The sequence below is a fragment of the Strigops habroptila genome, chromosome 4 (assembly GCF_004027225.2).
Source record: "Strigops habroptila isolate Jane chromosome 4, bStrHab1.2.pri, whole genome shotgun sequence".
Lineage (NCBI taxonomy): Eukaryota > Metazoa > Chordata > Aves > Psittaciformes > Psittacidae > Strigops > Strigops habroptila.
The window spans coordinates 58,920,522-59,064,700 of record NC_046358.1 but is presented as its reverse complement, the minus strand read 5'-3'; the positions used below and the strand labels follow the sequence as shown (position 1 = coordinate 59,064,700).

Below are 144,179 nucleotides of genomic sequence, written 5' to 3'. Positions count from 1 at the left end.
TCTCTTCTTCCTCTCCTACCTTCTGTATGCTGAAGTCATGTCCCTAGTCCCTTGAGGTGTGCTTACCTATAAAAAGCAGCACATTGTGGCATTTAGTCATAAGTCACCAGTAACAGTGTTTGTGGCATTTCAGCTAAGAAAGGGGGTATCTTTCTGTGAAGGCTGGGGCAGCCTGTCCTTAACTCCCTTCTTTCTTTTGCAAGGCTCTGCAGGATTTCAGATTTTGCTGGTATGAATTTAGGCTGAAGCAATAGCCTATTCAGCAACAGATTTTAGCCTTGCCAAGTTAGAAGTTCTTTGCCAAGCAGGAAGTCTGGCCAAGTAAGACTAGGAAAAAATCCTCCTGAGACTGAACTGGAGTAAGCAATAAAATTCAGACAGGAAAACCAGTAAGCTCAATGTTAGGAAGGTCCTGCTATGATAGCAGCTACATGGTGGAATAGCTTCTGAGAACGTGCTCCTCCTTGCTGAATGATGGATAAGATGACTAGACTTTTTTAACTATGAGTCTATGATTCACTTAAGAGGATCCCACGTTTCAAGTGCTATACTTGAAACGTCTGACCACTCACTGAAACCAGCACTAAGAAGTAATCACATCATGGTGGGATTTTCCGCTCCTCAGAGACTTTACTGCAGACCAGGGATGCTTTCAGTCACACAGCTTTCAGGCTGAATCTCAGCTAGTATCTTCCTCTTTTTCTCGAAACACGGGTTAATTATTTTAAGGGAAAGAACTTTTGTAATTTAACTTGTCTCATCTCTGTTCCTTTTACTGGCCATCTCACAAACATCCCAGATTTTACATTCCTCAAGAGTCCATTTTACTGTCCCCGACAGATTAAAGATTATCAGTAGATAGCCAACTACTAGGTCAAAAATGAGGAACAGTCCAAGCATGAATTTATGAGATTCATACTTAATGGTCTTTTACTTTGTGTCCAAAAGAAACACCAACTTATACTTTCCTCCATTCAGTTCCTTTGTCATGGAAAGATGGCACTACATTCGGGGTTGTGCAATGCAATTAGAGCCTCACAGGATCAAGATCTTAGAATAATTTCTACTGCCTCACAGATCCAGTAATTGCTTTAACTAAACAAGAGAAAACATATGGTTTGATGCTTAAAGAGTTCTCCTAAAGGGACATATAGTGATCCTCTAGGTCAAGTACACTCTCATTGCCATGCTCTTACACATTCTTCAGTGCTTTCCACACTGAGCTATTACTTTGTGAATAGTGGTCACTTTTTAGAAAGGTAGGCAGTGCTAAGGAATATTGGAAATAACTGTGCAGCTCTGATTTAATAAGTTCATATGAGTGAGTTGTACAGAAGGAAAGAAATCCTAGATGAAAGAAACACAGGATCTGAAACGTCCCAGGACTGGGCTAAACACATTCTTTTCTGGTTGGCATTATTTTAATGTGGTCAATGAATCATTTTTAAGCTGTAGCTCAGAAACATAATGCTCTCTTCCTGTAAATATGGTAGTAGAGTAAGGAACAATTATAAGATCTGTCAGGAGATATGTTCTTTGTCATTGAAAACGTCAACTCTAGAGAGACAGAGATGTCAACAAAATGTACTTCTATACTGTCCTTCAGAAGGCTCTTCACAATGCTTATTCATGTGCATGATATTAGTCATGCAACACTGGCCATACAAGCAATGCTAAAATATCTTTATAATTCTGAGTAGAAATTCCTTTTCCATATCCATGTAAAAATACCTTTTCCGAAGACAAGCACAATTGACAGTTTGAGATCTAAGTACTATCTATGAGCCAGTCTGCAAATTTGTGCGGAAAGCAGTCTGCATTCAGATGTTCAGCCCATCTGCAGAAGAATTAACGTACAATCCAAATGGCACTCAGGTATATCTCCCAATGACCTCAAATTTAACAGTACAAGAAAAGGAAAATAATAAAGAAAGTCTTAGAAATCTGGTCTGTTCCATGCTTGAAGCATTAAAATACAAGGAGCTTTGATTTCCCCATTTTGGTTATAAAGTTTAGCTTTGGTTAGGAATCAAAACCTATCCCTAAGTCTGAACACTAACAAATGTAGGACTATTTCCAGGAAACCAATATGCCTCACTAGGCCAAATACTATGTTGCCTTTTGTCCCCATGCATACCCTAAGACCCAATAGATTTTCAAGGGGAAAGGAAACTCCAAAGTCTCAAGAATTTTTATAAACCTCAGCTTGCCTTCTCTGTTAAATCAAAAACACACCAGAATTTGCATCTCTGATGATTGCTATGAGGTGAAAAGAGGTGTAAACAGCAGAGAAAAAGTGAGCCTGGAGAGAATTCAGAAACCTACTTTAAGCCATAATCTCAAATCAGATACAAGCTTGAGAAAGGATGCATGAGCCATGATACAGACAGAGAACTCATTTCCACTCAGCAACTAAGACCACGTTGTCTCAATCAGTAATCATTTACACGTAATCACCACCCACTCACACACATTCTGAATAAACAGAAATTCACTTCTTCAATTCCTTTTTTAATTCAGCATCAAACACATTTGTTTAATTAATTTCACGAGCTTTTGAAATGGAATCAGAAGCCATCTGTGGGGGTTTATAAATAAACGCCACTTTCCAAATGAACAAACACATTTTTTTCAACATCCACCTTAGCCCAGCCATTTCTTTCCTCTGCATGTGGCTACATGAGGAGCAAAGGAAAGGCACAAATAACCATGCCAAGTATTTGGCAACGAACTCTCTATAATAGTCAAGAAATTGCACATCAGATGAAAAGCTGCAGAACTTAATTAAAAGGAAACACAGTTACAGAGTTTGTTACAGTGGAGTTCTTTCGTTTTGTTTGGTGGTTTTGGTTTTGTTTGGGATTTGGGTTTTTTTTTGGTTGGTTTTTTTTTTTAGTTACAATTTATTTTAAAATAGCAGAAATCCTACATCTCCTCCTAAGGGAAATAAAGGTCTCAGCTATACAAGTAGATTACAGAAAGTACCAAACCAGCATTCAAGGATTGGTTGATATAAATATTCCTCTGTATTTCTGCACAGTTGCTCTGCTATTTGCATTCCCATGCAACTAATAATGGTGTTGGCTTTTGTAGAGATACTTTTTCTTTTTTTAAAGGAGAGGAACTGTAGCAGAAATATAATTTCTGATTTGGTTGTAAATGTCCATCACATTCAGTTCTCTTAAGCATGCTTTTAAAAAGAAGGAAACAAATATAGTTGTGATATCAGACTTCTTTGTATCTATTTTTATTTTGACATGCAAATGAAGGCTGAAACCTCCACAGTAGCATGTAGTCATCCAAAGACACTTGTGTGTGAATATATGTACTTATAATATTATATGTGCGTATAATATTATATGTGAGTAACACAAGAAACTTTATGAATCACCCATCACAGATTTAAAGAACAGAACTACAAGATTACATGAAAAGGGAATTCCTGAAGGACTTCAGTAGAATTCAGGTTTGACATTAACCCAAATCAAGGAACCACTTCTCAGTATCTCTCCACAATAACTTGGTTCTGACTTCTTGTGATTTCCTTGAGATTCTTAATCTCGATCAAGTTTAAGGTACTAAAACTGATCATCTCTCTAGAGAGAAAGGAAATTCCAGTGCATGGTCACTACTGCTACTACTGAACATATTTTAAAAGAGAACAACACAGTTTGCTCTCCTCAGTGTGGGAGAGTAGGAATTTATTCTTTCATATACTGCTTTACGCAGGCAGCTACCTATATACTTTTGATGTTAGATACCTACATTCTAGCAGTTGTTCAGAGCTGTGATGCTGTGTGAATGGAAATATTTCCTCAGAAAACTGAGAACAGACGAATGTGAGATTTTAGAAATAGCCCTATTCCTCTCAACATTTCCTGCCATAGCAATAGTAAATGCCCTTTATAGATCCCATTTAGAGATACTTGACTTGGCTTGTCCACTCTATAGGGAATTCTGGGTGAGGTTCTGGCTTCTATTTGGGCAGCCACAGGGCTGACACACCTAATTATTAGGTATTCAAGTGCTTTACTGGATTTAATCTAAAAAAGTACATTCCTTGGAAATTATGTCAGTGATTCTGACTGGTTTCAATGGGACTTCTGCTGAATAAGAGCTCATGTCACTAACTGATCCCTGATTACCAGAGAGGCATTATTATACACCAAGTTTCTTCTGTTTTCGTTATTTGTAAGTGAGCAAAATTAATTTGAACTGCTGACATTGTATCTGTTGATTACTGTATACTGCTTTAAATCCCCCCAATTGGCTACTTAGGATGTGAGGCAATGGCAAAACAAGTTTTCTGTGTTTTTTCCTGAACTCTGTAATCTAAATTCTGCCTAGGCAAATCACACTTCTAACTAATACAGTATAGAAGACTGATATGTAAGATAGGAAATTACGAATTAAGAAAAGATTTCTTTGATGTTTTGCAGGACCAACTTCAATTTTTTTCCAAACAAATCTAAGAAAAACATGAATGTTTATTGCAAGGAAGAACAAGCAAAAAGCCATCGATCCTACATGCTTAAGGCATGAAAAACTGAAAGCTTTTATTGTATTCAATATGTACTGCAATTGATTTATATAATCTTAAATTCTCCTTAGGGGACCAGCAGTATGTTTTGAAATGCAGAGTTACTTGACCAAATCAGGAAAATATTCTTTGATTCCTCATATCTCGTAAATGGAATGAAAAGTTCATGCTCTCAGCTCAGTTCAGCTCTGTATAGCTCAAAAGTGTAGAGAAGTAATTCTAACAGTGTTGCGATTTAATCCCAGCCAGTAACTAAGCACCACGCAGCTGCTTGCTCATTCTCCCCATCCCACTCCCCAGTGGAATGGGGAGGAAGATTGGGAAAACATGTAAAAACCCATGAGATTGAGATAAGAATATTTTTAATAATTGAAACAAAAGTCAAATATAATAACTATTACTCTTATTAGAAATAGAGAGAGGAAGAAATAAACAAGTGATGCACAATACAATTGCTCACCATTCGCTGACCGATACCCAGCCCGACCCAAGCAGTGATTGGTCCCTTCCAAGTAAATCCCCCCAGTTCATATACTGGACATGACGTGCTGTGGTATGGAATACCCCTTTGGCTAGTTCAGGTCAGGTGTCCTGTTTCTGTTCCCTCCCAGCTTCTTGTGCCCCTCCTCACTGGCAGAGCATGAGACTGAATAGTCCTTGATTGGGGTAAGCACTCCTGAGCAACAACTAAAACATTGGTGTGTTATCAGCAATGTTCTCAGACTAAAGCCAAAATGCAGCACTGCACTAGCTGCTAGGAAGAAAATTAACTATATCCCAGATGAAACCAGAACAAATAATACAGTCTTTATTTCTGCGAACGCCTCAGAATACAGTAAAATAAGTTTTCCTCTATAACACCACATTATTGCATTTCCCTGCAGTCAGAAATAAAAGTGTTTAGCACTGTGGGAGGCATAGAGTACGCCCTATTTTGCTTAGGAAATATCAGATAGACTGTAGGAACAAAGAGACAGCGAGCTGAGCTGGGAGGGAGCAAAGCAAACTGGCAATTAAATGAAACAGGAAAAGAAACTGTAAATAAGGAATGTAAACTTATGTGATTCCAGGTGAACATTTCAAAAGATAGATTTACCTGCCAGCCTGCCAGGAAGTAAGAGAGTTGAATTTGTGAAAGGGATTCAGGTATCTCAAGATTTTATATCTGTCTCACTAGGATCTATAATGCCACAGTAACAATATTAACATGTGTTTGTTGTTGGGGTTTTTTTTCCTTTTGTGCAAGATCTAAAACCTGCATCTTTGTGCAGTGTCTCCTCTTAAAAACTCACTGAAGAAACTTCTGACATCTCACTATTTTAATATTTGAACTCTCTACAGTCATCAAAAGGCCTTGTTTTCCCCCTGCTATGAGTAATCTCACTTCTTCTATCACAAAAATTTCCTAACATTCTTACCTAATTTTAAGAAGTAGGTATTTCATATTTTTTCAGTCTTAATTAAGTTTTACAAAACTCTCGTTAAACCAATTTTTCTCTGGCAGGATATTAGGTAAAAAATTGCCTCCATACAAGTTCTTTTTGAAAGATTCTTTGAAACATATTAAATAGAAGGTGTGCTTGACAGTGAGCTACCCATATTCTCTGGTGTATTCGCACAGTAAGAAGCATGTGGTAATTCTCAGAAGATCTGTAATGACTGATAGCACATGGTTGAAGATACAGGATACATGAAAGAGACATGTTCTATCACATTCCCTTCTGGATGCAAGTTCCCCTGCCACTGTACAGTCATCAATGGCTCACGATACCGGCTCATCAAATGTCTGTTTCATACTCCAGGCTGCTTCAATTGTTCCTAATTGCTGCTCAGAAACTATCGATGACTGTTCATTTTGTTCAAATAAAAGTGCCTAAAACAAAAAGAAATTCCCAAAGAGAAAGAAAATTGTTTACCTGCTGCTGAATCTCTGAAACACAACTCTTTTTACCATCTTTCATAACAACACCCAGTACAGGATGTATTCGCCTGTACATCCACTCATTCAACAAAGGAACATTTTCTTTTTATTCTGTTTTACTCATTTGATTAAAGAGAATTATGCCAAAAGAGAACAAAAAAGAGGTTGAATGAACATGTTGGTTCAGGGAAAATTTCTGCCTAGTCTGTTGCCCTTTTATTTTCTTGGTGAAATAAAAATGAAAATGAAGAATGTTCTTAAATATTGTCACTTTTCTTTAAAGACGTACATAAGAGTATGTCTTTATGACTCCTGACCCCTGTAGTTAGTGTATTTATTTATGTATTGAATAATATGGGATTGGATCCCTACTTTACCACCATGTTCAGAATAATTTTTTAGAAAGACAATTATTTTCCCTACTGCACTTCAGAGCATACATATTCAGTATATTTGTGTAGAATACACGGGCAGAGAGAGTTACTGATGCTGGTCACATTTTTTTCCCCAAATGCTTAGCACATTGCAAGATGTGTGCTCCCAAAACAGCAATGACTGCAGTTTTTCCACCTCCAATGAGATCACAACTAGAATTAAAGAATTTCCTCCTCCACTGCATATGATGTTGTTTCTTTTTATTTTCTCTTTTTCCCCAATCCTTCCACCCTAAAGCACAAAACCTGATCATAAACTATCTATTTCCCTCAGCACTTCAAGTTAAGTGGTTATCGTCCTGCCCAGCTCTCAGGTTAGAACTCTGTACTTTAAAGAACGCAATTCTGACTTAGAAATTTAATTGATTACATGTTTATAAGAATATGTGTTTACATTTATGTTCTCATTTATGCATATTCAGATCTTAATGGAAGAAATTATTAGATAAGCAAGAAAGTTAAGCTGTGCTAATTGCAGCAGAAACGTTTGTGTTGAGCCATATAGTTTCTCCTTCAAAGGGTTGGAATGGATATTCATCTATGCAATGCAAACAAACAAAACAATTCCTTAAAAATGGATTTTCTCATTAGATGAAATGAAGTTAAAATACTTATCAATCATTTCTCTCTTACTGTGTTGGCCAGAGAAAGTAATTTATGTTCTACTGCAATTAGATATAACTAGATAGGTCAGTACTGTTTACTGATATATGTGGTCCCAGTGGCTTGAGAGGGAGTGTGCATAGTGATCAGAATTTTACAGCCTGTGAGAAATTTCTAACAATGAATGAGGCCTGTTTTACTATTCAATCACTCCTAAATGGAATGACAATAACAATACAGAAAAGCAGTGGGTAACACAGAATATTGGAAATATTTCTTTTGTCAGGACCAACAGACTAATTTGTACATTTAAGCCACATTGTTTTGGACATACGCAGATGTGCGAAATTCAGAAATGAGCTTAAATAGATACACTACTGTGCTAAGAGGAGTTGAAGATGCATTGGAGTGCACGTAGGAATTTTGCATGGTTTGTGCATAATTACCTCCATGGCAATAAAGAAAAATACTTCTACAGAGACAGAGAAGATCAGGGGGTTATAAACAGACAATACTATCTACATAAATACTGATGCAAGACCATTTTGACAATCTTCATGCACTTTTTCTGCCAACCTACATTAAGTAAAGCCCTAAATTATTTTAGTGACAAAGAATGCAGCCATTATTTCGAAAGAAAGTCTCAGGAACAAAACTGTTACTTCCACAGTAAGATGTCTTTGGAGTTAGCTGGGTTTTTTTCTAAATAACAACAAACAGACAGTAATGATTCAAACCTTCAGTATGCTGTCCACTGATGCCCTTGATAACCTTTCTTATGTTCATTTCATGAAGAACAACAAAAACTTGCTGAAGTCCAGAATAAGCAGGTTTCACAGGGAAATCTGATGCTTGCACAAATTCCATCACGCTTCTCTCATCTCAGAAATAAAGTCGTTGCTATCCAGAACAACTCTTTTTTAGTATTCATCCATCTGGGCTCTTGAATCCCAGAATCAAAGCTTTTGATTTTAGTCAAAAGATGCAAAAGTTACCCAGAAGGGCAGGAGCAGCAGAATTACTGCCTCAAAGTAGCTCTCTCAGCCTACAATGCTGTATTTTTGCTTTTCTATCATGCTTGTTTAGCATTCTTGTATTTGACTAAATAATACTTGTGAATATTGACACATTCATTTTCCCAGAAAATCATTGAAGTTACAAGTTTAATCAACTGCAGTAATTGAAACATCTTTTCTTTCAGTAAAGTAATTTTAAGGAACATATTAGCAATAATAAAATAAGAGATAATTCATAGGATTTTATTCGGTCATTCTAACAGCAGATCTCAAAGAAGTATTAGGATCTATCTATTTGAACTTAAAAATAGTATGGATGAAAATGATCTCTACTTACACGCTTGATTTCAGGATTTCTATATTTCTTCTTCAGATTAATTTATGCCACCTTATTTATTTTCATATCACTTGCTGCAAAATGGATGCATAATGTATTGCTCCTTGTTCTTGACATATAGATGTTGACTTTCTGTCCCTCATTAATCATATCTGTTGGTCTGGGAAAACATATTACCTTGCAAAATTTGTCAGCTTTAATTGACACTGAATTAAATACTGAGGCAAGGGAATAATTTTTCTGAAAAGCAAGGACATTAACAGGAGCTGCTCTACTTGTCTTTTCACATGACAAGAAGAAAACTTTTTTGTAAAAACACTTAAAGAGCCTCTTCTGATGTTTACAGAGAAATACTATAGAACCGACTGAAAATTAAATTGGCTTAAACACAGTAAACGCAAAAATGAATCCAGGGTATTTTCATTCTTCTCTAAGTCAAATGCAAAAAGCAAATAAGCAGAAGCAACCATGAAAAGAAAAGTTGTTTTGTTTTGTTTTGTTTTGTTTTGTTTTGTTTTGTTTTGTTTTGTATTGTTTTGTTTTCTCCCAGAACACCTTTCGGTGTCTGATATTTAGAAGTTATCTGCTGTAGTTACAGATTCTTCATTTTACATACAAAATGGACAGGCTTTGTTAGGAATGTGATACAAGTTTTATGCACACACCGAGTGTGATACTCATTATGAACTTAACTGGAATTCACACTGATAATATTGCCAACAACAGCAGTGAGGATGGAAGCAAGCCAGGCATCATGGCCTCTCAGATGAGCCTGAGGAGGAAAGCCATTGAAAATAAGCAGTGAATAAGAGATTATTGTATATTACTGAGCCTTACTGCAAGATCAGTCAGTTTAATTGATGAACACAAGATCAGTCTATTGGTTCTGGGAGCAAAGGGTGAAAAAAGCACACGTCAACACTGTTAGTTACTTTCAGCAAGTTACATGAGGAAATAAACTCACATAGAAGCCTCTGTTTAACCAGCTTGAGTGAATAAAGTGGGAAATCAAAAGTGGTGAAGAGTTTGCTGAAGACCACTTGACCTGAAGAAGAAAACAAAGAAAGCAAATAAAGAAATAAAGATGCATTGTGGGAGGTCCACCTACACGAGCCTTATTAGGATATATGGCACATGAGCCCCAGGGTTCAATAGTTCTACACCTATTGAAATAGCTTGGCCGTGGCAGTAATACCAGGAGGCTGGGTAAAGGTTCAGGTACGGTCATTTAGCCATTTCTTTCAATCTACTCTGTCATGAATGAACTCCCATCATTCCCCAAACTAAATCACAGAATCACAGAATGGCTGAGGCTGGAAGGGACCTCTGGAGGTATCTGGTCCAATACTCCTTTTTCAAGTCGGGCCATCTAAAGCCAGTTAGGCAGGGTTATGTCCAGAAAGCTTTTAAATATCCCCGGAGACTCCACAACAGCTGTGGGCAACCTGTGTCAGTGCTTGGTCACCCACATAGTGATGCAGTGTTTTCTTATGCTGAGCAGAGGGGAAGGATTACCTCCCCTGACCTGCTGGCAATACTTTGCCTGATGCAGCCCAGGATACCATTAGCCTTCTGTGGAGCAAGGGCACATTACTGGCTCATGCTCAACTTGGTGTCCACCAAGACCCTCCAGGTCCTTTTCTGCTGAACTGCTTTCCAGTTGTGTGGGCCCCAGCATAAAAATATATTACATCTAACTTTGGAACATCTACACAGCCTTTTTAGCCGTTATTTTTATAATAGCATAATCATGGGCTTTTCCATTGCACTACATAGTTATTGCACAATTTTGGAAGAAAACTGGTAATTAACTTAGCAGCAATGAAGAGATGTAGACTCCTTGCACTGGAGGTTCGGAATGCCTAACTCAGTGTCTGATGTACTCAGCTAGATCATATTTCCCTACTGTAGTTATAAAGTGCAGCAGATGGTGAGTGTAAGCTTGACAATACCTTCTAGTAAACAAAATAACTTTCAAATGGAGATTCCAAGCAGTGTTCCAGGAGTCTTGAATTTAGCCCTGAATATGTCTCTGAAAATAACAACATTTTCGTATTTTGAAGGTAGGATAGAGTGATCCTCTGATTGACCTACTCCACTCAGCATTTTCAGTTTTTCTTTTCTGTTGTAATTACCAGAGAAAATACTACAAGATACAAACATCAGCTTAATCCCATCTAGACCATCAAACAGTGCATCAAGCATCTACAAAAATTAATAGCAGAGGGTATTTAAAATTTACTAAGGTTTTGATCTTGCTTCTATGCAAATGATCAGGAAAAAACAATTTTAATGGTTCCACTCTGATAATGAAAAGTTATGGACTCACTTCTAACAAAGTGCTGATTTTGCCTTGGAAACAAAGCTAATACTTAACTGAGTGAGACATTGAGCAAAATGAAACAGCTGAATCAATCTGGATCAATGTACTGGTTGAAATAGGTGGGAAAAATTAGAATATTTACATTTGGAGGGAAGAAACAGAACACAAATGTGATTACATAAATTTTTGGTTTGGAAGATCCTATTATCAAAGCAATTGGAGCAAAAAAACAGAAAAGAGAAGAACAGTTCAGATATAGATATGTGTGTACCACAATCTCATTTCCAGTTAGCTATCAATCATAAAAAAAAGAAACGCACATGCCGTTTGCTCTTTGTGGGATTCAGTTTCCTGCCTAATGAACTGTTCACAGTTGTGAAATATTACAGGCAGCTGTACTAAAATACAAGGTGCAGGCCAACCATGTGAACTACGCTGCTGTGCATAGCTGATCTGTCTGACCACTTTTTTACTGCACCATGTTTTACATAAGCATTATTGGAAATGACTACATTCTCCTACTCATTAAAGAGGAAGTTATTAAATAACAAGTAAACCAAGAAAAGAAAGACTCCTCTAGAAACCTTTCCATGTTCCAAATTATTCCCTTATTACTGTTACTTCTTTCTGATCTGTCAATTAGTCAGATTTTGTTTCATTTTTTGATGTAACACCCAACATGCATGATTTCAGTTAGAATACCCATGTATACAATAAACATGCATGTGCTGCATCTAAAAAAAAATCTCTTCCATTAGTTTTCTCCTTTGTGTTCCCAACTTTTGATGAAGTGATTCCTGTACATTCTCAAATTTATATGCTTTTATGCTCATTACCAACTGCTAATATAAGAACTGTACAGACCCAGCTCTCTTCCAGAAAACTCAGCAAATATCCATGGAAGATGTAGCAGATTCTTTCACCCTAAAAGTCAATGGAGAAAGGTTAGCAAAGATTGTATTCAAATTTTATCAAAGGAATTGAGAAATCAATCTGAAATTCAACAGTGGCACTTTATTAAAACATTGTGATGTTATAGATTAAAAACATTTTCAAACTATTTTTGACTTTTTTAATGCTTCCAGGCCTTCAGCAAGTTCTTAATTAAATTGTCCTTAAATACTGTTTATATGAAAGTCATGCAGACCAACTTTTTCCCGCCCACTATTAAAGCAAGCTGCTTCATTCACATAGTTCGTCTATTAAACTGCAACAGAGATGATCTAACTAGAACTTTTCCTCTTTGACTGATTTTTATGTTTCAGTTCCCCTCCCTTTCCTTCCCTTTTTCTTATTTGTTCTCTTAAATTGTTCAATCCACTGAAAATTTCTTGCAAGAAATGTCAAACAATGTTATTCATTTGAGGAGATAATTCAGATGGTTTGGTTTACAATGTGTATTATTTACAATTCTTAATATGATCTCACAAAGAACCCTCATATCTTGAACAAAGAGTTTTCAGATTTTGGACTTCCCATTTGTTCAGCTGAAGAATTCTGTGGTTTGGAAGGCTGGACAGAAAGTACCAAGAAAAAGGAAGTTAAATTACGTAAAGGCCATTTGCCTGCACTATAAAGAAAGCCAAGGTAGGGAGTTAAAACAAAACCCACGAGGTTTCCTCAAAGAATCTACTTTGCTGTAGCAGCCAAAGGCTTTTTAAGGCTAACAGATGAAAAGGTCAATACTCCCTGATTCTTCAAAATTTGGGGTTTAGTTCCTATCACCCCTCTCATGCCTATACACTAAAGCAGATCTAGAATTCATGTTTCTATTTGATTTAAATGCTTAGCAGCAACTTACAAATGCTTAAAGCAGGCAGAACAGTACTGACACACCTGAATGGCAACTTTCTCCCAGATTTACATGTAGAAATGCAGTAGATATGTAGTAGTCAGAACCATATCACTGCAGTCTTTCTCATTCTGAGAACTAAACCCTTTTTCCATGAAGCACTAACTGGGGTAAAAAGATGCAGCTGAGATTTAAATAATGGCAGCCAATGATCCAAAGGAAGACAGACCATATTCCACTATTCTCTAAGTAGTCTTTCTGTTTTCACTCTGCAAATGCATGAAAGAGCTGTTCATTGTATCAAGTGCTGTGCCAAGGAAGAAAGTAATATATGTCTTTGACCTTTGGTGGTTTGAGACCATAATACTTACGAATACTGTAGAAGTTGTTCCTAGTTAAAAATAACCAGTGAAAAGTGTTACCATCTCTATCCTGTCTCATTAAATGGGATTAGGTTACTAAGAAGCTGACAAAGGAAGAATAAAGCTTTATGCTGCATTTTCATTTCTACAGTACAATCTATGTTATCTTCTGTAACCACAAGCTGGTTTAGCCTCACACTTAAATTGCCCTGTATTAGCCAGATTTTAATGGCTATGCTTGTGCACTCCTGCAACTATGAATTGTTTATCTAAAAATATAACCAGCTACATAAACTAAAGAATTACTACCCCAAAGAGGAACACGCTGCAATGTTCTGGCAACAGATCAGAAGTTCTTTGCCACAGTCACATTAAAACCAAGAAATACACCCACCCCAAAAGCAGCAGAGGGTTAAGTACAAAATTGTTAGCATGCAATAATTGTTTACCAAATCTGTTAGACAAGTGGGGAAATTTCCAAAATTTTTATATGCTTTGAACTCCAAGTAATAGCATTCCAATTAGTATCAAATAGTATCTCAAAATGTTCTTTTAAAAACTATTGCAACTACCAAAAGAAAGTTTGAATGTAAAACTCCTTCAAATAAATTATATTAAAAATTGAGTACAGATCAAGACTAGAAGTTGTCAGAAAACTCTGCTTTAACAGCTATGCAGTGCCATAGTCTGGAAACTAGAAACCACTCCCACTTCTGGCTTAAATTCTGGCTGCTCTCAGAGTGGTAAGCAGCAGAAGGTAGCCCTAGCTTTAACATTTTACTCTCTTTTGCTGCATTTTGGGGATATCTACACTGCCAGTTTCTTTCAAGGATCCTGCTGCCTTTGTCTTTGACACTGCATTTATGTTCCATCACTTCTGGGATGTCTTTCTGGAGAACAGGCACTGCCCACACAGCAGTCCAAAGGTACACAGACATAATCACTGATCCTAGAATCTTAGAATGGTTTGGGTTGGAAGTGACCTTAAACATCATCTAGTTCTAACTCTCTGCTATGGGCAGGGACACCTTCCACCAGCTCACGTTGCTCCAAGCCCTCTTCAACCTGGCCTTGAACACTGCCAGTGATGGGGCAGCCACAGCTTCTCTGGGCAACCTGTGCCAGCGCCTCACCACCCTCACAGGGAAGAATTTCTTCCTGATATCTCATCTAAATCTCCCCTCTTTCAGTTTAAAGCCATTCTCCCTTGCCCTGTCACTACAGGCCCTTGTCAAAAGCCCCTCTCCAGATTCCTTGTCAGCCCCTTTAGGCACTGGAAGCTGCTCTAAGGTCTCCCTGGAGCCTTCTCTTCTCCAGGCTGAACAAGCCCAGCTCTCTCAGCCTGTCTCCATAAAAGAGCTGCTCCAGCCCTCGAAGCATCTTTGTGGCCTCCTCTGGCCCTGTTCCAACAGCTCCATGTCCCTCTTGCGTTGTTGCCCCCAGAGCTGGATGCGGGACTGGAGGAGGGGTCTCATGAATGTGGTGTAGAGGGGGAGAATCCCCTCCCTCGATCAGATAGCATGCAACCAAGACAAGCTTAAAACTGGATTTAGAAACAAATTCATGTGACATAAACAGGCCAGAAAGGATATGAGTATATTCTTTCAAAAAGACATAATAAAAAAAAAAAAATCTATCAACTCTTTTCCTGGACCTAAGAAAGTGACTGAAGGTCAGACTTCAAACACAACTTTTCACTTGTACTACAGAGAACTAAAGCAATTGCTTGCAAAACAAAACTAACAAACATTTTCTGGTCTGAATGCAGCAGCTGTAAGTATGATCAAACCCTTTTGCTATGCAGATTCATGAAAAGAATTTAAGCACTATTTATAAATATAAACCCACTGAAATTTCCATTGTAACAAGTCATGCAAAGAACATTTCATTTATTTTTACATTCCTCTCACTAAATACAGTCCAACTTCTTGCTCTCAATGAAACCAACTTGCATAAGTACTAAAAGCAACAGATTTCAGGAGGTTTTCCAGAAAAGGAGCTGAAATTTTTAATGAAGAGTAATATAAAATGAACAGACCGGAAATTTTTCTTCCTACATCAAACCCTCTCCACTTAGAAAATCTGAGATCATCAGATGCATACACCTGCAAGTACTTCATTTTCCATTCCCCAATTTGTTGCCACACCTACATAGAATCACCATCTGGTCCTATCACTAGACTACTTACTAAAATGGTACTCAGAGACAAAAAATAAGGAAACACTGTTTTTTGCCACTGCCCGAACTGCTACTTTTTCTTCTTCCACTCAAAGTTTATTCGTCATGGGTCCTCTAGGAATACCCTTGCATCATTCTTCATATCTACCAAAGCAAAGCTACATGTAAAAAAGTACTTTCTGGGCTTTACATACTGATCTGGATACGTTCCTTCCAGACAAGAACTGTATTATTTTAGCTGGTATTATGTATGCTTCATATGGAAAAGTTTCCTGTGGGCAGAAAGTTGATGGCTTGGATTTATCATTCTAAGCATCTCAAATGGTCACATTTTGTGTATGGTCTCCAGCATTTTCCCAAAAATTTTCAGTAGCTACATGACAAATTACTGAATTTTCAACATAGCTTTTCTCTTTTCAGACATACAAATTTAATTTGTCCTCCTGTATGATTCTTTTCACATTGAAATCTGATGAATCTCAGGGGTTTCACTTTCACAGAGAAAAAGCAAGTTTTGTAACAATTCATAATCTTTTTGAAATGGTCAGAAAGTGAAACTGCAAAACTTCTTGCAAGATATATTCTGTTGTTAACTTTTGCAGAAGTACAACGCCTTATGACAGTGAAGCTACTTCTTCTTTTCTATTTTACTAACCTGGAATTTGAACTCTGAGCTGAAGACATCAGCAGTGAGTTGGAACCATCTCTCAATATACTAGGATGCTTTAAGGGAAACATCAGACCAGACAGGCCCGAGTGCAATGTATAGGGGGAGTACAGAAATTATACAGGCTTATTTCAAGTTTTCTCACAATCACCCTAGATGGTTTCCCTTTGATTTTTTTTTTCCTACATTGAAGGCATTACACAGTACCATGCAATTCTACCACTTTCTCATTTTATGTCACACACATTTCAGCATCCTCACACACAATTCTCTCCCCTATTCAGCATTCCTCACCGCAAAATTCAACTGTGGCTAACTGTACGATGTATCTTTGTATACACTATTTACATATCAAAATTCCAGGCAGACTTAGCCACTCCAGATAGGCCATTAATTCAGACACTAAGGCTGGCAAACTGTCTCCAGGTGATAATGTACATACCTATACTAGGCAAGATAAGTACATCAAAGAGGTGATAGAGAGTTTGGTTTCTGGAGGGAAGTGTTTAGACTAGAATTTTTGCATACTTCAGCCACTCAGAACAGATATGCTGGCGTAGAAAACTCAGCTATTTCATCATCTGTGCAATTTCTGCTTGGGTGCCACATGGTATCTTCTTGTGCCACATGGTGTCTTCTTGTACCATATGGTATCTTCTTGTGCCACTTAGTGACATTTTGTAGGAGTAAAGTTCTTTACTGTGAGGGTGGTGAGGCACTGGAACAGGTTGCCTGGAGAAGTGATAAATGCTCCATCCCTGGCAGCGTTCAACACCAGGTTGGAGAGAGCTTTGGGTGACATGGCAGGGGGGATGGAACCACATGGTCTCAAGCTCCTTTCCAACCCTAACTATTCTGTGATTCTATAAAACAGTATTTCCAGCTGGGAGATGGGGGGAGCAGGAGAGAAACATTAGAGTACTATAAAATGAAATACCTAGTCTGAGGATGGATTTGCAATTTAAATAAGCTCAACAGGATGACATTTTCATGTTACCTTCCCTTTCTCAAACTTTCATCTGTACAGTTCCTCAGATACATCTGGTCAGCAGTTCTCTGTATAACCAGTATTTTGGTGGTTTATACCATGTAAAATTATGACAGGCCATTTTAACCTTTTAATCTTACCTCCTAAAGAAAGTAAAATGAAAGGTTTATTTTACCTGCAGGCTTTTCCATAGAAGTGATAGAGATGAAAAAAGAGTAGTCTTTCTCCTTGGCTACCGCTGGAAATGCTACTTAAACCCCTCAGCTTGTGATTAAATTCACTGCTGTGTACAGACAAGTGGGTCTCTGGAAACGTTTACTAGAAGTGTGTTTATATGGAAGAGCTAAATAGTTCCTGTGCTGTAGATCAAGGGAAATGGAGAGGAACCAGGAACTAACTGTTCACAAAGATTGAAATTATTACATTTAGACTGTAAGTTTGGAGAGATTTCCCAAGCTCACCCAAAGCAATTACCTGTTCAAACAATCACCTAGTCACAAAAGTGACTTTTTGCATTTTTCTGATCTCTATCTTAAAAGTCCCATGTGTATTATGGACTGTTTCTAATGGAGGGCTCCTCAAGAGCCTTCTCGCAGTCATTTTCAGACTATATACAGTCATAGCACATCTATCTGTTTGATCTTCTATTCTTTGGTCTAATATCTCTTGCTAGTGGTTCTCCTTCTTGTTCATGAGCAGCGAGTAATATCACCTTTTCCATTTGCTTTTCTAAGCCAAGAATACAAATTTCTGCTGAGTGCCTCCATTCCCTATCCTACGTGCCCTTCTTTGTCTTTTTCCATGGATATCAAAAGAAGCGTGACCAGCAGGTCAAAGGAGGTGATCCTGCCCCCCTGATCTGCTCTGCTCTCGTGAGACCTCACTTGGAGTATTGCATACAGTTCTGGTGTCCTCAACATAAAAAGGACATGGAGCTGTTCGAGTGAGTCCAGAGGAGGGCCACGAGGATGATAAGAGGGCTGGAGCACCTCCCGTATGAAGACAGGCTGAGAGAGGTGGGGCTGTTCAGCCTGGAGAAGAGAAGGCTGCATGAGACCTCATAGCAGCCTTCCAGTATCTGAAGGGGGTCTATAGGGATGCTGGTGAGGGACTCTTCCTTAGGGACTGTAGTGGTAGGACAAGGGGTAATGACTTCAAACTTAAACAGGGGAAGTTTAGATTAGATATAAGGAAGAAGTTCTTTACAGTGAGGGTGGTGAAGCACTGGAATGGGTTGCCCAGGGAGGTTGTGGATGCTCCACCCCTGGCGGTGTTCAAGGCCAGGCTGAACAGAGCCTTGGGCCACATGGTTTAGCATGAGGTGTCCCTGCCCATGGCAGGGGGGTTGGAACTAGATGATCTTAAGGTCCTTTCCAACCCTTACTATTCTATGATTCTATGATTCTATGATATATATCTTGTTGGCAACTGATAGCTGCCCATTCTCTCATCCAAATTCACCTCCTTTCCAACCTGCCTTCCCCTGTGTTAGTCCCAATTCAGAATTTTGTGATTAGTTTCTCCATTAAGTGATTTTCTCTACTGTACTGCTGAATTTCATTTCATTTCTATTACTCCAATCCTCTATGTATTTAAACCTTCCTGTGTGATGACCCAGTTCTGCCATGCAATGACAATGGATCATCATCTTTGTCACCTCCAGTCCAACTCTCCACTTCCAAGGTGCTTCTTTACTTCTCCTTTACCAACTTCTGCTCCACTTCACAATTCTTGCATTCATTTCTTTCTTCTGCAGTAAGTTCTAATGTGAATTATATATATAGATGATGCATTTAATTCAAATTAGTAAGATTTTTACCCACTGCCATATAATTTCCTGATTTTCTAGAGAAAGAGAGAAAAGATTTGAGTGGCACAATCTTCTGTCCGCAAAATCACTGTTTGAATGCATCCCTGTTTCAATCCTCGAGTAATCCTGTCCTTCCAATTTGCTCTGAAGGCTTCCTTCTTCTTCAGGTTGAACTAATACACCTAGAGGTGTGTAAATATATCCTTTCCTCTGTAAGTGTTGATAAAATATTTGCTTTGCTTCAATGTTAATCTGAGCATTGTATAATAAATAGATTTATATAATAAATAAAAAAAACTTGTCCCTGCAAATTTTTGCATGCTAGCTAACTTGGAAACCTGGGAAAGAGGTTGAAACTGATTTAGGTTTTGAATAATTATAAATAAATATCTTTACTCCAAATCACATCCTCAGTGCATTGAACATTTTTCCTTATAAACTTTTCAGTTTATACAGCTAATGGACCTCTTGAAATTGCTTTTTATGTTCTTAACAAGGTCTGAACTAGGTTTCTGTCAATTCTTACTCTAGTCATATACTTCATATCCGAGACATGGGGTATTTTTGGTAAACAGACCATATTCCATTCATTCCCAGCTCTCTACTTATGATAATGGCACTCTGGAGGTACTTATTATCTATTTAGGCACAGAGTGCCTTGAATAAATTTTCCCTTGCATGAGATAGGGATTCCTGATAGTTCCACAACATTCCGATTAAGTAAGTGTCAGTACCGCCTACATGCAAGCTTCTCAGCTTTCCTGCTCAAGTAACTTCACTAAGTAAACCCCATCCTTTACACAAGATAATCCTTTGGTTTTCTCTCTCAAAACTGAAGGCCTTATAAACAGCTTTGCTTTTGGTTATCCTTCCCTTAGTTTTTAGTGGATCAATTCAGCACCATTCAAGTCATAAATATTTTCTGTGGCTAAATCTTCCATGTCATCTTTGTAGCATGTTGTATTATACACCCAAACCAAGCTAAATAACATCATCCCTTTCTAATTCAGGGAACAATCCATGAAGAAATATGTTATTATCAAATCTGGTAATTAACATATTAATTATTTAAGCCTCATCATTGTAAATAGCATTTATTTTCTAACTCTTATCAAGAAAGCTAGAAGTCTCACAATCATGCAATTCTGAATTAAAAAACGGAAGAGTTTTGTGGTGGTGAGGCCCTGGCACAGGTTGCCCAGAGAAGCTGTGGCTGCCCCATCCCTGGCAGTGTTCAAGGCCAGGTTGGATGGGGCTTGGAGCAACCTGGTCTAGTGGAAGGTGTCCCTGCCTGTGGCAGAGGTTTGGAACTAGATGAATTTTAAGGTCGCTCCCAACCCAAACCATTCTATGACGATGATGATTCCTGAAAGCATTTGTAAACACCATTAGGAATCAGAAAACATCTATACAGGTTTCAGGATTGTCCTACCATAACTTACTTTGCTATTCCTAACTAGATTTCCTAATCTATACTCAGTGAGCTATCCTACCTCTTTCTTGTTTGGCTTCTGTTTGCTTGTTTGTTTATGTCTGGAGTGTGTTGCATTATCCATCTGCCTTAATACCAGCTAGATGTATCAATAGTGCTTTTCATAGAATCATAGAATAGTAAGGGTTGGAAAGGACCTTAAGATCATCTAGTTCCAACCCCCCTGCCATGGGCAGGGACACCTCATGCTAAACCATGTGGCCCAAGGCTCTGTCCAACCTGGCCTTGAACACCGCCAGAGATGGAACATCCACAACCTCCCTGGGCAACCCATTCCAGTGCTTCACCACCCTCACTGTAAAGAACTTCTTCCTTATATCTAATCTAAACTTCCCCTGTTTAAGTTTGAAGTCATTACCCCTTGTCCTACCACTACAGTCCCTAAGGAAGAGTCCCTCACCAGCATCCCTATAGACCCCCTTCAGATACTGGAAGGCTGCTATGAGGTCTCCATGCAGCCTTCTCTTCTCCAGGCCGAACAGGCCCACCTCTCTCGGCCTGTCCTCATACGGGAGGTGCTCCAGCCCTCTTATCATCCTCGTGGCCCTCCTCTGGACTCACTCCAACAGCTCCATGTCCTTTTTATGTTGAGGACACCAGAACTGTATGCAATACTCCAAGTGAGGTCTCACAAGAGCAGAGCAGAGCAGAGGGGCAGGATCACCTCCTTTGACCTGCTGGTCATGCTTCTTTTGATGCAGCCCAGGATACAGTTGGCTTTCTGCGCTGCAAGCACACACTGCCAGCTCATGTTAAGCTTCTCGTCAACCAGCACCTCCAAGTCCTTCTCCACAGGGCTGCTCTGAATCTCTTCTCCGCCCAACCTGTTGCAGTGCCTGGGATTGCCCTGACCCAGGTGTAGGACCTTACACTTGGCTTGGTTAAACTTCATAAGCTTGGCATCAGTCCACCGCACAAGCATGTCAGGGTCCCTCTTGATGGCATCCCTTCCCTCCAGCGTATCAACCGAACCACACAGCTTGGTGTCATCGGCAAACTTGCTGAGGGCGCGCTCAACCCCACTGTCCATGTCGCCGACAAAGATGTTGAACAGGACCGGTCCCAACACCGATCCCTGAGGGACACCACTACTTACAAGTTTCCAACTGGACATCGAGCCATTTACCACAACTCTTTGCGTGTGGCCATCAAGCCAGTTCTTTATCCACTGAGTGGTCCATCTATCAAATTGGTGTCTCTTCAATTCAGAGACAAGGATGTCGTGCAGGACAGTGTCGAACGCTTTGCACAAGTCCAGATAGATGACGTCAGCTGCTCTGCCCCTGTCCATCAGTTCCGTGGCTCCATTATAGAAGGCCACCAAATTGGACAGGCAGGATTTCTCCTTACTGAAGCCATGTTGGCTGTCACCAACCACCTCATTGTTTTTCATGTGCCTTAGTATGCTTTCCAGGAGAATCTGCTCCAAGATTTTGGCAGGCACAGAGGTGAGGCTGACTGGTCTGTAGTTCCCCGGGTCTTCCACCTTCCCCTTCTTGAAAATGGGGGTTATATTACCTTTCTTCCAGTCATCGGGAACTTCGCCTGAAGTATATGGCATACCTCTCAGTACCTGCAGCCCAGTCATGATTCTTACCACATTCCTCTTATCCCCACCCAGTCTAGTTTCATTTCCCCTACCATCTTATCTTCCTCCGTTGTGTTACCAGGCTGCGGTATTAGTATATAAATATTTGGTTTCTCATTGGCCACGCCCAGTCCCTGAGATGAGGTGTAGTTCCTTCAGTTGTCTCTAGTGTTCCCTCTTTTCATTTACACAATTCCCTTTGCTGACTTTCTGCCCAATGATCATATTCCTTTGTGGTTTTTTGTACACTTATTTATCTGATTTATGCTCTTGGTAGCAAATATTAAGCCTTGAAATCACAGAAGCCTCTCTTTACCTTCTTCTCTTATTCCTTAATTTAAAATCCATGTGTCTCATTATCATTGCAGAGATTTCTCCAGGTACTTGGATAGGAGATTATTTGAAGTAGGTCTTTACCTTTCTTTACATGGTCTATCATAGCACAGTTCATAATCAGTAATATAACAGTCAGAGGTGCAACATATCACTCCACAGAAGTGTTGAGGTTACTGGCAGAAAAACAGTGTGTCAGAGGGAAGCCTGTAAGGTTCAGAGATTAACAGTAGGTTACCCAGTTCTAACATTCGAGCTGGTTCCTTCACTATATTTTTTAGATATTTGTCCAGTGTTATTTTTGAAGCCTACTTTACAGCATTTTGCAGTCATACTTCCTCAAACTTTTTACGCTCATTAATTCCTGTAGTACTTCCTTTGCCCCACAGTAAATTCCTCTCCTTCTTTGGCATTCACACACTTCAGCTTTTGCAGACTGTTATCACGATTCCCTCTGAGTTATCATTTCACATTTTCCTCCCAAGTCAATCTTTCCAGAACGTAATAATTTTGTTGCGATGCCTTGCTGTAGAAGTTTTGCAGTTTATCAGCAGCTTTTTTAAGTAAGCTCTCAACTTACACATAATATTCATTCTGCCTTACCCAACAGGCATTATCTAAAAATAGAACTGAATTTTTTTTCCACTGTCATATCTCTGATTTACAACCTCATTACTGAATGAAGTCATAATATTATAATACTTTTCATGCTAACTAACTCAACCACTACTTGATTGTTTCTCTGACTTTAGTCTTGCTTTTTCTCTTATTGTATAGTACACCTTTTGAGGATGAGGAAACATCTTTTTCTATGATGTCTCTGTACAGCACATCATAAACTGATGCCTTGCTACACGATGTGGATCACAAGCATTAACCACAAAAGAACATATACTGACCATCATCTTGTATGAACATAGAAAATCAAATACTCTATTTTGTTCTTGGGTTTTTTTTTTTTTTTTTGCTTTTCAACTCTTTGACATGGAAAAAGGGTAGCAGATGCGATTTGGTATCTGCAGAAACCAAGAAAGTACAATCAATCTTGAACAGTTTGTTACTGTGCAATTACCCGAAGTTTCTAAATTTGCCCTTCAAATCACAGATTAACTACAACTGCATAAATGTGCACTCAAAAGCAAAGAAACTTGACCCTAAATTTGCTCTTATCATGAAGTTCTGAATGAATAATTATCAGCATGAAGGTTCAAGCACAAATACTGGGTATCTGAATGAAAAGTCACCACTGTGTGAGAAAATTGTCTTCAGCAGTGTTTGACGAAGACCATTTGGCTTAGAAAAATAGGTCCTATGGGTTTGCATTAATATCCAATTGCAGTGTTGACTTACAGAGGAAACATTCCAAGTTTCTTAGTCTCAGAAAGCAGACTACAAATTGCAGTTAATTTTCCTTTGCAGAGGCATTGAAGAGGGAGAGTATTAGAAAGGGTCTCTGTCCTTTTCTCACACAGCATTTGATGTTATGAATTTCCTTGGAGTTTTATTACCATGCACCCAGACCTGGAAAGGCAGAACCTAAAGTATTCACCATGAAATGTGTGGTCATCTGCTGTTGAAATACAGATGTAGCGTTGTTAATCTTTTTCTTCCAAACAAGTTCAAGTTTTCCTTCATGGACATGAAAACAGATTTGGCATATGCTTCTCTGTGAATGTGATGGAAGAATATAAATCCTTCGAGAGCTCTACATGGAATCTTTATAGGGTGGAGAGTTGGGGGTTCCTTCCCTCTTCTTTTTTCTTCTTCTTTTTAACAAAGAGGCCATCTTTTGCCTTGCAAATAATGACATAGAAACTTAGCCACCTAGCCTGTGCTTCAATATGAGTAATAAAAATGAGTTGTAGAGAGGAACTGAAGAGTTGGGGGAGAGAGAGAGAGACAATTAAAAAGGAGAAACATAAAAGAAGGCTAGGGGGGGTGGGGAAATGAAGGGGAGAAAGAGCAGAGTATGAAATCTTGGTAAGTTCCGATACTGGAGTACATGTATGTACAAATAACTGTGCAAGAGATAGCACAGTTGAGCACTAGCACTTTGAGCACTGTGGTATAATGGACGTTTTTTGTTGCAAGAGTGTACAGCTCCCCCTTGAAATTACTTCAGGCAATTCAAATGAAACATTGGCTGCTCACAGAAATCACAGGATTTTTCTTTTTTTTTTTTTTTTTTTTTCTGTTCTTTGCCAGCCATTTCAAAACAAAATCTACTGAAGGGGAGTGAAATCTGGCTCATTTCCTCTGCCTGTCTGCTCCAGGGCCCTGCAAGGATCTTTCCTTTCTCTTCCTCCATTCAAGGATTTAATTCAGTTTTTCATGGAGGATTTTTAGGTCATGTTTTTATGAAGAATAAAAAGCACTAAGAGAATGCCAAAGCATTATTAAAAGAAAATGGAAAATTTTATATACAAGGTTTAGCTAATAGCTCAAATATTCTCCCTACTTCTCTGTCTTTTTGAAAGGATGACAGACAGGGCTCCATTTCATTTCAATATTTTAAATCAAGAAAAACATTTCATTACATGCAAGAAAAGGAGAAAAAAGGAGGGAGAGACTATGTAGAGAAATGCCTTCTAACAAGGAAAGAAAATCCTTAAATAAATAAGTTTTAAGGCTCTGAGATTGGAAATAAAACATAAAGTCCTACAATTTTAGATTGTTGCTTGGGTTCCAGGTCAGTCTTATATGGGTAGAAATATATTTCCATTTGATGGTGGCTTAGTACTACTACTGGCTCCTCCACCTACTAAAGCCATGTAAAAATATCTGTTTAAAAAAATCATATTTTAAAAGTCTGCTAAATTTGAAACAAAGTTTTCCTGGGTGTCTACTGTGTTAAGGTAAATCTAGTTTTAGGAAAATTTCAACCAGAATAGTTTGGTCTTTTCAAAACATAAAATTAATAATATATTGTTTTATTTAAATATCCATACTTCTGACACTTTTTTCTTTCAATTCTTCTGACACCCACATATTTTACAGTTTTACATGGGAGTGGTTGCTGCATCAGGAGCATGCCATATTCCAATCCTATGAGTGCTGCTAACATTCTAAGAGTAACTGTATCTCATGTACACCCAGTGGCTCTTTGCAGCTATGATTATCAAATATTCCACCTCCGCAGGGCATGCCCAAGCATGGGGCTAAGCTGAAACTGCCAAATTCCATATAGCCACACAAATCCAGAGAAATAAAGAAGCTGTCAGAGTCAAGGAGAGGACACGACTTGACCTATATACAAGTGGACTGTAGAAAGACAACTGTTGAAAGACCTGGCAGGGAAAGGAGAAGACCTGGGCTGACTCAGTAAGTAAACAGGCCAGAAAGCAAGAGAGAAACTGCAGCATAGAATAGAAGCAATATAAAAGCTCAGCTTTGTGTTGAAAGAAATAAAAGTGGCAGCTGTGTCCACACTCCTACTGTTTCTCTCAAGACATATCCCTTTCTCCTTCCAGAAGCATTGTCCAACTAGATGTACAGTAAATACAATCCCAGAAATATGGTCATTCTATGTGGGAGCTGTCATCTGCCACCCCCTCACTTTTTTTCTAGTGATGGTCCACTTGTAAACATTAACCTACAAGAAAAATATCACTGTTAGCTGATGTAAAGACGGTGATAACAGCTCAAGATAGTTCTCTACAAGGCAGCACTTCTAGAGGCTTTTTTTTATTTCACTTTTTGAAAACCAAGCAGGTTGCATAGAACATCTCTTTTCTTTGGTTTCAAGGTTAAGATTCCAAAATGAGGAAATATCAGCATTCATCACAGAATCATAGAATCATGGAATAGTTAGGATTGGAAAGGAAGTGTATAATCAATGCAGTCCTCCTGTATGCATAAGGAAGACATCTTCACAATTTCACAATCACACGTTTTCCTCCTTTGCAATACCTTATTCAGCATGCATGCTATGAAACACTGAGAAGGCAGGAATGCTCTGAAGTAAAAGTGATAATTGTTGCTAGCACTCATAATCATCATAGAGACTGGGAGGTCTACAGCAGTTAGAATAAGGGACTGCAGGAGAAAAAGGTGTGGTCAGGGCTGAGGTTAAAGGCTAAACTGGATTCCTCTCTCTGCCAGAGAGAGGCAGAGAGAGGAATTTTCTACCTGAATATTTTCTACCTGAAACTGGAGAGGTCACTTGAACTAATGTAATTTTTTTTTTAATCAAGTGAAGGCTGCATGTTAACTTCTGGGTGTCTGAACTGAAGCTTCAGCTCCAGCTCCAGTAAAAGAAATTTCATTGGTTCATAGCTGTAAGTGAAGTTAGAGAGAGCTGAACTTTGAAGTTAGGAAGTTCAGTTTACTCCTACATGTTCTGGAACATGATTTCCTGCACATCTCAACTTTGTCAGAACTGCACATGGTATTAATAAATAGAAGTGTACTGTCTCAAATCGAGATAATTGTTTATTATAATCACAAAACCTCCTGGAGGTGACAAGATTTGCTTGTCTCAGGGGCCTTTGTAAAGACAAACTACTGCTTTTGAAGCATTCAGGAATTATAGCAAAGCATGAGTCATCTCAAAGCATGTGGCTTCTCGGTCATCAGACAGTCCCTAAATGCCAATGAGGCATAAACAAAAAACTGCACAGATGCTTGTTAAGCGAGCACTATGTCATGCACTAAGTGAGGCTGAGGTCCTGTGAGGGTGAGGAGGGGAGGAAGCATGTGACCATGCATTGAAGAAAGCATTGTAATCAGATGTACAAAGAAGCCAAAATTATGGAAGTGCAGACAAATCTGCTTCTGCTATTTCCTACCTTTTGAAAGTCTGACTTCAGGACTGTCAGACTGTTCTCTTTAAACTGTGTATCTATGTCACTATCAGGATTTTTCCTTTCCTAGTTAATTTCAAATGGTTTGATCAAAATGTTTCTTATGATACTTAGTGGAGCACCTATGGATATCTATCACCAGGTTAAAGGCAGTGGCTCTGTGGGGAAGCCAGCAAATAAACAGCAGGGAGACAGAGCACTGAGTCTTAAGCTATTGAGATGAGTACATTCAGAGATGACCACATTCACAGATGACTTAGGGTAAGGAAGGAGAAAACAAACAAACACCCCAAATTCCCCCCCATTTTCCAGGGAATTTCCTGATTATTTACCAACCTCACATCTGAGCAAAACAATCCATACCAGCCAAAGTGGCTGACCTCTAGAACCTCTGAACAGACACTACTTTCATTCTTTGGAGCATCTCTCACCAACAAACCTTTTATCTTCCCCCTCTTGAGCACAGTATGGCCTCTTGTTAAAGGGCTAAAACTCTTCTGCCTGCACTCACCCATCTCCAAGCAAGATTAGGAAATTCTGCTGTGATTTTCTCCTCCAAAGACCAATTTCACCCTGAGGCACCACTGATGGGAGGAGCATCAGAGATCCTTTCAAATTAAAATGCAACTTACATATCTCAGCTACAGTTTTTCTTTAGTCAATTTCTGGGCTCTTTAAAATGTAAATCTAGTAAAAATATTCCTCCTGTACTGCTTAGTATGATGAAATCCTTGCCAAATAAAACACCTGTGCTTTAAACCTCCTGGAGCTCACTGTGGGAGATTTTCCACTCCTGTCCCACAGAGGACATTTTCAGTTCCCATATCAACTGGGGAATGCCCTGATAGAATTAGTGGGAAGTCATCACTTCTGAAACAGCAGATCACGTGGGTTAAGAGAGAAAGAGAGAAACTAAGGCAGGCTCTGTAGACTGTTAATAAGACAACAATTTCATCTGAGTGCAGATCCAGCCAATAGTTACTACACTACACCAGATTGTAACCAGCATTCTCTTAAGGTGAGAATGGGAAATTACACCAGACTGGGAAAATCTTAGCTTCTGAAGGTGCTTTAAAAGGTTTTTCCCTTAATTAGCATCCACTAAAGCCAGACCAATCATGTTACATACAACCCACACAAAACATGAACTAGTAAAATTTCCTATGATTCAGACATACATGGGCTTTCAAATAAAATCCTGAAGGGGATATAGAAATTGGAAGCTGTAAAGGAATTAAGGAATTAGGCTAGAGGACCATCCAGTGTAATATCTTATCCTTGAGTGAGCAAGATGTGACACTTTAATAGGCAAGAGAGGAAACCCTGGCCACATGTACTCTTTCAAATACCAGGAATTAAGCTAATTAACTGTTCTACTTAAAGAACTCAAGACAACTCAGCTAATGACATTTCTAAAATACTTTTCAAGTGAGTGTGATTTTTTTATTATTGTTATTATTTAAAAGGACTTCATATTCCAAGCTGCCAATCTAGCATTATTCAACAGAAACTTAATTAACATAGTAGCCTCTAATAGTGAAGTTCACTTCTCTGTTAAGTTTACTTTCCATTCTCACAACATTTTACTTTTTATTTCCTGATCGTGATGTTCCCAGCACTGCCAGTTTTGCCACTTTAAGAGACAGGAGCTTTATTTTAGTATTCTTTGTGTCTGATTCACATGATTTTGCTGTTACCTTTTGACTGGTATGAAACTAACGATCTTATGATGCCGTCTGGCTTTTGTATCAGATATACCGTATAATTTACATCTCAACTTCTAAAACTACCAAGTAAAACACAAAACCCATCAATTTCATTTTGTCCAACCACCAGTCCACCATCCCCAGCAATATCTAGTTAGTTGTTATTATATGGGTACTTATAATCAGCAACAATTGCTGTTTATTTAGCAGTCCATCATCATCCTTGTCTCCAACTGCAGGCTACATTTAAGGATAAATATGTCACTGCAATACAGCAATTGATTGAGAGCATATTGTTTTGACAGTTGTTTCTTTCAGATGAATGTATGTGAGAATTTAAGGAGGAAGAACCCTTGGAATGACTTGGAATCTGACCAGAATTCTGGGTCCTGTTCTAAATGTAAAGGAATGTTCATAGTCATAGTTACAGCAAGGTAGTCAGCACTCTACCTGTATGCAGTTGATTTAACCCTGACTAAAGCCAAATGCACAGCCAGGTGGGCCATAAAGATGGAAAGCCTTTCTCAGAGTCATGGGCAGGATGCAGAAAATGAAAGTAGGTCCCCTGTTAGTCATCTGCACCCCAAAAATTTACTGCCCATTAGTCAACTGATTCATGGGAGGCGACTACTACATTTCCATGGCACAAACCTCCTCTTCCCTGTCACACCCTGAGCTGTTTCTCTCACGCAGGAAACAAGCAACAAGCAGGTTGCTTTGCTGCTTTTCTGGTTCCAACACTACTTTATTTTGTAATGCATTACTATAATTATTGCTAGTTTCTGGCTGTTCCTGTAATTTTCCAGTTAGACTTTTTTTCCAAAACAGGTTTATGATGCATTGAGGGGGAAAAACAGTGAAAGTATGTAGGAAACAAGTGTTTATTTCCCCAGGTGCTGAAGAACATAACTGGTCTTTTCTTGCTGCAAAAAACTTGAAAATCAAGTTTGCTTTGCAGAAATACAAACCCAACCCCCTGATGTATGCATAGACATTTTTGTGCCTGCAGTTCCTATTCTGTTTTTTTCAAGGTTGTTTCTGTGTTCTCTTGTAGGCTTGTACATTGCTTTTTGGCTTGCATCAGCAGGGTTAAGGTATGTGGTACTCTGCTCGGAACAAAACCCAGGGTGATGTAACTCTTGCTTTGCTCTTTCAATTGCTCTTTGTTCAGACACTAGCCAAAAGTAATCAATCAGTGCCTAGAAAAATAGAATCTTAGATGATGACTTACATGCGAACTTCTCTGGAGAGAACAGATATACTACATGTTAAAACAAAGTGAATAAATGCAGAAAACAAATTGCAGATGTGTTTCATATACAGTTGGAGTACAGTGGAGACAAGTTTTGAAAGTGATCAAGTTGTGTTTCAAAAGCTGCTGGTTGCCAAAACAGTGTACATGTGTTAATTAGGACCTCTTGACATACCTGCAGTGTAATGCCAGGTACATATCATATAACTGTGTGCTGTCGTAATTTCTGTTCCAGTTTGCACAGGTGTTTGGTTTGTCTCATTTTGCCTAAAAGCAAGCAAAGTATGGGGTTAATAAAAGTATGAAAGTGTCCTAGAATAGAGTAAGAGCTGTAAAGACTGAAAGTCTCTATGTTGATGTCTCCTGAATCATTTCATTACAAAATTTATGAGTACTTTATGATGAATCAAAAGCCGAGAATGCTCCCGTTGGCTGCAGCAAGAGCTGCCTGTACAAGCAGGAAAGTAAAACTAAAGGCAACCCATCGAGCTGAGGCTTGTAATTTCTTACAAGTTGGTTATGATGGTCCTGTAAGAGTAGAATTAATAATCGAGAAGTTGCTAATTGGGCTGCCTCTGCCTGCTGTGATGCTGAGCATACCTCCTAGTGTATACCTTTCCACTCATGTCACAGGAATGTTCACAGGGCTGGCAGCAGAGCAGACTACATGTAAAGGTAGTAGGGGCCTGCCAGCCTTCCGGCCTGAGCAACGCAGTTTTCCAGAGATGGGGGAGATGTTTTTTAAGCAAATTAAATGAAGGAAGTCAGCGTTTCTAAGTTAACAAGCACCAAGCCTGGGGAATCCCTGCTGTTCGGTTTCCATCTAGTAACTCTCCCTAGCTCCAAGACACTCAAGAGCCATTTCACAAGTACTTAGGTTGAGATAGACCCGAATCTGAGAGAGAGAACAAGCACTGTCTGTATTCTTCTTGAGTACACCATGTCTGTAGTAAACAGACAGATTTGTTTTTTCAGCATAGTTATGTCAGTGAAACAACAAAGATATGACAGGATTTAAAAAGTAATGTCTATGTTCTCCTTACAGCCACTTCAAGGAAAGTTTTATGTTTTTATAAACCTAGCTCTGCCTCACTCTAATTTTCGTATTTTCACGTGACAAGGGTATACCATTGTCCATTTACATACAAATCATATGGACAGTATGCAGGCAGGATTTTTTTCTACTTACCCAGCAGGGTTTTTCTTCCTTTTGGTTTACATCAAATGAATACTGCAGACTTAATGTCTTCATAAACAAGAAATTGTGACTCTTCTATTAAGTAGCATACACATCAATATGCACTCTTACACAGACACACCTTTCTATTATAAACTTGTCCAATAAAATTATACATAAATAGAAGGGGGTATAATCCTGATTACTTCTTATCACTTTAGAGAAAAGTCTGCAGTTAGGAAGTTTCCCAAAATTCAGTGAAAATATCTTGGACCATATAGTCTAAACAAAAGTAATTTTGAAATAGAGAACATGACAATAGACAACCTCATCTTTTCAATATACCAACATTTCACGTCCTTTAAAATCTTACTACTTGTGATTGTGTTACAAAGCTGCTTTTTCACAAAAGTGTAATTTGCATAACACAAAGAAGGATTTGGGCTTTGTTTATGGAGTTATTCTGTAATAACTTCAGAATTATTTTTGCAAGCCCAAACAACAGGGAAAGTCCTCTGAGGAGTTCTCTCTCCCTTAGTGCACATTCTTCAATTTACTATCATAAAAAAAATTACTGCTTTGCTAAATTGCTCTTTACTAGTGATAGTATGTGTGTGAATAATACTAGCATGACATAGAAGCCATGCAGGGTATTTTTTGCCTGTAGACAGACAGACCCCACCAACAGTCATCCAGACTCACATTCTCCGAGCTTACTCAGAAGATAACCAGGCACATATGGAACGACAGTTAACTGACTCAGTGAAAATTATCCAATTTCCAAAAACGATCCCCCTGATGTAATAAAAGTATCTTTAAAAGAACAAATGAGTCATGTTGCTATAGCAGGACAATGTTTGCATGCATCATAGCTAAGTAGTATAACCATGGAAAACTTTGTGAGAAGGGGATAATCATGCTCATGTAGCTTATGCATACAGGCTTTGCTATTATCTCAGTCTAGCTGTACATGATTCAAGACTTCCCTTGAAGTCTTCACTGGCACATATCGCATTTCTGGCCATGAGTGTTCCACCCAGAAAGACAGACAGTGAAGACACCGTGCAGTGGAATTCCTTTGGCACTTTCAAATGTTGACTTCTCTACTGCTACACTTAAAAAAAGGAAACATCTGCAGAAAGCAGCATCAACTTTTTTCAAAAAGACAGCACTTTCACCCTCTCCCAACAAGTAGCCTGAAAGGAAGAAAATGAGATATTTACACATGTCATTTGCAGGAGACATCACTTTCCTCTGCAGAACATGCTGCAGGCAGGAGGTTATGTCTACTTTCACTGATAAATATTTGGCATTTCCTTTCTCTGACACTTGAAAAGGCAAAGCACTGACACACTGTGAGACAGCAAAAGCAAGAAATGGATGCCTACAGGCAAAGAATCAGAAAAAAACATGGACTCATATATACTTCAAGGACAAACCAGAAAGATTCAGGGGGTCTCAGCTCAAGGTTGTGACCATTAACAATCTTACGTCAACACAAAGATGCTCTTCTGCTATGGAGACAGGCTGAGAGAGCTGGGCTTGTTCAGCCTGGGGAAGAGAAGGCTCCAGGGAGACCCTAGTGCAGCTTCCAGTGCTTAAAGGGGCCGACAAGAAATCTGGAGAGGGGCTTTTGACAAGAGCCTGTAGTGACAGGACAAGGGGGAATGGGTTTAAACTGACAGAGGGAAGACTGAGATGAGATATTAGGAAGTTCTTCCCTGTGAGGGTGGTGAGGCCCTGGCACAGGTTGCCCAGAGAAGCTGTGGCTGCCCCATCCCTGGCAGTGTTCAAGGCCAGGTTGGACAGGGCTTGGAGCAACCTGGTCTAATGGAAGGTGACCCTGCCTGTGGCAGGTGGTTAGAACTGGATGAGCTTTAAGGCCCCTTCCAACACAATTCTATTCTGTGATTCTGTGGTTCTATGATTTTGATTTTATGTAGATGTATGGTTTGAGTCAGTAAAATTATTTTGATTTCTGCTACTGAATAGGCTCAGAAAGCCCAAAATGCAAAATTCACTGAGATCACAAGAGCTAAAAGGTGTGATCAGACTTCTTGTCATTGACGGAAAATATTGATTACTGTTCACCTCACCCTGAACAGTGAGGTAATTATTTATGGGAAGTAATTATTAATAAGGCATAGGTGTACTCCTGAGAACCATGACTCCATGACTCCCTTCTACATTAGCCTCTCTGTCTGTCTTTGCTTCTGAATGTTGAGTTCTTCGTTACGTAGTGGCCCACCCTCATGATACAGCTAAAGATAGCCAGGTGCCAGTTTACCCTCTAGTCTCTATGGCTTTTTTTCCTGGAAGGGTGAGCCTTTGTCCGAAGAAAGCACTGAACCAGGGTCTTTTACTTTCTGAGCAAGTCTGTCCTTGGACAGACCAAGGAAAGACCTCCTTTCAGAGGAATGCACGCTAAGAACACCACCACCACTGAGCCAGCATCCTGACCGAAATGACAAATTGGCCTCTGAACTCTAGAACGGGGTTTCTTACTGGGAATTTCAGGTTTTCACATGCATTAAGTCATGACTAAAGCAGAATTCCAAACCCAGGAGAAAGGCCAGATTTAAGAATTACAACTCTACTGGCCTCCATCAGCCTGCCTTGAACAACCAGGCTGGCTTCTAGCCCAGTTCTCCATGCACTGAAAGATGCTTAACATCCATAGGTTCCTTTTTTCATCTGAGACTTCTGCCATTAGCTTCCAAGCTTTTCAGTAATTCTGACAGCCAAAAAGACTCAGAAGTCTCAGGGTGTGATTAGGAATATAAATGTTGGTACTGGGACAGCTGTATGCAACAGGCACATGGGAAAATCTCTCATAAAAACAAGTGCAATAGTCTCTCAGTCTCTATTCCTTCTGAAAGAAACAGTGAATTAGATTGCCCTGTTTGTAATGGCATATTCTCTCATACTCTTTAAGGCAGAGTAGTGCAAGTCAAGAGATGTCTCATTTGTCTCTTTATAATGCTCACATGCTGGCTGCCAAGAAAAAATTACTTCTGAATTCAAAATTCACCAGGCAAGACCATTACAGTCATAATATGAACCTGATGAAAACATGTAGTCTTCCGTCATGTGTAGCTAACATTTACTCCACTCAAATTTCTTTGGAATTAGAAACCTCCTTGCATACACCTCTGATCACAGAGGCTTGGAAGCCTCACTTCCTGTTCTCCTTATGAGGACTAGGTTCTTCCTTTTTATGTCTTTGATGAGGAAAAAAAAAAGCTTCTGAGCTTTGTCAGCTCCCATGCAATACTCTTATGTCTTTAGAAATGTGTCCAGATGATCAGAACAAACACCAAAAAAATAAGGTACTGAAAGTTACTTTATCAAAGAGATTTCACAGTAACTGACCTGTAGAGTCTGGTGTTGTCAACTGGTTACCTATTCTGTGTACAGAAGAACTTATAGATTAGATCACCATGCATGAACACTACAGTTTGCTGAACCACTAAAAACCAAATTTAAATGTCCAGAAATTATTCTGGACACTGGTTTTCAGAAGAGTTTTTGCATTTAAGCTAGTGGTTGTGATAATTCTGTCTTTTCTTACGCACTGCCAGACACTTACATTGATAAATTATAGAATCAGGTGTGACATAGAATCATAGAATCATAGAATAGTTAGGGTTGGAAGGGACCTTAAGATCATCTAGTTCCAACCCCCCTGCCATGGGCAGGGACACCTCATGCTAAACCATGTGGCCCAAGGCTCTGTTCAGCCTGGCCTTGAACACCGCCAGGGGTGGAACATCCACAACCTCCCTGGGCAACCCATTCCAGTGCGTCACCACCCTCACTGTAAAGAACTTCTTCCTTATATCTAATCTAAACTTCCCCTGTTTAAGTTTGAAGCTGTTACCCCTTGTCCTACCACTACAGTCCCTAAGGAACAGTCCCTCACCAGCATCCCTATAGACCCCCTTCAGATACTGGAAGGCTGCTATGAGGTCCCCACGCAGCCTTCTCTTCTCCAGGCTGAACAGCCCCAACTCTCTCAGCCTGTCCTCATACGGGAGGTGCTCCAGCCCTCTTATCCTCGTGGCCCTCCTCTGGACTCGTTCCAACAGCTCCATGTCCTTTTTATGTTGAGGACACCAGAACTGTATGCAATACTCCAAGTGAGGTCTCACAAGAGCAGAGCAGAGCAGAGGGGCAGGATCACCTCCTTTGACCTGCTGGTCATGCTTCTTTTGATGCAGCCCAGGATACAGTTGGCTTTCTGCGCTGCAAGCGCACACTGAAGCCGGCTCATGTTAAGCTTCTCATCAACCAACATCTCCAAGTCCTTCTCCACAGGGCTGCTTTGAATCTCTTCTCCGCCCAACCTGTAGCAGTGCCTGGGATTGCCCTGACCCAGGTGTAGGACCTTACACTTGGCTTGGTTAAACTTCATAAGCTTGGCATCGGCCCACCTCACAAGCGTGTCAAGGTCCCTCTGGATGGCATCCCTTCCCTCCAGTGTATCAACCAAACCACACAGCTTGGTGTCATCGGCAAACTTGCTGAGGGCGCGCTCAACCCCACTGTCCATGTCGCCGACAAAGATGTTGAACAGGACCGGTCCCAACACCGATCCCTGAGGGACACCGCTCGTTACAGGTTTCCAACCGGACATCGAGCCATTTACCACAAGTCTTTGCGTGCAGCCATCGAGCCAGTTCTTTATCCACTGAGTGGTCCATCTATCAAATTGGTGTCTCTTCAATTCAGAGACAAGGATGTCGTGCGGGACAGTGTCGAATGCTTTGCACAAGTCCAGATAGATGACGTCAACTGCTCTGCCCCGTTCATCAGTTCCATGGCTCCATCATAGAAGGCCACCAAACATGAATAACATGACGTTATTCACCTTTGGAAGAAAATTATACAAGCAACTCCCTGAAGCAGGAAGAAAGCCACACACCTCCCCAGAACTAATCAGAGGAGTTAGCTATGCAAACAAATTTCATTAGTTATCAGACTGTTTGGGATAATTAAGTCTCATGGGCCAGGGTGTAATCACTGGAAAGTTCCCACCCTCTCTCCACCTCTGTGTATAACTTTGAATAGATTCCTCATGTATCTTATTCTTGTTTTACTTTAGCTCATCTATCATACAACACTATTGAAAATAGGACGCAGAGGTGAATTGTTATCTCCCACGTTAAATTGTTAGACTGTAAATGAGAGACTGCCGCTCCTGTCCCAGTGAACTTCTGCTCTCTGTACCTGAAGATTTTTGTACCCTGAAAAGACTCCGCAAAGACAATTTAACTTTATCCTCAGAGGCTGGGAGCCAAAGAAGAAAGTAGGCGGAGTACAGGTCTAGTGTCATGTAGGTGAAGATCACCACAGGTTTTGATCGGTGTGTAGACCTGCCGGCAGATTGGCAGGCAGATCATTGCATCTGGCTTTTAACTGAGACCATGGATGAGTTGCAACACAGTGGAAGGCTGCTGACCATTTCCTGTAGATCAGAATTAGGAAAACAGTGCTTTGAATGACAACAGTTCTGGAAACAGACCCAGTTGCCAGGAACCAAAGACAGGTGCCAGAAAAGAAGATAGTGGAGAGAGCATAAAACAATAACCACAGACTTGCATGATTGACTAGATAGGGAAATACCCAAAGATGTTGTAGGGTTACTGTGGCTACCTTCAAGGCAGCTGCATCTGCAGCAAGCTTAAAAAACTTGTTCATCTTTCACTGGACAATGAGTTCAAGCAAAAGAGAACATTGTCCAGAACTTTGGGACTTTGCCATGTTCACATTTCTGTTTGAAAATCCATAGTTAAAAAAGAGACCTTGAAATATTTGGCTTTAGAAAAATATGCCCTAGCAACAGAAAATCAATGAAGGAAAAACCCTGTTCTGACTTTGAGTGTTGGATAATAAAGCATTAAAAGAGACGTCCAACTCTGGACTAAATCTACCCTGACGAATACAGGATAAAAAATCAATAAGGACTGTAAAGGATTAGGACTGTAAAGTAGATGCACTATTAGAAATACTTTTTCCAAACTACAGTTGTGATATTAGATCACTACCAGTAGATTTCTGAAACGGAAAAAAAAAAAAATGTCAAATGTGGCATCAGTCCCCACAAAGGGAGAAAAGAACAAAAGAACAATATGAGCAATTCTTACCTGTTCTTTAACCAAAACCAATATTTCCTCAGCATTAATAACTTTGCAAAAGTGTTTTTGTTGAAACAGAGAAGAAAAAAAAAGGCTAGAAATTCTACAGCTTGATAGATGAGAAACTCAGAGCCAAATATATGCTCCCTTTATTTTTATCTGATTTCATTACTAACTTCATTTAATTTCTAAGTAAACTTAGATGGCAAAAGTAAGCATCCTTGACATGATAGCCTTAAATCAACATTACACTAAATTTCTGGTAAACCTTACAGCTTTAATTGATTTATATTGCAATAAGAATGTTCCTTATGCCTCTCTATACCAGCATCTATAGCATATCCCCAAATTTAATAGACTTTGTGAGTTGTAGCAAAGTCAATTCATATACTAATGGTTCTTCATAAAACAGCTCAGGCTTTCAAGCAGTACAGAGGAGCCCAATAAAGGAACATACTGCCTGGGGTACTTTTTCTAATGGCAGCTGTCACTGAGTCATCAAGCAAAAGTAGTTATGGAGAATCTCTTTCCCAGTGCCTTGAACTTCAATGATTCAAAGACACCAAGTATATAACATGTTGCTTCCTTTCAAAAATTAACAAGCCCAAAGAATATTCTGAAAAGAAAAAATGTAGCTAGAAACTGTATCTAGGGGTGACAAACCAGACAGTCTTGTGATGGACCAGCTGATGCATAAAAAAATGTAAAATAGCTAAAATATTTCCCTTTTTATAGTACCATTTTGTATGTCATAATGAGCTAAGAGTCCTTTTTTACTCAGGGCATTCTAGAAAACATGGCTTGGGCAAACCCTCCATGAACCTGCAACTAATAAGAACCGTAGAATCATTACAGAATGGTTTGGGTTGGAAGGGAGCTTAAAAGTCATCTAGTTCCAACCCCCTCCACTAGGGCCAGGGACACCTTCCACTAGACCAGATTGCTTAAAGCGCCATCCAGCCTTGCCTTGAACACTACCAATGTGCTTAAATTGACTGTTCATCAGAGTCTTTCTACTACATATTGTCGGATATGTAATTAGAACAAGAATTTAGGCTGAAAGCTCGCACGTGAAGACAATAAAGCTGCACAGGCTGAGACTAGTGGAGGACCAACCCTTTGTCAGACTGTAAAAAGGGAGTTATACACAACACCTCAAGGAGTGCCTCTTAACCTAGTATAGACAAACTATTATTTACTTGAACAAGTCTAAAAAAAAAGTAAAAATAATGAAGGTAAAAGAGAGATCATAATATGCTTCCTATATAATGAGATCATAGCACTGCCTAGATACTATTATTGGGTTGTTATAGTAATGGGTGTTTTCAAAAGAAATAGTTTTATGTTGCAGTCTACACTCAGTGATTCACAAAGAAGTCCCTAAAAGTATATTTTCATACTAGTAAATAGCATGCAAGCAAATATCTATTTGGGGAAGAGGGAGAAAGAGTTGCTTTGGTTTGTTTTTTTTTTGAAGTGCAGTAGCCTCCAAGATGGATCTCAGCGGCTGCTCAACAGCATGCAGGAACACAGCACAATGAGTTTGAAACAATCTGACTTGAAGCTGTACAAGGAGCTTTCTAGGTAGGCTGGAGGCAATTAGTCAACCTGGAACATTTCCCACAGCACAGTCCACTATGCAGCCCCTTCCCAGTCCTCTGCTTAGTCCACTATTCTGCTGTGACTATTTTTGCTGACTTTCCAGCACAGCCTGAAAAGCCAATCACTGTAGTATATTATAGAGGTTTAAAAACTATTCAATGCTATTACTTGTACTGTGCAGAGAGAGGGAACTTTGCCTTTCCTTTCAGATAGGACAGTATAGTCAAAATCTTGGTCAGATGTCCAACTTGGAAGAGATTTAAAATTAACATTCAAGTATGAAAGACCTAATAACCCATGGAAACAACTGGAGAAAAAAAATACCATTATTAAAATGGCAGAAAAGCCAAAGATAACTATGCTTATTGTTGAAATCAGTGAAAGATCACTTGGTTCCATTCAAATCCTCTCATATTTCATACAAAAGATTTGAATAGGCAGCACATGACTAATGGCAAAGATGAGGTCTAAAATAAGAGTGGGAAAAGAGACATAAAAAATGAAAACAAGAAAATGAGAATGGGAAATTGAGAGGCACACAAAACAGAAGGATGAGAGAACCAGTGGAAGTGAGTGTGCAGGGAGGTGAAATTGAAGAACAGAGAAAACAAAGAAGATGACAAATAAGACACACTAAGAGGAAGAGGAAGGAAAAAAGAGATCAAGAAAACAAAGCAAGGCCATGGGGAAAGGAAAGCACAAAATAAGGCACTGGGTTTGAATAAGACAAAGCAAACATCACCTGGAAGACCCTGGTGTTCCTAATGGGTCACCTGCAAGTTTTGTGAACACTAATAGCTTTGTTCTTGTTCTACTGAAAGTGCAAAAACTTCTATTAAATTTTCTATGTTTTTTTTTTTCCCAGCTTAATAATTTAGCTGGCTGACTACCAAGTGAATCTGCCATTGTAAAACTGTGGTCATCATAAAGCACATTAATCTCTACAAGAGTGAAGCTGTGCAGTCTACCAACTAAATTACTGTAAATATATATTGTATATTGTTGACAGACCTTCTGACAGTAGAGGTAGCTCTGCAGGTCTTAGGCTGCAGGGAGTGTGTAGTGCTTCTCCATGAAGCTGGGGCTGACTCTTTTCTGCAGGAGGCGTGGTGTTGATGATGAGCTACATCCACAGGTCAAGGAATTACAGGAGGAAGTAAGCAGGCTGCACAGTATTCGTGAAGGTGAGCAAGAGAGAGAGAGGATATTCACAGAGACCTACAGCTTCAGGAGTCTCCACCCCTCACTGCAGTGGAGATGCAGGTGAGCCCTGTGCCATATTAATCAATAAGTCAAAAGTTTGTAGTATCTGAAGAAGGCTGGAAACTGTTCAACCAGGATGAACTCCTGCTGTGATGCCCTTAAAATAATTTTGGATTTATCTTCTCTTTTTCCAGGCATAGTGCACTTGGCAACTCAGTTTATTTCTTCTTACTTAGGCCAGTTCTGTGTGGCCTAATATTTCTCAAACAAACTTTTTGAATATAAAACCTAGCAAGGCAGAAAGTAACAGCATCCTGAGTTTGCGATACCTCTGGCTTCTAGAACAGAGTTCTAATGCTGAGATAAAATCAAACTGGTTCTAGTACACTAAGTACACACAGGCAATTTGGGCAAAAATGACAACTCGTTTGTTAAGTGAAAAGATGGGTATGTTATAAATGGATCTCTGAGACTATACTTCCCATCTAGTAAAGCAGCATGTAAGAAATGAATGCAATAGTAATTTTGAATGGCAAAAGAAGTCTCTGTAAAAGATGAGCTGGAAGGCTGACATTCTGCTGGGAAAATATATTTATGAAAATACAAAGATTAATCTTGAATATGAGTTGAGATAAACTTGAATAAACAAAGACAAATACTGAGATTAAGAAAAGACTGGAACTAAAAGAGGCTGATCTGGAAATGAGAACACATTTTCATCTTGGTAAAGGTGCAACAAGGGAGGTTCATGTGGAAGCCATAGTGCGTTGAGGTCTTCTAAAGCTGCACCAAAAAGTGACTAATTTTTGGAAGCAGCAAGGGCCAGAGCAGTCCCACAGGAACTGAAAATGGAGGGCAGAGCCAGATGCTGCTAATAAGGGTTGATCAACATTCCCAGGCAAGGCAATTGATAAACCAGGTACAGGGTCCATCCAGGGAGTCCAGTCAGGAGCAGAAGACAGGCCAGAAATAAGGCTATAATGTACATCCAAACAGTCTGTTCCAGGAGACAAGTGGCCTACAGCCATGGCCTGATATCTGTAATTCACTTTTCTTAACAAATGGCTTTCTACAGTCTGAGAAGCTTCATGAGGAATATGTTATTTAATATGCATAATCCTGGAGCTATTTCTCCAGGTAAGGACTTTGCTCCAAGTAACACACCCAACGGGATTATTTTCTGCTTTCAGCAGAAATGTGCCCTTGTTCTGGCTTTCTACCCCTAAACTCGATGACCCCTGAAAATAGAAGACCAAGTTGATGGCTCTTGCCTTGTTTTAGTTGTAGTCAACAGTCACAGTGCTGTGGTTGACCACTATGTGTTTACCCAGCAGGCACAGCAAACCAAGGTTCTGATCTTCCTGGAGACTATGAAAACTACAAAGAGCCTGGTGTTTGTAGGTCATAGCATTCTTAGAAATCGGGAATTGCTAGCATGCTGCCAAACACATTGGCATATTGGAATAATTCTGCTGCTGAGACAAGAGCCATGACCAGCATTTTCCTTTCTTAAAACAAACTGTAATTAATGACTCAGTGAAATGCAGTAACACTGTAGTAAACAGTAAAGATGAGGTCTATTAGTTATGAAGCAGAATGGAATTTTCTCACTAAGAAATAGCAGTGTTTACCCTCTCTCTAATACACTGCTCGTTTTTCTTCAGTTTATTCACTGCCATAGAAATGAATGTGCTGCTGTAAAGGTAACAGTTGCTGTTGTGATCTGGCAGTGGATCTAAATGTCAAGGATGGAAATCCTGACTTTCTTAAATTTTAAGGATAATAAATGTACTGAAGAAAAAAAGCCTGTGGAAAATGCAGGTCACGATAAGAAGAAAACTTCTTTCAAATGTAGGAGAGAGTTGTGTTACAAGTTTTGATTCCTGTTTCCTTCTGTCCCCATACTGGAACTTGAACTTATAAGTAATGCATCTGATACCTATCCCCTACTTAGTTGTAATAGCTTTCATTTTCCAACCTTCTTGTTCTGCTGTTAATAAAGAAACGCAGTAAGTTAATGTGTGGATTTTTTTTAAATTGGTCTTTGGAATTCTCTTCCTCCTACGTCATTCTGCCTTCTGTCTCTAGTGCAGGCAAATTTAGACAGTTTTCCATACCCTTTGATGCATTCTTGAAAATAAAACTTACTTTAAGGTAAACTGAACTGAACTTGCTTGGTGAAGTAGGTGCTATAGAACATTTTAATATCAGAATGCTAGGGTACACATCCTTAAAACTCTTGCAGATTCATGATAAACTAACACAGTGGAAATGCAGCCTGGAAAGTTACAACTGTTTCCAAAGCTCTGAAAAGAATGACTGATACTCCCACTGGGGTTTAATCATGCTTAGCGATAATGTACAATAACATGTACTTAGTTATTATAGAGCAAATTCTTTCCTTCTCAAGTATTCACCCTACTGCTAATAAACCTGAAAAGATTGTCTTCTGTGTAAAATCCAGATTTTTTTTTTTTCCCTCCAGCTAAAGAGCAATAGCAATTTTATAAAACAATCTTCCATACAGGGGGTTGATGTCTGGATGACAGATTTGACTCTGTGAAATGTCAGAATTGAATAAAATTGTCAGAGAAAGTAAAGGCAGAGAACCAGTACAGTGTTCTCTTGGTGAACATCCAGCAAACTACACTATAGCAAACAACTTTTGATCAAGACCACTGGAGCAGGTATCTTTTCTGTTAAAGGAAAGCCAGGTTAGATGGTTGCTAGCATTTAGCAGTGGCATCAACATGCGACACTGTAAGCAGAAACTCATTTAGGTTCACTAGTTGTTAAAAATGGAAAGGGAATGATGAATGATGGGAGTGTTCAAGGCCGGGTTGAACAGGGCTTTGAGCAACCTGGTCTAGTGGAAGGTGTCCCTGCCTATGGGAGGGGGTTAGAACTAGATGAGCTTTAAGCTCTCTTCCAACTCAAACCAGTCTGTGATTCTATAAAAATAAACCATGGCTTTGTTGTCTGTAGCTCGTTTAAAAGAAGTGCAAAAACCGCTCACTTGGGAGAATCTTTGCTTCTTAAGAAATGCACAACTGTGTATTAGAGAAAGCAGTGTATCTGCCTTTGCAGGTTTGTCCTCCACATGTGGTGGGGTGATGTCCCATATTGCAGACACCTCAGAGTGGCGTGGAAGGCAAAACTGTGCTCCTTTAGATTGAGAGAAACTGAAGAAGCTTCTTGTATCCTTGCTTACCACATCACACATGTAGAAAGGCTTAATAGACCCTTATTCATAATTTTCCAAAACATTTCATCCAAATGATACAGGCAAAGTGCTAGTATCTCTTGAGTAAGTTTGAGGCATAAAGATGTGGGCTGATTCTTCTAGGATTTTAATTAAAATGTTTTGGAATTTGTATTTGTATATCTGTTCATTTCCCCACAGAAACAGGCCCATAACTTCTGGAATGAATAGCATATGTTCATGGCAGTGTTCAGAGCACAAGGCATCTCAGGAAGACCTCTACTGATCCTGGGGAAGTTATCTTTTACGCAATACAACACTTACGCCTCATACATTACACGCAAAGCACCAAAAGAGCTGAAGTGAATCAGCAGGAAAAAAAAAAAAAAAAGGAAAACTGCAAAATAACAAACCATTCAGTCTAGACTGAGTATCTGCACTTAATAACTCGCCATCTTTCTCTGAGCCATGCCAGAGTAACCTCTCATAATGCTCTACAATGTGACGACAGAAAGCCACAGCACTCGCCCAGTGACACCAATTTATGGAACAGAAAAGATGTGCTGAATCAGAGCTATTTTCTTCACAACTGAAATGGTTTTATTTTTACTAACTACATTGTAGTCAAGGAGGCATTGTTTTCCAACAACACAAACTGAAAAAGCACCTGGATGGCATCCCAGGCACAAATTGTCCTTGCTGGATGCTTCAACTAGGCCAGAGATGCCACTGAATAACTCTATCTCTGTCCTGCTGATCGCATACGCACTCAATAGAGTCCACATAAGACATCTCAAAGACTTGTAGCATTATATACTCACAATGGCTGTATAAATGTTAACTTTTATCATGGATAAAAACCCATGATGCAAAAGAGGCATGGAATATAAGTGCTCTGTTCTGGAGCTCACTGAGCAGTTCCTGAAACAGAGGGTTGGCTGTGAGTCATTGGACAATTCACTTCTTCCTCCATCCACCAGACTTGCTCTGCTTCCTACAGCGCCAGCCAGTTGACCTGTATCTTCATTTTTCACACCCATCTCTAGTCTGTGATATATGTTCCTCTTCTGGGAAACTCCGTTACCCTCTTCAGCATGGTCTCCTTCTGTAACCTTCTGTCTCACCTGCTGACATGTACTCTCCCTCCAGCAATTTCTCTTCCTTGGAATATAGTAGGAATCACATGCTCATCTATTCTAAAAATCATTGCAGACTTAATCACATGACTGTTTATACAATTTACAATCATATTAATTATTTATTACTTCTTATTCCAAGTAATCAGTTGGAACAGTACTGGGAAAAATCTTTTTATTCGTCTGCCTTTGAATCTGGGAACAAAGGCATTGGTTTGATTATGTCATGTTCTTGGTTTAAGACAACAAACATCCTGTGTTGTAATAAGCATCCATATGTAACATCATCTCTTGCCTTTTTCCCTACTGTTTTCCTGCTACAGTGTCAGCCTAATATTCACTAAAAAAATGTTTTATTGTGAATGTGCAAAGTATTTAGCAGATGCCTACTTAATTATTCTTAGGTTTTGGAAAGTCATGTATGCTTGGAAAAGTTCATATACTTGTAGGAGGATTTTCTTCTCTGTTTCTAGGTTATTTTTTCATTTAAAAAATAAATCAAAGAATGCATTCAGAGGAAGTAGCTATGTTTTATATTGATTTACTATGTAATGCAGTTATCCTGAGGAGCATTCTTTAATTTTTATTTCCACTCTAAATAACAAAGTAGTCCAGTGTTGCCTTGGCTGGATGTGTTCAATATGAAATTAGAGCACACTTCTAATTTATTGTTTACATACATCTTACACAGTTTTAGTAGCAGTTACATGTTTTTCTGTTCCTGATTTTAAAAAGTTTCTGTATTTTCTCTCATATGCCTCAGTAAATCACTTGGTAAGCACCTGGTAAGCAGGCAGCCTGGAAATCTGGGGTGAGATTGTGTTTGCACTTTGGAATTTCCTAGGCACCTACACTCAAACCTCAACAATCATCTGTAAACATTTAGCTTTGTGCTAGGAGTTATTAAACTGAACTTTCCTCCTCTTTGATTCATGATCCAAATCTCCAAATTATAGATTACAACAGTTAATGCTGGAGATTGGGTCATATTTAGTTAAAAGTGATGATTAAAGTGTCTCTTTCCTGCTGTTTCCATTTCATCGAACTTCTGCTGCTGTATTCACTGCTATAAATGATCTGAAATCTATCAGAAAGATAATCACATCAAGCTATTCTCCAGTACGTCCTTTGTTTCTCATTTTGAGAGTAGCTTGCAAACTGATTTCTACCTGTGTATGAGGCGGATCTCTGTCAGGAATGCTGAAGTTGCATGTAGCGTGTGTATCTTGATCTTTAGGACATGCACAGCTACTGATGTTAGAAACATCAAGTTTTGTCTCCAAGTCTAAGGAAAAAATTATTCTTTTTATATCATACATCACAGTGAAAGTACAAAAGGTCCTGACAAAACACAAATATTCAATTAAAAAACAAAACAAACCAAAACCACCACCACATTCAATTTCTTTTTCTAGGAAAACAAGAAACAGCAAATCAAAACCTAGCAGTGGTTTCTCTCCATACTTACTCAGGGATGTAACTTAACAATGAGAGTTCATTATTTACACACAAGCCTCATTAGATTCCTTTGGATATCCCGCCTGATCTCTAGATGTCACTCCCGAAGAGCAGCTATTGTCCCCTTCTGTTTTAGTTTTTTCTTTTTCTTTTTCAAAACAGGTGTAAAAGGCCACTACAATCTCAACACGCAACTTGGGGGGGTAAAAAAAATTTAATCAGTAAATGCAAATTATAAACCATGGCCATCTAAGGCCAGGTTGGATGGGGCTTTGAGCAACCTGGTCTAGTGTGAGGTGTCCCTGCCCATGGCAGGGGGTTGGAACTAGATGAGCTTTAAGGTCCTTTCCAACCCAAACCATTCTGTGATTCTATGCTAGCTCCAACAATGATGCATTTTACGTATCTCTCAGTAAACAGCTTCTATCAAAATGATTTTGCAATGGTTACAGGTACCCTGCTCTAAAGTATAAAATGAAGTATGTGTTTTACATTAGAGACCTGCTTTAGGGAATCTTGAAGAATTAAAACACTTTACAGGTGGAGAAAGGAATTCTTCCGAAAGGGTGGCAAATCCTGCTGGATTACTATGGGTAGAGAAAAGTTTACAAAGGAGGAAATAAACTAATCTTAATTAAATACTTCCTCTTGCTTCATAGGCTTTCAATAGTTACCTCAAAAGAAACCATTCAGAGTTTTCTGGATAGGCAGATGAATACAACATTCACAAATACATATACATATATATGTATATATGCATGTTTGTGTGTGCGTGTGTATATATATATGTATATAATAGTTACAAATTCTTACTTAAAGCCTCTGCTTTTCTCCATTCACAGAATCTGTGAAGATAAACACCAACCAGTTCCTGACATAGGGCTGGTAAGCACACAAGACAGCTTCAAGGAGAAGCAGCACTAGCAGGGTTTATTCAAAGCCAGTGAGAAGATGAGCTAACACTTGAGAAAGGATGGCAACCCAAGCTGACAGAAAAGTAGGTAGCAGGGCTGTGGGTTTTTTGCCTTAAGCATATGATTCACAAATTGGTTGAGATTTCAAGACTTAACTTCTAACAAACAAGAACAAAGTGTCTCTAGAACATCTCTATCACAGTCAGAATAAGCTCCACACCAGGAATACCCAGCCTTCACATTAATGGTGGTGAAGAAACTGTTATCTTAAACTTGCAGGAACACTGTTGAAATCATCAGAAGAGAAACATAAATCTAATTCTCTAGTAAAATTTCTTTCACCTTTAATTTCTCAAATCTTTATAATGTCTCCAAGTACTAAACTAGATCATAGATTCACAGATTACAGAATCATTTAGGTTGGAAAAGACCCTTAAAATCACCAAGTCCAACTGTAAACCTAACACTGCCAACTCCACCACTAAACCATGTTCCTAAGCACCACATCTATACAGTTTTTAAATACCTCCAGGAATGGTAACTCTATTACTACCCTGGGCAGCCTGTTCCAGTGCTTGACAAACCTCTCTAATGAAGAATTTTTTCCTAATACCCAATGTAACCCTCCCCTGGCACAACTTGAGGTCATTTCCTCTAGTTCTATCACTTGTAACTTGGGAAAAGAAACTGACCCCATGGTAAGGTGAGCCAAGGCTACCTGGGATTACAGGAAAAACTGTTTAAGCATTACCAGATAAAAAAATTCTTCAAATGATTTAAAGAACCAACACATAAATAACTCCTAATTTTAAAAAGCGGTGGACAGTACTAAAATAATCTTTATGCATACGTTTTACCATTTATATAAATCCACATCTAAATAAAAACTTCTGCAAAAGAACACCTTTGAAATGCTCATAGTGGTTCTAATGACCACATTTTAAACTATAGATATAGATCCACAGTTTTGTGAAAACCTCAGTGTATTTACAAATGTTTTTTGTAAACTAGTGAGACAAGGAAGTACAAATCTTTTAAATTCAGTTAGGCTTTGTGGCCTTGTAATAGATGACACTGAAAAGTAGGACATTGTAATAGATGACAGTGAGAAAGTATCTTGGGCAAATGTTTCATGATGACCAGCCAGAACTGGACTAGTGGTAGTTGGCTTGACAATGGGACTTTCCAAACTTGAAGTTCAGCCAAAGGACAAGGTGATGAAGAGGAAGATGATGAAGAAACGACCACCAGGGGTACCAAAGACCACTACCATAATAAAGTTCGCATGCGCGAAGAATGTTATAGAAACGTGATGTCATGTATAAGCAACTTCATATATATGCATATAATGTAATGAATATGTATGATTAACAACAATATAATCACAGTTTGTTTGATGCTTGGATGGGACACGCTAGGAGGAACTATCCCCCGTGTTCCCTGGCACCGCAATAAAGAATACCTACTTGTCAACTTAAAACTTTGTTGGTGAGTTCTTAACGTGTTCTATGAATCAACTAGGCCACTAATTCTGAAAAACAAAAAAAACCAAAACAAAATAAAACAATCCAACCCCAAACAACCAAAAACTGAGTAAAAGAAAATTAGATATTGTTCTCACCTGGTTTAGAGCCTAAAAAAGCTCTTCTTTACATTTCCTAACATTGGTGACGTGCAGATCCACTCCCGAAAATTACCTATCAGTTGTGTACCTTAAGCAAAAAAAACCAAAAAACCCACCAACCCTGCAATCTACAATTCTTTAATCTGCTGTTTGCATATGAAACTCCAGTCACGCATTCTAAATAACCACAACAATAAGAGCAAACCGCATGAAAACATCTGTTTTTAATGTCACAGAAACTTCAGGAGAAACCCCAAAAACTTCCAGAGTCAGAAAAACATATTCCAGAGTATTTAATTAGAACTCATGGTTCATATGGCAAAGAACTGTCACTTAACAAGACAAAGTTAAAATTTTCTGTGTGTAATTAATCTGAAAATGGGGGAAAAAAAAAAAAAAAAAGGAAACACCCCCCCCCAAACGGACAACACCCTCCCCCAGTGTTCAGGTATGCAAGAATACAGAGTTCTTTTGCCACTATGCTCTCTACAGTTACTGTTTTCCTGTCCTGATCTCTCTTGCTTTCTGTCACTGGTTAGGCAAACTGTTGTTTCAGTGGGGCAAGCAGTACTCACAGATATGGCTATTCAGTATTTGTTTGAGGTTCTGGTTCTAAAGATGGCATTTTCTGTGGCACTGATGCCTGTCTAGTCAATTCTGAAATTAAAAGTAAATGACTATTTACTTTGACATAAATGGTATATACACACACTGTTGAGTTGGATATAGTGCACATCCACAAGGAGACAACTACCACATTAAACAGTTTAAAAATTAAATAGGACCTAGGTTTAGAAAAATGCAGAGAAAAAAGTGGTTTAGGCTGCGCCTTCGTCAGTCCTAATTCCACATGATTTCTAGAATATCCCTTTCTGGATTCATAGATTTATCAAGAAACTTTATATAAGTTCTCCGTAACAGTTGCAGGTTTTGGTTAGTTGATTGCCTTTTTATTTTTTTAACCAAACAAATGTTTAAAACCTCTCGAAGAGCACTGTACACATTACTCTCACGTAAGACAGCTCTCTTGACCGCCACATCCCTTCAAAACTACTGTGATGAGTTATGTAGAAGGGAAAGCTGCCTTCTCACACAAAGATTGTTTCATAGATTCTTCATGGTATATCTCCAAGCCAAGAGCATTTGCTCTTAGCTATCATTTCAACTGTCATGTGTTTGAGCAACAGATGCAATGCTGCAATTATTTTCTTCAGATATAATCAGGGCAGGTTTCCCTTAGGCGTCCCTCAGTGTTGCACCTATACACACATACACTGACACACACACTCAAGCAGAAATGCTGAAGGAGAATTCAGAAGCCTGTCTCTCCATTTATCCTCTAGCCTAAATCTGAAAGCCTTTAAAAATATATGATTGAAATATCAGCTGGCCCTCTTTACCAGTCCATTGCAGGATATACAGAGATACACATATGCACAGGCATACAGGCCAAGTATGCACACATGCTGTAAAAGGAGGTCCAAGAAGTAAAATTCACTTTCTTAAATGTATTGTGGAATATTAAAGTTTTGAAGTATTATTTCCTTCAGAGTTTACTTAAGACAATTACATAGACAGAGATCATCTGCTTATACTTTACAGCTTAAAAACAATCCAGGCATTCCCTGATAGTCAATAAAATAGATATTATGCTATACAAAGAAAGATGTTCAAGTACAAGTGAAAAAAAATTACTTATTTTGACTTTCCTTCATCTTTTCTATCCTGCACAATAGGGACTGTCTTCCAAAATAAAGCTGTCTTCCTGTAATTGCTGAAATGAAGTTTTTGGCCAAAACACCTCCCTCACGGCTCAGATCTCACTACATATTTAAGCCATGTGAATAATATTTAAGACACTCCTAATAGGTCAATTTCAATAATGAGATTTCTTCTCCTTTATTAGTATTATCCATTTCAGTAAAAGGGCCTAGATGCTCTGTTTGTGGCCTGAAGCTGTCAGAGTGGTTGAAGCCTGTCAGGTAGCATACAAAAATATAGGAAAAGCATCCAAGGAGGTGTCTTAGAGCATTATTTTGGATAATTTAGCACACCCCAAAAATGTCTCTTCTGCTCCACGCTGAAAGTCACCTGGAATCATTAGCCCTTGTTACAAGCTTGAGTAAGACATCACCTGCTTCATAGAGTATAATAGCTAGATTAGGTTGAAAACAGGAATGGGCAAAGGAAGGACTCCTAACCTGACTGAAAGAGCTGTGACTCTTCTATACTTGTCAAAAGGGCAATGCAAGATGCTATAACATCTGATAAATTTCTGTAGGCACAACCAATTCGTTCATGAACTGACTCCAAAATAATTCTGTACATAACTTGTCTTTCTAAATACTCTTGGGAGGTGTCTGTGAATATTATTTTCATTTGAATCTGTGTATTGCCTGTACTATAAAGTGAATGGTTTTAGTGCTCTAGAATCCTTGCCAAAATGAACAAGTGGGTAAGCAACATAATGCACTAAGAGTATGTGGTTGAAATTTACACTCTAAGCCAGAAGTCTCACACTTCAGAAGAATATAAGAGGCATTTCTTTCTTGAACAACCAAGGGATCTCTTATAGTTCCTATTTTCCATACAAGGAAGAGGAAACACCATGACGATGTCTGTTGAAACCCAGAGAAAGCTAGTGCATGCTGATAATGTAGACTGGGACATGACACAGCCAGTATAAGCATCTGCACAAGCAAACAGCCTCCATAGATATTTAAGCTCATAATTTGTTTGGCATGGAAGAAATTAAAACTGCACCAAAGATGTAAAATGTAACATAATTATACATATTTTCTTAAGATAGGCAGCTGAAACAGGAATTGGTTGCTGACTAGGTCAACAGAATCCTACAAGGTTCAATTGCTTGGATCCCTGCAAAGGGAAGTCAACAGCACACTGTAATGAACATTACAATGACGACGCAAAAATCATGAAACTGTAGGAGAGAGATCTGCTGAACTAAGAATTCAGATATTCTTCATACTACAGTGAGTACAAATAAAAATGTTCACAGCTGCCCTTTCTTCCTACGTAGTCTAGGCCATATGAGAGGAACTTTTCAGGTATATGAGAAAATCTTCTCTTGATCTCTAACCTTTAAGGAGATAAATAATAGTATTCATTAACATGTCATGAATCATTTCCCTTAGAACAGGTAAGGAACAAACAGAAAAGTCTGTCAATTTCCAGCCAGTTATTTCTCATAATGACACAAATGTTCAACTTGCCAGGTAGGACAATTACTGTGGAGAGAAGGAAGAACAATATGGTTATTGTATCTGAATAATTATCCTCTGCGAAATCTAGAAGTTAAAGCAAAACTGACATCAAAAGGAAGGAGCACAAACTGAATTCAAACAAACGGATGGCTTTTCCCTGATATAGGCTAGGCACATTTTGTAAAGTGACCACGCAAACTAGCCAGTAAATGAACTGGACCCCAATTTAATCAACACATAGTTCTTCACCTAAATCCTATGTTTCCGTGTTTCTTGGAACATTTACTGGTTAGCTTGTTTCTACGAACCTCCAGCAGCAACCATGAACATCCTCCTGCTTTACTCAAGCATGATCACAAAGAAAGAAATCAGAAGAGGTTGTAAGTTTAAAATTTATGCTTAACTAAGAACATATTGAAAGGTGCTTTCAACTGATCATTTTTTTTCCTGATTAATCTATTACGATGTAATTGCCATACTGACTTACAGGAATGTGCTCTCTATGCCTTTAACATTTTAGGGACAAACGGAATAAAACATCATTGAATATGAGTCTGCAGTGTGCCCTGGCAGCCAAAAGGGCCACCTGTGTCTGGATGCATCAAACAGCATAGCTGTGTGAAGTGGTGCAGCCCCCCCACAAGTACTGTGTGCATTTTTGGGTACCTCAATATAAGGAAGACATCAATGTATGTCCAGAGAAGGGCATGGTAAAAGTTCTTGAAGGCAAGACTTATGACAAGCAGCCAAGGTCACTTGGCGTTTTCAGCTTAGAGAAGGCTGATGGGTTCCCCTATTCTCCAGCTTCCTCAAGAGGGGCAGTGGAGGGGCAGGTGCTGATCTTTCTTCACTGAAAGAGTGGACAATCACTGGAAGAGGCTCCCCGCAGAAGCACTAAACCTGTTGTAGCTCAATGAGCATCTGGATGATGCCTCTTCGTCATACGGTTTAGTTTTAGGTGGTGCTGCAAGAAGCAGGGAATTGGACTCGATGATCCTTCCAACTTGAGATATTCTATGTTTCTATGATCCAGATCTGCAGGAAGTGCCTTACAATGACCAAGATTTCTGTCTGATCCTAATTCCAACAGATCAAGGCAAGTTAGTGTTTACTATTCCTTATTTATTCTTCTCAGGTGCTTTCTGAAACACTTCAAAACCAAACACCAAATCATCAAGCTATATATTAAAGTCTAGCTACATACTCAAATAGTTTGGTGACACTTAAAGAGATCCAGAGAGTCAGAAATCCAGGTCTGCCCTCTGCTGGCCCTTTTTGCATTTCAGTTTCGATTTTAAAACAAGTCTTCCACTGAAATGACTGAAAACTGTGGCACCATCAAGGCTTACACTAAGCAAATTTACCAGCGAGGAGTACATCACTACCTTGATTCTCCTTTCTGAAGAATGATTCACTTAACAGCTCTATGTGCAGAGATTAACAGACTGATCAATACACTTCCTTGGGAACAAATTTGGGTAAGTGTGCATGTATTTCTGCTGATTTACAAAATACAGCAAAATTAAAAAGCACACTTCACGTATTTGCCTGTAGAACAATGTTTTGCTTTTCATGCTACATTACTATAATCAGAAAGGAAATTGATAGGAGACATACTGAAGATACCTCTTTGTCGTGCTAAGATTATACTGCTAACATTACTACTGCAGCAATGCTCATCTTCCTTGCATTGTGAGATCAATGTCATGCTCACTTTAGGACACTTCTTCTGCAAGAACAATAACTAGCTGGCATATTTTTTAAATGATTGATAGGACTTTAATTTAAATGACAGATTCTCAAAGGGTTTGGCCTTGCCTCTCAAAATCAACAAAGAAAGCTCTATTCAACTCTGTCATTTGGCTGAATTAAAAAAGAAAACATTCATAAATTAGAAGTTTCTGAAATTTAACCTAGTATACAAAGGCTAAAAGAGAAGGATCAGAGTGTTTAAATTACTTCGGAACGGTTATCAAAACATTAATCTCATCTTACTGAACTATCATTTAGCTAATACTTGGAAAAAATAAGGAAAATTAACTACCATCATCATCATAAGCATACAAACAAGAACATACACTCAACAACCGTATTGTTTCCATCTTACTTGCAAAGCACTATGTGATTATTCATGTATAATCCAATACCTCTTTAAACAAAAACAAAAAGGAAATGCAGTCTACATACAGGTACTGGGAAACAGGAAATTGCAGGTGCTAGGACAGTTCTCAGATAAGCTTGATAGCAACCTTCAGGGCGAAGGAAATAATATTGATTTCTGATCCATGATGCACTATAGTACTAGATGAGAATCTCTCCCATTCTGGAAAACTCAGAAAAATATTAAGAGCAGGTACATGGCTACTTAAATTTTATTAGTTGTGCTGCAGTCTTCGTAAGAAGATAAGGAATATTTTATTCCAAGGCCTTGGAAAATAAATAATTATTCTCTAATTTCAAGAAAGAAATAGCAGGAATTGGAGCAGTTAAGGCAAATCAGCCATGGACAAGAGGCTGAAAAACAGCCCTTCCACAACATGAAAGCAGTATAGAACATCAGTTGAAATATTACCTACATAAAAGGCAGAAGTTACTGTTCTTGTCCAGGTTCCCCTGAATGGCATCCTGTCCCTCAGGCGTGTTAACTGCACCACTCAGCTTGGTGTTGTGTGCAAACTCGCTGAGGGCGTACTCAATCCCACTGTCTGTCATTGATGAAAGTATTACGCAGTACTGGTCCCAGTATGGACCCCTGTGGGACACCACTCATCACTGATCTCCATCTGGATATGGAGCTGTTGACCACTGCCCTCTGGAAGCATCCACACAATAAACTCCTCATTCACTGAACAGTCATCGCATCAAATCCACCTCTCTCCAACTTAGAGAGAAGGATGTTGTAGGGAACCATGACAAAGGCCTTACAGAAGTCCAGATAAATAACAACATGTGTTCTAACCCTATGAAGGACAGTCTCTTGCGATGCTCTTGGAAATCACTCACGTACAGCCACAGCAGTTCCATTCAAATTCCTCCTGTGGTCCCAGTCCTAATAGTTTGGTTTTTTTTAAAAAAAAAAAAAAAGGAAAAAAAAAGTAGCACTTAAGTTGCAGTAACATTCAATGTCAATTTTCAATCCTGCATTCAATTTATCTAGGATTATCCAGCTGTATGAGACGGCATGTATTAGTATGCAAATGACATCACCAATGCTACTCCATGTTTCAAAAAATGCTTGCTCTTGATCTAGCACTACCACAATAAACAGTTGTGTGGGTTACAGAAAGGGGTAGCTCAGTTGAACACCAGAAGAGCACCTGTCTCTCATCTCAACCCATTTCCTGTATTCTTTCCTAGCACATGCATTTCTATGGAGTGCATAGGGTCTGGAAACTGATCAAAGAGGATTTTGAATACATAGACACTACATTCCTTGATAAGTAAGTCAATGACATGCATTCTTGTGAATTCTTATTCACAAGAGACAATACTTTCACGTTTTACGAAAGATGGTGGGTGGGGGAAACCATCACCAACAAGAGAGACCCAACAGACCTAATTTAAAACAAAGGAAAAAACTGTTGAATTACAAAACAAATTATAGCACGCGCTACCAGTTCAGTAACCTATATATCTGTCAGTGTCATATAACCTGCTTGCTTATGGGAAAAGTGCCTGCTTGGCAAGAGGACTATAATGTAATGGAATATGGCTTCCTTCTGCAAAGACAACACTGGGGTACTTCTCAGCTCTTCAGCCACCAAAGCTTTTAACCATATATGCTGTCACGTCTGCTACATCTCAGCTGTGTCTTTTCCTATGCAAAGTTTTTAATTTTATGCTACAGCTTTTCGTATCCTTGAAAACATTGCATTGTCTTCACCTGATTGTGTTAAACAAAGAAAGTAGAGTGGATGTATTAGCACCGACAGGAATGAAACACAATAAACATTCTATACTTACATACCACAGCACCTCCTAGTGGCTCCAAAATCAAAAGTAAAACTTACTGACTCGCACTACATGAACATGCACGCTCCGAAAACTGTAGCCACACATGTCAGTCATGCAGCCCTTTAGCCAGCTAAAGAATAGAATATACAAATGCTGGGAAGCACAAAACAACACTAGAGCACCAAGTACAAAAATAAAGAACAGTGTACCAGATTTTAAATTAGCCTACAAATTCTCTTTGGCAGAGCAGATTTAGCTATGAAAACAATGTGAGCTTCTTGTATACATCATTAAGGACAACATAGAAATTAGTATGGTTTTGTTGGTTTTTTGTTTGTTTTTTCCTTCAAAGTAACATGGGATTGACAAATGACTTTGGAAAAATTCATGGTAAACCATTTAAAATTGCAAATTAATCTTCAAAAGCCAATCTTGAATACAATTTATCGGTGAAAAACTCCTCGAAATACAGAATGGATATGTCCATTATCGCACAGTAAGCTAGATTTGGTAATCAAAATCACTCCCTACTGTTAGATTAAGTTAATGAAATTTATTATATCAAGACAAGCCAAAGAAGCGATCTCACTTAGTAAAAACTCTCAACTCAGTATTAACTAAAGGTTTTTGTTTTGCAGTTTGCTTTTCAATGAAGGCAGCAGCTAAACAAACAAGTCCTCCAAATCTTAAAAACAAAAGAAGTACTTGCACAAACTAGAAGACAAACCCCTAGATTTCTACTCACAATTTATATTCTCACCAGGTCCTGTAAATGCAGCTGCTTCATTACAGACACATAGAACATGTGGTTCCATATTTATTTACAAGAAAAGAAACCAATCTACTTCTGTTAATTTAAACTTGAGGCCACTGCATGTAAGCCTCCAAGTTACAATTCAATATATAATGATGATGAAACACTTTCTACTTACATCTTCATTCTATCTGTGCAAAGAACAGCATTAATCAGCAAATATTCAGTGTGCAAAATCTAACCTTCCATAATGGAACCTCTATAAGATTAAGAGATCACAGCTAGTTTTTCATCACAATACTGCTGACACAATTAACTTGGGTTTCAAGTTAACCACAGTATATCACAAAGCACCTGAAAAAAAATTTTATATATTGCGCGGTACTGCAGAAGATATCTGAATTGAGGCAAATTCTAAACTTTTAAAAATGCAATTGTCTCCAAATTAAGTCAAATAAAACCTTTTACTAAATGTTGGTTCCATCAAAACTGAAAATCAATGATGCAGAGATTCGATCCTTTCTGTAGAATGCATTTATTCAGACAAGTTTATTCTCTACTCCATACCTCTGCAAGGCATTAGATTATGCAATTATATTAAAATACTGGGAAAAATAGATGCTCCTACGGTGCAAATGAGTTTTAATGAGTTCTAATTATATGAAGTTGTGGATGTCACTAGATTACTCAATATTTTGAGGTTTTTTTTTTTAATCTATGATCTAATTTCATCTTTCTCAGAATTTCCTGCTATTTCTTTTCCCCATTCATCTCCACAGTCATCTTGCTTTCTTCAATGTAGCTTATAGTGAAGGAGAAGAATAGTTAAATCTAAATGAAATTAAATCATAACTTTTTTGGTTTGCAATGTCTTTCCTCTTATGTAGGAAGCCATTGAAATATCTGACAGAAATCTTATAAACCTTATTTCAGTCTAATTTCTATGGCACAATATGCCAGAAAAGTCTTGTGAAGACTGACAAGCTTTCTAGTGCAGCAATATCATTTAGCTATTCGTTTCTATCTCAGTATTGACCAGGACTTATAGCAGCACTTTGCTCAATTATGATTCTTGTTTGCCTCATTCTAAAAGCTAGTATTTCACCCTTAAAGAAAAAAGCATCCTATCTCAGTAGAGGAAAGACCCCACCTGCAGATCTGCGTCCAGCTCTGGAGCCCTCAGACATGGACCTGTTGGAGCAGGTCCAGAAGGCGGCCACAAAAATGATGAGGCAGATAGAACACCTCTCCTATGAAGAATCTCTGGAGGAGTTTGGGTTGTTCAGCCTGGAAAAGAGAAGGCTTCAGGGAGACTTTATTATGGTCTTTCAATACTTAAAGGCGGGTTATAAGATGGGGACAAACTTTTTAATAAGGCCTATATCAATAAGACAAGGGTTAATGCAATAGGACAAGGGGTAATGCTTTTAAACTACAAGAGGGTAGATTCAGACTACATATCAGGAAGGAGTTTCTTACAATGTGGACAGTGAGGCACTGGAACAGGTTGCCCGGAGAGATCATAGATGCCCCATCTCTGGAAACATTCAAGGTCAGGTTTGGACAGGTTTGCTCTGAGCAACCTGATCTACTTGAAGATGGCCCTGCTCATTTCAGGGGGGTTGGACTAGGTGACCTTTAAAGGTTAACTCCACACTATTCTATGGTTCCCTTTTTAAATTTCATAAAGTTTTATTGAATTTTCCTTCCCAGACAAGACTGACTTTTCTATACCAACATGTGACCTTAGTACTAAGTGTCTGAAGAAAAGTAGCACGTTCGACTTTTAGCTTTACAGCATAAAGCCTGGTCGTTTCAAAAGACTAAAAGCACGAACATTAATAGTTTTTCACAGTAATTCAATAAATTAAATAGTTTAATTGTCCTTCTCACAGTAACTATTTACTCCTCAATATAGAAAAACAACCCCAAGTACATAACGGTTTTCTGTGTTGTCAAAACAAGAAGAAATCTCCACCGAGTTTAACACAAGGCAAGCCGTATTGGATTCTCTATGTTGGCTTTCAAAGTCTCTAGAAACTTTGAAGCCAGTTCATCATCTACCACCCGACCATCGCTTGAAAGAGTCACTGTCATGAGTTGGTGCTGCTCGAGTTTCTCATTTCCTTCTTCATCTTCCACAAGCTTGAGCTCTGCTCTTGCTCGGCCTACAGCAAGGATGCAGGCCTGGGGAGGGTTTATGACTGCAGTGAAATCACTGATGCCAAACATGCCCAGATTAGAGATGCTAAATGAAAGAGAAAAGAGTTACCAGTAATGTCAGAAATTATATAACACCTAGAAGAAATTATCTATATTCAGTGACTACTATGACCTAATTCTCTCCCAAGGCCAAGCCCATTAACTTTAGAATAGATCTAAACTGGATTTCAGTTGGGCACATTTACACTCCCAAGTGTTTGGGATTTTTGCAATTACAACCAATGCACCTTATCAAAAGTCCAATTTCTTTACAGTAATATATGCTTGCATTGCATATACTAAAGCAGAAAGTAGGACAGGAAATTGGTATCGCCAAAGAAACTTTGCCTATGTTTCAAGCCAAACGCCTTTTGAATTTAACCTCACAACTTTGAAGTTTCAATGGCTGCTGACAGCTCAGTAGTTCCCAGGGTCCTCCTTTCCAACTTCTCTAAAAAGGGCTGTAATGTTTCCCTTTTTCCAGTCACCAGGGACTTCACCTGACTGCCATGACTTTTCATATATCATGGAGAGTGGCTTGGCAACTACATCAGCCAATTCCCTAAGGACTCTGAGATGCATCTCATCAGGTCCCATAGAGTTATGGATGTTCAGGTTCCTCAGGTGGTTACTACCCTCATCTTCTCTTACAGTGGGAAAAACTTTGAATTTGTTTCTTCCAATGTTACTGCCCGCAACTGGAAGGATGGAAGAAAAAATAACCTGTGCTCCAGATTTCCTCACCAATCATCCTAAGGCCCTGAAGTCTCTCCTGATTGCCCCTGGGCTATGCACTGCAGCTTTATCACCACCAAGATGGAACAGCACTAATGCGTAATATCTCAAGGGCCGTACAGGCTAGAAAGCTTCCTAGCAATGTCCTTAACCCAGGAGCCAAGGAGGCAGCAAACTTACCAAAGAAAAGGCATACTAGACCCTCCGCTGCTCTCAAAAGGTGGGGGGGATAAAAACCAAAACCCAAACATACAACAAAACCCCCCTCAAAACAAACCACAAGAAAACCAATATTCTTCTGCAATTGGGAAAAATTAGGTGCAAAAATAAGAGGCAGATCAGTCTCAGTATGAAAAACGTTAATTTCACACCAGGCTCAGATGAAATAAATCTGTATCAAGATACTTGTTTCTCCCTGATACAGGACACTTGGCCTAGGTTTGGCTCTCAGAATCATCACATGGAAGAAGATTTTAAAAAGCAACACATTAACACAGTGGAATAGCTGAGGATAAAACAGTTCTGAATCCACAGTGCATGTATTAAATGCTGCTAGAGTTTTACCTGAAAGATCCTCCCTGGTATTCTTCTGGTAACAGTTTTCCATCTCTTGCTTTCTTTGCTAAAGCCTAAGGAAAATGAAAAAAGTAAAAGAAAAGGTGAGAGGAAACAAATTAAAGTGTTCTAATAGACTAATTCTTTTTACTTCAGTAACACATTATAATGACCATGCCGCCATTAAAAAGTCATCTGCTTTTGGATTTAGGGAAGTACTTTAGCAACACTGTTGTACTGCAATGACTTGGCAAAGAGACGAGGACAGAAAGGTCATTTTCCCAACAATATTGGCTGTTCAATAAAAAGCTGTTCTCTCACCTTAAAAACCTTTTTCCAGTTTTTACAGTGGAACCACCATTCTCCCTGGTGTTTTTAGATGACAAAAATATCCAGCAAAATACTGATGAGACAAATTCAGAGTATTCTAAACATATTTGTTTAAACAAACTGCCATGTACCACTTCAGAACTTTATAGCAGATTGAAAGAATGCATTTTGTCCAGCTAAGCATTCAACTACCTTAAGGATCACTCTGTGACCTCCATTTTATTTGTGATGCTTTTCTACTTCTAAATATTACAGAAGAAGCTGTCAGCAAATGTTTTGTTCAAAATACAGGCAAGAAGTTCAAGCTATATTCCAAGGGAAGATCACAGAGAAAAAGAGTCTTATCCCCATCTAGGATCTTTCTAGCTCAGAGGTCTCCTTAGATGGAAGCAGTGAGATTCAGGATGAATAATTCTTACAATAGGAAGAAAGGACTGTGTGGACCTCAAGAGAAATGGCATTCCTTGGTGGATCAAGAACCAATTATTCAGCCACCAACCCGTTCCTCACACCCAACCATGAGTAACCAGCTGAAGAGGTGGTGACTGGCAATGTGACAGATGACTTCTCCATTAGTAGCAACCTTTTCAAAATCAGAAACTGTTCAACTGACAGCAGAGACTGAAATGGGAATATACGCAAGACAGATGATCTGTCCTGTTCATACAGAACATATTTAGTGGTTTCAGCTTGTCTCATTTATTCTGCAGGTGGAAAAGCACACGGAAAACGTCACATTGTGACAATTAAAACATTATGACATTTTAAGATAAAAATAATGGTTTCCAAACGCATACTCAGGGAAATAGTCTCAGATTTGCTCTGGGAAAACTGATAAAAGCAACAGAGTCTGTTGACGTTTTCCTCCTTCTGGTAAAAATAATAAAACTAATGACAGTTTCCAATAATTTACTTATGTTAGGGCAATGCTGGTGGAAGTGAACAAAAACCCAGAAGATCACAACATGAAAAAAGTGATATATCACACTTGTGAAACTTTCTTGGAGAAGATTATTCCATGAATCCCCCTGTTTTCTAGGAATTTTCCACTCCCTTTTTAGGAATTCTACTACTGTCTTCTAGGATTTTACCCACGTTCTTTCTAGGAATTGACATTTTTTTCCCACCCCTTTTTTTGTTGTTTTAATTCCTAGATTGCTTTCCAGAGTTGCCCATTCTGCTTCCCAGGGATCTTCTAAATGTGTTCTATGAATATTCCATCCACCACTCAATTCAATCTACCAAGAGGTAATTGCTATGAAACTTCACCCTTGCCTTTAAGGACCAGAGTCAATAAGTGGAATCCATGAATTTACTTCTTTTTGTTTGCATGTGGGTGGAGGTAGAGTCATTACAAGATATACTTCCTCACAGATAATAACGGTGGCTCATCAGCTATAGTTGTGACATGGATTAATCCCCTTTCATGTTGTAGTATACATCTCTTGGTCATGGTAAATAACTATCTTCCCAGTAAACATTTCTAAGCATCTTTCAGGCAAGGGTTCTGAAAGGCCACAGCACCTGAATGACTGCAGTGACTTCAGCTTGGAAATAAATACCAAGAAGTTTAAGAGAATCTCATTCTAATTAATTGCCCACTAAACAATTCAAGCTTATACCAAACTTTACAAAACTTATGAACTTAAATTATTATTATGAATTTAAAAGTTAAAAGCATACACTGAATTTTATTTCAGGCTTTTATCCGTCTCTGAATAATTAGTGAACTAGAAGACAATAGCCATGGGAACAACATTCACACAACAGGGTCAATATGAGCATAATGCATACGTGCAATTGAGTTATTTGAATGATGAAAATATGATGCTAGGATGCACGTGACCTGGAAAGAAGTTAAAATTAACATGCAGTAGAAGGGGACATATAAGCAGTCTACACAAAGAAAGTGCCTGCCAAACTACAGAGAGACTGATAGAGAATCAGCTGCACTTTCAGTTTGTGCCTTTCACATGTGCACATCAGATACATATTTATTTCAGTAATTCAGTGAAGAAGCTGAAAAGCAAAATTATGCTGGTACAGACACCTACAATCTACGTGACACACTGACTTTCACATGGAGTAGTGTGCCCTGTTACACACATTGCATTTGAAATGAAAGGGGAATGCTTCCTTCATTGAGGCCCTATTAAACATAATGCAAGTATACATTCCTATCATGGAAACAGCAGGACACTGTAATTTATGGTAAAGAAAGGTTTGTAATACTGCATCCCAGTATCACAGCTACTGGGGATGATAATGAACTTTCTATATGTGATATACTTCACTTCCCATAATGTCTTTCTTCTTGTCATTCTGTGACTAATCACAGAATAATGTAACAATCTCAGCTGACTCTCTTCTTTGTCTGGCTGTTGTATTAGCTAAAGGATTTGCTTTCACAACACATTCAACATGAAGCAAGTGATATGGACTGGGAAAATCTTAAAAACATACAATTAGAAATGTTTTGTGGCATGATACACCACCTTCTGCAACAACTTTCTTGGTTGTTCCCCTCTGCTACCAGAGACTATCATGATTTCTGTAGTTTTTGGTAAAAGACAAAAATTTACAAAGTGCAGCTTGTGCCTAGTTTTGGAACAGTTTTATACCCTAGCACCTACTTCCACTGCATTCCTCAGATACTGTAGGCCTTTGATTAGCACTCATTAAAAGAAAAAAAAAAAAACAAAACAAAACACCAAACAAAAAACTGGTGTTGGGGCATTTCATCATTCATTATATTTTTGTCTGCACAGGATACGCCCGTGGCTGGCAACAACTGCCACAGATCCAAGTCACTCTAACTGGCACCTGGTCTACGCAAAATGCTGTTCATTAGTCTGAGGAGTTTAATGTTATTTATCAGGTGACATTCTCAACTGAACTGCATATTGAAAAAACGCAGACAGAAGTAAGTGCCATAATGCAACTGCACAGAGGGTAACAAAAGCAGCTACAAGCAAATTTCTGGGAAAGGGGGGAAAAAAACCCCTCCCAAATAAACCAAATCCCAAACCCAAATACCGGTAATACTAAAGAAATTAACATTATCTAGTTTTCTCATGAAGAGTAAAGAAATACAATTACATTAAATTGCAGAAGTCTGTGCAGGTTTATTTTTCAGTTTAGTCAGTATCCAAATAAATAACATGATGGCTAAGTTATTGTTCATTACAAATGAACAGAGCTGCAAAATTAATAATAATTTTGAAACGTAAGGTATGTTGAAACTGCTTTACATTCATTTTGCCTTTGTTCTTACTGATGTGTATCTGGGTCATGCTATATTTTCTGCTACAAAAAACTCTACAACTACTATATTCCTCAGCATACAGTTACATTTAAGACCTACCTTTGCAGAGGCAGCAATTTCCTTTATTCCTTTGGAAGCAACATCTTTTATGATTGGTGTAATGAGACCTCGGTCTGTTGCCACAGCAATAGATATGTCAATGGAATGCAGCTGCCTGCAGACTTCTCCATCCCAGGTTGCGTTCACATCTGGCATTTGCTAGAAGAGAGACAATAAAAAGAGACAGCTGTTAAAAAAAAAAAAAACAAAAAACCAACCAAACAAAAAAAAACCCCCAAAAAATAGTGCAATCAATTATCAAGAAAAAAGGAAAATCCTTTAAGACATATAATTACATATAAGCATTTACCAAATTAATTAATGCATCATAGACTATTGTCTGTAAATGAAGGCAAAATAACAGGTCACATCTGTCATCAGGACTGCTACAAGCAAGACAGAAAATAAATCACTGTGAGGGTCTTAGAGTAGCTATACATGATTAGCTTGAATTTATCATATTTAAACTTACTCTGTCAAAAAGCATGAATGTATGCTCCAGGAACTGAAAACAGCAGGGCAGCCAGAAGGTTTTTTGGTGCTGCTGGAAAAAATTAACAAAAGCCTACAAAATCCTTCAGGAGTCACTGATACCACCTCACAGATGCCCAGCATGCAAAGCTACAACACAGTGTCATTTCTCCCCCCAAATAAATCACAGGATATTGACTTAAAAAAAACATAGACACCCTACTACACCCACACATTTTTATTTCCACTCATGTCTCAAGCAGAACTCCTAACGAAGGAAGCTACAAATAGAATATGCTGCAGGTACACTCACTGTTATTCAGACAATGTTCTCCTAAAATGCATCATATTTTTTTTTGTGTATGGACTCAAACAAGGGCCTGTAGTGACAGGACAAGGAGGAATGCTTTACACTGACAGGGGGGGAATTTAGATTAGATATTAGGAAGAAGTTCTTCCCTGTGAGGATGGTGAGGCGCTGGCACAGGTTGCCCAGAGAAGCTGTGGCTGCCTCATCCCTGGCAGTGTTCAAGGCCAAGTTGAATGGGGCTTGCAATGACCTGGTCTCGTGGAAGGTGTCCCCACCTGTGACAGGAGGGTCGGAACTAATGAATCCCCTCCCAACCCTATAAATCTACAATTTATCTACCTAAACTAACTCAATTCCTAGAAGCAGCAGTGTAACGGTACTCTTGGTTCCTATTATAGAATGGTTTGGGTTGGAATGGACCTTAAGATCACCTAGTTCTAACCCTGTCCCATGGGCAGGGACACCTCACCCTAGGCCATATCGCCCAAGGCTTTGTCCAGCCTGGCCTTTCAACTATTTTTCAACACCAGAATATATATTATGGGAAAAAAAAAATAAAAAAATACAACAAACAAAAAAAGAATGGGTAGTACTCCTCTTCACAAGTTAAATATAAACTTTAGGAAAGTCCCACAGTACACAGTTGTAAAATGCCTTTAAGTGGGTGTTGTGCAAATATGACTCTCTCTATAAGGTATCCAAAAAAGATGGTAAGGACAAGGAATTTTTCCTATCAATTTCAATATCATTCAAATAATTTTAATTTTTATGTAAATCAGACAGTATTATTTCTCCCATCATTTCAGCAATGAAAGACTGTTTATTTTTAAAGGACAGCTGCTGTAGTGGCTGCCATTACTAAGCCATCAGCCTGGAAGCTCTCATTCCTTCTTCCTCCAGCCTTACTTCTCCCTCTCTTTCCAGAAAGCCAGAACTGTTCTAATAGGCTATCACCTGGTGCCCACTGGCACATTCACAAACCTCTGGCTGTCAAATGGTGAGACCAAGCTGAAAAGTAGAATTCATAATTGGACTTGTGATCCTAAGAATTGTGGAGAAGAAACTTTACATGTCAAAGAACCGATACAAGTAGCATCTTGAGGTGTTTGCCAACCAATCACAAACTGTCAAACCAGCCACTACCAGTTCATTAAAGCTGGAAGAACATGTCTTGCATTGTTCAGAAAGAAAATATTAACAACATAAGATTTCAACAGTGCCCAGAAAAGAGTCAATAAAACTGCCTTGAATTTAAACTTCCAAATGTATTCACACCACCAAATTTTGGAAGGGGAGAAGCAGGGGGAAGTAGATTTTCTTTTTTAAACTAGTAGGCCACATACTTTCCTGAAACACTGACAGAAGTAGTCGAGACATCAGCTCAATCATTAACTTATTTCCTGGTATACTGAGTTAAATCTGTTTGGGTTGTTTGTTTGTTCATTTGGTTTGGGGTTCTTTTATTATTTTAAAAGTCAAACATATGCTAGCATAGATTTGTAACAAAGCAACAGGATAGGACAGAGTAGCTTAATGATTATTTCCATACAAACACAACATTCATGTCCCATAAAAAAACCCAACCAAACAAAAATCCCAGAAAGCAAAACACCTCAATTTCTTCTAACTCAAGAAACAAGAACTCCAGCTTCTCAGAATCCGACTTGGGCACCAACTCATGTATAACCAAAGATGCACCGATTTTATAAAGCTATATGCATTAAAATTTACTAGGCTTGTCTATTGAATTTCCTTTAAAACTGACACAGTACAGATGACTTTATTAAAAGTTTTCAGCATAGAACTATCTAATCCTTAAGTTCAAGATTCAAATTCTGTACTATGTCAACAGCAAATACTAGGAAAAATAATACAAATCTAATCACAGACTAAATATTTTTATTTGTATAACAGAAAGAGAATTCATATTTACAGAATTCATTGGTTAGGTCACTTTGTGATGGCACATAAGGAAATCTTGTTTTAAATAATGGTAATGAACAATATGCATAATCCCTGCGTATGCTCAAAGTACAGTAAAGCAGCCTCACAGTTAAATGGACTGGAAGTTACTCATCTTTTGTTTCAGGCAGCAAATTAAAAGAAACCACAAATAATAAAAAAACCCCCCTTTAATTATATAAGCAGAAGTAATAACAAGTACATTGAAAGCTTGCATCCTGTAAGCTAGGATTACATCCCGTTATCTTCCTTTACCTGGCTTTATTTATGTAGAACAAAAAAACCACAAAATCTAATCTTTCATTCCTATTTCCCTTTGTCTCCTGTTCCTTCCACCTGCTTTGTGGTGCAGAGATTTGCGATCCCATGCTCACAGCTGGCAGCTCACAGGAATTTTTGGATGTTACCATTTCCTCGCATAAGGTCTCATTAGGCCACAGAAAGAAGTTCCTTGCTGTGTTCACATCTAACAAATGCACAGCAAGTTTAGCTCCTCCTGTTTCTGGTACAGAATAACTTGTGAAGTTTTTTCCAGCCTATACAAAGCCCAGAATTTCTCTCAGGCATTTGCTTATGAAACTGCTTAGAATCCTGTCTATTTTCTATCAAAATCTATATTTCTTGCAATTACATATTAATATTTAGATTATGTTTGGCTAGAAATTTCTCAGGTCCATTCCAGTGCAGTGTTTAATAAATTCCATACATCCATGGGAATAATTTCCCAACTGAAACAGAACTTCAGCTTTTGAATATTTAAAATAATCCTCTCAATCCCTTTCTGATGGTTTTATATTGTTGTGATGTAGTGCAACCAGTCTGGATCTTTGTTCTGCGTTATCTTGTCTGTTTGTAGCTGCTGCTCAAACGATGCAATAGTATCAGAAAAGTTTAGCTTTTCTAGGCATTTACCATAGAGCTAGAAGGTGTGATCACTGTGCAATCAAGAAGGCATAGGCAACAAATCCATGGCACTACCAAATTGCTTCAAAATCTGCATTCATTCTCACAGAAGTGATGATGAGGGCAAACTCCAAAGGATATTTTAACGGTCAAGCCTGTGTCCCCTTTAATTATTTTTTTACACAACAAAGATCTTTTGCAGCTGTTAGTGATCACTCTAAGACATTTATTTCCTCCTGAACCTTAAAAATACTGGCCTTCAGGCTGGTCAGAGCTCCCACCTATGACTCATTCTAAAATTAAGTGCAAACTGAATTTAAATCAAAACCACTAGGTCTTTCTTTTAAGAAGTTTGCAAATAAAATTAATTTCACATTATGTTTTCAAAGTGATTATATTTGAGACACTCTGGACTAAAAGGAGACATTTCCGAAGCATGGGAGTACTCTTAAAGAAGGATCTCTCAAGCCTTTCAGTTTTAAAAAATTAAGTAGCACTGAAAGTGTATTCCAAGCAGAGCAATCAATATAAATTGGACAATAATGTATCCAGCTCTACCCAGAGAACATGCAAATAGACAGTAAAACCTCTATAGTTTGGGATGGAGTAAGTAGACCCTTATGAAATTTAAGATCGTAACTTCAGGATGTATTGCAATCATTTAACTTTTACATTGACAAAGGCAACGATGGCAATCCTGAATGAGCAAAAGACTGGTTGCCTAAAGAATTTTTAATTCAAAGCAGAGCTCACTGAATGTGCCATCAGTATGCATCTGAGGTAATAAACAAGACTGCTGTAAGACTTGGATAAAAATTTGTTCATAACTGTAAAAGAAAATAAAATGCAACAGCAAAGAATAGAAGACTTATCTTGCCAATTGCTTTAGTTTGCTGACAAAGCATCTGCCATTATCTGCAGTAAGTGGATCTTTACTAAGAAGTTCTCATTTTTATGGCACAGACAGTGGAGAAAGTTTTACCTGGAGAGCTTAAAAAAACCTGACAATAACTGATAAAGAATTACAAGCTTTGCTATGATCATATTCATATCTCCATGTTGGCTCACAAAATACTCCATCTCCTTGGCAGTTTACTATAAAACATATTTTTTTAAGTCAATTATTCACTTACCTTCAGAGTAACTGCAGTTGCTTTGATAATAAAATCATTTACAGATACTTTAATGTCATCTGCAAAAAGAAAAAAAAAAGACAATGATCATTTGTGTGAAGAAAAGACAAACTACAATCATAAAAGCAAGAAAACTTTTCTCTCCCTTGTGGCAAAAGGAGTATCATCAAGGAAAAGTCTTCTGAACAGAGACTAGCTGTAACTAGAAGGTCAACAGAGTTGCAAACTTGAGTATTATTACTCATTCTTACAAGTAGCAGCCCAGATGTGTTTTATCCTTTACATATTTACTGCCTATGTAGAAATCTATTGTAAGATCTAAATACATAGAGAAAATACTGGAGACTACCATTCTTTATGTAATGTGATGCATTAACTGGAATAATTGCAGAGATCAGCTTTTATTCAGCTGCAAGTCAGAAGAATGTTATTGTCCAGTAACCTCTGGAGACTTATAATGTAAGAATTAGCAAGATGAAGGCATCTGTCGATCCTTAAAATGGGTTAACAATATATTATAAGGCACGCTGCAAAATAACACGAGTGGTAAAGCTCTTAAATTAAAAGCAAAGCTACACAGAAAAAGGCAGCATCAGCCAGAAGGAGATAAAGTAACCTTGAGAGGACTGGATTTTTTTATGTGAGCCTAAGAAATACTGTGTAACACTTCAGACATGTGCTTTCTTCCCCCAAAAGCTTGGGAGAGTGGAAGGATGGAAACAATGGCTATATTTGCTTTGCATTATTTTATTCCAAGTTTTACAAGACTCAAGACTATTCCAAGTTTTACAAGACTAACTAAAATCAGACCGTCAGCAGAAGTGAAGATTACAGACACAATGCAGAATATGCCACCGTTGCTATAAGATTATCCTGAAGATACATATTTGCACAATATCAAATGTATCATTCTCACAATAGAAGTGCTACATTACTCTGCTACCATCATCACTGCTGTCAGCAGAACAGATCAAGAAGTAAAGATACTTAATTTTTGAGAGTCTGATTTATGGCATGTAATATCCACGCCTTTAGAAATGCTTTGGTAGAGGGAAATTTAGAGAACATTAAGTGAAATCATCTTAAGTCATCATAAATTTGGAGGAATGAACCAAGTACCCACTTACCACATAACTGACCTGCAATCTGTATCTGAGAGTGCCAGAATTCAAATGTAACATAATGGAACTTGCAAGTACTATGTTACATTGACAGAATTTCACATCAGACAAACCTGCATCTTGGTCATCAAACATATCTTGGTGTTTCATATTCTGATTTCTATATTACATTCCTCACCCTTGGCAAAATGTCACTGTCCACTAGGGGGGCAGGAATACAGTGAAAATACATAAGTACAGTTAAATGAAATATGTCTGATAATATTTTACCCTCACTAATGTTTACAGTAGTGAAAACTGCTATATTTTACCCCCAAAATAAAGCAGCTTACAGTAGGGAATGCTGCATTAAAACTTCCACATTACGTGTCATCACACAGTAGAAACCACCATCAATTTTATCAGAAAAACTATTGCTAACCTCAGATACTAAAAATAATTATTATTCTTTTTGAAGAGTATTCCACATTTTAGACAAATTAAGACTGAAAGAATCACTTAGAGATATTACAGTCAATCATACTATGCGATCTCGACTAATTTATCAAGTATATTGACCATTATATTTTATATAATAAAATTTAAGAAGATTATAATGTTAAAGTAATAAAAGCTTTCCTTCAGGTTTTTTACCCAACTAAGTGAAAGTCCTTAAAAAAAGAAAAAGGACACTAAGCAAACAACAATTTTGTGATATTTTGCATGAGAATGGAAGTGCCTGCCTGAAAAATGTTCTATTGAAAAATCCTCCTGTTTTTTTTAAATGCATGTCATATACACTTTGTTGAATCGAGAGTTTGGAAAGAAGGTTCTAACCTGCACAGTTAATTTTGAAATTATTAAGTATCCTATTGCAAAGTACACTCAGCTGATTTTAGCAAAATCAGAAACAGTTTTAGCAAAAATAATCTTTGGTTATGACCTTAAACTTCAAGAACTTTTTCTAAGTAAGTCACTTCTGCGAATACAAGTTGAGACAAAGAGACAAAATTTAATTTCCTGTCTTAAACATTTCTGTATAAATAAGACATGGTGGACACATAAAAATTGGGATTTACACATAAATATTGAGATTTACATATAAATATTGAGATTTACAGCTTTTAAAGCAATTCTCAATGTATATTTTAAAAATTATTCACTTTTCTGTGGGACACGTTTCCATTCCACCTCCGTCTTCCTGTATCTTGCTAAGCTGTCCAACTCAATAATCACAGGGAAGTACAGCTTGAGTCCAATGTACAGAAAATTGAAAAGGATTCTTTGAATGCATAGTGTTCTGCCTATACGAAAATCTACACCTCCTGGGCAAGATTATAGATACAAGGCAAACTATGTGTTAGTACCACATGTTATAGTAAATCAGTTTAATCACTAACCTTTGGCCAATTCTTTTCTTAATCTCAAAATAGCATCAATATCACAGTCAGCAGCAGCATAGGCATGAGGTATAGTAGTCTTAGACTCTGTTAATCTCTTAGCAATAACTCTTCGGACGTTGCTAGCAGGGATTTCTGTGAATGTGCCCTGAAAGAAATCATATGTTGCATATTAAATACTGAGCGAGCAAGTATGCTTCCCCTTTGCTGAAACAGGCCTCAGCACTGCTGCGTTATCATCAGTGACTACTGCTCACTTCAAAAATCCCCTAGGTATCAAAAAGCAATACATTTCAACTACTGAAATTAATATGATTAAGACCATTGAGTGTTCTAGTCTATTCCACTGCACTGTTCCGTCTGCCAGACCTGGCATATTGCTCACAATATGTTCTGCTCCATTTAAACTGTAATAGAGTGTTTTCTCAGGAAGCTACTGCTTTTTCAGTTCCCTCAGTGGTTCCTTAGGACAGGCTTTACTGCATATCTTTTCTGTTATTCTCCTCTCTCCTTCCAGATATAGTCAGTAGTGTTTCAATGTAGAAGTTCTCCCAAGGTCTTCATAGAAGCAAGTCAACTTTTAAAGAATCTCTTGAAATACAAGTGACTAGAGAAAGCAAGAAAATACGTGATTCTGTAAAACATTATTTTGTACACCTCATCTATAGCACGTATGCTACAATCTGAGTAGTACTGCACACAAAATAAATTACAATATGGATGTTCTGGTGCAATCACAGAACCATTTTTTTCTGTAATGGAAAAATAAAAAGCAGCACTTTTTGAATATTATGAAGTGTAGCTACATTGTAAACTTCAATCTGTAAAGATACTTCAAATTTAGCTCTAGACCCAGAAATGTTTTTCCCTCCATTTTTCACAAAAGCTTTTTAATTGCTACTAATGTGGATTTATGCATAGGCAATTACTCTTTAAAAAATAATCTCTGGCATCTCTAACATTTCAAATGAACATAGAAACTGTATTTACGTGCTAGAGTTTGCAAAATTACTCTTCAAAGCAACCATTAGGACCTTTCCCTCCTCGCTTCCTGACAACTCCGTGGACATTTACCTATACTTACATTGCAGGAAAGGAAAGGAAATGAAGTAGAGAAACTCAAAGCCTGATTTATTTTTACTGTGAGTTTGGAAATACATAATGATATACTGATCCTGCAGGGAAAGGATGTATTGTTGATTTCCTAACTAGTGGCATCTTTTTGTTTGGGGACTGAAATAAAACTGCTGTCTCTCTGACTTCCCCCTTTCCCAGGCCTGCAATGTAAAGCTTTTCATGGCTTTGATTTGCAAGTTATACAAAATGGTGTCCAGATAATTTTGAGAGCTCTGAAGTTTGAATTATACTGCTTATTGAATTATATTGCTTATAGATTCACTCAAACATACTAAAACCACACATGTCTGGGCTTGGCATCTGGGTGGCCTTAGCTTCCCTAGTCTCTCCAGTTCTGGAAATCTCATGAAACTACTGAAGTAGTCATGGCAATACTCAGCAATAACAATGTTAAGGACTTAACAGAACCCCTACCGGTGCAGCAGGTTGTTCTGGTGTTGAAACTGGTGGAACTGCTGGCCTTGGGTAAGCAGGAGGCACAGCTGTTGCTTGTGAAGGCACTGCAGTAGGCTGGGGAGGAGCTGGAGAAACCACAGGTTTCAATTCAGTGGGTTTGCCCTTCTGCTTCTCTTGCAGAAGTTTGAGAGCATCCCTGGTGATTAAAGAGAGTGAAATACTGACAACAGAGAAATTATTTCAAAAATTCCCAAAGTATTACTAAACCATCACTTATTTTAATTTGTTAGCCACTTCTGTCTGGGTTTTTTTAACCAATTTAACCAATTTTTAACCAATGCCACTTATGTGCATTTAAATTTCTGTAGTCAAACCAAACATTAAGAACATGATTATTAACCAACCTTAATTTTGTTATTATCTCTTCTGTGATGTCTTTTCAGTAAATTCTCGATAACTTTTGTGAATAAAAGAGCTTGAATATGCAGTAATTGAAAACATTCGTGTTAGAGAAGTATAACATTCATCATTAATTGCACTAACAATTCTTCTAAAGATACCAGAGTACACTTACTCAGGCTATAAAGTCTCAAGTAACAGCTACTTCATCTGTTACCATAGAATCACAGACTGGTTTGGGTTGGAAGGGACCTCAAAGCTCATCTAGTCCCAATCCCCTGCCACTGGCAGAGACACCTTCCGCTAGACCAGGTTGCTCCAAGCCCCGTCCAACCTGGCCTTGAACACTGCCAGGGATGGGGCAGCCACAGCCTCTCTGTGCCAGTGCTTCACCACTCTCACAGAGAAGAATTTTTCTCTGTACTCTTGTGATAGAGATGTACAAAAAGTGTAAATAGCATACAAGTCCATACTTCATACGCAATTTGAAAGATAGCGCCACCACAATAAATCAAGCCAAAAACTGAGTAACATCTAACAGACCCCGGTGTAATTGAACCTTGTCTTATCTAGACCCCTCTCAGGGTCTTTATACTGATATAGCTACCACCACAAGACTTTCCTCTTGTATGAGGACACAGTATGACAGACGTAAGTGAACTCCCATCTTTAAGCTGTAATACTACATCCAGCCCAGGTGCATGGTATTTATTGGGCAACATGCTAAAGATTAGCATCTACAAGGCTAAAGAGAGAAGACTGCATTTACACCCCCTTCGCCAGATTTCAAGGGAAATTAGCTATAGAAGAATTCCTGGTTTGCAGTTTTAACTGCACCTATACTAGCAATTTGTTAGAAGAGCTGTATCGGTCAGATCAGCTCTCTGCTCTAGTTCTCATAACAAGTCTGTATCAAGAAGCTCACCATGACCCAGCAGCGTGTGCTTGCCGCCCAAAAACCAACTATGTCCTGTGCTGCATCACCAGCAGTGTGACCAGCAGGTTGAGGTTTCTCCTCCGCTCTGGTGAAACCTCACCTGAACTACTACATTCAGCTCTGGGGCCCCCAACGCAAGAGGGACATGGAGCTGTTGGAGCAAGTCCAGAGGAGGCCTTGAAGATGCTCCAAGGGCTGGAGCACCTCTGCTCTGGAGACAGGCTGAGAGAGCTGGGCTTGTTCAGCCTGGGGAAGAGAAGGCTCCAGGACACCTGAGAGCAGCTTCCAGTGCTTAAAGGGGTCAACGAGAAATCTGGAGAGGGGCTTTTGACAAGGGCCTGTAGTGACAGGACAAGAGGGAATGGCTTTAAACTGACAGAGGGGAGATTGAGATGAGATATTCGGAAGAAATTCTCCTCTGTGACGGTGGTGAGGAAAATGACATTTCAAAGTCGTATCTTTTGCATGGAAGAAAGCAGCTTTGCAAAAAGATTTTGTTAGATAATTCTATAGCTACTGAAAAATCTTTGCTACATCTCCATGACAACTAAGGAATGGTAATGAAGTAGCTCAAAGTCCTAGAGGGTTTCCACCTGCCACAGCCTAGTAACACACCATAAATTACCACTAGACTTACGTAATTAAAACTCTGATAATTTGCTGTTACATAGGATATTGTATCTATTCAACTCCTTATTTTATCTCAACTCAGCCAAAGACCATAGGAAAAAGACTTTTGTAAAAAAAGCAGACTTCCACTGTATGCTTCTCTGGGTCCAATTCCAAGTTACACTGACCTGGTTGTCTTTGAACAGAACTAAAATTACAGCAGCTAACAAGGTCTGTGTAGGTGAATGATGACATTTGTCAAAAGGAATAATTTTTCTGAGAACAAAAATAATATTCCTGCCAAACTCCTCACCTCCAATAGCCTAATGTGAAGGTAATGCACCGTTTTGATACTAAGGGCTCCAGACCTAGCAAAAAACGTTTTTATACACGAGTTCCTCACTCCGAGGGTTGAGTGCCAATCTTTACATCAGAACAGTCAAAAAGTGCACTAAACTACTAGAAGCCTCATCATAACAAACCACAGGTTTGTATACAAAAGCCTTTTAAATTAATGATGGGGGAAAAAAAACAAAGATAGGAGAAAAAACAGAGCTCAGGATTTCTTACCATCACACTTCAGTGCTCTTCCCAGCCTAATAAACAAGGGAACAAGTTAAAACCTGACAGACTTCATAACTGAACTACAGTGAAAGAAGGAGATCTGAACTCCCCAAAGAAAAGGAGGCGAAGAAAACATGGCGCTGGTAGTTTATTTTAGCTCTGAATAAATCTCTGAGTAGCAAAATTTGTGAGATCCACAATGGCAGCTAACAATGCCTAGGAGTTGGTAGCCATCATTAGGTTGAGCTGCAAGAAATATAACAGCAGTACCATGCAGCTCAGACAGGATATAAAAACAAAAAAAGGTGTGTTTTTTCACTTTTAATCGAAGGCTTCGTACAATAGTTCCTAACCTATTCTCCACATCTTCTGAACAGGTCTTTCAAATGTAAATAAGCCATTTCCCTTAGAAAAAACCGGAACAAAATGTTGGCGTTTTCAAAAAATGGACGTTTCAAGTTCATGGAGATTGCCGTAGGTTCAAAGGAAGAAATAAGGGAATATGCAGTTGTAACATTACTGAAATGTCTACATACTCTTTAGTGAAGATTCCTCGAGGCCCAGTAGGTGTAAGACTGGTTGGATCTAGACCATGCGTCTCCAAAATGATGCGAGCTGCAGGACTTAGGCGAACCCTAAAGAAATGAGGAGAAAAATCAATTATTTAAACAATTAGATTAATTTAGTTCATTTAATGTATATCAGGAGAAACTACAAAATATATCCTCTATTTCAGAAGCAACAGCCGGGGGAAGAAAGAGTTCTGTACAGAGGCTGCGATCCTAAAACTGACGTTGGACTGTGCCGCTTCACCAAGCTTTAATTCAAGGTTGAATTTAAAAACACAACAGTGACCTTAAAGAGATCAAAATAAAGAGTGGAAAACATTTCTCCAAACTTTCCTCTTACAGCAGTGATGCAATATTCTTGTGGATTCTTCTGGAAAAGGGTCATCAGTGAAGAAACAAATATATTTTAAGACAAGCTTGTTTTGGTAATATTAAAAAATGCATTTTAGGAGCTCAGACAAGAGTGGTGCTCACCTCTTATTTGTTTGACTAGCTGTAATTGCATCATCAACGCAGCTCAGTTCTAATTATAACATTACCTTTGCCCTAGCTTTAATTTTATTTTGTAGGATTGATGTCATGAAATGGCTACTTTTTTGGAAAGCAAAAGCCATACAGATGTAGTTGCATAATTCAGTGTCTGCTTTAGAAGACTAAATATCAAGCCTTCCCACACGCACATATTTTAATCAGCATATACCCGAATTATGCTACACTACTAGAAAACCTGTATCTACCATCTTGACCTAGATTGGTCAACAGTTGAACTTCTGCCTGGAAACAGAAACAGTGATCAGCTACAAAGCACAAGACATCGCTAGCGTGCCCTGTGCACCTCAGCATGATTTGCTCTCTGAAATGAGGGGATAAAACCAAACATATAGAAAAGATTTCAGAATTTAGATACAAAAGCAGCAACATTTTCATAAAAGTATTAATACTTGGTTTCAAGACTTTCCACAAAATCTCAAACTCATTATTTCCTAAAGGAGACTATATTTGCACCACATCGAGTTTTAAGAACTGTCCATAAGCCCATGCCAGAAAATACATGTCTTAAATGACGAACTGATTTCAAAGATGCCGATACATTTCTAATTAACAGCTGCAGTGAAACAGAGGCATTTCTGATGTTCTTTTGCACTAAAATGCAAGGCACAATCCTTTCAAGGATCTTTTCTGTGAATGATCCACTTACTACAGGTAACATTTCGGTAATGACCTCAATTAGTTGTCTTCCACTTGCATGAGAAGAGCCTAAATGATGACAGCAAAGCAAACATAGCAAACCAGATAGAAAAGGTAATGAGGGTTGGAAGAAAATAAAACAAAAACGAAACCAAAAAACCCGCCCACAAACCAGAAAACAAACAAAAAAAAACCCCCCAAACAACTCCAAACAAACAAGACCAAACAGTTTGCGTAGCACATGCTACCAAAATCAGTTTCCTATTCTTTTCTTTCAAAGGCTGTAACTTTACAGCTTTTGATTTATCACAACTGACTCCCAACAAGGAGCAATACCTTCAAATAAAGTGCATCCTGCAACCCAAACCAGTGATAGATTACTACTACCCGACTAACACTTTGGGGTTAATTTACTCCCACCTCTGAGATGTTTATAATGCTTCAGAGTACCCTAACTAATCAAAACAAAACTAACCAAAACCTGTCAAAAACAGGTTTGAGTTTTTTGCATTCCACTGCTGTGAAAATAAGAAGAAAATTTTTCTAGCGTCAAAAGTGCAAGAACTTGGAAGGGTTTTGGAGTGTGTCATTTGTTTGAAAAAGAAACAGAAAACAAGGCATAGGTAAACTGAGCATCTGATGCATAAGCATTAGTGTCTATTGTATATAAAGATAACTTGTTCCTAATCTAAGCTTAGAATCCTTCACAAAGCAATTGTATGCCAAAATACAGACACACCCATAGAAGGTGCTCTAATAAAACTACATTGTTCCAATTGACTTACTGGGCTTCCAAGCAGAGAAATATTCTCGGCGGGCAAGTGTTATTACCTCACACATACTGAAACACTCAAACTAGAAGTATAATAGTGGGTAAAAAGGGACAAAGACTCTTCTTGGTTCAGCTCTACTGGTACAGATAAGAGTTCCATTCCACAACAAACATAGAAACTTACGGCAATTTTCCAGGTTGATGTTCTAGCTTAGGAGGGGGTGAAACTGAAGGACCTGCAGGACTTGAGGTAAGTGCAGGTGGTGGTGGAGCCGGAGAAGATGGAACACCACCAACAGCTGGTATTTCAACTTGCTTCCAGTCCTGACCTTCCTCTACCAGCAGACCGATTAGTGAGCCCAAGCGCACATTTTTGCTTCCTTCTTGTACCTAAATTTAAGGCAAAGAGAATATTGTTACATACTGTGCTGTCTAGACTAATATGACTAAAAATGGTAGATGGGAAAATTTCAGGCATATTAATGACACTTCATCAAGGAAATAGAACCCATTTTATTCCTACTATTAATAAGATGACTCATGACTGAAATGAATTACAGTTGCTATTATAAGGTGAGGAATATTAACTTACACTCCAAAATCCTATACATGGAAAGCTAGCAATCTGAAATCAAAGCAAGTTACAGCCAACTGAGTACCTCCAAGAATAAGGTCACATTAGCTACTGAAAACAAATGTGGGTGCCCAATCTTTGCAAACAGAGTTTGAAAATTTTGCTGGACACATTGAGCAGATGTACTTCGAGATATCTCCCCTGTATCCAGCAGCATTACTTCTTCAAGTACATAGAACCTTGTAAATTCAGACACTAATGGAATAAAAAGAGACCAAAACCCCATAACAGTAGTGCCCCATTACTTCTTTTTGAAAAAGATTCCTTCTCCACTAGCTTTCACCTCCAAGATTGTCTATTTTAACATAACTGGTGCCAAATAGCAAGTCTGTGCACCAAGAAAGTGATAGCGCTTAGGTTGATATGTACACCACTAATCTCTTCATGCATTCTTCTCCATTAATACCCTGAAAAGCTTCATTTGAGAGAAGAAAGTCTGAAGAGACCATCAAGACTTGACCATATTTTATTTTTACTGAGATGACTTTAAAGCACTTGAAATAACAGAATGCCAAGCAAGAGTCATGAACTGATTTGTCCAAGGCTGAACCCATCACAGAAATGTCCACTGATCAACACATTTGTAAAACTATGTGTAATTGCAATGTTACTACCACTCATAATCAAATAAACCAGTAGCTTGAAGCCAGTACAAACACAACCTACCTAACCTAGCCACTGAAACACAAAACCTGGGAAAAACAAAAGAGAACAAAGCTATAAACATAGAAAATACTGTAGTTGTTCATTCTAATAATTTTACAGCATTATCATACCTAGTACTGAACAACCTATTTCGAAAAACTATGTTTATCAGCATAATACTCAGATGTTTGATCCATACCAAAGATGATGCAAAACCAGGTATCACAGAATCACAGAATGGTCTGGAATGAAAGGAACCTTAATTCTTGTCTAGTTCTAAACCCCTGCCATGGGCAGGGACACCTTCCACTTGACCAGGTTGCTCCAAGCCCCGTCCAACCTGGCCTTGAACACTTGCAGCGATGGGACATCCATCTGTCCCCCAAGTTCAAAATACTCCACATAACATATTAATATGCAGCAGTTAACTTTTTTTTTTCCCAAATAAGAATAAAACAAGTGTTTTTTTCATGTCTCCTCTTTCTTTCACAAAGGCTTGCACATAAAACAGAGAACACTTATAAGCAGTCTACATGTTGCTACTGAATAGACCAAGCAGCACTGTAAACATGTTTGTGGTATCAAGTCCTGTTGGAAGACAGTTACCAACAACTGCTGTCAAGAATAACTGCTCTATACAATGCGATCACAAGGAACAGAAGGTTTGACCATAGTCCCACCCACAGTACTTTGTTCAATAATAGTTCACAAGGTATAAAGGTACCCCTATTTCCTACGTAAGTGGGGATGAGAATTCGACACCACATCGTAGGGACATATCGATGGATTTGTCCTCTTCGCCCTCCCCAGAACTGAGGCCTTTTGGTAAGACTCGTGTACTCAGCTGTGTGGGGTGTTTTGAAATTAATCTTGTGATTACACTCACATTGTTAGTGCTATACAGCTATATAGCTCTTGTGCAGTTAACGCATTTATCACGAGCAATCCAAAAGAACAGTGTATGTCACATATGAATAAACTGTATCATTTGTGAACCCAACTGGCTCTTTTGAATGCAACTGGGCTTATCGTTAATAGATTATTTGTGCATCTGGTATCTGTCTATAGTTATGTTTTCATTTTTGCTACAAGTCCTTGCCACAATTTGGATGTCAGAGTTCTTTAATGGTGCTCTGAGAACACATGCAGGAATCCAGCAAGGATGGTTGAGCCTTCAGAAACATAACACAACACTAACTAGTTAGGCTTGGTTTATAACCCAGCATTACATAAGCATTTAAAGCCATCAATGCTGTCAGCTCTCAGTCTTCACAGTAAGCCAATTGTGTTTTTATTCATGTTCACCACTCCAACACAGTTATGTGAAAACTCCACCATTCCTTATTTTCCAATACATTTCCAGCCTAGCTGACTGCAGAGTTTATATTTTTAAAATGTAGGCATTAAAAAAAAAAAAGGTAAAAACCCCCATATTTTTAAACACACAGCCTTTGCAGCTCAGAACTAGACAAAGAAAAACTAGTATTATTTTGCTTAATTTCATTTCCTGGATTTTTGGGTCACTTCTACATTTTCACGATTCACAATACCAGAAAACCTCTCTGTGTATGCCTCGGTGAACCCCAGAATCTCAGATATAGAAAGAGCTGAAATAAGTAGCTTCACAGTGCTCTGTTGCTGTGTACCTGCATAGCAAAGAGTAGTCAAAAAGATCTAAACCTTGCTGACAAACCAACAAACCACAGGTGAGTCATGACAGGGAGAAAAAATTGGAAGAGATAGAGTGCACAAAGGGAAAGTTCCCTTGGAGCTGTTGCCGCTGCAGCACAGTGCTGTAGTCACTAATACACATATATCAAAGTAAATGTTTATATTCTACACTGAGAAGAAAGGTGGCTGGAACTTACACTGGCTCACTCTGCAGTGGAAGTTTTATACAAAACAGTTTCAGCTCATACCAATTCTCATTTAGGTCATGAATGATAAAATGGATATTAACTCCAGATCTTCAACAAGCATTCATCATCTGGTTTTGGTCCAGATAGAACGAATAAGTATTTTAGGGAAAAAAGTCAGTGTTAATTTAAGCAGCAGCTCTACTGAAAGAATGATCACCATTCTGAAATCACCCTTCTGATACTCTTAGCCATTTAATTTTTGATTGTATTTTACACTGAATTAGAAGTGATCATTAAAAGTGATCACATTCAGACAGAAAAAGAATATATGCATGAGTATCTACTTTACTTTTAGCCTGCTCTTACACCATATATACTTACATTATAAAGTAAAGAAAACACACAAAGGGTTACAAAAGTTGAACTAATTTCATCTAATGAGCTTTGTATCTTTAGAGGTAAAAACCAAAGTGTTAGGCAGACAGTGTGTTTAATTTGACTCGCTTTTCCATACTGAACTCAGTCAAGATGGTACAGAATTGTAGCTGGCATCAAAGAATGTAAAATTTTTGCCTCGTTTCTTTTAGAAAGGGAGTGAACTTCAGACAGATGCTGGTAAATCAGATGGATCAAACGTTCTTAATTTCCCATCAACCTTGAAAGGATAGTCTTCTCAATAAGAAACCATCTCCCCATCTCCCAGCTGAGGCAGCCTCATGTTACAAACCTGACACAAACATTAGATATAAGGAAGAAGTTCTTTACAGTGAGGGTGGTGAAGCACTGGAACGGGTTGTCCAAGAAAGTTGTGAATGCTCCATCCCTGGCGGTGTTCAAGGCCAGGTTGGACAGAGCCTTGGGCGACACGGTTTAGTGCGACGTGTCCCTGCCCATGGCAGGGGGTTGGAACTAGGTGATCTTAAGGTCCTTTCCAACCCTAACTATTCTGATTCTATGATCTACTGAGCGCCCAACATAGTGCAGAAATACCCACAGGATACTGCAGAAACACTACTAAGGACCATACCTGAGCTAGGGAAAAACAAAAAAAAAAACAAGCAGAAAATACCTGATCTTACTGCTCCCCTATTATTTCAGTTTCCAAAATATCAGAGCCCACCATCTCTAGATTCCAAAAGGGGCATTAGAAGAATCACTGAATCCATTAAATACTGGGATTGCACAATAATCTGTTAATGTTATTCCACTAAAGCTGCCCCTCTTCCCTTACTCTGAAAGACATTATAGTTATTTTCCACATCCTGGCATCTCCTTTTCAGACTCAGCTCTTGGCATATGATTGTTATCGGATGATGTAGACATCTGAGTGTCACTGCTCCATGATACCGACACCACGTAATTGCTGGAGAGTCTGGTTTTAATCTATTGAAAACCATGCCACAACAGCAATCCACACAAAGACATTTTGGAGTTTGGAATGGATTTGGAATACACAGCAGGAAATACGAAAAACACAGCTTCTGAAATACTAGTGCTACGTACAGTCATCATGAATTACCATTAAGGAAACTTGAAAAGTCTGCTAATATTTACTCAATGTCTCTCTGGGAATCATTCTTTAATACTTTCAACAGAGACAATCCCCATATCTCCTCTTTCACATAATCTAACAAAGCAGTGCCTGTAAATGCAGAATAGGTACTGCATATTTTAAAAAAATAAAATAAAATTAAGAGGTTGCACAAGGTTTTTGTCAAGGTTATTAGGTGTAAAATAATTTTCAGAATCATTCAAAATTGAAGAGGAGAGAATTAAAAATAGTGAAAGCAGCATTATTCACCCAGCAATTATTAAAATAACTATATGGAAACTAAAAACTCATTTAAAACAATGTCTGATGTGACATTTTGTCCAGGATAGCAGGATAGAGATTCTCTGAAACTTTTTAGATATGTTGCTCCACAGTTGAATACAACCTCAGAAGCTTTAAGGTGCTACAAAAAAACCTGAATACCTGAGAAAAATTACTATCTAGCAATGGTAAATTGAAAGAAGGAAAAGATTTTTTTAAAATTGTTTATATAAACTAGTGTTTAAAATGCACATTATTCTGTAGAAACTAAACACTAATGACAATTTCTTGTAAGACCTGACAGACTTCACTCGCAGCTGAGTTCCATCTTGGAATCTTGGATCAACTCTCAGATCACCTCAGCCCCCCCAACTATTTTGATGCTTTTATTTTTGCACAAGATGTTCCCTTTGCTTATACAAAGAAAGATGACACCAAACAGACCATTACTTCTTAAACACAGGAAAATACTCTCCCTTTTTTTGGGAAGGGTAACTATGCAAATATATGCTGTTCTAAGAAAATGCAACTGTGGCAGAGATGGACAACCTAACATACAAACCCAAACAGGTTTTGTAATGTATGTTTCACTGTGCATACCACAGAATTTTCTCTTGCATGCTGATGGCTCCAGTAGTTTCAAGACACAAAGGATCCTTTGACAGAAAGATTACAAGCTAAATGAAGCGTCCTGGAACAACCAAATCCGATGTACTGCATACCAAGACAGCCAAAGTGTCTGTCAAGCACTCAGACAAAATAACAGCGCTAGTATTCATTGTAACATGTCTACCACCAAAAAAAGCTATGAAGCTGCACAGTGCTTCAAGTACGTTTCTTAAGTATCCTGTGGTTCAAATATCACGAAGTGTTTCATAATCTGTCTTGGAGACACTAGCTCATAGGTAGGATGTTTAAGTGTGCTATGAAGCTCTTTATATATCAGTATATGCATTAAACCAGAGAAATATAATGCTGCAGAACCTTGTTTCCCTACTTAGCTGCCTATTTGACTGCCCATCTAGATTTTATACAATCATAATTGAGCAAGATATTTTACCTTAACCAAACTGCAAAGTCACTGCAAAATCCTATTTAAGATTATCCATGTTTATCTACCCAATTTCTAAAAGGGAAAAAAAAATTAAAAAAAAATAAAACCCAGTATTGCTGGAAGTGCTGGAGGATAGGTGACAGTTCAAGCCTTCACAGGATATATTAGGGAACTCCACAGATTTGAATAGTGCTCAGGGAAAAATCTTAGGAAAAAAAAAAAATACTGAAAGGAAAGGAAAATTCTTTCTCCGTCCTTACACACTATTAGTAACAACTTTCCATCCCCTCCTTAAAGAAAATATACTCTAAAATACATTTCCCATTATACATATTTAATGGACAAGAAAAATACAGTCTCAATTTTTAAGCATCAAACATACGCTTGCACAAAATGTAATATTTACTTTTACATAGAAGCAGCAACAGAAGGCTGCAGAGTTTTAGCTTCACCCTTCTAAATTCTAATGAGAATTAACATTGGGTCATTTTGAAATAAGAAACATTTTTTTAAAATATTAGAAAAGAGGAGGAAGAGAAGGGACAAGACATAGAATTTTACTTGTGTGTTTAGAATACAGTATACAAAGCACAGCACAGGACTTGCAAGCAGACCTTAAGCACTGCAGGGTTAGAACTATGCCCTTCATCCTGATGCATGTATTCCAGTTGTTATTGCTTCCACCTTAGTACAGAAAAGGATTTAAAGCCAAACATATTAAAAAAAAAACCAAAAAAGCTGATCATTATCTCTGTTGTATATGCACATACATGCAGATACTCCAAAATCATGTTCACAGAACATTCATCCCAGCTCTCCTTGTTTAAATTAAGCCTAGTCAATATAATTTTAAGAATAAAGGAAATTAATAATCCTAAGAATTGTCCTCTGGGTCAGCCCACCTTGTATAAAGTTTCATCATGAATAGCCAACACAAGATAATCTAGCACAGAGATCACACAGCTTGGCTAAAGTACCAGCCAGAATTCCATATTCCAGCTACCTGATTGCAACTCATGTTTCCATAACTCTGAGAAAGATGTCATAAACTGCAATATTTCCAGACACAATTAATAAGGTGAAAAATACAAAAAGCAACATAATTCAAACTGGGTCAGTTGAAAGACCAATCAATATATATAGAATCATGTACCATGTACCAGTAGTCTGGTACACGTACAAAACAAATAGAGCAATTATTTCTCATTAGGAATGCAAGTAAATACATAACTCTGAAAGCTGAATGGCAGGAAATTGAGCTATCTGAACTGAGTTTTGAGGCAATGCACTGAACGACAGCCTGAAGAGAAGTGATATCATCCTTATCAGACAGGCAGAACTCCTACCAGTATTTTAGCCAATATGCCATCATCACTTGACTCCATGGTGACCACTGCTTTGTCCGTTTCGATTTCACACAAGGCATCTCCAGCGCTCACTGTTTCACCTGCAAAACATAACAGAACTAAAGAATACTGAGCCTAAACTTCCTTTCAGATATATTTAACCACAGAAGATAGATTCTTCTCCATATAACACAGCTATTTTACGTTCTTTAATATCTTCTATAGCTAGTTTATGTCCCATAATTATTTATCATACTGTAGCTTTCATTTCCAAATAAAAACACTAAGATTCATGCTGCAGCAGAACATTAACATGTTCCAAATACTGCTGTTCACAGTAGGCCTTCCAATAAATAGGACTGGAAAGAACACTTTGGCAGAGCATATCTCTGCTCTTCTGCTTTGTAACGAGAGAGCAGTATTCGCAACAGAAGTTGCCTGAATGCAGCTTTCCAAGATTATATATAATGCCCTTGAAAAATATTGGGTGGGCTTTTTGGGGGAGGGAGGTTGTTTGGTTTTGTTTGGGGTTTTGTTTTGGTGGGGCTTTATGTTATGGGATTTTTTTTGTTGTTTGGTTTGGTTTTTTTCTTTCAAATTACCAAGTTCTTATAGCTAGGCTGAATGATTAGGATCTCTGTTGAAGCTGTGGCTGCCTCAGCTGCGGCTGACCTGGAAGTGTTCAAGGCCAGGTTGGAAGGGGCTTGCAGCAGCTTGGTCTGGTGGAAGGTGTCCCTGCCCATGGCAGGGGTCGGAACTAGATGAGCTTTAGGGTCCCTTCCAACCCAAACCATTCTATGATTCTCTGTTCAATTACTGACAGACTAGTATCCAAATCACATGATACAAACTGTGTTCTTTGGTGTACTTTGCAAATCAAATCAAAATTCACGGTGCAGAGAGACTGAAGTCCCTGGAGGGGGTGTCTCAGAAGGCGGCAGAGCTACATTGCACAAGGAAGCTGCTAGCACTGTCGCCTATTCTGTTTCCTGCCCACAATAACAAAAGGATTTTGGTCTCCTGGGCTGTCATTCTGATATCTTTCATGAACACTGAATTCATACATAATGAAAACAAGTTTTCAGAAATACAGTTTGATTTTTATGAGAACAACTTTATTCCCCAGAGGAATCAATATGAAACTGCATTAACAGTGAGAAGGAAAGAGTCAAGCTGTCAATTAAATTCATTTTTTCTTCTGCAGTACTGTCCATCCTGTAAAAGCATAAAAATGAAAACATTTTATACTTACACAAAGAGCAGAAAAATTATCAAAATGGTATTCTTCTGACCCCTGCTAGTTAAACAGTGGGAAAACCATTTCCTATGCAATCAACAGCTTGCTTCTGTCAATTACTCTAAAATATTTGATAATCTCATATCCAAGAAAATAAATATTTATATTCAGTAATGCCACTAAAATTAGATGGCCAACTCACTGAAAGATTCTGTAGTTATGAGTATCCCTTGCAGACAGGAGTATAAGCATTAAATCACTTTGCTTTTTTCTTCAAAATTTAGCTTCACTTCTTTTAAAATGTTCTTATTATGTTTATTTTCCAGACTGTCAGAGGGAAAAAAAAAAATCCACAGGAACTAATTATGGCCACCGATGGTCCAAATAAGACAATATACTACAGTTGGGTTTGAGCTTGTTTCCAAGTAGGAAGTAGAGTAATAAAAATCCTAAAGTCATTTTCTCTCAAAGTCCAACCATCAATTAAGATTTTATTTTCATTTAATTAAAATTAGTGTGGAGCTTTTTTTTTTTTCCTCCCCCTTTTGTTTTGGGGTAGAAGTAGTGGAAAGACTGAGAAAAAACATTGTATAGCTGCTGCAACTTAAGATCTTTTTATGATCCCCTCTACTTCACTCTGGTGAGACACCCTCCCTGCTAAGGCCCCTCCCTGCAGACAGACTGTCATATTGTTAGGAGTAAATTCTGCAAAAACTCTTACTAGAAGTTTTACAAGCAAAAGGTCATGTCCACTACTGGAGCAAGAAGTTGCCTTCCAGCCACCTCTCAAAATGTATTAAAAAATGTGTAAAAGCAAAGTACTCCTAGTAACACAATGATGGAGGCTGGATCAACACTTAAGAGGAAATGGCTTATCAAGGCAGAACAGACAAAACACCAGTTTAGCTCACCAAATTGTGTCTGTCAAAAATAATTTGCTTTAAAGGATTTTTCTTTTCTCCAAATGTGTTCAGCATTTTAGACATCTAAAACTGTCCAAGAATAAGATATATACAAATGGACACCCGCTATCTGGAATCCAAAAGTACAGGCAAAATCCAGTTTTAATGGTAAAGGCAAAATCCAGTTTTAATGGTAATTGGAGAGGGGGAACGGTAGGAGAGGGGAGAAAGGTCTCCTGACAGGACAGGGACTACCGATTCTTCTGCAGATCTATTCACCTACATACAACCAATGTGAAGACAAAACATACACTCAGACTACTTATCTAGCTGCTCCAACATATTTTAACACAAGTACACTACTTTTCAGTTGTCAGAGCAGAAAGAACTCAAGAGAACCAAGACTGCTAGGGCTTTTTGTGGAAGAGTAGTTTGGGTTTTGATTTAGGATTGTTTGGTTTTTTTTTTTGGAAAGAGAGTTCCCTATTTGGAATTTGAATTATTAAAGTAATTTATTTTTTTTACTCAGCTTTAATTTTAGACTATAATTTAGAGATGAAAAAGTAAGCCCTGAATAGCAACTATAGAAATACTGTATCTTTCATGTTATTTTGTAATGCAGAGGCATAATGAAACAGAGACCCCCCGCAAAGTCAAAGGCTCTCGAGCTTCCAAAGTTCAGCATGACAACACTGGGAATTAAAAACAACATACACAATCTCACACCCTGCAACAACTTAATGAAATGTTTCAAAAATATGCCAAAATGCAACCTTTTGAAAGAAAATGAAAGGAGAAAATGTTTCACTAACTAAGAATTTCAAAGCGGGCATTGTTCAAGACAACAGCATCCACGTACCAAACACATTGCTTCAAGATACTACCATCCATCCAGAAAGAACAGGCTGAGAAAGTTGGGGCTGTTCAGCCTGGAGAAGCTGCGTGGAGACCTCACAGCAGCCTTCCTGTATCTGAAGGGGGCCTACAAGGATGCCGGGGGGGGACTCTTCACCAGGGACTGTAGTGATAGGACAAGGGATAATGGGTTCAAACTTAAACAGGGGAAGTTTAGGTTAGATATAAGGAAGAAGTTCTTTACAGTGAGGGTGGTGAGGCACTGGAATAGGTTGCCCAAGGAAGTTGTGAATGCTCCATCCCTGGCAGTGTTCAAGAGCAGGCTGAATGGAGTCTTGGGTGACATGGTTTAGTGTGTGGTGTCCCTGCCAATGGCAGGGAGGTTGGAACTAGGTGATCTTAAGGTCCTTTCCAACCCTAAATATTCTATTCTATTCTATGATTTATATAGCTGAAGAGTTACAACAAATGTGGCCATGGAAAATGCTATCTTACCTTCCTTTTTTAACCATTTCACAATGCTTCCTTCTTCCATCGTAGGAGACAGTGCAGGCATAAGGACTTTAATACCAGGTATACCTGTAAAACAAGCATGATTATCTAGACTAAATACTTTTTCAGTATAATTATGTTCTCAGTTAACTGCTTAACACAAATGAAACTAAAAGTGCATGAATCTGAAAGACACTTGAACAAATGATTCACTATGATGCTCTTCTTTTACACTTGCATATGAGCATGCACTCTCAAGAGCACCAAAGAAAACAAGGCACTCAGCATAGAACCTGCATGCTACACAGAGAACAAGGCCAACTTCAGTATGCAGTCATAAATAATACAAAATATTAAGCAAATTAAACTCTGTCTTAAGTAAAAATATGATATATAAACTTTGGCTCTGCTGAAGATAACTTCAGATACTTACCTGCTTAAGCTTTGATTCAATTTTTAATGGAAACTCTCTCCACGACCAAGTTTTTGTACATTATTAAAAATATACAAACCAGTGTTTCCAAGTACCCCTCGGTTCAGCCTGACCCACTGAACCATTCTTCGCAGATGCAAGAGTGAAACAAGTTACTTGGTCAACAGAGATGTAAACAGAAAAAAGCCACAGCTTAGCTTGTGTGTAGTTGGAGCCCTATTGTGTGTAGAATGAAAAAGCAGCTATAAAATACAAACATTAGAAAAATAAAACAAACAAACAAACAACAGCTATTTGAAGCTGTGATTACTTTATAGTATATGATTCTATGACTTGTCCTCTCATTTCCTGCTTGTCAGGAAAGGAAGGCTGAACATAAGACTTGTCAGATATAAGCAAGCCCAGACGAGAGAACACACACACACATACCTCAGTCCTCAAGAGAGGCCAAAACTGCTGTACTCAAGAGAAATTGGGTTAGAGGTATTGATATGTTCCCTGCTGATGAACCGTGATGTGCTACAGAGGACAGCGTAACTAACTCCACTCACAAATTCCTCTGTGTTATCTACCAGAGTTTTTCTTCCTAGTTATGCAGTATGCCAGCAGTACGATTATAAATGTACCAGCCAGGCAAGCATCTTCTGTCTCAGAGGACTTCTCCATCTTCAGGCTTCTAGTCATGGGCTTGCAAGTGTGAAGACAGAATGGGGTGTAACTGTGCAGAACATATCTAGCCACCTGTTAAAATCCTTTCTGACTCTTAACCAAGGGCTAGACACTGATACCCTGATTATGACCTCTGTCTCAATGCTGAACTACAACATTAAGAGCACACCAAGGCAAAGCATGTAATCCCATTCCTCCAAATATCAAACACTAAAAAAAGAAATGAGAATTCAGAGTCCTAGAATTCCTAGACCATAGGTTCTGTTGGTCTTACTAAAATCCACCACAAACACTACATACTCCTCTCTCCTCCTCTCGGCCACGGGCTGTGGAATTTTTTTCAGAATTAAAGAGTATCTTTGAAATTAATAAAGCCCCCCAATCCTAGTACTCCAAATGCTGATGATTCACATCTTTCGCTGATGAACTTTTCCCATGTGTACGTTTCTTTCTGCTGGGAAACAATGTTTACTTTACAGGCTGAAATTGACCAATTTCAAGTTACAGTGATTGGATCTTATGTGTCTGTTACAAAGCTTGAAAGATTTCTCATTATAGAGTGCCTCCTTGTGAGTGTCTATATACAGAGACAAGGTCGGTTCTCAGCCTTTTCTTTCCTTTGATGACCCAAATAAAAAGATTTGAGAAGTTCAGTGTAGGTAAGTAACACACTACCACAACCTCTCAGGCCCTGCAGCACCACATACTAGGTACAGGCAGGCAGCAGATTACTTCAATCTGCCAGCTGATTGAATCTATTTAGTAAACCCAGACCTGGAGAAGTGGCACTACTCAGCAGCAAGACCCATGCCATGGCAGGAGGATTCTTCCAAGGACAGGGCTCATGACACAGCCTGTGCCTTGGCCAAGCACACTATATATCTTGTCATTTGATCCAGTATATACCAAAGTAGCATTCTGTCGTACAGCTTGTAATACAAGAGATATTACCTTTCTGAGCTTTTAAGGGTTCTGAGGCCAAATAAATATATCTTTTTAGATACTGTTTTGTACGAGTAGTTTCCCAGAACCTGACAGATTTTTGATGCTCTTTCTTAAGCTAATATATCTGAATCTGTATTCAGTTAGAGAATAGAAGTAGACACATAGAAAGTACATTGTATACAACAGCAAGAATCAATTCTGCTTCTCTGATAGCCAGCATTAAGACTTATTATCATTCAACAGGAAACATCACCACATTTCTACCAGTTTCTGTATTGCTTAGAGTAAGCAGCTTTAAAAACTCAAAAATTAACCCCTTCCCTCTCTCGCCATTATCCAGAAGAAAAAGGCCAAGGAAAGAACCTAGAAGAATTTTGAGCTGAAAAGCACATGCCACCTGGAGTGAAAGTGCTTCTCATCCTTACTACCAAGTCCTAACAGTTACCATGGTGAAGATCTCAGAGAAGACAAAGACAATACTGAAACTTCAATTAATGCACAGTGCTTTAACAGAATTAATTGTCCACCCATGTTCTGTAATTCATTAATGTTAATACATACAATAAAACTGACCTTCTCTGTCACATTGCTACAGGATTATGAAGGAATAAATCATTACATTTGTAGAAGACTACAGGTATTCAACCACATTTCAGAGATAAGGTAAAGTTAAAGACATTACACATTTTTTTGCATTACTCCCATTGTTATTTAATCTCTCTTCCCTCACCTCTCAAGTGGATGGACCTCAGTGCTCACCCTTGGTGCAAAGTCCCTTCCAATGTAAGAGATCACGATCATGACCACCTGAGGAACCTGAACATCCGTAACTCTATGGGACCTGACAAGATGCATCCCAGAGTCCTTAGGGAATGGCTGATAGAGTTGCCAAGCCACTTTCCATGATATATGAAAAGTCATGGCAGTCAGGTAAAGTCCCTGGTGACTGGAAAAAGGGAAATATTGCAGCCCTTTTTAGGAAAGGTGGAAAGGAGGACCCTGGGAACTACTGACCCGTCAGCCTCACCTCTGTGCCTGGAAAGATCATGGAACAGATCCTCCTAGGAACTCTGCTATGGCACATGGAGGACAGGGAGGTGATTTGAGACAGCCAGCATGGCTTCATCAAGGGCAAGTCCTGCCTGACCAGCCTAGTGGCCTTTCTATGATGGAGTGACTACATCAGTGGACAGAGGAAGAGCTATGGATGCCATCTATCTGGGCTTCTGTAAGGCCTTTGACATGGTCCCCCATAACATTCTTCTCTATAAATTGGAGAGAGATGGAGTGTATGGGAGGACTATTCAGTGGATGAGGAATTGGTTGCATGGTCACATTCAGAAGGCAGTGGTAAACAGCTCAATGTCCAGATGGAGGTCGGTGATGAGTGGTGTCCCTCAGGGATCCGTACTGGGACCAGTACGGCTAATACCTTCATCAATGACATACACAGTGGGATCGAGTGCAATTTCAGAAAGTCTGCAGACACCATCAAGCTAAGTGGTGCAACTGACATGCAATTGAGGGACAGGATGCCATTCACAGGGACTTGGGCAGGCTGGTGAGGTGGGCCCATGTGAACCTCATGAGGTTCAGCAAGGCCAAGCACAAGGTCCTGCACCTGGGTTGTTGGGGCAACCCCTGGTACCACCACAGGCGGGGGTGAAGGGATGGAGAGCAAACCTGAGGACAAGGACTTGGAGATAGCAGTGGATGAAGAGCTGGACATTAGCCAGCAATGTGTACTCAAAGCCCAGAAAGCTACCTACCTGGCAGCACCGGGCACCCCCACCTCTGCCACCTTGCACACAGCCTTTACTTCTCCCCAGCACCACCTACCCTCACCCCCCACCTTAACTCTTCCACGGGCACCCTACTAACAACGACGGTCGCAGGATGCAGCCCATCACTCACCCAGCAGCTCCCGGGTGCCGTGCAGACACCTCCAGCCCCCTCGGGCGAAGGCGACACCAGTGCCCAGAGCTGGCGGCCGCCCCAGCAGCAGCCGCGCCACCGCCTTGCCACCGCAGCTTACCCACAAGGAAGCGGCCATCTTGTTTCTCCTCGCGTACCTGCCCTCCCCGGCACCGGGACTGTCTCTCTCACTGCCTGAGCAGAAAAAGGAGCGGCCCGCCCCTCACCCGGTACTGCCCCTTTGCCGCACACCCAACCCGAGGGGGGACTGGTCTCTACATCCCATCACGTCCAGCCGGCTAGGGTATCGCCAGGCTCGGTGCCACACCGCCGCGGTAGACAGGCGCTCAGCGGGCAGCCGCTGGACAAAGGACCCCTCTCACTCGCAGCCCGCCCGCACGGGCGCCATGGCAGCGAACGGCACCGCCGCCAATGACCGGGACGCCGCGCAGGTAACGCGGGGCCGCCCCCTGCCCGCGCGGCGGGGCCCGACCGGATCGGGCCGGGCCGGCGGCCCAGGGTCCCCTCGCTGGCTGGGAGGGAGTGCCGGCGGCTTGACATGCGGCAGTGAGCCGGCACCGGCCTTACCGGTGTGCCCGGGCCCCGCCGTGGCACTTGGGCAGTGCTGAGGGTTCCGCGCTCTGCCCATCAGGCACAGTCGTAGTTGTTAGTTAGCAGAGAGCACAGAGGTGTTGTGAAACGTGCTACACTTCTCAAAGTGCTGCCGGCTGACAGTGTTTCTGCAGTTACAGGGCTTATGGCCCTTCTACTTGTGATAATTCTAGGGAGTTAAGTTTGGTTTAGTTTGGCCTTTCTCTCTGATTGTTTGGGTTTTTTCGTAGAATCACAGTATTGATTGTGTTGGAAGTGACCTTAAAGCTCATCCAGTTCCAACCCCCTGCCACGGGCAGGGACACCTTCCACTAGACCAGGTTGCTCCAACCCTCGTCCAGCCTGGCCTTGAACACTGCCAGGGATGGGGCAGCCACAGCTTCTCTGGGCAACCTGTAAATATATGAAATCTTGTCACAGAGATGAAAGAACCTCATCTTTATGTCTGTAACTGTCTGATAAGAGACAACAAGCTTAAGTTTCAGCAAGCAATGTTTACGTTAGGCGTTAGGAAAATATTTCTAACCTGGGGCAGCTATAAGCAGATTGCCTGTGGAGTTTGTGACTCAGGATGTTTTAAAGATGAGGTTAAAGTAGGGGCTTCCAAACCTTGTAAAACTTGCCCCAGGCTGCCATTTCCATCACTTCATCTTCCCAGGTGTTGTTCATCCAACACCAACTGGAAGCACTTTCCTGTGGCATGCAGCCCCCTGTAGCAACATTGATAACATGGAAGTGGTCCGTCTGTTCAGAAGGGCTGTGTTAAACAAAACCTCCGCTCCCTGTGATTCTAAGGGTCAGGGGATGATCTCCAGCTCCTCACAAAATCCCAGTTCCCTTTTGCTGAAGTCTTATGGTCTCACTTTAGACCATCAAGGATCAGTCTGTCTTCAGTGTTAGAGTCACTGTGGTGTTGGGGTGGGGAGAGAGAACAGGGACACCAGCACTTTTTTCTTAATATTTCAAGGAAAAGAATTCTACTGAGTCTCTAGCTACCTGTCTCCCGGTTTTTGCATGTACTATTTTTTTGCCTTTTTTTTTTTTTAATTTTTTGCCTGTGTTCTCTTTGTTCTGTGGTTGTTTACCCCCAGTAATGTGCCTTCCCCATGCTAAAGAAACATTTCTCTTGGAAATGGCCTTTCAAGAGCATGAATGACTAAGCTGAGCACGGGAGCAGCTAATCGCTTGTCATTAAAAAAAAAAAAAAATCCTATTAATGTTTCTAATTGCCGCAGTGAAAAAAAACCAAATTTATAAAAAAGGCAAACCGTAAATGATCTTTTTCATTTGGAGGATCTGTTTCATTTGGAGGTCTGTAGTTACTTTAAAAATTGACAGTCTGAGTCTTTTAAGCAGAGTAAGAATCCTCACTGCCCTGCTTTCCTATCTCTTCCTTACAATTATTCCTTTTTCTCGCTTAAAAAACTCCCTTTTGCATTATAGAATCTTTGTATGGTGCTGAAGGTGGTGTAGAAAATAAACTTTTTTAAAGGATCATGACATTATTTTTGCTATTTTGGTTTAGTTGATGCATTTCTATGCTAAAGACAGATTTTAAACAGAAATCTACCAGCTTATCAATGATACTTTTCTCAGTGTATGTACACTTATGTATACAGTGTAGCACAGATCTGGTTTACCACGTCAGACTTACCACTGCATGGCTATTCAGACAAACCTCATCATTATTTACTACCTGTCAGTATGAAATATCAACCATATGATTTCATCTGTGCAGCCTATGCTTACTTCTGACAAAAATCTATGATTTCTAAGCAATTTAGGAAAGGCAGGTGCATATTTCAGGCACTTTTTATTTACTGTAATATCTTAAAATATCCACACTGTAGTTCAGCTTTACACCTTTTGAAAATTAAGCCCAAAACCTTTACAAATTGTGTTCAACAGGTAGCCTCGGTCTAGCTTGATTTTTGTTATATTGAATACACACTCTATTGTGGGGTTTTGGGTCAGGAGGGTGGGTTTGCTTTGGTTTGTTCTTTTAAATCATATTAGGTACAGTAATTTGAATAAAATAGGAAAAAGCTCATTTTCCTTGAGCAACCACAGTCTTCCAGAATACAATAATATATTTTAAAAAAAGACTTGACTGCTGGAAGTAGATTCTAATTTTTCTCTGAATACTTCCAGTCAGTTTCTGTTTAGAGATTTACCAGCAAATTTCTTTTCAAAAGAAAAATGGGTTGAAAAATTAGTCACTTCTTTTAGTTCATGGAAATCTGTAGAGTTTTCATTGATACATAACAGCATGTAGAAGAAGGAAGTTCCTGAGTTGGAGATATGAAAAAAGAGATAATCAATGGGATCTGTACTTCAACTGGAAAATTAAATTTAAAATACTGCTAATTGAGATCTGACAAAGAGTAATCCTGTTGAGTTTCCTTGTGCTTTCACACATGTTCACTCTCAGACTTACTATAGCAATTACCCACTTTTAGTTATGGAAAGAAGTGGCATTTTTATCATCAGCAATTTTAAACATGAAATAGTAATATTTTTGTTTAGGTAGTTTATGGTTAATATCTACTGATCCTGGAAAAATACTGAAGATTGATTTATAATCCTGGAATTCTTCAGGGAAATAGTCAAAAATCCTTGATTATGTTTCTTTTCATATGTTTTTACTAAAGTAGCTTCTGATTTTGAACTTTTCAAAATTATTTTTGATGATTTATTAAAATGGTGAAGAGCGCTTGCGTTCCCCCATTAATATAATTTTTGCACTAAATGTCTAGATTCATCCAGCAGGGAAAATATGAAACAACTGTGGGAATGTTAGAATGTTTTTTATTTTTTTTTAAATGGCTGTGTACATTCAATAAATAATAGTAATATAAACCTATTTAGTGTAAGTTTATTCCATCAAAAGTAGAAGAGACATGATTTTTATTTGAAATAAAAAATACTGGTTGTAGTACCTAGGTTAGAAATAGTCAGCAACGTTATTTTGAATAAGAATTAAACAAGATACTGTGGGACTCAGTTTTGTGACAGGTGAATTAGGTACAGCTATTAATTCTGTATCAATAAATCAGAACAACAAAACAAGGACCCATAATTTACACATCACTGTGCTTGTTTTGTGTTTGTAAACATACAACACATGCATTAATGGCCATGGCAGGGGGTTGGAACTAACTGAGCTTTAAGGTCCCTTCCAGCTCAAACCATTCTGTGATTCTGTGAAGTTTGAAGTACAGAGCAGATGTAATGCATATAAGATACAAACCCAGCTGTATTACTGTGGTAATGGGGCGAAATTGTACCCCATCCCAGGGAGATAAATTGTCATAAATAAAATTACTGCTTTGTTTCTCTACTGTTTAATTACTTACTTCATGGGTTCAGGATCTTTGTGAAAGAACATATGATTTTTATCTTTACACTGGTAAATGGGGGGGTGACCTGGCTTTTTATTCTCTCAGATAATCTGAAAGAAATACTTCAAACAACATGCAAATGCATATATTCAAGCACACAGCATGAATTAAAGTAACTTCTGACAGTTTTCTTTGTGTATACTGGTTCTATTTCTTATGCGAATGAATCCAACATTAAAAATCTTTAATTTTCCAATGTAGCACTCACTTATCAAAGACCACTGCCTGTTAGGTACAGCTTTCTTAGTTTTATATGTTCAGTACAGAGTAATGTTGAGAATTTCCAATAAATAGTTTTGGCTTGTACTGTAAACCCATTCTGGTTTAGATGAACTATGTGATTGATCTGTGGCACTACAGATACTTTGGTTAATAGATATTTATTGATGTACTAAACAGTGGAATATGGAAAAAATTAAGAACTTTTTTTCCTTCTGAAAGAAATATTAATGCAATTTGCCTTCTGGCTAAACTGCATGTGAGGTAATCTCACGCTGTGAAAATGTAGTAATGTGAACTTCATCAAATAATTTACTCTTGTTGTCTGTGGTACTTTTGACTGCTATGTAAAAATGCAGAACAGAACGAATAAAGTCTGTTCTACTGAAATTTGTAAATCAAGCAAAATAAACCTGCAGAAAACTGATTCAGTTGAAAAAAAAGTTGTACTTTTCAAAATGGATAATGTTAGATGCTTTTTTTTCTATTTTTTTTTTTTTTTAAATAGCAATAGTCTTCGATTTAACCTTGCTGGGGTAAGACCTGTGGGCCACTGCACTTGAATAAATTTGAGATTAAATCTTTCCTGTGAAGGATAATCAGACATGAATTTTGGGCGGGGGGGGGGGGGGGTTTGTTCCTTTCAAGGTTTGAATGGCTCCTGCAAAGCATAAAGGGCATTGTACAAACACGCATTCATGTTGTAACTGAAGTTCATAAGCATAAATCAGACTGTCATACTATAGTATAAAAGTACTATCCCTTTAAACTTAATTTCAGCTTTGAAGTGCTGAGGTTTATGATGTTTCTGATGGGTTTTAATTTATTTCTTTATTTTTAGGAGAAGTTGCATCCAAGAAATCTTATCCCAGAGCTTTGTAGGCTGTTTTATGGTTTAGGCTGGGTAACAGGAACTGGTGGAGGAATTAGCTTGAAACATGGGTAAGTAAAGATAGAAGAAAAAGAATGGGATGGTTAGAGCAGAGTGGGGGTGGCTGTGTTTAGTAATTGGTGAGGGCATTTCAGTTGCATGAAAAATGTTTGAAAGTCAAGAGTGAGCGAGAAGGTAGAGGGGAAATGAACAGTATGCTAAATTTTACCATATAGAAGGGAGGTAGCTAGTCTGAATTAGTCATTGCAGTCCCTTCAATAGAGAATCTTCACAGGGTGACTTTTTTTCTGTCTTTTTGCTATCTTAGTTTAAGGTAGGTGAATTGTCTTTAAGGGAAAACACATTTCCTCTTTTTAATTTCATTGACTATGGAATTTAGGGTGGGTTACACCTGGCACACAGCTTTCAAATGCCCGCAGTTAGATGAGATGGATCCCACCGTAGACATTTTGCAGGCAGGACATTTCGTTTAAGGAGGAAATTACCATTCTACTGAGTTAATTTCTAAGGAGGTATTCTTAAAATATTACTAAAGCCTAACAGATAACAGCAAAATAATTTTTCGTGTGTATCCACTACTGAGGAGCACGAGTTTGCTTTTTCATTTGCTAGTCTCCCCGTGTTCATACTCTCCAGGCTTTCAGTGGAGACAGAGCTCCTCTCAGTGGCCACTGAAAAAGAAGTCCTCCTTCTTCAAAACACCTTGCACCGTGCTTGCAATTCTGTTCCCAGTCACAGGGTGTAGTGACACTCTAACTTGAAAGTGTCCGACCTCTAATTTCTCTGATGTAAACTTGTATGCAGACACATACAGCCATTGCTATTCAAATATATGAGAGAGATATATATGAAGGAAAGGCTCTAAATGCTAATATTTGTGCTATTCTAATGGCTTTGTGCAGGTCATTTCACTTCCCTGCTTGATTTTGCAAGCACAGCAACAGCAGTAGTAATGACACGAATGATGAGGGGTTTTTTCTTGTTTTTAAAGTTCTTTGTGGAAATATATTTCTATCACTAATTTCTCATCAGTAGCTAAATGTAGCCTATGTTCTTTGTAATTTAAGTGTGATTGATGTTGGTTGTGGCAAGACAAATGGTGTCAACAGAGAACACACTGACATAGTACAGTTTCCCCCAGCAGTTCTATAACTTGATTGCTCAGACTACACCAAAATACATAGTTGAGTTGGTACCGATACTGTACATGGTCTTGAAATCTATGTGGCTGTACTGTTCTATACCTACAATAACAGAAGTGGTTCAGAATTAATAGCTATAAAGCAGAGATCAGACTGGCTTAGAATTGTTGCATTGGAAATAGTGAAAGAATGATTGAAATTTGATTGAAGTTCTAACAACTGGTCTTCTCAGCTAATTCTAATCAGCATTACTCATTGTGTATCAACTACTCAGAATAAAAATGACAATTCGGACATGGGATAACATATTAAAACTGGATCTAGAATTGTGTGTCAGGTGTCCTGTATTTCAAAGGTATCATGTATTTCGAAAGCTATATTTCATCATCAGATTTTCCCTTAATGATTTAATTTCTATTTTTTTTAATTTCTAAAAAAAGAAAAAAACCAACATAATTTTAATTAAAAAACGCATGTCTTTCGTTAGTAACCAAATTACCATTTGATTTCTCAGTATGTTGAACTTTCATTAGTCTTGCTCATGCAAAGAAACTAAGACTGAATTAATGCAATGTTGGCAGTGTTAATTCATAAATGTTAATAACTATAAATATGATAAAGCCACATTTTTATGTGATTCTCAGCCATTTTACCACTGTGAAGAGTAAATCATCCTAAAGAGTTGTATTTTGTGAAGAGTTAGAGTCATAGAATCAATTGAATTGGAAAAGAACCTTGAGATCATCGAGTCCAGCCATAAACCTAACACTGCCAAGTCTACCACTAAACCATGTTCCTAAGCACCATGGCTACATGTCTTTTAAATACCCCCAGGGATGGTGACCACCAGTTCCGTGGGCAGCCTGTTCCTATGCTTGACAACCTTTTCATTGAAGAATTTTTTCCTAATAGCAATCTAAATCTCCCCTGGCACAACTTGAGGCCATTTCCTCTTGGTCTATCACTTCATACTTGGGAAAAGAGATTGACCCCCCCCTCACTACAGCCTCTTGTCAGGCAGTTGTAAAGACCGATAAGGTCTCCCTTCAGCTTCTTTTTCTCCGGGCTGAACAATCCCATTTACCTCAGCAGCTCCCCTCAGGAGACTTGTGCTCCAGATCCTTCACCAGCTTCATTGCTCTTCAAGTGCTCTTGTCCAGAAATATAAATATCTCATGTTCCTTAGGAAGTGTGTCTGTAACTTGACTAATTATTCACTAGATGTCTCTGTGCTCCTGAATTTAGTATGTTACTGTTGAAACCAAACAGCGATTACAATCAAGAGAGATAATGGGGGGGGGGGGGGAGTGAAGGGGGGGAAAGGGGAAAGTTGTTAATATTGAAAATATTTCAGATTACATCTTATAATCATCTTTAAATCAGTATTTTAAAGTCTTTGCAAGAACTGGTGCAAATGGAATTAAATTTCAGTCATTTAATTGCATTGAAATAGTGTTGTCTTTTTATCAATACAAGTAATATAAATGCATTAAAAACCTAAACTACACAGTTATAACAAAAATGTAAAGTATTTATGTTGTAGAATGCTACAGATAATATTGTTTATAGGTAGCCTGTGGATTTTTAAGTAATAGTTTTGTCACCTGTTTTGTCAGATCAGTATCTGCTTGTGATTTCTCTAGTTCCTTATTTATTCTGAATTCTGGAGATTTGAGTTTGGAATTATTGCAGGTGGAGGCTAGGTATGTGTAGGAAAAACAAAGCTGTGCTTCCTACGTGCATTTTGGATCTTGTTGAGTTGAAAGCAGTTTTGTAGTCCTGCAAGTTAAAGATTTTGTATGCCCTTGTATGATTTGGTTCTGTTTTGAAAACCATCTACATGTCAATCTGTAGAAGAAGCAAGGAAGTTATTACGGTATGAGGAGCCAGATTTACTGTTAACTTTTCAATGGATTGAGAGCTTCAATGCCCATGCAGTTGAACAACCCTGTCTTGATCATTTTTCCCTGTTTGTAACTCTTCATAGGAATGAAATCTACATCGCTCCTTCAGGAGTCCAAAAGGAAAGAATACAGGTATGTTCAACTGTATTTTTACCACAGAGTTCATCTTGAAATAGATGAAAGTACCTTTGTTCAGAGTTTCATTTTTCCTTATGTAAAGTTAGAAACTTATTATACTATTGACTGCCTTATCGAAACAACTGAGGGTTTCACCCAGCGCTCCACTAGCATAGCAAACCAACATGTGTTTCAGTGGCCAGTGTAGATTAGTCTTGATGATCTCTTTGCTTTAAATTAACACAGAAGACTGTGAGATTCGAACATCATTAAAGTCCATCTTTATTCTTTGTCAAGCTTGAAAAGCTTTCTAGCTGTGTGGCTGCAGTGTGAAGTTACCGTGGCACATACATAATTAAGCATTAACACCTCATCTCTATTTATTTTCATTTGAGCGATTACAAATCTTTGTCTTAATATACCCAGTAAATATATGGGCTCTGCACATGAAAAAGTGACCTTGTCTGTCTGCCTCCTGTCCAAAATAAAACCCCAAAGTAGAAGTGGAGGGGAGAATGGTAAATGATAACTATTATATGACAGTAGGAACTCCCCCAGAATAGAACAATATGTGAGAGGACTTTGTTGTTTTATAGGTCTGAGGGTAAATACAATGAGAAGTTAAAGGAATCTCTTCACTGATAGAAACTTGGAGCTTCGCAGCAGTCCTCAGTGGGGATGTTAGCAAGGAAGGCAGGTGAAGGCAAGTAAGATGATACGGCAGGACTGTGGTGGTCTGTTCTTTGCTAGCAGTAGCAGTGAATTCAGCACAGTGAGTAAGGAAATCTCTTGCAATTGTACTTACTGCTGATATTTAAAATAACATTAAAGAAGAAAGTTTTATTGCTGCCCTGAACAACTCTTTGTACTATTATGAGTAGGTGATTGAGGCAAAGGTAACATTCACGTACAGCTACTAAAAGCAAGATTTAGAAAATAGTTCATCAAGTTAAATATATTATGTATAGGTTTAAATCATGTCCTTTGTTGGTTCTTTAAGGGGGGAAGGAAAAGTACATCTACATTTCCTTTATCAGTTACTACTTTTCGTTTTGATCTGTTGTCTGTTATTTAGAAACAGGCTTTCTGAGAAAATTTTATTTTTACGAATATCTGCTTGGCAGCAGTCTGAATAAGAAGACCTAATATTAATTACCATTTAATGCTGTCAGTAAATAGTATTAGAAGCTAGAATAAATGTGGTGTGTTACAGCACTTTTACAAAGTTAAAATCACATTCTGTATTAAATATATAGTGTATATATATTTTATCTCCCTAGAAGGGATCATCACAGCTCAAAATGATTTCTTCTTTCATACAGCCAGAAGATATGTTTGTTTGTGACATGAATGAACAGGACATCAGTGGTCCTCCACCACACAAGAAACTGAAGAAGAGCCAGTGCACACCTCTTTTTATGAATGCTTACACTATGAGAGGTGCGTAGCAAGTGCTTTTAGTTCACTGTTGACTGAAACACTGTATCTACACATCCACAAAATTGATATTCATCATCTTCTTTATACAGAGAAGTTATAGTGAAATAAACATGAAACTGTAAAATAAATTTATTTGCAAAGGAATATGTACAGTAGAAGGTAATCCATGGTAACATCTTGTGAGTGTCATTTACATTTAAATCTTCTCATATAGCTGTACCTGTGATCATCTTTTTGGCACTAATTTTTAGTGCAGTATATTGGTAGGTTGGTCAAGGAGCTGGAGGATTTACAGCAGTTTTATACCAGTAGTTCTGCCAATTCAGCAACTATGGTTTTAGCTCCTTCTACACCACTTAGCTGGGATCAAAGGCTCTGAATTATGGACAGGTGAAAAAAATACAAAACTTCTTCTGCAAGTGGACAGTAATAGAGAGCTTTTGCTATTGGCTCAGATTTACTTCTGTTACTTTAGAAAGGACTTAGGGAGTCTTTTCTGACCTTCCCACACAAGAAGCTTACATGTGTGCCAGAGGAAAACTCATTTCGTATTTTTAGCAACATTGCAACTTTATAAGTAAATTTTAATTATTGTCTGCCTGTCTTTCCATCATTTCCATTCACTTCAAATATTTATCATTATCAAAATAATGATAAATACTTGAAATTAATCAAGTATGTGAAAAAATTTTGTTAATAGGTTTTAAAATTAATTCTAAAAATAAATTTTTATCTTCTTTTTCTGTTCTTAGGGGCAGGTGCAGTCATCCATACGCATTCCAAGGCTGCTGTTATGGCTACCCTTCTTTACCCAGGGAGTGAGTTCACTATTACCCATCAGGAGATGATAAAAGGAATCCAGAAGTGTACTTCAGGAGGCTATTACCGGTACTTCTCTATATTTAAGAAAAGAGGCATCCAGTTTGATCATGTGTTTTCAGAAATATAAGTAGATGACAAGTCATTTGAGTTATATGTGTTAGAAGCGTGTAATATGAAGTATTAGGAATAAGAAGTAAAAAGACATCTGGAATAAATTAGTCATTGGCTTTCTATAAGAAGGTCTCAAGCCTATGGCAGGAATCTGAGATATGATCTTGTAATGTCAAGGCTACGGCGGTCTGTTGAGCTACAGAAACAAACCAAGTAAAGAGCTGTGTCCTGACAGATATCTCAAGAACAAAGATGTGAACACATCTATACAGTGTTAAACTGAAACTGAAGCCAACCAACGTTAGGTTGGATTGATAATGCGCAAACTACATTTGGGTAGACTTCACGTATCACTGCCTCCGCTAGTGAAGAGTATGTTAAGAGAGTGAAGGATTTGAAATTTTACTTGACAGACTTTGAAAGAAAATTCAGAATAAACAGCTCATTAAAGGTAATGTTACTACTTTTCAAGGATGAGCTCTGAGGTAAGTGCAGAGTTATTCCAAATTATGTGTGATGGCTTGTTTTAAGGACTCCACCCACAGAGTGTTGAATTGAGATCCACAAACAACATTTATATAATATGTGACAATTAGATGAAAAATTGAAATGCTAAATTCTTTCCACTTTTTTATGTTAATTTTTGTAACTATCGATTGCTGTTTGGCAAGGGAGGAAACCATATGTCTGGCATGTGATTTTATAGGCGGGCACATTTTACTCAGTTTTGGTTGACTTACCAGCTATACGTTCTTGTCAGCATTAGCATTTGTATTTTTAATGTGGCAAAAGACACCCCTTGTAATGAACTGTCTAACAGCACTGGTTTTAAAAAACATCCACAACAATTTTCTTCTTTGGATGTGCATTTTGAATTCTCAAAAATTCCTAAATGGTAGTCAGGAAATCTTGAATTTATTAGGTTCCATATCTCTGAGTTGTCCTGTGTCATGCTGTTAATTTACCAGAAAAAAAAAAAAAACTAAAGAAATGAAGTTCCAGATTACATGGTTCCTAAGGACATATTTGTCTATGCTAGGCTGACTGCACTGTCTTGCCTCACACAAAGCTTCCCCTTGAATTCAGAAGAAATTCAATAGTACAGAATAGAATCTTTCAAAAAAAGGATTGACAATATATTGTTTCTAATTACATAAACCTTCTCTGGAAGCTAGCCAGGAAAATGCTACAGGTAGGATAATCAGAAGTATTTGTTAGCCTAAATGTGATCTCAGTGATGCGAGAATAGTTTTACCTTTGACTTCAGTAGAAAGACAATTAGATCTGAAGTAAATAGCTTTGAAAGTCTCAGACTGTCCCACAATATTGTATATGAAGGTTTGGCTAAATGTAGGCTGCTTATATTTCAATAAAACTAACGAGATACCAAGTATTTTAGTCATTCAGAGTCTCCATGGGGGTTTATAGATAATAGTTCTTGATAAAAAGCTTACGGTTAGGATTAATAATCGGTTACAGTATTTATACCTACTTCCAAACTCATATTTAAGTAGAAAGCAGAACCTAGGAAACCAATGTCTTCGCTCATTTGGCCTCTCTAGTAGCAAACACTCCAAATCCAATTTTAATGATCAGAATATGTAAAAGTCCAAGTAAACCTACAAGACCCACTTAGTTTTCTCCATTCACTGTTTGTATAGACTTCCTGAAGAAAGCATCAGCATTGAAAATTGTAAGAGATGAAACTTCTTAGTTTTCTGAATATCTGATTTGAAGTACAAGCTTTATTATTTTTACCATTGCTTCCTTTGTGTTTTGTAAAGTAACTACTACTAGCATCAACTCATAAAATATCTTGTGATCTCAATGATAAATCTGAACTTGAGCTAGGGACTTATTAAAACTATTTAAACAAGTTTCTGCCAGTGTTAATTAAGGTTCAAGCAATGCCAAATATCATAGTCCTCCTTCAGAAGAAACTCTTAAGCAAGTTCCACTGAGTAACATGCATCATCTTGTCTTTGGAGCTAGGGTTCTCAGGCTCTCTTAAGATCACATGTAGCCCACCAATGACTCCATCACAGAGAATTTATTTTTCATGTGTTGACTCTACTTTCTATTTATATGCCTTAGCAGGACAATCTTATTTCCAGGGGCTTTTTGGACTACCTAAATTATTTTTTTTCTGCTCTCAAGCAAACAGTTTCATTTCCTTCTTCATGATGTGATTCTTTTAAATAATTTAATCTGAGATAAAACTTGCAGGTGATGCCAGTACAGAATGAAGTGTTGAAAAAGTTGTAAAGGGACTGAACTACAAAGTGATATATCTGAATAGCTACATCTAATACATTAAAGTGTTATTTTCTTTTTGTGCCTCAAGTATAGCTTAGGTATTGCCAGAATAGCATAGGTTTGGGAGTGAGAGATGTTCCTGAGAGTTCGTAGGTTACAGCATGACTCACAAGAGAAGAGCATAAAGTCACTAGTGCTGAGAATTTGTTAACATCTTTACACAGGCAGAGAATTTGTTTCTTAGGGAAAAGCTTCATGCATCCAGACATGGCATTTTAAATACATGATCATTATTTTTTCTTTTAGATACGATGATACACTAGTGGTTCCCATTATTGAGAACACACCAGAGGAGAAGGATCTCAAGGAAAGAATGGCACGTGCACTGGAAAAATACCCAGACTCTTGTGCTGTATTGGTCAGACGTCATGGAGTTTATGTATGGGGAGGAACATGGGAAAAAGCCAAAACAATGTGAGTACAATTCAGGAATATGGTATCTTTTGCCATTATACCTCAAAATCTTAATAATGACCTTAATGTCATGGGTATTTCCAACCCATGGACAATGATTCAGAACATTAAGCTCTGGCCTCGCTGAATGTATAGAGAGCTTTTGGGAATGGGTTCCTTCATGATACTACCACTTGGTTTTCCTTTCACATCAGTGCTGACTGATAGGTTGCCAACATTTTCCTTTGATATGGACAAGTCCTTCCTCATATGATACCTGCAGGCAATCTCTGCTTTTATATGACACCTGCTAATACTGTTTGGGTAGTCTTCCCTAGTCCCATTTTTTGAATTTACTTCCTCATTTGCTGATGGAAATGCAGCAAATCAGGATCATGTAGCAAAAATGCTGGGCACTTCACATATAGCAGTAATGGAAATAAATTATATTGGGGCTGTGCATTCAGACTTTTACACTGGTGGTGTAAAGCTCAAGGAAGAAAATCACTACTTTTTGAAAAACATGGTAAGACTTGGGCCTTACTTTGCATTTCACTTCTATTTTCCTTTTAATTCTAGGTGTGAGTGTTACGATTACTTGTTTGATATCGCAGTGCAGATGAAGCAGCATGGGCTAGATCCTTCAAAACATCCAACAGGAGAAAACGGAATCTTGTAAATGACCACAACGTTTATATTCAGGTGTGAATTTATCTACAGAAATTATCTGTTTGGAGGGAGAGACTACACATGACACCATTACTTCAGCCTGCTTTCCCACTTAGGAACCTTCAGTATTGCACACCTCCCCCACTCTGCTCCATTACTGCTGCAATTGCATTTGTGCCTGAAATAATGCTTATTTATCCCAAATGCATCAAAAAGATATGTATTAATAGTTAAATATGTGCTGTGTGTATTTTAGCATCTATGTACTGCTTGGAGTGCGGTTGCTTTTTAAAACATATTTGTATCACGCATTCCTATGGAGACAAGCTGAGAGAGCTGGGCTTGTTCAGCTGGAGAAGAGAAAGCTCCGGGGAGACCTTAGAGCAGCTTCCAGTGCCTGAAGGGGCCGACAAGAAATCTGGAGAGGGGCTTTTGACAAGGACATGTAGTGACAGGACAAGGGGGAATGGCTTTAACCTGACAGAGGGGAGATTTAGATGAGATATTAGGAAGCAGTTCTTCCCTGTGAGGGTGGTGAGGCGCTGGCACAGGTTGACCAAAGAAGCTGTGGCTGCGCCATCCCTAGCAGTGTTCAAGGCCAGGTTGGACAGGGCTTGGAGCAACCTGGTCTAGTGGAAGGTGTCCCTGCCCTTGACCTCCCCCATGGCAGGTGGTTGGAACTGGATGATCTTTAAGGTCCCTTCCAGCTGAAACTGTTCTGTGATTCTGTGAATTTTGAAGTACTGATCAGGTGTAATGCATACAGATTATGTATCAGGCAGTTCTCTATATGAAGGATCCCTGAAATAATTCTCACATAAGCAATATACCACTTGGTATGGCAAAACATAGCAGTAACATAACATTTCAAAGTCTTGGATGCTTCTTCCTGAAAATCTAGGCAAGTTTCAAGATACCAGTGCTGAGATTATAAAGGAGTTGCTAGGCCAAAGCGGTGGTCTAATTAAACAGGATAGGCCACTTGTTGCACAGTTGGCCCATCAGATAATCCTCTCCACCCACCATGGTTGCATCAGAAGAGATGAAAAATGGCTGCTCAGGCAATGTGAGCCCAGAACAGACAGGTACCTGGATCATGAGTATGTATGCTCGCACTACAGGAGGAAGTAGTGGGACAGGAGTCTCGCTGTCAAGTGAGTCTCTGCATGAACAGGTATTTGGAGTGCTGCCACTGCATACAGTGATGAAGACATGCTGGTTACCACACCTGCAACAGAGCTACCTCTTGGCCCACGAGAACCAGTCTAAAATTGCTCCTCAGCCCCTGCAATTGAATAGATTGGGCTAATATAGTGGCACTAATATTCCTTTGCCTATTTCTTATGACCCAGTGTCTAGTTTTGGAGTATATTGACTTTTATCTTGTTTCTCCTACAGAGGTTTGTTACATGATGATGGGAGTTCCAGATATGACCTCGTGCTGTTAAAACCAGAAGTGGGTGCTGTTATTCTCGGCTGATTGACAGATGTTAGCAGTCAGTTCTGATTGTAAACACATCCAAGAAGAAAAGGAGAGTTAAAACAAGCAAACAAACAAACAAAGCTGAACAATCATTGCTATTTATCCTGGCAAATGCTACAGTGGAAGGAATAAAAATTCAGATGCAAAAAAAGATTTTGAAAAAAGACTGAGAATTAATGGGACATTGTGTTGGCATGCTCTAGAAATTCATATTTCAACAACCTGCATTTGTTGATCCTGCTCTACTGCTACAACACTGAACTTGTTCTAAGTCTCCATTTCTGAAAGTTATAGTAGCCTTCATTCTTGATAAGAAAGTGAGGACAACCCCTTAATTAGAAGTTGAAAGCGTTGTTTGAACTGGTGATTTGTTGCCATATTAATAGGAGCTTTTTTTAAAATTAAGCCTGTATCTTATATATTTTTAGATTCTTGTAATTGTCATTATAATGAGTAGGAAACATAATTTTATAGCGTGAATTTGGAAATTGTTACTGACTGACTGCTCTGAGTCTTGTCTGGATTTTAGCTCTTTAGGTTCATTCCCTTTCAGTAAGATTTTGTTTATTACAACTTTAAAACAGCTTTTTTATGACCTATGATTAGCCAGCCTAAGATAGATTTAATCAAACTGCTCATTAAAATACAGTCTCACAAATTTATGTGTCTTAGTGTCTTCTTTCAAAACCTCCTGGGCTGGAGACTTGCCCCCAGTGGCATCAGTCTAAGCCTTGATTGCCCAGCTTTCTGATTGAGTACTGAGACTCTAGTCCCAAGTGTGAAGTTAGACAGCAAAGGTCCCTTCTAATGCAAACCATTCTGTTATTCTACAATACATTTTGTCATTACTAGACACTTGTTTGTCAGTGGCAATTTTCCACATCTTGTGAGTGGATGTGAACAATAGTAAGAACCTGGATGAAAAATGTTATTTTTTTACATCAGAGAGTGACTTTGGATAGGCTGCATACTCCTGTGCTCCACTTAAGCACAAAATGCATCTCTAAGTATTTTCAAGACTTCAGAGGTGCAACTGCCATGAAGGGAAAGCAGTTTGTATTTCCCTCAGCTTTTCTTTCCTATGGGCATGCTAAAAACAATACTTCTTGATGTGATGGTCCACTTTGTCTTGAAATCTAGTTGCCGTCTATTGATTGTGACCTATAATTCTTCATTTAAACTGCTATATTTCTGTAAAAAGTAAATTCCCCTGGCATTCTGATGATGCTGCCAGAATAGGATGTAATTGTGTCATTCCATATTACTGATATTTTGTAAGGATAAAGATGATTTTACACTTGGTGGTGCTTTATTCTGCATGTGCAATGGCAAATTACAAAGCAATACTCAGAAGGAAAGGTATTTTTTGCTAGATATATTCCTCTGCAGTCATGTTGATTACAAATATTCACTTCCTCATCCAACTACAATTTGCCAGTCTGTAGGCTTTCTAAAATCTGTGTGAAATACCAAATTTCTGTAGTAATTGGTAAATTCTTTCATATAGGATTCCAGGATGCTCAGAGTCCCATTCAGTGGAATGGAAATGAGCTAAATAATACACTCTTCACACATCTGGTTGCGTGTGAACTCTCAACAAAGAAATCGATGCCTTCACAGCTTTGGTGGCTTCAATAAACTTGTGGAATGATTAGTGCTTCCCAAAGTGTTCAGAAGGCCCTTACAGTTTAGCTCCAATTATGTAGAACAAAAATATGAAAATTTCTCATAGGATTTAAAGCTTCTAAACTCATGACATTTTTAATACTAGACCGTTTTCTGGTGTGAATTGTAGGCTAATAAGCCAGGTAGGTACTTTTATACATTTGCAACAAAGACTTTATCTCCTTTGAAGCCGATTATCTGGGTTTAGTATCACCAAATAGGCTTAGGTAAAAATGACATAATTCCCATTTCAAGTAGGTCATCCAAAAAATTAAATAAGTTCCAATATTTCCCAATAAAAGTAATTTCCTAGTGAACATCTTGCTTTCCAAGAAGGAAACAAAACTGCAGAATACAGCATCGTGAAACATTAAGAGAGAGAGCTCTAACTTACAGTAAGCATAGAGCATTACTGTAATGCTCTATATAAGCATAGGTCCTCTAGTGAATGCTGTAATGCCTGAACAACTGACATTGTTTCTTTTAACTCTGAAATCATAATTTAAAAACTAACATTTAAAAAAGCCCACTGACTAGTAGAACAATACAAATAAACCAGTAACCTTCCTCTAAATTCATTTTTGGCAAATATGTCTTACAATTTTTTTGCCGTTTCACAGAAGATGGCAAATTGGCAAAAAAACCCCACCAAACCCTGGAGCATTTTATATGGCTGTATCAAGGAACAGAAGAAAATACATAGTTTGATATTCACGCTTCTTAACTTTAAAATTGTTTTAAAAACTGAGTTGATACAAGTTACTGTATTCCTACTGAAGGGGATAATCAGCCATGTACTCTACAAATTCATAAGCAATAAAGAAATTAGGAGAATGTTTTGGTTTTGAAGCCACTGTACTACCCAAGGGTTCACTGCATAGACCAGATGGTAAATAAAATCTCACAATTCTCTGGATGACATCATCAGCACAGGAACCTGTTTCTGCTAAATCTGAATGCTAGCGGTTCAGCATGCTGCGTCCACCAGTGCAGGATTATTTTGGAGGTGAAACTGCTAGTGAAACCTCAGCAGTTGCCTGTTTCTTAGGATTTTAATCTATTGAAAACAAAATCAATTCCAAATAGCAAATTTTTCTTTTTTTCTATGTGTCTTCAGACTTAATCTGGCATTCACTAGATTCTGCTAGAGCAGTCAGAAAAAATTAGCGCCCAATACCAGAAATGGACTGAGTGTGTTTGACCAGATGGGATTTAATGGGGAATCATGGAAATTCATATTGCCTAAATAGCATTTGCAAACACCCACTCTTGATGTACTTACTTACATATAAGTGTTGGGGTTTTTTACCCTAAGATACTGTGCTATTGTACTAGCGAGTTTCTCCCATCTGTGACAGATAAAATTACAGAGTTTAATCTCCAGAAACCAGATCAACAAGAATTTATTTAAATAGTTAAGCATAAATTCTTGCTCCTTAATGAGCCTCAGATTAACTCTGAATTCTCTAATGGTAATTTCTGGTAATTACAAACAGAATACACTGGATATAGAAGAAAGAATAGGTCTTACATTTAAAGCACAGAGCTGGAAGTCTAGATATTGTGGCCCATTCAAGTGTTTCCTTAAGGTCATGCCTTGAACAGTTCACTTTGATGGGAGTTTCAAAAGAGCTTGAATGAATCAGGTACTACCCTAAATCCCATTGGAAAGTTAGGTGCTTAATTTCATTAGGTTCCCCTGTAACTCTGAGGATTTAGCTGTCTGTGTTGAATCAGGGATAAAGAAAGAAAAGGGGGTTGGGGGGGGGCACCTCAAGTACTAGCTGCCAATTTATCACTAGTGTATCCAAGACGGGCATCAAATGCTTAACTGGTATTTTTTGTCCTAAAAAGAAATATGACCTCTTATACTAGAAACCCTTAGTTTAAGAAAAATATAATTTAACCTGGCAGAGATTTACAAAAACGAGAAATAAGAAAACAAGCTTTCCTGCTTATTCAGAGATCTACATGAATATTATGACAAGTAGCACAATGCAATTTTTGTGACTTCAATTCCACCCCTCCTAAAGGATATCAGCCGTCTGCCTTTCCAAGCATCTGATTCCCATTCCTAAGTTCCTGTTATCCAGACAAAGCAGGTTACCCTCCCAGTTCCCTTTCTTGTGCAGTTCTTGAAAACAGCACTGCAATAAATCAGAGTACATCTCTGTCCATGAATGAGGATGCAGACTACCTGGGCTCAGGAGGTTGCTGTGCATTTAATACTAATGATCACATTTCTCTTGTCTTTATGCTTTGTCTCATTTCCATGTCTTACGCAGTTTTAATCCGGCTTTTCTGTAAGGTTTTTCTCCCTCCCCTATTTTCCTTATGAAACAAAATGGAAACTTAATACCATTTGTATGCTGGTTGAACTTTCAAACCCAGGAATATTTCTGTGTTAGGAAAATTCTCTCTTTCGTGATTCATCTGCTACATCCCTGACATATCCGAGCATGTCCTGTTGTTTGCATGTTTGCAAAATTTTGGCACTTCAAGGGTTAATGTGCCTTTTGTACCTCAGACAGACTAGGATTTTGCAAGCAAATGTCTGTTGGTTGCAAGAGCCTGTGAGCAAGTATGAGACTAATTTCCTGTTAAAGAGTCGCTACATTAAAAGGATATTTGCATAATCATAGACTAAGATAATGCAGGGAAAACCCCAGAGATCATTCTGATGCCAGGATTAAGCCAAGCCCAACATGTAATTTATTTGAATGCATGAAAGTTACTTCTTATCGTTCACTTCTATCTCAAGTCCCCAAGCGCTTTGGTTGGCAGCAGCAGACTCTAACTCCTCCTGGCTAATTCATTATCCTCAACAACTTTTAAAAGGGTTATTTTAAGTTTAACTTAACAGTCCTTGCAACTTAACTCTTGCAATAAAAAAATTATTCTTTTTATGACCTGTGTCATGTGTTCAAAATCAAGCTAGCACATCTTCTTGGGTCATCATTTTATTTAATGCCCTTGCCTTCAGGTTACGATAACTTCTGAAATAGCACATGCACCACAAAAACAAGGGTTTGGGATGACACCTATGAAAAACATAGCCAAAACCAATGGAATTTCATAACGCAGGTAGGTTTTTCAACCTGTACGTAAATAAAGGAGTGTCCATACAGGAGTTTAGCAGAAGGGCTAAAGAGAAAGTACATTAGAAATTAAAAACCAAGGCACTTCAATGTTTCTGAACACATTAATGCTCAGTCAGGGCTGGAAGTCCCTGTCCCTGATTTGCATTTTAAATCCAGTTGCACGCTTTAGATTTTTGTTTGGAGAATCCCATTGCCAAAGTACAGAATTTGTCACACTTGTTACCTGATACTTCCTCCATGTAAACCTGCTTAGAGGCTGGGGTGCTGTAGAGGTATCTGAAAAGTTATTTATTTGTTACTCAACTTAGATAAGTAAGTTATTTGAACCTGGAAGTCCAGTTGCCAGAAAAAAAACCCAAAAAAACAAACAAAAAACACCGACTACCAAACCAAAAAACCTCAAGGCTACTGTCATGCTTGCTTGCCATGGTTAAAGCAAATGAGGATACAAAGAGATGTGTAGGAGTAGGAAGAGGGCAGCTGCTGTTTCTGAAAAGCAATAGAGGGAGGAGAACCTGTTCAATAACATTTCAGTGACAGATCAGTCTATCATGCCTCAAGCCATAGCCCAAGAGGAGAATAATGTTTCAAGCGAGGGAAGGGAAAACATTATGATAACAAATTATTTAATTGTAGTAAAGGCAATAAGAATATAATTAAGGTCTCAGACACCTAAATAAAACAACATTTAGTAGCAATGGTAGCAACATTGGTAGATGAGCACAGTTAAATGAGTAGGATGATGACCACTGTCTACTGCAATTCGTGCACTAATAAAACACTTTTGTTGTACTAGAAAATAGTACCGTGTTTTACTATACTGTAACTATGGTTAAAACAGCAGAGTCCTAGTAGTCTGAATAGTTAGTCCAATATTATTAATAAAAAAGTCCTATATGAACGTACATTAAGGTGTATTGTCCTGTCTGAAATTTCTAGTCCTCGATGAGGAAGACTCCTATACTTGAAAGGGGAGGTCTGGACATTTTAAGTAGTTAATACGACACAGATTCCTTCCAAATTTTAGAAATGCTAAAAATAAAATTACCACATACTGAAAAAGAGGAACTAATTCTAATTAGACCAGAAGAGAACAATGACCAAACAAGTAGTAAATACTCAATAACTTAGTGTAACCCGAAACTCACATTGCACAAAATCAATTACCAAATACAGTGAAATGACAATACATTGCAACCTGTTCCCATAGGGAGACAAAGGATGTGACATAGTCATCCAAGCTATATTTAAGTTTAATGTCTCTCCATAATAGAGTTTAAGTCTACCTTGATAAAGGTTTCCAGGCTTCAACACTGAGAGTGAAATTGTGGCATTATGCCATAAACCAGCATTACACAAGTCATGAGCTTTCCCTAGTCATGCTTCTCTGTATGTGAAAATCCATGCAGAAATCTCTATGAAGAAATTTACCAGAAGGCTTAACCTCTGGGGAAAAAAAAAAAAAAATCCCAAAACTGCTTTGCTTACATCCTGTACTATTAATGATAGGCCATTCACAGCTTCACTTCCACAAATCCTCCAAAGCTCTGCAAATCTCTGCAACGCTCCTACTTGCCTTACCTATCTTTATAGGTCTCTGATCCTCACACCATCTTCAAAATTGATCCTAACAAACAACACAGGGGATAGTTTTACAAAGATTTTTCCATGAAAAAAGTGTCCACACATGAGAAATGCTTCAGGATGAAAGAAGGAAAAAAAATACTAATATGCAGTAAGAAGTTTCCATAATGAGCACAAGGAATGAGCACAGGATTCCTGAACAGAGAAATATGGAGCAGATGAACAAGAAGAATAAAGCTGAAAACCACAAGGAATAGGTGTTAAAATCCCTGAAAATTCAAAGTAATATGGCAGGGAATGTAACATAAAAATTATCTTGCACATGGAAAAAAAAAATAAAATAAAATACAAATTAGAGAAATGCAGCCATGAAGAGCTCAGGAGAAGTGTCATGAAGTTGACAAAGTTAGATAACTAAGTGGGCAGACTTAGCCTTGTGCTACAGGTGTCAGCTAGGTCAGAAGAAGATTTCCAGTTACAGGATCATCACACAAAAAGCTGTAAGACATAGATGCAAATTCAGTGTGCTCAGAAGCTGATAGAGAGATCAAGAACTTTATGGTCCATGCTAGTAACATCAACTTAGTTACAGTGGTAATTATCCTCTCTTTAAAAAAAAATACTAATAATTGTTTTGGGATATTTTTCATTTGCGTATTTTGTTTAAATCTTTAAGCTACTATTTTGAATTACAATTGACATTTTTCTGTAGGGTTTGGGGTTTTTTTCAGAGAATGTTTTCATCCTGCTTCATCCTGAAGTATCAGTCCAGTGGAAACAACAGAGCTCAAATTCTGCAAATAAGAGAATAAGCTTGTTTTCAAATAAATAAAAGACAGAGAGCTGAAGTGCAGCAGGGATCACTGAAATGCTGTTAGTCAGGAGACGTTGAAGTCAAGATAGTCTCACAAGTTGTGTGTTCACACTTCGTCAGTTGTGCACTGAAATTGCACTTTTTAATATTACTAACGTCTATAGAGGAAATTCTCACTGTCTTCGATTCAGTAGGAAGACTAAATTGTCAAAAAGGTTATGATCAGGCCAAAGATCACTTCACCAGGATGGAGTATAACGTAGCAACTGAATCCTTCCTTGCAGAACTCTTGCAAGCTTTCCATCAGGGGCTGAGAATAAGACAATGATTTCAGGAGCAGAGGGTATAACATTTCTTAAGGATTTGTAGATGTCCTTGGGAATTAGCTTCTATAACCCAAACAGTCTCTTGGGACTATCGAAACTATCCTCTTTGATCATTTCAGCTTCAAGTGAGCACAACAGCAGTTTAAAATCACAACACCCTCTCCCAAACTATGACTTCCATGCTTGAGTTCTTAGAGGATAAAGGTGGGATTTCCCAGCTGGGTAAAAATTAGGTCCTGTTCAGAGAAGTAATATCAGGTCTTTGACTCATCTATGATCAACCTAAGCTCTGTAAAGGTATTGGTCTTCCTTAAGCATCTTTCAAGGACTTAGAGCTTGAAAGTGCTATAGAAAAAGAGAAGGTAGGTTTCTGATATTGTAATGGACTTCCTCGTAAAAACTTTTGTATTCAAAGGTATAAGAATATTTGCATATTTAAAATACAAGCTGTATGTGAAGTAGGATAAGCAATCAGTAGCAAACATGAGCAACACTAGGTCTTTAATCTTAAAGCGATATCTGGGTGTTAGGTCGAACACAGCAGAAAGCAGCCTCCTCCTATTTGAGAAATCTCAGCCTAGAATCCATTCCTAAAGATGGATGCCTAAGCACTGTCTTTGAAAAAAAGCAGTTACCCAGGGATTATCAATTCATTAGAGGAGGAAGTACCAAGCTCCTTCAGATTGTACCCAAGCTGTTAATGGTCTCATTCAGAATGATGAAAAACTGGTACCTTTTCATAAGGAGGAGGTGTAACCAGGTTTTGCCCACCTCCATGAAGAGAGCTAAAACTTCAGTTATTCTAAATTTGGAAGAAGTACTCTCATTCCTTCTTACTGAAGATGCTGTGAATAGTTTCACTGGCTCAGAAGGAGATAGTGGGCAACTATGAAACCTCAAGCAACTAACAGATCATTTACGTGGGGAAGGGGAGCCCTGAATTCTAATCTGTGTTTAATTTATAGATACTTGAATCTGTGTTCCTATCTTTTTTTTAGCTTGAACTAGAGAAAGATGAGTCAGCAGAAGGAAGTTAAAGTACTGTCAATCAGCAAAGCTTTCGTCATTGGAGATACGAGGACTCTCCAGCAGAAGAAGGAATTAAAGTGCATTGGAGATTTTTGAGTAAGTGTCATTTAGATAACAAGGGATTTAAAAAGTCACTTTGTCGTGGGAAATATTTTATTCACAGCCTGACCCAAATGTGCTCACATCCTGCAAAGATTATCAAGACTCTGGTTCTTGAAAGGGCTTAAGTTTGGTGCAGGTGCTTGGCTACTCAAGGCTTTTGGTGACTGTGGACAATTCTAGGGGAAATTTAGATAACAAGGAGAAAACCTATGGACTAGACACCTCTAATAAATATTTAAGAGGCTGAGAATAGTTGTCAATGCTTGAAATGGGGATTTGAATAGGAACTTTAGAACAAATCTAGAGAAATGAGAAATTGCAGCTTCCAGGCCTCCCTTTTAACAAAAACTTTCACTTTCCATGTTTCTTATAATCTTCTTTTGGTCCCGAAATGGATGACAGATGTTTTTACCAGTCATTCATCTCAGCAAATTTTTTATTTTTCAAATTAGTAACCTTTAATAATCACACCCCTGTAATTTGCATTGATAATCCTTTTCCCTAGAAGAGTGGGTGTTGCTGCAGGAACATGTCCAAAGGTTGCTCTCCAACCAGTTACTACTGAAAAAAGCACCATGCCAGTAGCTATTATGACTCAATAATAGATTCAAATCTCTTGTTATGCGTTAATAGAGGAGAACAACTCCCTTAGAATTTTCATTAATAATGAAGCACCTTAGTGAAATACATACAAAACAATGGCTGCTGTGAACTTCTAATAGATACTGTTTCTGCAAGGTCTCTATTACATTAGCACTCAAAACACTGCATCCCAATTTTCCAGACACCCAGGAAAAACAGTAACGGGCCCAATTCAAATGCTGACATGCATACAAATGAGTAAATGGGATTTCAAGACAAGACAGTAACACAAATATATCATGTCTTTGTAAATATGGTATTGTTACTGCATTAAATTCTGCATTGTTCTGACCAGAAAGTGGTTAAGCTCAACTGAAATAACAGCAGAAAAAGCCCCTCTGAGTGTGTCAAATCAGAGAAAGAGAGTTTGTTGTACTGTGTAACAGCATCATTGTAACTGGTGGAGCTGTCTAGCCTAAAGAAGTGACTTAGCACTGATAAGCTTTTATCTTGGAATAGGAGTATTCATGTTAGGTCTTGAATAAACAATCTCTTATTCATGCCCTATTTTATTTTGTTGTCGATCCTTATGTAGATCAACCATGGTTCTTTCTGTCCACATGCAGGCATGGATGCTAAAATCCATTGGGAAAACCTATTGATTCAAAACCGTTTTCAGAAAATTGATCAAAAAATAGTTCTTTCTTTAATGTTTAGAAAGCCTGAAGTTCAACTTTCTCTTTTTTCAACCAACTATTCTCTTCCATGTTAAAAAATTAGAATCTAATTATTAGGTGCATTGATTATTTAATTTCCACCCCCATTAAGAGAAGCTGATTCTGTCTTGTTCTCAGAATTTGAAGTTTAGGTTTGGAGAGTTGGAGGTAGTAATAATTCGAAGAAACAGGACAGTAGTCCTTTTGCTTAGAAAATGAGATAGAACATATGTTTCACCATGTAATTCAAATAATCTTCCCTTACCCAAATCATTTGCCACAGATAAGGACAACAAAACCAAAGTGACTATTTCATCTTCATTTATACATGTCAATCATGTACCTTTTTTCTTCCTCCTTTTCTCCCAGTTGTGCATCTTTCCCTATTGCCCTGCAGCAGAACATGGGTGGAATTCAATGAAGACACTTACTCTATTTTCCCCCATTTATTTTTGAATAAGCTATGAATACTGTTGTCAGTAATGTTTATGGAGGCAGTAGGAGTAACCTTTTCTTGCTGCATTAGCTTGGGATGTTATGTGCAAGCATTTTTCCACAATGTCATTTTGTTTGCACACCAGTAGATTGATTAATCTACATGATTACTGTAAAATGGCTAGCACTGAAAATGTTATCTTAAGTTAAAGAAGCAAGTTACTGCCATTGCTGATAGTCACTGAGTAGTTACCACCAAGTAATTAATTTTCGTGGGCTTTTTTTTCCACAATAACTGTGCAATTAACTTGAGTGCATAGTGTTATTTCAAGATAGGTGTACTGTTCAACTTACTTGAGTTATGCAATACAGGTGTTCTGCAGCTGATGAAACATCCTGTAACCTGAGATCATTGCCACTGATTTGGGTGGAAAGATATCCACTCAGCAAAGTGGCCAAGGGTGAGTAACTGTAGAGAATAAACTGTTCTCTCTGGAAAAGTACAGAAGAAAAGAGAAAACAGAGAGCACATAGAGTGAAAAGGTGTGTTAAAAAAAAAAAGAGAGATGACTGATAGCCTTGTGTCAGCAAGACTCATGAAAACTGGTTTTCTCAATTTTGCTAAGGCTTTTGATATTGTGCCTCACAGCATCCTTCTGGACAAGTCCAGCTCTGATGTGGATAGGGTTAAGGTGTACTGGGTTATTCTATTCTATTCTGTCTCAAGCCTCAAAGCGTCTGGCTTCCTTACATGGGTTAGGTCAAGACACTGACTGGGCAAAGCCATGTTTTCCTTATCTGTGAAAGGAGGATAAAATTCCTTTCTGCTATGCTCTATAGATTGTGACCAACATAATAGGACCTCATGCTCAATTGAGACTGCTTAAATACAGTTAATAAATAAATGTAACACTGGGGGAAAGGGAGAGAAATATGCAGGAGAAAATAAAGAAAGAAAATTATAAAGGAAAAGGCAAGCCTCTTGAAAAAGTCAAACATGACAAAGACTTAAAGATATCAAGAGGATATTAAGACATACAGGCACAAAAAAGAAAACGTTAGGAAAAATTATAAGTCAAACATTTAGAACAAGAGTATCTAAAGGACAGGAAAATAGCAGAACTTAGAAGAACATTTACTTTCTAAATATGGCTGATAGATAAAACAGTGGCTGTGTCATGAAACAATTAGTACCCTGTGGCAGACCATCCCTTTCTCCATGCTGGAAGAACAAATTATGTTCCTCTGTAACTGCTTGCATTTCCCTGTGGTATAGCCAAACGTTCTGGACTCTCAGATAATGAGAGCTCTGCAGCACAGAGATCCCTAAGGAGCAGAGCAGATGCCTGTGAACCCAAAATACTTGCAGAGAACTGCTACTCATAAAGAAAGTTGCCTTGAGGGCCAGTAAGTTTAGCACTAATTAGGGTGGCTGATCAGCAGCTTTGAGAAACGTGGTTCCAGTCTTCCACAGGACTGTCAGAGATAACTTTTACAGATTGTTTCAGTTGCAGTTAGCACATCATTCCCAATCCCCTGGAGCAAAGGTGATTACTTTTCTTCCTTTTCCCTCTCTATGGAAACTTCTGAGGTTGAACTGGTATTCAATAGACTTTAGGATTTTGTTGGTCTTCTCTTATTCATGTATCATGGCCTAGATACTACGAACAAACATCAGCCAGCAATGATTAAAGTGACTGGTTTTGACTTTTGTTCTTAACCTTTGTGTTGATGTTGACTCAGATCATTCATCCTCCCTTATGCTATTCTAAAAAAAACAGAACAAGTAGAGAGAGATGGTACCAGTCTGACACCAGGTCTTGAGGTAGGGAATGGTCAGGGCTTTCCAGCACAAAAAATCAGTGAGAGCTACATGAAGAGATAAAAAAAGAGAAGAGCCACCTTTGGGAGAAAGGGCAGCAGCTGTGAGGAGCAGTCTCCTGGAAGAAGTCTTTCATGCCTGGCTGGGAATTATCTACAATTTTGACATTGAATTATCTCAATCTCAACAGGATCCTATTGGTTTTGGTAGAAACTTGACAGCAATCCAAAGAAGTCAGGTTCATAAACTTTCAGAGGATTGGGGCTTTGGGTTTGGTTTTGGGTTTGTTTTTTCTTCTTTGGTTTTTGTTTTTGATTATTTTTTTTTAGTTTGGGTTTTTTTTACGGAGGCAATTAAATAAAAATAATCCTATTTTGGAGATGGATATGCAAACCCTTTGAGGATTAGCCTGCATTTTTGCCAGGATACTGCATTATTTTGTAGTTACATTAACACTTTCCAAAATTACTTCTACTTTTATCTGCCCATATCTCATTCCACATGTCCAGTGCCTCTGCTAATTCACGCAAATTCATTGGTGCAACAACTATACATGTGAAGCACATACAAAAGCGACACGTGTTTTGGTTCAGAAAAGTGATCCAGTGAGATACTGTCTGTAACAGATTTCTCGAAGGCAGAACACCAGTTTCAGTCAGCTGAGTTTAAAAAGGCTCAGTACAAATTACTTTTTTTCTTCACTGGGGATGGCTCATCAACAGCCTGGAAGCAAAGTCTGGGCCCTGGCTTTTTAACAAGTCCCACAGGAAGGAATAATCAGATCAGCTTATTTAAAAATACTTCTGTATGGAGTGGGGAAGGATGACAGCCTAAACTGGGTCTGGAAGGGTTTACTAAGTTACTGCTGCACTGTGTAAACACATCTATACCTTGCTCTCACATATCAGGCTAGGAAGAAAAGTGACCCCCAAGCATTAAGAAAGCAACTGTGCTCAATTTGTGCAAGCAACTAATAGAAGCTCTAAACTGGGATATTCGCGTACAGCATGCATAGATTTTTTATACATTGCAAGTATATAAGCAAATTACTCCTTACTTGACCTAGGGAAACACCACTCCCACTCTGCACACAATTACATCTTTTATGTTCTGCATGAAAGAATATACTGCAAATGAATCTTAGTACAAAGTTTAAATAAAGAATTACCAAGTAATAATTAACCCAGCCTGTCATTTATTATGATTAGACACTAAGGTAAGGTCAGTTTCCTTCAATGCTTCTCAAAGAAAGTACTCATTTTAGAACAGGTATGACCAGTTACACAGAGGTCTCAAAAGACACAGTGTTCTCCTCCTGGCTTAGTGATGCACTGTGTATTCATTTTTATTGCTGGTTTTGACCCAACTATCAATCTCACAGCCAAGGTGACATGCTAAGAGAGCCAAGTCACACTGAGGTTATGAGTCACCCAGGACTTTCACCTGTAACCTCTCCTGTAAGGTTTAACTAAGGATCTCCTCTCTTCTGTGATGAAACACTTTTCACTGCAAGACAAGGTATGTTACTGTGGTTTCAACATGAGGACTCACAGGTTACATTTTATTCCTAAGCTCCATTAATGTGGGAAGCTCTTTTTTGCGCAGGTGGCCAACCAGAGGTTAGTAACAACTAATAAATCAGACCTCAGTAGGGATAAATTAATTTGCTATGTACTAAAAAACATCTTACAATGGAAATACCTTTTGTTCTAAGTTCCTTGTCCAGATGGTGTTTTGAGAACAAGCTGTGTAGACTTGTACATACACAGTTCCCCAAATCTATTAGCACTCCTTTATGTTACTGGGCAGAATTTGTCTGGTGATGAGATTCTGTTGAGGCATCTCAGTGACTTCCCCACTGCTTAGTTCCCCCCCAGTGCACTGCAAACCACCTACTACGGAAGTCTTATTTTCAGATTTTTGGGTTAGAGATAATGCTAATCTTACAAAGTCGTTATTTACTATTTATATTATAGTTGCACATAGAAACCCCAAATGAAAGGATTTAATTTTAATTAGGTGTTTTGCAAACAATAATAAGAAAGAGTTCCTGCATCAGAGATCTAACAGCATTATCGGCCAGAATAAAAGCGATGGATGGAACAGATAAACCACAAGGTGGGAGTGGATTGGAAAGACTGAATAGCTGTAAAGCAAACAGACTTCACTACAGCTCCCTACTTGCCTAACTGATGGGCGTGTTTCACGAGCATCACAGAAGAAAAAGGATTTGAGGAGGGATTTAGAGGAGGATAAGACATCAGCTTTATGGATTTTGGCAAGGACTGGTTTCCACTGCTAGATACTCCAGCAAAAAAAAAGATTTAGGACTTCTGCCTGTCACTGAAAGAAGCACAACTGCTTAAGAAGTTGCACCAGGTGACCACCCCTCACTTTAATAGATTAATTGCCGCAACCTATGGTGAAAGATGGTTTTGCTAATTGACTCAAGCCTATTTAACATCTATAAACTGGAAAAAAGTTTTAATTTTCATCTCCTGTGAGTACACATAATTACATCCTCTCTTTGCTGTTTATCCTGAAGTTGATCATGCTCCAGTAGGGCTGGAGTCCAGAAAGCATAACTGTATGTTGAAATGCAAATTGCGCAATAATCACCATCATAGAGATTTAAAGGGAAAATTATGGGATTTGTTATAATCTCATATGGCTTTACAGGACATTTTAAACCAGCAAATACAAAAATTATTTTCTGAAATAGAAAATATGACTGCATTTCACAAAAATCTCAAGTCTTTTCCATTATGTGTTGAAAAACATTGTTTATTAGTTAGTTTTATGTTTTCAGTGGAGACAATTGCAGTCTGTGTTAAATACAGTTGTTTGGGAGATGATAATACGATATTATTATTATTAATGTTATCTGATTGATGTTGCACTAAAACATCTGAATTTAAATCAAGTTAAACTCTTCAGAATACAATAATTAAGCTCTCCTAGAGATGATCTGTGTGCCACCGGCAGCTAGAAATCTTTTCTTCCCCTCCATGCCCCACTCCAGGGCCCCTGGATGCTATTCCAGGCTGAGTGTCCATCCTTTAGCCCTGACAGAAGCCTCCCTCTCTTACCAGTCAGGTACTTTCACTCACCCATTCGCCTTTAACCACATATTTAAATGAAAACCAGATTTTTGGCTCAGGTTCCCTTTACTGGTGTAGCACAGTAAGTAACAAAGCATGATTCTGGTCAAGCTTTCAAGCAGCTGAGTCCAAAAATACGTATGCAAATCTCTTCTCCCCCTCCCCTTTATTTACATTTCATCCACTCCTTTTACATTTTGCATGTATTTCCTACTGCTTAGCTTCTGTCATCAATCTTTTTCAATTGATTAATGACTTACCCATACAATATGCACCCATGCAAGCTCCAATCATTGTCTGCAGCATGTGTTCTTGCCACTAGGTATTCAAAGCATATATTTGGTCATTTCCTGGCTTTCAATCCTCATTAGAAGACAAATAAAGACCTTTCAATGGACTATAAATAGCCTGCTAAATCAGCTCCTCCCTGGCTACTCCATCAACCTCTCAAACACCCTATTACTTTAGCTGCACAGTTCCAATAATTAAGGCTCCTAGTTTTTCTAGGCCTCAACTACATTGTTTTCACTGACACCTAGAAAGTCTTATTTCAGGAAATGGGAAAATTAACCACAATCTTTATTTATTTATATCCACATAAAATAAAACCTAGCTAGAGCTGTTAAAGTACCCGGCACAGGTTTAGAAACGTAATTACAATATCATAGAATCAGTCAAAACACCAGCTGCTCTTTCTCTTCTGTATCTCTTCTGTCAGCTACGTATCATTCACTCTTTAGGGAGAAGATTCAGTGAAGATTAAAAGTCATTCTAAACCATATCTATTATGCAATCATGTCTTTACCTTGCTGCTATAGCTAAGCATCTCTTGTATGAACTTTGGAAAGAAGCTATGGGGAATAAGTAAACAAATAACCTCTAAAAAAGAAATATTAATGTCTTCTTCTAGCATGTAGCCCTGATGACTGCACCCATGGCACAGTTCTGCAACATCTATTGCTCAGAAACTACTTTCATATGACTTTGAGAAATGCGTTGAACAAGTCTATCCTTCCCACTAAGGTGAAAAACAAAGAATTAATCATCCAAAGAAGATCTAAAATAAGTCCTACTATATACAGTTGTCTGATAGGTAGCAAAACATATTTTTAAAGGTCAATAGAGATGTGGAATGCAGAATTAAATACTGATTAATCAGGATAGGACTGGTAGTTGATACAAGAGCAAGTTAACCACCTAGTGCTGTAAATAATTACTACTCTAGCAAGTTTAACATCCATGAGTACAGAAAGAGAGGCATATGTTTAAAACCTGGGACGTTTTTATATAAATGGATGAAAAAGGATGCAATAGTATTCTTCCAGGCAGTCTGTCAGGCATTGGCTATTGCCCATGTAACAGTGGAGGTATAAGTCAACAGGTGGCCTTACAGTTTCACCTAGGACACTTTCAGGCCAAGATATTCCTGCTGATCCAATATGAATTTGCATCAGGTTGCATTTTGGCAGTTATATATTCAGAAATGCAAGAAAGCCATGACAAGATTTGAATTGTCAATTAAATGCATAAAGAGTCTTCCAGGAATGGGTATTCTGTATGTCCACTTTAGATGCTCTTCAGAGGGTGGGAGGCTGTGAAAGAACTCCCAGGTAAACACTAGCAGTAGCAGGACTGAAAGTAGGAATATTGTGTTGTGTCAAAATGTATACCTGAAAAACATGAATGCAATCCAGACATCTTAGGAAATGGGTACTACACTAAACTTAGAATAATATAGCAATTATCTGTGATATTTAAAAGTCATCTCTTTGTGAAATATTGCATACAATGAAGTTATACATACTCGTCTCACTTATTTTATTAGGAACAATTTATTCTGCAGTAGGATGAAGTACAGTATTTAACTGTAACATACTTTCCAAACTGGCTAATCATTCCCTGCATCAGCATGAAAACTTGCTGTATTTTCTCCATTTGGTGGCAGAAAAATATGGGCAAACCTTTCTCAGTAACATTAGTAAAACCATGGAGCTTTGACGTAACTAAGGATTGGAGTGCAAGAAAAACTCCCCAGGCCTGCAGCTGGAGTGTATGTTCCAAGTCCTCTCAAGGGACTAAGAAATCTGATTGATTGCTTGGGTGGCTGTTCGACTATCCCTCTAAATATAAAGTTTAGCTATAGCTCTTCAAAATCCAAGATTCCTCTCCACCCCATTATTTTTTTTTTTTTTAATCCAGCCAAAACCTGATAAATATCTGTCAACAAGCAGTTCATCAAATAGCAATGTGAAGCTTTGGTATATCAAAGGGCAAGAGATCATAGAACAGACATTTGTCTAAAATGTAGCCAGATATTCCAAAGAGCTTAAGGATAATTTTTTCAAGTTCAACATCCACCTCTATAGGCAAATTTTCAGAAGTGCTCAAAGCCATGCATGCTAGAAGTCTCTAAGAATGCTGCTACTTGTTTTGGTACTTAAAAAGAAGCAAAGCTTTTTGAACAGCCTGTGCCCTTTGAAATATTTCTGCTAAAGGATATTACAGTCTCCCTAAGTTATTATTTTGAGTTCGATATGTATCTGTAGATCTCTAGAAAATAATCTTATTGTAAACCCGATTTTTTGCTAAATGAAAAACAAACAACACAGTTGTTTTGGAACGATGCCTGTTGTTTTTGAAATGGCTTCATAGGCAGCCTTTGTATGAAATACTTCATCCTTGTTTTTTGGAAACTTTAAATAAGCACATGTCATTTTTCCATCTATTTATAAAGCAATGGAAAAGGCATTATAAAAGCATTCTATTTTGTTCCTTTTACACATAGATCTCTTCCTAAACTAATGCCTATTTTCTCCACTACAAATACTGTGACTTTTACAAAACAGAATTACATCTGATGTGTGTTAATCAAATTGTTCTGTTGGTTTTTTTGAGCACTACAACTACATCTTACTAAACCCTTACTCCTGAATAAAATATGGAGAACAGCCTCAGAAAACAGCACTGACTGTTGTAGTTAACAATAAGAAAATTCAAGAAACTGGAAGAAAAATAGAATACAGTTTAATAAGGGTCAAGTTGAAGATGCTACACTTACACAAATGTGTACGCATCATAACTGGGAAGGTAATTTCCTGTGAAAATCCCTGTTTCATAGGGATAATGCAGAAAGGCTGCATAGTATGACTACAAATGGTCATGTAATATTAGGTATTTCATCAAACAGCAGAAACTTTGCAATATTTTTTGAAATAGCTACCATAATATGACTAAATTCTAGTGATTTAACACAAGCCCATTTAAGTAAGATGTTACTCCGAAGATTATTTTTTCAGGTTTATCATTTAAACAAATCAACAATGGACTGGGAAGCAAAACCCAGAAAAGGAAGGTAACATGACAACATTCATCTGACCCAAAACTAGAGAAATCTGTGCTGCCTTTCAAAGTTCAAGAGACACTTTTCATTTTGCCACCTCTCACAGCTGCTGTTTCTGCTGAAAAGTGTACATCAGACCTAAAACGAATCCCAGAAGGCTATCAAGTACAAGATTGGTTTCTGACGGGGTAGAAAGGAAAAAATATTTCAATGAGAAAATGGAGTGTTCAAACAGGTCACCAAAAAAGGTTGGGGAAAATGTGTCCTGAAGGGCTTTCGAGCCTCAAATGGGCAAAGTCCTGTACAACATGGTCTCCACTCATAGTTCATCCTTCTCTGCAATGGGGGTCAGACCAGAGACCTCCTGGGGTCCCTTTACCACCTTCACGACTCTATGCTGACCCCATGAATTCACTTTTCGCAAGGCTACCAGCCTTGGAGGTGACTTTTCTTCTAGTGGGAGAAGAAATCCATTTGCAAGAGAACACTTCACTGGTCAGTGGATACCATGGGGGCATTGCCTGAGGCATGCATTTCATGAGGACACATCTCTGCACATGAGCGTGTGCACACACAGACACATGTCCACAGATACACGTGGCAGTGATCAGAGACTGTGTTCAAACTTGGAGGCTCTCCAAGGCCCAAATGTCCATCATTTAGATTTTGACAAAAGATTAAAAGAAATACTTGAGTATTGCTTGGCTCAGAACACCCAGGAAGGAGAGGAACTATTCCGAATTGCCTGAGGGAGTTGACAACTGAGAGCAATGGGGTAAAGTCAGGTAAAGAAAAACAGCTTGAACATCAGTAAAATTTCCTAACTGTGAGTGTTATTAGACTGGAATAATCTCCCCTAAGGGAAGCAATAAAACCTACATCATTTGCATCTTTGCAAACTAGACCAGACAAAGCACTGGGAAATATACTGTGGGGAACAATCCTGTAAAATGATTGCACTAATTTTTCCCATCTGTTGTTTCTCCATAGGATTGCTTCATATGTGGAATGTGCCATCTTCTTTTTCCTGTTACTTTATTCCCTTTCCTGTGGGCTGAGTAAAAAAACCCTGAAGGAAATTGTACCATCCTAACTGAAAAGTAACTGAAGAAAATTTGCATTTTTATTTAAAAAAAAAAAACATATTTTCTTTTTAAAATATAACCAGTGATAGACACAAGAGCATATTATCTAGGGTAATGACACACTTCAGTACAGTAGGCAATTAGGTTTGCCTTAAATTAATTATTGTTTGACATGCTGCTCATACAAATACTCGTGTAACAGAAGGAAGTCAGTTTGACCTTAATTATTGCCTGTAAATAATCCCTGAGTTGTAACTAAGTAATGCCTTTTAAAATGTAATTATTATAATACCAAAGTTACAGAGCTCATTGATTTATAATTACTTAATTGTTTATACCCATTAAACCACAGCTGTGATAGGTTCATCATGCTTACATGCACTAGCCTGGAAACTGACAAATTATGGCAAAGAACTTGGACTGACATTATCTCCCACAGTTAAACGGCTGAATAATCATTCCAGTCTAGTCAAGGTCAGTAGCAGTCATCAGATGGCTGATAGACTGTTGGAAATGAGCTGATCACTTCAGTACCCATCCTTCAGAATAACAAGTAGGGGACGAGGGGATAGTAAATATAAGCACCTCCAGGGTCCTGAGCTCTCACCAGCTAATTCAGACAAAAAGCTGCTGCTTTGTGAGTCTGATTTTACGCTTTTAGGGTCATAAAGTGTAATGCGCTATTGGAAGCACTGGTAACTGTTCTCCTGGGAAACAGAATACCCATGTAATTATGAAATTTCACCTCCTCCTAAACACAGGGTATGTGGTTGGTTGCACTCTTGCATGCAAGGGAGAGACTCATTTTCCTTCTCTTATCTTGCACCTTCAGACAGTAAGAGCATTTCACAGACAGTGTTCAAGCCAGACCGCCGTGGTTTAACTCCAGATAGCAACTAAGCCCCATGCATGAGCTCGCTCATTCAGCCTCCCTCCCCAGTGGGATGGGGTAGAGAATGGGAAAGGCAAAAGTGAGAAAACTTGTGCCTTGAGATAAAGACAGTTTAATGGGGAAAGCAAAAGTTGTGCGTGCAAGCAAAGCAAAATAAAGAATCCATTCACTACTTCCCATCAGCCATCCCCAGGACAGCAGGGCTCCATTGCACATAACAATGACTTGGGAAGACAAAAGGCTTCACTCTGAACTTCCTCCCCCTTTCTTCTTCTTCCCTCAGTTTTGTATGCTGAGCATGATACCATACGGTCTGGGATATCCCTCGGGCCAGTTGGGGCCAGCTGTCCTGGCTGTGCCCCCTCCCAACTCCTTGTGCACCCCCAGCCTGCTCACTGGTGAGGTGGAGTAAGGAGCAGAAAAGGTCTTGGCTCTGTATAAGCACTGCTCAGCAGGAACTGAAACATCCCTGTGTGATCAACACTGTTCCCAGCACAAATCCAAAACACAGCCCCATACCAGCTACTATGAAGAAAGTTACCATAGCCAAAACCAGCACACACGCCCATGGTCCTCTTGTCTTTTATATATTCAGATCTTTCTCTGCCACTATCCAGTAATTACCATCCAGACCACTCCGTTGTGTTACATGGATTTCTCCATAGTGAGTGGGAAAAAAAGGAGCTATGAAAGCATTTAAAAGTAGTCAGCATGACACACTTCCACTTAAATTGTAAATCCCACCTGTCACAAGAGTGGAAAAGCCAACAGTTTTCTTAAACCTTAGTTCTGAGAAACTGAATCCTGCATTTTGTTTTAAAGATCCTATATTTTGCTCAGAATAGAGCAGAATTTAGAAATAATCCGTGTAGATTTCACAGCGTTAAAAGTTTGATGCGGTTCAAATAAGCTGTCAAAACCATCGGCTAGCAGCATGTGAATCCTGTGTGTTACAGAAATAGACCCAGGAAGGAATGGTAGAACTATGATCTGACCACTCAAATAACGATGCTAGCCATAAGAGTATTCACAAAGCAGATCTCAGAAATAAGAGATTATGTGTGCTCTCAGTACTCATATGAATTCTTACCTATTTCTTAAAAATCCAATGTATTTTGGAAGCCTGAGAAAACCTGTTCTGTGTTACACCATTGAAGAAATTTCTACTATGAATTTCTTCAGAGTATGCCCAAGACACTGAAGGTGACAATGAAGATTTTTGTGCAAGCTGTACATATATTTTAGGGGTTAAAAAATTAACCCTTTAAGGATTTGAAGACTATGTTCTGATCTCAGCTTTTCCCGGTCTGTATAGCATGGAGGTAAAAAAAAAAAAAAAAAACCAGCACCATTTGTCTTAATTTCTACATTCCTAAAAAAGGAATATTAGTCATATAGGTTCACCAGTCAAGTTGCGTCTAAATTCCCCATGGTAAATGAGACTAAAGAAATGCAAACTATTCTAGTACTGTACAATCCAGATGAAGGGATAATACCCGGTTTGTTATTACCGACATTCCACAGCAATTAGGGAATCATGGCAGAATCCTAAATCTATGGGAAGAAAACCAGATTACCTCAAAGTGTGGTCCTGTCCCATCATGTGACTGAAAGTGCAGGATTAAAGGAGCTGTTATCCAGTGTTTCTTGTGCACTTTTTTGTTTATAATGAAAAGTGTTTCTTTTTTCAACTGTCAGTTATGCAAATACAACACGGGTCCATGCCCTTTTGTGTAGCCTCACCAGTCATCAAGGCTTTGCAGCCAAACTCTACTCCCCATTCTACCTGCACAGACCTATTCCTTTCAATCTTTCTGTGATATATTAACAATAGGCAAAGAAAAACTTGCTTAAATATAGGACCCATCCATTCCCAAGTGTTGATTCTCTTGGAAAGGTGATAAGCACCTCTTATCTATTCTGCTTTTTCAGATACAGCATGAAGAAAATGCATAAATAAAAACATTCATTCATTCATTCACAAAAGTTTCATTTATCTTCCTTAGCTGCAATGCCTACTGAAGAAAATAATGCTTACATTGCTGGCATCTTGTAATTTTTTTTCCTTTTGTCATTTCTTATCTCAGGCTTAGAATATAAATTCTCCAGTGCAAGCGCCATTATATCATTCTGTATTCCTCTATCATAACCAGAGCAAGAACAGTATGAAATCACTTTAAAAAAAGACCAAAAAAACAACAACAAACCAGAAGTATCTGGAAGACTAGTTAGTGTTTAAAGTGTATCCTCAAAATGTAGAATATTATAAAAATAACATGGACAGCTGGACCTCTCTTCGCTTCAAACATTCTGAGTTTATTTCCTATATAATTTTACATTGGCAGAGTGTAGCACTTAGCTGAAATAATCAAAGGAACTTTAACCAGTAAAAGTAGCTGTAGATCCAAAAGCATAAAATGCTAAAGGTTGAAACTAATATCAGAGTTACCCTGTGCAGGAAGTAGCAAAGACCAAAAAAAGTAAGCAAATCAAAATACTCACAATGTAGACAATAGGGGAAAAGATGCAATTGTGAAGAATTGGTAATTAAATAATCACTGTAATAAAAAAAAGAGTTACTTTCCTGACATTCAAAGGACCAAAGGAAACAAAAAATAAAAAACAAAGGTCCTTAAAAAAAGAAGCTGACCTGGTTCTGTGCTGGTAAGTCAAAGACTGAAATTCTGATAAGCCTGATGCCGAGAACAACAGTTATAATTCTGTTTTGCAGTATCTGGGGAGCTTACAGTATTTTTGTTGGATATTTTAGAACAGTAATTCCTAACTGAGGTCTCAGAATGGTTCTTAGCTGATCACTAGAATGGCAATAAACAGTATTCTTGGTTAAAACTTAACTGAGGCAGTGTAGGATGCCCTTTCGGAAAACGTGAAAGTTGATTCTGATCCATCGAACCACAGCATTCAGGAACCAAGGAAAACCAAGGAAAAACAGGGGACTTGGAAGCCCTGTGATTTGAGTACATGCACTGAGATACTTTAAAGACCTGATTTTCAGAGATGGCCACTTGATACTAAAACATCCCAAACAGACAAGAACCCCACCACATCAACACACAGGGACTGTGAGTGCTCAGAAATATAATTTTCAAAGTCCACAGTAAACCCTTATACTGGGATAAAATAAACACAGAACACCTCCCCAACAATTCCTTATGGAAATCAATTACTAATTAGTTTAATATTCCCCTCCCCCCTGCCCCGGACAAAAAGGACATGACACTAAGGCATTCCCCAATTCTGTTCTTAATCCCTGCTCCAATATTTAGCCTATATCTAAGAACATCTTTCTGCTTCTGCATTACTCTATCTGATAGGGAGAAAACCCTTTCTTTTTCCTCACCCCATGTGGGCATACAAGTGTAGGGTCCTGCACCAGCACACTCTGTAATTACTGTGTATGTGTTAAAACAACAAATGTATTGAAACAGTCCTCTACTGATGGTGAGGCATATCCTTACGGACCGATTTTCCATAGAGAGGAATCAGGCACAGAAAGGTCAGTAAGACCATATAATACAGCCCAAAGCTTGTGCAGTGCATGTCCTAAAGAGAGCTGCTCATTCAAGCTCATCAGCAGAGGCTCGCTTTCTCCTCCGCGAGCACGGCATGAACTCACTCTATTTTTCAGAAACATTATCTGTATATATAAAAATAACCTGTACACAAAAATCCACTAATAAAAAAAAAAAAAAGAATTATAGTAATACCAACAAGGTAGGGCCTTAGTTTTCTAAAGGATATGTGTACATAACAAAGAGACAGCCACTACATCAAAAAAAAAAAAGTACGATCAAAGCAGAAGACAACTTTGATAATTGACAGTCTTACTTGAGGACACCAAATGAATAGAGACACCTCCCTGTGTTTCACTCCTCACTTCTTCCTCCGAAGACGGGAGGTTCTACAGGCATGGTGCCTTCTTCATATAGGACCTATTAATACAGGGTCTAGCACATTTTCAACCCTCTTCTAATTGAGATCTGTAAGTAGTAAAATACAGATTGGTGTTGCTCCTAATTAAGTACATCTGTTTCCACACAGAGCACTTTTCTGTCAGCTTGAAGGAACACCCAGGACTGGCAAAACAGACGCCTTGAATTAGCACACCAGTCATACGTGCTGACATGCGTAATGTAAGCAGATTGTCCCACTTTTCCACCCACCAAATTCCTGTTGCTAATCTAATTAATACCCTCTGGTTTTTTTCAGATGGTCACTTGGCAAGTGACAGAAAAGAGAAAATGCTTGACTATCTCATGACATGTACTTGTGTTTTGTCTGACCCATCTCCTACACACTTTCTTTTGTTTCTTTCCTCCTTTATCTTCCTCCTTACTGTTCACCCCTTGCAAACAGGGTGCCTCTGCTTCCCTGGAAACAGAATAGTGAGAAGTAAGTATTTGGAAGAAGTGTTGAGATGCAAAGAACGTGGTTGAATTGGAAGCCCAGTCTGTGTATCTCTCTCTTTTCCCTACATTTTTCAATTTATTCTCTGTTCTTCAATTTACTCTCTGTTTTTCAATTTATTCTCTGTTTTCCTGTGTCCCTTCACCTTTTGCATCCCTTCTCACTTCTCCCATCTTCAATAGTACCTGCTTCTCACATTGCTTGTGAGGATCCAAATTCCACCTAACTCAGTTGGAAAAAATAAAGAAATTGTGAAGACACCCCCAAAAGTTAAGTAAGGTCCACTAAATGAACATAGGAAATAAATCAAGTTACTATACTTTTTAACCTGAATTTAGAGTATTTCCATGGCAAGGAAATAGTCATAGTATGACTAAGCAGGTTTGTATGAAAACATAGCCTGTATTATAAAAAGGTCTTTCTCTAAAGAGGACTAGCTTAGCTGTGTGTTTGCTTTTATGCAAATTTAGAGCAGAATTCTTTAACAGAAAGGCTTCAGAGATAAAACTTGAACTATACCAAGCCAAATATTTCACAGAGCTCTTGTTATGTTGAAACAACTTAATATGCTGCTAGCAATAAATACAATATTTGGTTCAGTCAGACAGAACATGGACCTGAATTCTTTATCATCATAGGTCTTAGACTAGATCAAAACCACTCCCTTTTTAGTTGCACCATCCTATTTTCTCTTTGGGAAGTCACTAGAGGGCATCATCACCTACCCAATCTTGCCTGCAGACTAGGTCAGAGCTTTCATACCTTACCCTCCAAAAGCTTGCCAGGGAACGGGATGGGTACACTTATGCTGTTGCCTGTAGGATTGTAGTACAGCACTGAAAACTCAGCTTTCCAGTTGTTCCACAGCCCTAGCAGAGGGGCGCCTGCAAGGCACCATGAAAACTGCCTATGATGGATCACAGCAGAGAGAAGAATACAAGAGTATTTGGCCCTCAGCACCCTTTAGCATTTAACACACACACACCAGAGGAGCCTGGAGAACTCCCATGGTTAGAGCAATCATCTGCTGTGCAACCACCCCTGCACAGCAGCTCCCTCTCACCTATCTCTTTAAAAATGGCACTACTAAACAGAGATGTCCATCAGCTGCTTGATACTCTCACTTCTTTGTAGGGTTATCTGTAAAAATGGTCACATGGTGATTTTTCCAAATTGCCCTGGCAACTTGAAAACATGAAGTGCTGAATAGACCACAAGAAGATGGTTTGCTAGACTGAGGGCAAGAATACTCTCCCACACATTCATCATAAATGTGTCTACTCTGCAACACCTGTACAACAACCTAGGTCTCATTTATACACTAACACTCTTACAGCAAGCATGACAGTGGAAAGGTCTAGGTGTTCCATAAATACAGGGAAGAAGGTCCAGCCACTGACTTGAGTATTTGCACACAGCAGCTTTACTCCCATTCTTTAGCCTTTTCTCTCTTCTTGTGCTTCCTAAAAAGTCCCAGATGGGTCATTTCCATGTTTTGGTATTCATCACCATGAGCACAACAGGATTGCTTAATAACATCACTACTTGGACAGCTTTGCTAGAGGTAAAGTGTGCACATACAAACTGAGAGCTTCTGAGCCCTCGAATCTGGTTACAGGCACTGGTACACACACACAAATTCACACTCCGGTACTTGTTGCCTCCTGCATACCACCACCACGTCCCAGTCCCACCACCTGGGAGTGGTGTGGGCATGCTGGGGCCACAGGTCTCATGTTCCCCTGTCTCAGCTAAATGCAGGGCAGGAGAGTTTCCTCTCGTGTCGCACTGCCTACGTTTTCTAAATCAGTTTCTTTTGTGGGTGAAGAGCTGTAATGTCTTAAGAAAGGTCTTCATCCCTCAGAGGACTTTGAAGGAAGCATCCTTTATTTCAGGAAATAATGGAGTTCATAATGTCTGTGGACAAGTGACATGATGGCTCATTGCATACTGAATACACCGATGTCTCACTAGGGTCTTCCAAGAGCAGCTTTGAACCATCTCCAAAGCCTGGAGCAGTGCAAAAAACACCTGAAGTTCCAGTGTTGGAAACACCTGTTATACAGGAACAGGTCTACGGGTCATAAAGAGTTTGTGGCATTTTGATTTTTACCTGGGGTTTTCACTTCAAAGGGTAGGTACTTCGAGCTGCTCTATCCAGGCTGACTCCCAAGTGTGTGCTTTAGTTTGGAGGGAATAAATAAACAGAAGATGTATAGCACCCCTGCCCTGCATTATTAGCACTGTGTACCCAATATAATGTTCCAGAGCAGCTTTATCTTCTAGTTAACAAAACAGATCAAATGTTGGAAGCACAACAGGAACTGGCGGAGTAGAGCAGAAGGGGACATAGAGATTTATCACTAAGAAGGTGGAGGGACAATGCTATAAAAGGCATGTAAGATAAATAGGAAGGTAGGGAAGAGAAAAAAGGGGGAAACATTGGAGCTAAAGCCCAATTAAAGGGGTAATATATTCATCATTGGGGCATAAATGATCTTGTCAGCTTCACTGCCTGAGGCCTGGAAAAGATGACACATTTTCATTAGGAAAACCGAAGAATAGACTCACATGCTGTCACAATTTTGGGTATCAGAAACACCAAACTTGGTTAAAAACCTCTGCGAAAATTTCATGGAACTTTGATGACAATCGTTAATGTTTCCATGGAACACTAAGAAAACAATCACTGTAGAGCAAAAGCTTACTTTTTCCTATGTATACCTAATAATGAAGGTTTCCCTGGACTGGAAAGAGTGGCTCCTGCCTTTCTGTGTACATACAATGGGAGGATACTTAGTGATTATTATTCACTAAAGCTTCTGTACTAGGCAAAGGTACAGAGTGAGTCACCCTAACAGAAACCCACCCCTTCCCAGGCCTACAGCTCTTACTCACAAGCCAGCATTTAGATATGCAAATAACTATACATTGTTATCAGCAGCTTGTCCAATAATATTTCCTTTGTTTCATCAAAAAGGTGTATCAGTTTTGTACAGTTGGCAGTGAACATACAAAGAGGAATTTGAAAAAGCAAGACCAGCCGGAACAGCAGCCTCTGCCAGTCTGATTGCAGGCATTGCTGATGTCAGATGATGCATCAGGAGCTTAGGGTACTAATGACTTGTTGATGTGTTTGACATTATGCAGCTATCCCTTAGCAGATATTTTCAGGGTAGGTATTGTTTTTATAAATGTTGTATTAGTCATGAGCTGGAAGTTTCAAGGGAAAATTTTGAAAATAGGATGAAAGCTTTAGGGGACGGGGAAGAAGTTTCAAGGGAAAGCTTGTCTGAATCCTCACATATACTTGTCCAAGACACAGAAACATAAAATACCTTGTCCTTGGTCACAAGCCTGTTACAGAATCAGAAATATAGGACACCTGACTTCATCTTCTCAGCTACAGTCATTTGTTTGTATTCATGTATACATATAATCAGCTGTAGTCCTTGAGCAGAAGTTAAAATATATTCAAAAAAAGAGGAGAGAATTTGAGGTAATAGATCTAACTAAATTATCATCCTGAAATAATCTGACTAGTTTATCTTCTTTGTTGGTTTTTTTTTCTTTTGTCTGTCTTTTCTTTGGAGACAAGACAATTTTTAGAGTCTTATTAACATTTTGCATGAAGATGCACTCCTTTCATTTTGGAGAATTAATCACATTTAATCTGCAGACACTAGCCATTATAGTAAATCTGTCTGTCCATCGTGACAAATAGATTATGAGAAAATAAATGGAAAGTGACATTCACATTAGCCTGAGAGTGGTTTTGGCATCCATTGACTGGCTTTTCTAGTTACTATGACTTTAACCCATCATCACTTTTTCATTACAAATATCCAAGTAGTTGAGTGGGTTAGGTTGCCAAGTGGCTTTTCCAGGCATTTATTATGACAGTAATGTTGTTTGTGTTTGAAGTTATCAAACCCCTTCTGAGTGAATTGCTTGCTTAAATACAGAGTATCTTGCTGTCAACTAGAGACAGGCTGCGTGGGGCAGTTTTGGAGTCAAAGCTCTTTAGACAGGGAGGAGTACAGATCCAGTTGCAAACAGGGGAGAAGAATTCATTAGAGCATTTTGGGCTGCAATATCCAAGGAAATTTGTTCCAGTAGTGAAGGTGCTGGAAAAGATGACATATTCTTACAAGGTACTTTGCATAGAGCAAGAAATACATGTACCTATATGAGAAGGCAACTGAGCAAGAATACAAATGCAGTGAAATATGACTAAGAAAGAAGGAAAAGGGGGAACTATGAGTTCTTTCTAGATGAAAGGATTAAGAAGTACGGAAAAGATTTCCATAACCAAAGAAAAAGAGACACAACTGTTGCATTTTGCAGAATTAATGCAGAAATAGGGCTGCTTAAGAGAGCATGTGTTCTAGGGTGATTGATATCAGCTAAATAAAGGTAATTAAAGATATAAAGGACTGAAGCAGTAAAAACAGAACTGAGATATTTAACCAAGTGTGACAGCTTTGCATGACTGATTATTCATGAATTACTCCTAGGTAGTTAAGAAACATAAAATGTGATTAATAACCTCTAGAAAGAAAACAAGCTATTTATTAAGAAACTTAAATTTATGGTGCTCCTAAAACTAGTGCAAATATTTGAATTCCATTCCTAAAATATTCTTAAAAATAAAATACACCCATTCACGTAGTGCACATATATACATACCTATATTTCCTAACTAGCAGTTAGAAAGTAGGCACCAATGTATGAAATATAAACACATATTCCAAAAGCATTTTCCAATTAGTTATAATTTCTACCAAATTCTTACCATGCAGATCAACTCTATCAACTAAGTAATGCTAAATAAGCAGGTCTTTAAAAAGGAGAAATGATATACAAAATTATCCTCTGATCAGGCTAAAAACTCCTCTTCACAGGTATGTAATTGAGTAGTACACTAAATGATGACTGTAGAGTGTATTAGCAACTCTTCATTAACTCCTTCCATGCAGTAATTGCAGCTCATTTACTCCATCAGTTAGCTGCTAATACTGCACTGTAAGTGGATATAAGTGGGGGGTTAATGTGAGGGGGGATTAACTACACCACTATGAACTACCAAGTCATTGCATAACATCTTGGAAATCCCTAATTACAGCTCAGGATTCAATAATGAACCAGATATAATCCTGCAAAATAATCTGTTAACAAAAGAAACAGAAAATAATTTTTGTTTATTCATCTGGGCATCACAGCAGGAAGAGAGGTAAGTGTTCATTTCCATGTGATTTGGGGTGTTTGTTAGAGCTTTTATTTTTCTTTTTTTTTTTTTTTTTTTAATTTCCTCTACCAATTCTAAGTAAGACTATTTATCTTGGTTTGCTGGTTGTTTTGCATTGAAGAGGTACAGTATGCAAATACATGTAATTATAAAAAGTCATGCCACTATAAGCATGCTTTGTTGTAAGCTTTAAAGTAACATAAAACAAACACCAAGGAATTGCTATCCAAGGTTTTGTAATAATGTTGCTTGACTATCAAATGTTCTCATGGATATTGCTACAGTTGCCAGTTTATTTGCAGTTGAACTATTCAGATATTATGTGGAAGTTCTTTTCCTGGAATTTCCAACTGAATCAAACACAAAATTTCACAGACTAGCTTAAGCGTGGGTATTGCAGTTTTTCTTTCAGGGTAAAATCACAGCACAACTTCTGCAGGATCCATTTCGGAATTGTTACATTGTATTTAGGTTTTCCGCCATCCTATGTCACTCACATTTTATTGCAGAAGGAAGAGAGATTTTTAAAGCATGCAAGCACGGGGGGAAAAAAAAAAAAAATCCCCAAAAATAAACCAGCCAACCAAATCAACCAACCAACCAACCGAAACCAAACCCCAACAGTCTAAAACACCTTCACATTGATTTCTACAATTATTTTCCATCTTTTTTTGCTCCAGTATTTTATGAATCATTTATAGCACTATTTCTGACATTCCTAGATTTATTCTGAAAAATTCAGGGAACTACAAAGTTCCCTGAAACAAATCAAAGTTTATATTTAAAAATCATCTATGTCATATGGATATAGAAGTTACCTCTAAAGATGCAGTGGCCCTTTATATGGTTGCTGCTATATCTAACTCCACTGCAGTCTTACTTTCCTTTGTCACCAATCAAAAGCTGCAGCTAAAGGAAAAGGGCAGATTTTGCAAGGACTCTGCTATGGGGTGCTCAGCTTTCTCTCACTGGCTAAAGTTTTGTTTCTCTTACTACAGCCCTGGGATAAATAGCCATATTAAAGGTATATATTCTCATTTTCCTCCTGGAAATTCTGTAGAATTTCATGGCTAACTGCTCTGTAACAACTTAAAAAAATCCACGAAGCTCTGCTATAGCAACATTATTCTTTTAAGTTCAGTAGGATGGATTACAACATGCTACTAAAAAAATAAAATTAAAAAAAATAATTAAAAAAAAAAAAAGTACTTTTACACGACTTGAAAAGTTTTCTATTGGACTTTGCAGGATTTCATCACTTTTCAACTCAACTTATCCACAATGCTTAAACACAGTTATGAATCGCTAAAGATACTAACAGCTGTAAAACAGTGTCAGCAAAATAAAGGCAGACCTACTTCCAGAAAAACATGCATAGTTATGCAAAACACATTAATGGTATGCTCATAGCATTAGATATGGAATAAACTCATGAAGGTTCTCTAAGCTGCCTGTCTTTGAAGCATCTAGAGACTAATATAACCAATTCCAGAGCCAGTAACCTCATGTGGTATCTGTTATTCGGACAACTGAACTTCCCGTGTACTGAGCACCTGTTCTGAATTATCCTTCAAACCTGCTTTGTTTCAAGAGGCCTTTGTAATAGCAGAACAATTAGCCTCAGTCTTTTCATACTGCAACATTGTCAGCCCAAGAGAGGAAGATAAACAATGCAAATGATGACCGGAGGACTCGGGGAATTTAATAAGCAAAAATACCACATGCAAACTCTGGTGGGTAGAGAGATTCCTCTAATATGTATGAGTGTTGGTTTTAGAGCAAGATGGAGCGATCTCATTGGCATAAATTGTTGCCTAAGTGTGGATCATCCATCTTTGACCTGCTGGATTTGGACAGCCCAGCTCTAGGCTGACACGCAGCACTGACCCCGAAGCTATTCTGTGGATACTGAGGAATACTCTGGAAGAAAATAAATGGTCCAGTTTTTAGCTGGAGTCAAGGCATTCAGGCTGTATGATGCAAGCACTTGCATTGCATGATAAAAAGTGTTTTTGGCATCTAATAAACTCATTGTCTGGTTCACATAGTTACTCACTGCTATTATTGCTACGGTTAATAGTAGTAGTGCTAATATCCAGAGTAGCAGCTGCCAGTTTCAGTAGGGACTGAGCTTTGCGGGGAAAAAAAAACATCAAAAGCCACAATCGGTCTCAAAGAATTTACACTGGACATAAAATCAAAAATGTATAATTTAAAATTCTATTTAATTGCAGCTGAGGGGGTCATGAATCACCACCACACACTGCCAATTTTCAAGGCAGAGTAACACAAACTGAAAGCAAAAGACCGATTTGTGTGCATATATCAGCCAATGACTGTTGGAAGTAGATACTCTGCCTCATTGGCACCCCCAATTGCAGGGCAATAACCCCTGGCAGCCCATCATGCTGCTAATCACTTCCATTAGCCCAGCATGAATGGATAGGGCTATGAATCAGAGTCAAAAAATTCAATGTGAAAGCAGAATCTTGCTGCTACCTAGAGAAATAGATGCAGCATTTCTCCTGTAAGCAGGACCATTTCATTAGCTTTGGTCTTTGCTTTCTAGAGTGCAGGGACCTCCTTTGCCTAGGAAATATAAGGAGCACAACAAATTCAGCACTGGTAGGGCAGGAAGGAGCTTTGCGCTTTGCAGGGGAAACAAACCTCATGTTCTTGCCATAAAGGATGAAACCTCAGTGCTACAAGCTCAGATAAAGAGGCAGCCTTCTGCCTGGAGTGCCCAAGCAGCAGTCAGTTTCGGATCTGTTAACCCTGATCTTCCAGGACTGTGAAGCCCATCCAGTTTGCAGTTCCTGCCACTATGCCCCTGCAGGCAAACTAAACCATAGAATCATAGAATGGTTTGGATTGGAAGGAACCTTAAAGATCTAATTCCAAACCCCTGCCATGAGAACTACTTGAGAAAGTGGCAAAACATGTGCCAGGGATGTTGTGAGAGTGTAATACCAAGCAAGGAGTGTTTCTTCACTGTTTAATTTAGCAGCTCGGATACCGCCACAGAGGCTGTATGTATTTAGTTCCCATCAGAGCTTCTCAGAGTGATTACGTCCAAGTGCCAGCTCTGTGCAGAACAGACCAAACCCACCTCCACTATGACCCCATTCATTTCAGCAGAATTCTAGGAATTTGGTTAGGTGAGAGAAATAGTGCACAGTTCTTGAGACTTTACTGAAAACATCCAGTGTGGGAGAGACCAGCTGCTGTAAAACCTCTCATCATTCTCTCCTCTAGCCCTACTTAGATGTACTTTCTGAGGGGCTTTCAGCCAAAAATTTTTGCATTGTTATTATTACTGTTATGCTTCAACTTGAAATTAAATCTGAAAAGTTACAAAAAAGAAAAAAAAAAATTCCTTCTAGAAACAAATGAATGCATAATGCTTGAACAGCTGAGAAAGAGGGTTTTTCCTTGCCAAAATTAATTTTGCAGTGAAATGATTCTTCCTCCAATTCTACCTTCCCTTCTTTCATTAAAATCACACTGAAAAAACATTCTTAATCCCCAAGAAGCATCAATATTTTTGCAGCAAAGTGTTGCACAACCTGTGGTATGGACTAATGCCATGCATTAGCCATGAAGCAAGGTTTGACGTAGCTAAAGAACATCAAGTACAATACCGCATTTTATCAAAACCAAACAGCAGAACAATGCACACAAGACTCTTGCAAATATACCAGACCCATCAGATTTCAATCTGATAAAGTCAATACAGAGAAGAAATATAGAGTACAGTCTGTCTTCATTAACAGAGAAACAGGCCCAGCAGTTCCACTCTGCCTCTGCAGCACTGCTCTTAACCCAACAGACTTGGGGACCAGCCTCTCAGTCTGAAATATCATGAGTTTGAAAATCTGTGCTTCTTTCACCGTCAGAAATGCTGTGAAAGGGACTTACCCAACTTCTCCCCCAGGCAGAAGGACCACGCAACATCTTGGTTTCTTGGGAGTGCCTTCCGGGAGACCTTGAGCATGGGCCTGACTTGGCCCCAGCTCTGCCTGCAGCTGAGAGAGAGGCACACACACGGATAAGCAGCCATCAGAGGCTTAACACCCACCGTATGGCTTAACATGCTTTAATGCGTCCCTTCTAATGAGGAAGAAACGCATTAAAGAAGAATGTGGAGTGCACCACAGGGAGAGCAGCTGTAGAGGTTCAGGCTGAGCTCTGGCCATGATGAAGCGAGGCAGCTCACCAGTGCTGCAGCTGCCCTTCATCTTCCTGCATGGGTATCAGCACCAGGAGCACCATAAACACCGGATGGACCCTGAGAGTGCGAACAGGCAGCACAGTGCAGCTGGACCGCAGCTGCTTTCACCGGAGCTCGCAGGTTGTAGAGAGCACTACATGGACTAATTGCCCCAGGGGTCTAGCTCACTTCCCACGCAGGTTTGGCTGTTGGTCACACACTCCTAGTTCAAATGCCACCTGTGCCTGAGCAGGCTAAATGAAAGCTACCTCCAGCCCATCTTCATGCTCAGATGACATATTCTGTTATAACATGGGGTGTCTACATTGACAAGCTAGGACAGCCCATGTGCCTTTCATTGTCCCATTACAGGGACAAAGGACCTGATCAGAGCACAAGCCAGTCCAAACACCAGAAATAACATAAAATCACAGAATGGTTTGCGTTGGGAGGGACCTAAAGCTCACCTAGTCCCAAACTCCTGCCACAAGAAGGGACACCTTCCACCAGACCAGGTTGCTCCAAGCCCCATCCAACCTGGCCTTGAACACTGCCAGGCATGGGGCAGCCACAGCTTCTCTGGGAAACCTGTGCCAGTGTCTCACCACCCTCACAGGGAAGAACTGCTTCCTAATATCTCATCTAAATCTCCCGTCTGTCAGTTTAAAGCCATTCCCCCTTGTCCTGTCACTACACGTCCTTGTCAAAAGCCCCTCTCCAGATTCCTTGTCAGCCCCTTTAGGCACTGGAAGCCGCTCTAAGGTCTCCCTGGAGACTTCTCTTCTCCAGGCTGAACAAGCCCAGCTCTCTCAGCCTGTCTCCAGAGCAGAGCTGCTCCAGCCCTTGGAACATCTTCATGGTGTCCTCTGGACTCACTTCAACAGCTCCTCGTTCCTCTTGTGTTGTTGCCCCCAGAGCTGGACGCAGGACTGCAGGGTGGGGGTCTCACCAGAGCAGAGCAGAGGGGGAGAATCGCCTCCCTTGACCTGCCGCTCACGCTGCTAGTGATGCAGCCCAGGACACGGGTGGTTTCTGGGCTGCAAGTGCACACTGCTGGATCATGAGGAGCTTCTCATCACTGAACACCTTCAAGTCCTTCTCTTCAGGGCCGCTCTCAAAACATCACTCTTAGAGCAGTGATCCACCTAACGATGTAAGAGATGAACTTTGATAATCAAGGAGCTACAGCATAAAACCACCTGTGAGACATTTCTGCTGCACTGGGTGCCACATACAGACAGTTCAGCAGAGACGCTGTGCCAACTTTGTGTCTAGCCTGCTTCCAGCAGCCAGCCTGGGTTGCTTATGATGACCCAGGGCACCTCAGCATTGCACCGTGCCCTGAGCCACAGCCAAGCTGAACCTGCTGGCTCTGACACAGGGGAACCTTGGCACATCACAATGGTTTTCTAAAAACACTTCTATGGGCATCACCAGGTTCCTCACTTTTTCTGCTCATTTTGGGGGACATGTGTGGGGTGCGTGCTTCGGAAGGGCCTGACTGCACTGTATAACACAACAGCCTGCCAGGCTATGCTTCTCTTTAGCAGAAACTACAGGGTTTGAGTTATGTTCCCTAGAGACTCACATCTTCGTGGTTTACATTCTGGTTTGTACCTGCAATGCAGGACCCACATTGCTGAAATCAGTAGTCTATTTGTGGAATGAAACAGCTTTTAAATGCTCTACACCTACCTTTGAGGATTTCTGTAATGTTTTTGGCAAGAGTAAGCATATGCAAAATTTTTTTTCTGCTCTATTTCATTAATTAGTAATATCTAACTCTACAGTCTTGTATATTTAAATCCACATCC

The 144,179-nt window shown here is 38.7% G+C and overlaps 2 protein-coding genes and 1 long non-coding RNA gene across 7 annotated transcripts; 1 reads left to right on the top strand and 2 right to left on the bottom strand.

The window, feature by feature from the left end:
• Positions 1-56,580: 56,580 nt before the first annotated feature.
• On the bottom strand, positions 56,581-92,556 carry PDHX (pyruvate dehydrogenase complex component X). 3 transcript variants are annotated; one of them, XM_030481818.1, is made up of 11 exons: positions 92,365-92,551; positions 88,407-88,490; positions 84,918-85,018; positions 77,751-77,956; positions 75,574-75,672; positions 72,547-72,724; positions 70,996-71,143; positions 68,496-68,554; positions 63,717-63,875; positions 60,032-60,096; positions 56,581-58,778 (listed from the first exon to the last, which is right to left on the bottom strand). In XM_030481818.1, the coding sequence occupies exons 1-11, from the start codon at positions 92,501-92,503 to the stop codon at positions 58,514-58,516; spliced, it is 1,503 nt and encodes a 500-aa protein (XP_030337678.1). In that variant the 5' UTR covers positions 92,504-92,551; the 3' UTR covers positions 56,581-58,513. The 3 variants fall into 3 exon arrangements, with proteins under 3 accessions (XP_030337678.1, XP_030337680.1, XP_030337681.1); XM_030481820.1 differs by having other exon boundaries at positions 88,411-88,490; positions 92,365-92,539; XM_030481821.1 differs by lacking the exon at positions 56,581-58,778 and adding an exon at positions 58,791-59,430 and having other exon boundaries at positions 92,365-92,556.
• A 26-nt stretch (positions 92,557-92,582) lies between these two features.
• Positions 92,583-109,186, top strand: APIP (APAF1 interacting protein). 3 transcript variants are annotated; one of them, XM_030481823.2, is made up of 9 exons: positions 92,746-92,816; positions 97,438-97,538; positions 100,618-100,666; positions 101,248-101,423; positions 101,974-102,091; positions 102,844-102,979; positions 105,587-105,754; positions 106,313-106,435; positions 107,801-109,186. In XM_030481823.2, the coding sequence occupies exons 4-8, from the start codon at positions 101,364-101,366 to the stop codon at positions 106,410-106,412; spliced, it is 582 nt and encodes a 193-aa protein (XP_030337683.1). In that variant the 5' UTR covers positions 92,746-92,816; positions 97,438-97,538; positions 100,618-100,666; positions 101,248-101,363; the 3' UTR covers positions 106,413-106,435; positions 107,801-109,186. The 3 variants fall into 3 exon arrangements, with proteins under 3 accessions (XP_030337682.1, XP_030337683.1, XP_030337684.1); XM_030481822.1 differs by lacking the exon at positions 101,248-101,423 and having other exon boundaries at positions 92,583-92,816; XM_030481824.1 differs by lacking the exon at positions 97,438-97,538 and having other exon boundaries at positions 92,765-92,816.
• On the bottom strand, positions 98,946-118,670 carry LOC115606251. Its single transcript, XR_003990864.1, has 3 exons — positions 118,659-118,670; positions 108,984-108,987; positions 98,946-99,028 (listed from the first exon to the last, which is right to left on the bottom strand). It is a non-coding gene; the product is annotated as an uncharacterized LOC115606251 (long non-coding RNA).
• Positions 118,671-144,179: the final 25,509 nt, after the last annotated feature.

Bases quoted from the DNA above. Each gene is read 5' to 3' on its own strand.
- APIP (XM_030481822.1), top strand. From the start codon at position 92,772: ATGGCAGCGAACGGCACCGCCGCCAATGACCGGGACGCCGCGCAG. The intron at 92,817-97,437 runs GTAACGCGGGGC...CTTTATTTTTAG, and splicing joins ATGACCGGGACGCCGCGCAG to GAGAAGTTGCATCCAAGAAA. The intron at 97,539-100,617 runs GTAAGTAAAGAT...AACTCTTCATAG, and splicing joins GGAATTAGCTTGAAACATGG to GAATGAAATCTACATCGCTC.
- PDHX (XM_030481818.1), bottom strand. From the start codon at position 92,503: ATGGCCGCTTCCTTGTGGGTAAGCTGCGGTGGCAAGGCGGTGGCGCGG. The intron at 63,876-68,495 runs GTAAGTGAATAA...TCTCTCTTCTAG, and splicing joins CAACTGCAGTTACTCTGAAG to CAAATGCCAGATGTGAACGC. The intron at 60,097-63,716 runs GTAGGTCTTAAA...CATTTTCCTTAG, and splicing joins AAATTGCTGCCTCTGCAAAG to GCTTTAGCAAAGAAAGCAAG.